Source organism: Salvelinus fontinalis, chromosome 36 (genome assembly GCF_029448725.1).
Source record: "Salvelinus fontinalis isolate EN_2023a chromosome 36, ASM2944872v1, whole genome shotgun sequence".
Taxonomy (NCBI): Eukaryota; Metazoa; Chordata; class Actinopteri; order Salmoniformes; family Salmonidae; genus Salvelinus; species Salvelinus fontinalis.
The window spans coordinates 6,094,579-6,238,757 of NC_074700.1; the positions used below are offsets into that span (position 1 = coordinate 6,094,579).

Here is a 144,179-nt window from a genome sequence, read left to right on the forward strand (position 1 = left end):
TCATCACCGTTAACTAGGACATCAACCAGCCTCAGCCCGGTCAATTCCTGTCAGTCTGCACAAAGCAATGTCAAACCTGAGCATATCGGACAGATTTTTCTCTATCACATCTCCGGATTCCTACCGCAGGCTCTGAAACTTTACACCGGATCATCGCAGCTAGCTAGCTAGCTGCTATCCGAGTGGCTACTCCTGGCTAGCGTCTATGTCCCGAAGCAAGCACCAGTTAGCCTAGAGCTAGCCTCGAGCTAGGCCCGTCTCCCGGCTAGCCGAAGAGATCCATCAGACATTTCCTGGGCTTCAATACCTCTTTTTCCAATTGGCCTGAACCCTTTGCTGCTGACACGGAGCCCCGCCGATCCATCACAACTGTTCTGCCGACGTAGCTGTTCGAGGGGGATTCAACAGGCTCGCCCGTTGCGACGTCCCCCTGACGCCCATCTGCTAGCCCCGGCCTGCTAGGTGTCTCCAGCTTGCCTAACTACTCACTGGACCCTATGATCACTCGGCTACACATGCCTCTACCTAATGTCAATATGCCTTGTCTATTGCTGTTTTGGTTGGTGTTTATTGTCTTATTTCACCCTAGAGCCTCCAGCCCTGCTCAATATGCCTTAGCTAGCCCTTATGACCCCCACACATGCGGTGACCGCACCTGGCTTAAATGATGCCTCTAGAGACAAAGTCTCTCTCATCGTCACTCAATGCCTAGCTTTACCTCCACTGTACTCACATCCTACCATACCCTTGTCTGTATATTATGCCTTGAATCTATTCTTCCGCGCCCAGAAATCTGCTCCTTTTACTCTCTGTTCCGAACACACTAGACGACCAGTTCTTATAGCCTTTAGCAGTACCCTTATCCTACTCCTCCTCTGTTCCTCTGGTGATGTAGAGGTTAACCCAGGCCCTACAGCCACCAGCATCACCCCATTCCCAAGGCGCTCTCGTTTGTTGACTTCTGTAATCATAAAAGCCTTGGTTTAATGCATGTTAACATTAGAAGCCTCCTCCCAAAATGTGTTTTATTCACTACTTTAGCACACTCCACCAACCCGGATGTCATAGCCGTGTCACTCCTGGCTTAGGAAGGCCACCAAAATTCCTGAAATTTCCATCCCTAACGATAACATTTTCCAACAAGATAGAACTGCCAAAGGGGGCGGAGTTGCAATCTACTGCAGAGATAGCCTGCAGAGTTCTGTATTACTATCCAAGTCTGTACCCAAACAATTCGAGCTTCTACTTTTAAAAATCCACCTTTCCAGAAACAAGTCTCTCACCGTTGCCGCTTGCTATAGACCCCCCCTCAGCCGCCAGCTGTGCCCTGGACACCATATGTGAATTGATCGCCCCCCCATCTATCTTCAGAGTTCGTACTGTTAGGTGACCTAAACTGGGACATGCTTAACACCCCAGCCGTCCTACAATCTAAGCAAGATGCCTTCAATCTCACACAAATTGTAACGGCTTTCCTCCTCCTCCGAAGAGGAGGAGCAGGGATTGAACCAAAATGCAGCGGGTTGTGACATAATGATTTATTTAGACAAGACGGGAAAAACACGAAAACACTATAACAAGCTATACTTGATAACCTACAAAATAATAAACGATGAAGACAGACCTAGACGACGAACTTACATAATACATGAAGAACGCACGAAATAGGGAAAATAGGCTACACAAAATGAACGATGAACAAACAAACCGAACAGTCCCGTATGGTGCGACAAACACTGACACAGGAGACAATCACCCACAAACAGTGTGAACACACCTACCTTAATATGACTCTCAATCAGAGGAAATGAAATACACCTGCCTCTAATTGAGAGCCCTATCAGGTCACCGTAAACCAACATAGAAACAGAAAACATAGACTGCCCACCCACACTCACGTCCTGACCAACTAACACATACAAAACTAACAGAAACCAGGTCAGGAACGTGACATAACCCCCCCCTTAAGGTGCGAACTCCGGGCGCACCAGCACAAAGTCTAGGGGAGGGTCTGGGTGGGCATCTGACCACGGTGGTGGCTCAGGGTCTGGGCGAGGTCCCCACCCCACCATAGTCAATCCCAGCTTCCCTATTCCCCTCCGAACCACCCTCCTCAAACCACCTAATTTAAGGGGCAACACCAAAATAAAGGACAGCTCCGGGATTAGGAAGCTAAGGACAGAGAGGTAGCTCAGGACAGAGGGGCAACTCCGGACTGAGGGGCAGTTCTGGATCAACGACCGCTCTGGGCTGAGGGGCAGCTCATGACTGGCTGACGGCTCTGGACGCTCATGGCTGGCTGACGGCTCTGGACGCTCATGGCTGGCTGACGGCTCTGGTCGCTCATGGCTGGCTGACGGCTCTGGACGCTCATGGCTGGCTGACGGCTCTGGACGCTCATGGCTGTAGGGCAGCTCATTACTGGAAGGCAGCTCATGACTGGAGGGCAGCTCATGACTGGAGGGCAGCTCATGACTGGAGGGCAGCTCATGACTGGAGGGCAGCTCATGACTGGAGGGCAGCTCATGACTAAGGGGCAGCTCCGGACTAAGGGGTAGCACCAGGATAAGGGGTAGCACCAGGATAAGGGGCAGCTCCGGACTGAGGAACGGATCCTGGCTGGATGACGGCTCTGGCGGAACCTGGCTGGACGGCTCTGACGGCTCGGGACAGACGGGCGGCTCTAATGGCTCGGGACAGACGGATGGCTCAGACGGCGCTGGGGAGACTGATGGCTCAGATGGCACTGGGCAGACGGATGGCTCAGATGGCACTGGGCAGACGGATGGCTCTGGCCGGATGAGGTGCACTGTAGGCCTGGTGCCGGAACTGGAGGCACCGGGCTAAGGACACGCACCTTCAGGCTAGTGCGGGGAGCAGGAACAGGGCACACTGACCTCTCGAAGCGCACTATAGGCCTGGTGCGTGGTACCGGCACTGTTGGCACCGGGCTGAGTGCACGCACATCAGGACGAGTACGGGGAGAAGCAACAATGCGTACAGGGCTCTGGAGACGCACAGGAGGCTTAGTGCGTGGTGCCGGAACTGGAGGCACTGGGCTGGAGACACGCACCATAGGGAGAGTGCGTGGAGGAAGAACAGGGCTCTGAAAACGCACTGGAAGCCTGGTGCGTGGTGTAGGCACTGGTGGTACTGGGCTGGGGCGGGGAGGTGGCGCCGGAAATACCGGACCGTGCAGGCGTACTGGCTCCCTTGAGCACTGAGCCTGCCCAACCTTACCTGGTTGTATGCTCCCCGTCGCCCGACCAGTGCGGGGAGGTGGAATAACCCGCACCGGTCTATGTAGGCGAACCGGGGACACCATGCGTAAGGCTGGTGCCATGTAAGCCGGCCCGAGGAGACGCACTGGTGACCAGATGCCTTGGGCCGACTTCATGACATCCGGCTCAACGCTCAATCTAGCCCGGCCGATACGTGGAGCTGGAATGTACCTAACCGGGCTATGCACGTGTACAGGAGACACCATGCGGTGTCTGCCCGTACTCTCGCTCTCCACGGTAAGTACAGGGAGTAGGCGCAGGTCTCCTACCTGACTTCGCCACACTCCCTTTAAGGCCCCCCCCAAGAAATGTTTGGGTTGTACGCACGGGCTTCCAGCCTTGCTTCCGTGCTGCCTCCTCATATCGCCTCCTCTCGGCTTTAGCTGCCTCCAGCTCTTCACGAGGGAGGCGATATTCTCCCGGTTGTGCCCAAGGCCCCTTACCATCCAGTATTTCCTCCCATGTCCATGAATCCTGTGTAGGTGGATCCTGTTGCCGCTTGACACGCCGCTTGATCCCGCATTGGTGGGTAATTCTGTCTCGATAGTCTATAGGAGAGAGTGAGGACCAAGGCGCAGCGCGTGAAAAGAACATCTTTTTATTTTGAAGGGAAAAAACGAAACAAAACACTTACAAACTAACAAAACAACAAACGACCGTGAAGCTACAAAACGAAAGTGCACACACAAGCTACTAACGTTTAGACATAGACAATTACCCACCAACAGCTAAAGCCTATGGCTACCTTAAATATGGCTCCCAATCAGAGACAACAGAAACCAGCTGTCTCTAATTGGGAACCCATTCAGGCAACCATAGACTTTCCTAGACAACTACACACAACATTAAACCATCTATATACCTTAACCCTCTAAACCATACAACACCCTAGACAATACAAAAAACACAAACTTCCCCATGTCACACCCTGACCTAACTAAAATAATAATGAAAACAAAGATATTAAGGCCAGGGTGTGACACAAATGATCAAGGAACCTACCAGGTACAACCCTAAAGCCATAACTATGGGCACCCTCTTAGATATCATCCTGACCATCTTTCCCTCTAAATACACCTCTGCTGTCTTCAACCAGGATCTCAGCGATCACTGCCTCATTGCCTGCTTGCGTAATGAGTCCGAGATCAAATGACCACCCCTCATCACTGTCAAACGCTCCCGAAAACACTTCAGCGAACAGGCCTTTCCAATCGTCCTGGCCCGGGTATCCTGGAAGGATATTGACCTCATCCCGTCAGTAGAGGATGCCTGGTTGCTCTTCAAAAGTGCTGTCCTCACCACCATAATAACAATTATAGATCTAACTTCATATATCTACAACTTTTTCCAAATGTAAAAACATTTGATCAACTTACCACATCGTTTTGTTGAAATTTCTCCAAAAGTTGTGATGACACAGAGGACATTTTCTGTCGAGCAAGAGCAGTGGCAGCCAGGGAAAGTGTTGGGAATGTTTTGTTTTTTGGGGGGTGGGGCAGTTACATCCCCCAGTTTTCCACAACTATGCTAGAGTGGCTAATGCTAGTCCCGGATGTTGCATATGGCGTTCAGCCATCAAGTTGCAGAAGTCTGTTTTTTCATCCCTTGTCTGATAGATTCAAAATAATCTGTGTTTAATTAGATGTATTCCGTGGCGTAGTGGAGGGTATACGCAGGTATACGTTATATATCTACTTATATATACTGAATTCCCCACTGATACTTATTCATATCAAAGTAGTGTAGTGGAGGTATACCCCATATCAATTAATAGGGTTGATGGAACAGATTGGAATGTTTAAGCTTAAAATGTTGATCAACTATTATTTCTTCAAATTTTCAGCGCAGCAATGTGCACACGGCCTACACGTGAATGTTCCAAAATTCAAGTTGCAGGAAAACACTGTTCTAAGACAGAAATATTACAAACTATGTGTTGTAATAATTGCGTTATTTAATTTATAACCTGTTAGTTCATATGCCATGCGACCGTGATATATAGGCAGAGACAATAAATTCAACCACACCTACCAGAGAGCAACCTCTGTCCAGGGAATTCCACAAAAGCATATTGCATGTAACAGACAATTACATGACCTACAGCATGGTCAAGCAAGTTAATGTTTCCAACATTTTCGGACCACTTAACTATATTTAGAATCAGGGAGAGTTTTTTAAACGTTTTTTTATTTCACCTTTATTTAACCAGGTAGGCCAGTTGAGAACAAGTTCTCATTTACAACTGCGACCTGGCCAAGATAAAGCAACATTTCAATATCATCAAATCACCTACGCTTAGTCTAATACAGTGACAACAAAAAGACACCTAACAAAAATGTAGTCCAATCAACGTAAGCTAAATATGATGTGGTTGTCCATGGTTCTAATTTCTGTGTGTGTGCAAGGAGAAAAAAACATGCTGACACACCCTACTCGTAGAGAAACGCCAATGCCATCTTCCTCTCTTTCATGTTGAGGAAACGGTCTATCACTGTCATACAGTACACACTTTTTTGTTGTCCTAGGCTACCTTATTAAAATGCTTGCTTGCTAGCCTAACTTCATAGGCAACGTTAGCTAGTTGACATTAGCCTTCTACATCTAGCTACATATTGAACTTCCATTCATTTAGCAGACCAGGTGCACAACAGTGTATGAATTAATGGTTGGATCAGAATCGCCGTTATAATCATTGGCCAGTACGGAGAATTAAGTAAAACCACAAGTCCAAATCCCTATCTCCATCCATTGCTAATTTAGGAAAGGGCCCATTTTAATTAGCTAACTAGCCTAACTTCATAGGCAACGTTAGCTAGTTGACATTAGCCTTCTACATCTAGCTACATATTGAACTTCCATTCATTTAGCAGACCAGGTGCACAACAGTGTATGAATTAATGGTTGGATCAGAATCGCCGTTATAATCATTGGCCAGTACGGAGAATTAAGTAAAACCACAAGTCCAAATCCCTATCTCCATCCATTGCTAATTTAGGAAAGGGCCCATTTTAATTAGCTAACTAGCCACCAGAGGACAACAACACAACAATTCAAGTTGCTTCTGTGAATGACTTATGCTCTCAATTCAATTTGATAGGAGAGACGCCAAATCCAAGCCGGCTGCCTTTGACACTTTCATTCACAGTTGAGCTCGCTCAGTTGAAAGTTGAGCTCATTGCTGATTGGCAAATGTTGTTTATTTTTTGGTCAAAGGAGGCCAAATGCTCACTGGCTTCTCTTGCATTCAATGCTACAGGCAGTAACAATGTCATATTTGTTTGGACCAGACAGCATCAGATAGATGGCCTACACGTAGAGAGACAGAGGGGCGCTGTTTCGCTCGCTCCAGTGAGATACATTCAGACTCTTGCAAATACATGTTTTAATTGGTACATTTTCTGCGGAAGCCTGGCTTCCCTTGGCATCCATGAATACACGCCACTGTGGTTTGCTAATATGATTAGGCTAATACCGTTGGCTGCTAGACAATGAAAGAATGTTGAAACAAAACCAATAGAACAGGAGAAGGCATATGAGTAAGTCTTTATAAAAAGAACTGCCTCCACGTTTCTATGGTGAAATGTTGGCTATAGGCTACTTTGAAGCAAGGCAAGGTAAGACATGCCTCATAATATTAAGTAAAACATCCAGGTTTCAAACAATTAAGGAACAGGACAAATATAGTGATATTAATGACAGGCCTAACTGACTTCTGGTAGATGGAAAGGCTTTCCCAAAAGCCTTCTCTATTAATTAAATGTTAACTAGCGACAAAATAACCAAAGTAAACATTGCGTCAATAAAGTGGCCGAGTTCTTTTGCAAACTCCATCTCATGTGCTACAGAATCGCCACTAATCAAACAATAGCGTTAGGTGCCTTCACACTTGAATTAAAGGGTAACTACTCTCAAAAACCACAATTTCTTAGATTTTTCACAGACCTCATAAGTGGTCTCCGGATGGGGTTTACACATTATTATGGACTTTAAAAAAAGTATGTTCTCACAGAAAAACAACCAAATTTGAGAAAATCTGAAACCTGTGAATTTCTGACTCACTTTATCTGTTTCAAAGGTAGGCCTACTATTATCCTACTGCACATTACAGCTCGGGTTGGCCTGACTGTGAAAGACCAATATGGGATTCATCAATGTAGGTCATTTAGAGTGTTTGGCACTGTTTCTCATAGAATTCTTCACACAGGGCACCTTTCCTTCACCGGTTGGGCTGTTTGGAAGAATTGTGACAAAATTAGAGTATACACACTTCTCCAGGCACCACCACATGTACACTCTTACTGACAGTTGTGGCTGCTTTGCGTGATCTATTGTTGTCTCTACCTTCTTGCCCTTTGTGCTGTTGTCTGTGCCCAATAATGTTTGTACCATGTTTTGTACTGCGACCATGTTGTTTTGCTACCATGTTGCTGTCCTGTTGTGTTGCTACCATGCTGTGTTGCCATGTGTTTCTGCCTTGCTATGTTGTTGTCTTAGTCTCTCTATATGTAGTGTTGTGTTGTCTCTCTTGTCGTGATGTGTGTTTTGTCCTATATTTATATGTTATATATTTTTCTTTTTAATTCCAGCCCCCGTCCCCGCAGGAGGTCTTTTGCCTTTCGGTAGGCCGTCATTGTAAATAAGAATTTGTTCTTAACCCCCCTCCATAGTTAAATAAAGGTTAAATAAAATCTAATTTAAATTTTAAATGCTAACTTACAATTCCTTAACCGACAATGAAGTTTTAATGCTGCGCCACTCGGGAGCATAATCAATCAATCACATTTATTTTGTAAAGCCCTTCACAGTTTTAATAAGAAAGATGAAACATTTATTAAGTCAAATGATAAAGTTAGTGAGATTTAAAGTAGACTACATGTATGTTTCCCCCCAGATGCAATATGCAATTAATGTAATGATTGTTTTGTTAATAGGTGTATTAAATGATATGTTCATAAAAAGTGCAATTGATAGACAAAAAATGATGAATATCGATAAAACAAATTGGATCTGAATGCTCCCGTTAATCACCCTATTCTCTCTCTCTCTCTCTCTGTGCCTAAGGGCACCCTGGCCTGATGATTCTTGGCTGTGCCTGTCCCAATCCACCTGGTCGTACTGCCTATCCTGTGCTGCTGATTACCTGGCGTGCCCTGGACTGTTCCCTGACTACCATCCCCCTTACCACCACGCCCACAAACCTTGACTTCCTAAAGCATGAAAAGCCATCTGATCTTACAGTCTTGGTGTTTGCACCCTCTATGAATTGTGGGTTTTAGGCTGGATATCTGTAAAAACACTGACAATTTGCTGATGTAGAAAATGGTTTTGCAAAATAAATATGATTGAAGTGTGCTTTCTTCTATTTCGTGATACAGTACATAATCAGATAAGATAGACTTACAAGATTTGTTAAAAGAAATCCTTCCATATAATATATCATATCATCCAGAGTTATCACCATCATCAGCATCATCAAAATGTCACAATTTCCTCACCAAGACCAGAATACGTTGGCCCCTTCAAAATGATGCACAATCCAGTTTATTGTCTATGTTCCCATATACCAATTTTATGTATCACAAAAAATAGCAACGCACACTTCAATTTTTATTTATTTAACAAGTCAGTTAAGAACAATTTCTTATTTTACAATAACAACCTACCTCGGCCAAACCCTCCCCTAACGACGCTGGGCCAATTGTGCCACGCCCATGGGACTCCCGATCACGGCCGGTTGTGATACAGCCTGGGATCGAACCAGGGTCTGTTGTGATGCCTCTAGCACTGAGATGCAGTGCCTTTGATTGTGCTCCCGAGTGGCGCAGCGGTCTATCAAATGTATGTTGTAAATCCCTTTTTACATCAGAAACCTTTGAGCTAGAGCTGTCAAAAAATGGGGTGGTCTGGCATGAAATCAAAATCTATTTACAGTAGCGGCAAAACTTCTTTCCCTACGTTCTCTTCTATTTGTATTTTGAATAAAATTATGATTGTATTAATCTTAGCAGTGTAATGTAGGCCTAGTTGGCTATGATGCATTATACAACGGGTGGGTCTAATCCTGAATGTTGATGATTTAAAAACCCAATCCAGTGTCTATTCCACAAGTTACCACCGACTAATAATATGATGTTAAAATGCCTATTTACTCTGTTCCATCTCACTGCGCAATCCACTGTCTCATCATCCCAGGCAGGGAAGTTATAAACTTGATCTCCACTATAAAAAGCATCTAGACATTATCAATGCACTGTACAAATAAATGTCCATGGAAAAATTGAAAACTAAATGAAGTGCGGCTAATTTGCAGTCTTTCCAGCTTCAGTTTGAAGTTATTGTGTTAACTGTGTTGTTGGCTAGCTCCTCTGAACAACAGTGTCCTAATGAGAGAGAAAATGTTCTATGCCAGGCAAAATCGTGCCTCATTCTTCTGGATGTATCCAAATAATTGTCACTAGAAAACAGCTTAAACAAATGCAGCTACTGTTGTTATTCTGACTGCACTGTTTGACCTGACTGTAAATTTGCCGTAGTTGGCTAGCTAGCTAGCAAGGGATAAGAATGTTGCCAGCCAGTATGGCAATGGAACATTTAGAACGAACGACTGGGTCGCATCCATAGATACAGATCAAAAAGACTGAACAACTGGGTCGCGTCTCTGGCAACCGGACCAATGGAAACCCTATATTTGTTTTGGGACTATATCTTGTGGAAGGATGAAATAGTATGAATAAATTAATCAAAATAAAGAAAATATGTCAATCATTATTTGAATATGTTGGTAACCTCTCAGGCCTAACAACACCATGCCAATATATCCCCCAAACACCGGCTTCTCTGGCATTATCATTTAATTAGCATTAGGATACTACTAGAACAATTTAAAAGGAAACGATTATTAATCTAATAAATGTGACACTATACCCTACAGTACAGTGAATTGCAATGAGAGGAGCTTGAACACCTGAGTGACTTACCTTCCTCAGGGGTTGTTTGCGCAAAAGGTACCGACACCATGTATCCATCACCAAAGTACAACTTTCCACCTGATGGCCGACATTGTCTGCATACTTCAAAGTCTTCTCAACGTCTGACAACAGAAATCAGAACACACTGTCCTCCAGCAACGAAGAGGAGGCCAAGCTAGCACATTTGATTCCTTGAAAATTGTGGGAACGTAACGTTTTTGGTTTCATATTGTTTGTGGGAATTATGCCATATGTTTACGGACCAGTAAAACTTGTTTAAACATTCTGAAAACAGAAGTGAAAATGTTGCCTGTTCTGGGAACTTTATTTTTAGGTTGCAGGGAGGTTCGGGGAACGTTTTATTCTGGTTCCTTGAAAGTCATCTGGGAGGTTTTTACTAACACTGAGAACACAAAAAAATGGTTAGACAAACTTCCTTAAAACCTTCACTGAATGTTTCAATAAGACTTTTACCACTGCTAGCTTATTTGGGGTTAACTTTAAGCGCAGATAGAACACATGGAAATTAATTTCCTTGGGCATTAATCATGCAAACACATATTTTTGTAATTGTGACATTTCATCAGTGAGATTTGAACCTATAATATTCAGTTCTCTGTCCATGGAATTAGTCCACTGCACAACCATGATTTTTTATTTTATTTACTTATTTAACCTTTAACTAGGCAAGTCAGTTAAGAACAAATTCTTATTTACAATGACGGCCTACCAAAAGGCAAAAGGCCTCCTCAAGCTCTAAACCCAGAGAAAGCTTGAGAAATCAGAGAAAGCTTGTTGGACACTAAGAAAGCTTTGTTGTAGAGCGTTTAAACACAAAATCCGGGGAGGGGCCAGCTGAGTATAAGACTGTATCATCTGCATATAAATGGATGAGAGAGCTTCCTACTGCCTGAGCTATGTTGTTGATGTAAATTTAGAAGAGCGTGGGGCCTAGGTTCGAGCCTTGGGGTACTCCCTTGGTTACAGGCAGTGGCTGAGACGGCAGATGTTCTGACTATATACACTGCACTCATTGAGAGAAGTAGTTAGCAAACCAGGCCAAAGACCCTTCAGAGACAACAATATTCCTTAGCCGGCCAAAAAGAATGTAATGGTCTACCGTATCAAAAGCTTTGGCCAAGTCAATAAAAATAGCAGCACAACATTGCTTAGAATCAAGGGCAACGGTGACATCATTGAGGACCTTTAAGTTTGCAGTGACACATCCATAACCTGAGCGGAAACCAGATTGCATACCAGAGAGAATACCATAGACATCAAGAAGGCCAGTCAGTTGATTATTGACAAGTTTTTCCAACACTTTTGATAAACAGGGCAAAATAGAAATTGTCCTATAACAGTTAAGCTCAGCATGATCTCCCTCTTTAAATAAATAAAGGACGAACCGTGGCTGCCTTCCAAGCAATGGGAACCTCCCCAGAGAGGAGAGACAGGTTAAAAAGGTCAGAGATAGGCTTGGCGGTTATAGGGGCAGCAACCTTTAAGAAGAAAGACTCTAAACCATCTGACCCAGATGTTTTTTTGGGGTCAAGTTTAATGAGCTCCTATAGCACCTCGGATTCAGTGACCGCCTGCAGGGAGAAATTTTGTAGTGGGGCAGGGGGAAAAGAAGGAGCATCGGAGCTAGTTACATTAGAAGGGGTGGGAGATGAGGAAATGTTGGACGGGCAAGGAGGCCTGGCTGAATCAAATAGGAATTCTGACTCAATGATTAAAAAGCTCAGCCATGTGCTTCTTTTTTTTGTATCTCTTTTTCTCCCCAATTTCGTGGTATCCAGTTGGTAGTTACCATCTTGTCTCATCGCTGCGACTCCCGTACGGCCTCGGGAGAGGCGAAGGTGAAACACAAGGTCGAGAGCTCTGAAACACAACCCAAGCAAGTACTGCTTCTTGACACAATGCTCACTTAACCCGGGAGCCAGCCGCACCAATGTGTCGGAGAAAGCACCGTACACCTGGCGCCCGGCCCGCCACAGGAATCACTAGTGCACAATGGGACAAGGACATCCCTGGTGGCCAAACCCTCCCCTAACCCAGATGCTGGGCCAATTGTGCACCGCCCCATGGGTCTCCCGGTCACGGCCGGCTGAGACAGAGCCTGGACTTGAACCCAGAATCTCTAGTGGCCCAACCTTAGACCACTGCGCCACTCGGGAAGTCACCATGTGCTTCTTGTCAGCAACAACCACATCATCAACATTAAGGGACATGGGCAGCTGTGAGGAGGAGGGTTTATTCTCCAGGTCTTTAAGCTGTTTCCAGAACTTCTTGGGGTTAGACCCACAGAGAGAGAACTGCTCCTTAAAGAGACTAACTTTGGCCTTCCGGATAGCCTGAGTGCACTTATTTCTCATTTGCCTGAACGAGAGCCAGTCAGCATGAGTATGCGTGTGCCGAGCCTTTCGCCAAATGCAATTCTTGAGTTAGAGTAACTCTGCAAGATCACGGTCGAACCAGGGGCTGAACCTGTTTATAATTCTAATTTTCTTTATAGAGGCGTACTTGTTAACAATATCACTGAAAATATTAAAAAGGTCCAAGCGTCTCCGACAGAGAATCAAGCTGATTCTATACTAATCTACAGAGGCCAGGTCATGAAGGAAGGCTTGCTCCTTAAAGCTTTTTAGCAAGCGTCAATGACAAATCAGGACAGGTCGTGTCACTGAGCAGCCATTACGAACACAGGCTGTAAAACAGTGATCACTAAGGTCATTACAGAAAACAGACCGATACCTATCAGGATTATTTGTGAGGATAACATCAAGGAGAGTAGCCTTTCTGTGTGTTTGGAGTCATACCTTGTGGGATTGGTAATAATCTGAGAAAGATTTAGGGAGTCCCATTGCTTTAGGACTTGGTCATGTAGTTTAAGCATGTCCCAGTTTAGGTCACCTAGCAGGACAAATTCAGACTTAGTGTAAGGGGCCAGGAGAGAGCTTAGGGCAGGTAGGGTACAGGCCAGTGCTGATGGAGGACGATAGCACACAGCAACAGTCAACGAAGAGCTATTTGAAAGTTTAATGCTTAAAACCAGCAAATCAAAATTGTTGGCGACAGACAACTGGGCACTGAAGGTGATCCTTGGTAAAGATTGCCAGTCCACCACCTTTGGAAGATCTGTCTTGCCGAAAAAGGTTATAACCAGAAAGGTTAACATCAGTATTAAAAAAAAACCTCTTAACCACGTCTCAGTAATGACAAACATCTGGATTGGAGCTGTGAACCCACACTTTCAATTGATCCATTTTAGTTAATAAGCTTCAAGTGTAAATGTGCAGAAAACCCAGGATTTTACGAGAGCAGAAATCAGTGAAGCAGATATCAGAGCACAAGTCAGAATTGGGGCCAGCAACAGTAGATGGGCCAGGGTGTACATGCACATTTTCAGATGTCATCAACAGTATTACAATCAATGCATGGCAGAGGACAGGGAGAGCTCTGCAGTATTGATTGATGACAATAGAATTAGCATTAGATGGCAACAAGATCATATTATACAGCAATTTCATCAGGTAACATGAATACAAAGCCGGTGAGAGGTGGTTAGACTAGAGTGGGAGGCCAAAAATCAGTGTAACCAATAGAGAGTCAGAATCCCGAGTGTGGGAACAAACAGTCTGTCCCACAGTTGGGTAAACAAGATAATTCATAGTCAACAAATCATGCAGGAGTCATGAGGCAAATAGCATATACATAAAAAATATAACGACTTAGGGCTAGCCATTGTAAGTTAAGAGTCACTCGCCCCAACAGCGCCTGTGTGCTGGAGAAGAGCGAAAGCTCAGGAGAGAGGGGGAAGTGTCGTATGAGTACCTGTACCAGACAGGGTGAGACATCCAGGGCAGACGGTGAACAGATTGCCAGATGGAATCCAAGCAGCAGTGCAGCAGCCAATGGGAGTAGGTGTCACACCCACTTGGGAGAAGCTTTTATTTCTGTGGGCAGATTTATTGTAGAAAATGCCAGTGGATGGTCTTTGAACAGCCTGAGGGGGCTTCAAGGCCTCTGGATTTGGTTGGGGTAGCCTGCCATTTGTTGGGCTCAAAGGTTGACACCACTCACTTCACACATCAGTGCTAATTGAAGTTGTATCTGGTCTGTCTCAGTTCCAGGTTGGATGGTATAATAATCCTTCCAGGTAATTTTGTCCTTAGTGTTGTAGGTTTGGAGTTTTGATCTGGAGTGAATGGTATGCTGTGGAGGGTAGCACCCTGTATATGTCCCTGCCGAAAAATCCAACTTTATCTAACTCCAGGATGAAGCTAGCATTACATCTTTGTTTATGCCTACAAAGCTGTTCATTTTAGTCTATTCAAAAATACCCAATCATAGGAAACATGCACCCATTGAGATCAGGTGTGGCCAATTAGTGGGCACACACTTAACAAGATAGAGGATCGAGACAGTTTTGTTCATGCTGAAAAGGAAATGTATATGATTTTAAATAACATTCTTCGAACGTTCTCTGAACTTTACTAAAGTTTTCTTAATGTTCTGAGAACGGAATGTCCCTATGGGACTCCCGATAACAGCCGGTTGTGATACAGCCCGGGATCGAATCCGGGTCTGTAGGGACGCCTCTAGCACTGCGACGTTGTTTCTTAATGTTCTTGCAACAATTTGAGAACATTACTTTAAATAAAACCATGAGGAAACCTGTAGGAAACATTATGCTTGAGTACTGAAATTGACACAGAATAATGTTGTTTCTTAACATTCTTGCAACAATTTGAGAACATTCCCAATGTCAAACCGGTTGGAGAACATTCCTAGAACATTACCAAAATTGAAATGAAATGTAACCATGTTTGAACTTTTAGGAAACATTTTGTTAAAGCAGCAACATGCAGAAATCGCTTCGCCATTTCCTGGTTGCTAAAATTCTAATAGTTAGGCTCATTTCAGTTTGTGACAAAACAAGCAGCCATTGTGTAGAGAATCACTGTACCATCCAAACCCCTGTGAAATATATTTTCCATTACCAAAAATGTAGTGTTTTCATCTATTTGAAGCTGGTGTACAAAACCGAAAGTAAAATACACAAAAATGAAACTTAACAGGAAGCATAGAAATAGCACACATAGAACAGATCTACCGCTTCTTGGGACTTGCTTTCAATGAAAATGACAGATCTATAACTCACATTTCTGTGTGAATGTGGTCAGGTTGCCCAAAAAGTTACATATTGTAGCTTTAAAGAATGAAATACTAAGAAAATATTTGTTTGTCAAGTTCCTTAAATGTGCTGAGAATGTTCCAAAGCCAAGCAATTAACCTGCACCATTCCCAGAAAGTTGTGGGCTGGTTGTATGCAAAATAACCATAAAACAATTATATGGTTCTCAGAACGTCATGGGCTAGTTGGGTTGTTCCTCAAATCCCATATACACTGAAGCAGCGAGGATAGGGTCCAGGTTTCTGGTACATGGGGTAATATAACTAATGTTTCTAATGTTGACAAAGCTTTGTGGCTATGGGGGATGTATGTGAGGAACACTGTGTAGCCAAAGTGTCACGCCCTGATCTGTTTCACCTGTCTTTGTGATTGTCTCCACCCCCTCCAGGTATTGCCCATCTTCCCCATTATCCCCTGTGTATTTATACCTGTGTTCTCTGTTTGTCTGTTGCCAGTTCATCTTGTTTGTCAAGCTTACCAGCATTTGTCCTGTCAGCTCCTGTCTTTTCCCAGCCTCTCTTTTTCTCACCCTCCTGGTTTTTGACCCTTGCCTGTCCTGACGCTGAACCTGCCCGCCTGACCACACTCTGCCTGACCCTGAGCCTGCCTGCCATCCTGTGCTTTTGCCTCTGTTGCTGTAATAAACATTGTTACTTCGCCACGGTCTGAATCTGGGTCTTACCTTATCCTGAGACAAAGACACTCCATTTGTGCGGTTGGAGCCTGCTTCCTGAATGAGTAAACAAAATGAACTATTAATTGTTTATAGGAACAAGATAACTTTTCTCACTTCTAATCCCTCCCTCTTTAATAGTTTCAAATGCTCTCTTTTGACTTTGAAAAAATAAATAAAAATCTTAAACAACTGAAATACAAAAGGTTCTCTAGAGCTTGTTGAGTCTTTGTTTGCTTGTGAGGTCAGAGCAGTACACAGAAAGGTACACCTTGGCCAGTAACTTACATAATTCTTCAACCAAAGACAAGGGGTTACCCGGGGTTACAAGATCTTGTGTCAGGAGTGGGCAGTCCTGCTTTGTTCCTGAGATTCAATCTCTTTTCCATTATCTAACAGGAAAACACATGACAACATGATCCATCACCCAATCTAATCAACATTCCTTTAATGGGGTACCTCTCCGATTCAGAAGGGTTGGGTTAAATACGGAAGACACATTTCAGTTGAAGCATTCAGTTGTACAATTGACTAGGTATCTCCCATTCCCTTACTTCAGATTAACACAGTTTGTATTGTTGTTCCCTTAGAGTTCTAGGCCTACAGCTCTGTGCACTAGACTAACTGAATCCTCATGGTGCCCATAGGTACTGCAAGGCCTGTTAGTGAGACACCCAATGAGGAACAACTCAGTGGAATGGAAATGAATGAGTAAAAGCAACCTGAATGGAAATAGTAACCACACATTGGTTCACTGACACTGGCATTAGCTTTCATGATAGTAAGTAGATGGTGCATGCTGTATGCTCACTAATGGCTAAAGCTACACTACATGGACAAAATTATGTGGACACCCCTTCAAATTAGTGGATTCTGCTATTTCAGCCACACCCGTTGCTGACAATTATATCAAATTGAGCACACAGCCATGCAATCTCCATAGACAAACATTGGCAGTAGAATGGCCTTACTGAAGAGCTCAGTGACTTTCAACGTGGCACCGTCATGGGATGCCACCTTTCCAACAAGTCAGTTCGTCACATTTCTGCCCTGCTAGAGCTGCCCCGGTCAACTGTAAGTGCTGTTATTGTGAAGGGGAAATGTATAGGAGCAACAACGGCTCAGCCGCAAAGTGGTAGGCCACACAAGCTCACAGAACAGGACTGTTGAGTGCTGAAGCACACAGCGCGTAAAATCGTCTGTCCTCGGTTGCAACACTCACTACAGAGTTCCAAACGGACTCTGGAAGCAACATCAGCACAATAACTGTTCGCCAGGAGCTTCTTTAAATGGGTTTCCATGGCCGAGCAGCTGCACACAAGCCTAAGATCACCATGTGCAATGCCAAGCGTTGGCTGGAGTGGTGTAAAGCTTGCCGCCATTGGACTCTGGAGCAGTGGAAACGCATTCTCTGGAGTGATGAATCCTGCTTCACCATCTGGCAGCGTGACTGACGAATCTGGGTTTGGCCAGGAGAACGCTACCTGCCCGAATGTATAGTGCCAACTGTAAAGTTTGGAGGAGGAATAATGGTCTTGGAGGAGGAATAATGGTCTGTGGCTGTTTTTCATGGTTCCGGCTAGGCCCCTTAGTTCCACTGAAGGGAAATCTTAATGCTACAGCATACAATGGCATTCTAGACAATTCTGTGCTTCCAACTTTGTGGAAGGCCTTTTCCCATTTCAGCATGCCCCCGTGCACAAAGCGAGGTCCATACAGAAATGGTTTGTCGAGATTGGTTTGGAAGAACTTGACTGGACTGCACAGAGCCCTGACCTCAACCCCATCGAACACCTTTGGAATGAATTGTAACTCCGACTGCGAGCCAGGCCTAATTGCCCAACATCAGTGCCGACCTCACTAATGCTCTTGTGGCTGAATGGAAGCAAGTCCCCGCACCAATGTTCCAACAACATCTAGTGGAAATCCTTCCCAGAAGAGTGGAGGCTGTTAAAGCAGCAAAGTGAGATCAACTCCATATTAATGCCCATCATTTTGGAATGAGATCTTCGACGTGCAGGTGTCCACATACTCTTGGCTCTGTAGTGTATGTATCCACCTTGACGTGTAAGGATTCATGAATGATTTCCATTTAAAAATTAGCATTAAATACACGCATTGTGGTTTCTCCGAGTCATCCAAAATAGCTTTTATTTTCCAAACATTACAAATAGTGCAAATGTACGTAACATTAAAACAAACAAAAAACTTCCCCAAAAAGCTATTTCAGAAAACTAAAAGCACATTTCTCAAACTCACACAGGGGACAGTAAACATTACCACAGTAACTAACAACAGAGTGGCAGAGGAGGCACAGACAGGAACACAAGTTCAAACACCTCACCGTCTAAAAAAAATCACTCAGTCAAATGGCACCCCAAAAGAACTCCAATGATAGTGATACTGCAGTAAGGAAGTGCTGGAGTTTTAATCTTAGAATATTTTTTTTTGCAAAAGTAAAGTGTATTTTTTAGACCATGTTAACTTGTGAGGCTTATTTGTTTACTGCGTACACTTTTGCACATTTCCTCTTCTGTAACAACCACGTGCATAAGAAAAAAATTATAGTAATTGATAGCGGTGAGGTAAAGATGGAAATACTACAAAACATGCATTTGCCTGATGTTTTCTGTTTGCATATTGCTGTCCTCTAGTATTTCAGATCATTTCATTTTCAGACTCCACAGCTTCTACGTCAATTAATTAAATTAATAAAACAACAACAAAAAACAATCAATGGAAAACAAGACATTGCAAGACTAATGTCACAAACAAGTAACGGAACTCAAACTCACTGAACTCAAACTCACTGCATAAACATATCTAAACTAGGAACAAAGTTCATACTTCCAGTCATTTTTAAAACTATGGGTCTGGTCAAAAGGCACATTTGACAGGCAGGATCTGTAAGATTATCTGTTGAATACCTATTCAATAAATAAAACCATAAATTACTTTGATAAGTTCAAACGGTTTTGTTCTTTCAGACACCGAGCTGTAGGGTACGAAACTAGCTACCGTATAGACTCCCGTTCTTTTCCCTTCCCTCCTAAATCTCCCACTCTGGTTGAGCGTTGGAGCGCTGCAAGTAAACATTTAACACCTTCAATACCAAGACTGTGTCAACAATGTCAGTTTTCTTCTCTCCTCGACATCCACGTCAATAAACGATCAGACAACGGATGTCTGCTGTGTGCTGTCTGCACAGCCAACATACTGCAAGAAATAAGAAAGATATTTTTGGCAATAGTTGTTTGGCACAAGTTGAGTACTTTCCTTCCATCTCTCCATTGTAATTGGCAATAATTCACAGAGCACTCCTGTCAGTCTCATGTAACTGTAGGTGAAGACGGGTGAATCAATCCACCTGCTGCATGGCCCTAAAGTAGGTCTTTGTTGTACATAGTAACTGGAGCCCTGTCCCGTCCATAATATGCCATTCGGTAGAAAATACCTTTTGTAAGTAACCCATTATACAATACACTACTGTAACAGATTCTACAGTAAGGCAACTATCTGGTGATAATTTAGTTTGGGATATGTCTTTGTGACCTGAAGTTAATAGACAAAATAGCGCCATACTGTCATGGATTGCACTCACAATGGCACGCATCAGCGCACACATTCACACGCACAAACACAGGTACACACAAACTCTGCATCCATATAGAAAAATACGCGACAAGAAAAACACTTCAATCCAATCAAAACACAATCTGAAGAGCAAAGTGACTGATGATAACCAGTCATAGGTTGGATTGAGGCTCAGTCATATCATGGAGGGGTGGGGGGGGGGGGGGGGGCAACATCGTTTTCCGTCCTCTTAGTGCAGTCACATAACACTGTTCTCCGTCTCTTCCATGCAGTGTTGATGTCATGAGCCACACACATACAACATCAGTCCCAAAGTGCACCCAGGTGACCTTCTACAGGGCTGCCTGGTTCAGGTGTGTCCGACGCCAGGCCTCACTGCAGCACACACTTCTCCTCCTTGCTCTTCTTGCTGTACTTCCTGCGTCTCTGCTCCAGGCCTCTCTCCAGCCTCTCGTCCTCCTCCAGAGCCCTAGGCGCAGAGAACAGGGAGATAGACCTGCTAGAACAGTAGTCCCATAGAAAATAGTCCCCCTTCTCAGACTTAGAGGGGACTGCGTCCCAATTGGCACCCTATTCCCTATATAGTACACTACTTTTGACCTGGGGCCATTTGGGCTCTAGTCAAAAGTAGTGCACTGTATAGGGCAGGGATCATCAATTAGATTCAGTGGCTGGACGATTTTATCTTGAGCGGATGGTCGGGACCGGAACTTAATTACAAATCATTTGTAGACTGCAAATGGACCGCAAGAAGCACAAACAGATATAATATTTGACTAAAACATAATGATTTCAAACCTTGCGTAGACACTTGTATATGATCACGTGTCTCTATATTATGTGTGGGAATACTTGGGAACAGATTGCAAAAATTAAAATAACTTGCAACTGATTTCCTGGTCTTTTTACAGTCTTTTATGTCCAACCATGAAAATAAATAAATGTTGTCTTTTTTGCTCATAAACTTGAGGGGCCAAATAAAACCACCCGCAGGCCAAATTCGGTCTGCGGATCACCAGTTGGGCAACCCTGATATGCAGACATGGCTGTCTCACCCTCTCTCCTTGGCATCCATGTCGTGGACCAGCTCGTCCCTCAGGTTGACCAGAGACACCAGCTCCTGCAGTAGCAGCTGCTCCCTGTGCTTATGGGCCGCTGTCTTCTGCCACTCTGGAGGACAGAAAGAAGGGAGTGGAAGAGAGAGAGAGGGAGCGGAGGAGAGGAAGACAGGGAAAGAGTAATACAGGATTGAGGGTGGTACAGAGTAGAAAAGACAGTTGTTGCTTTGCCAATATGCAATTTAGTTCCATGACCAGCTTTTTCTTACAATGGTCTTTTTCCTTTTTTTATTCTATTGGCTTTCACCTTGCTCTAATAACATTCTAATTTCGTGTGAAACATAACAAAAATACCCTGTAGTTTAATTTGAAACTTCTCTTTAAAGATCAATGAAATATATATATATATTTTGTTGCCCTTTTTCTCAACAATTTCGTGATATCCAATTGGTAGTTACAGTCTTGTCCCATCGCTGCAACTCCCGTGCGGACTTGGGAGAGGCAAAGTTCGAGAGCCATGCGTCCTCCGAAACAGGACCCTGCCAAGCCGCACTGCTTCTTGACACACTGCTCACTTAGCCCGGAAGCCAGCCGCACCAACGTGTCGGAGGAAACACCACACACCTGGCGATCGTGAAGGCATGCACTGCGCCCGGCCCGCCACAGGAGTCGCAAGAGCGATGGGACAAGGACATCCCGGCTGGCCAAACCCTCCCCTAACCCGGACGACTCTGGGACAATTGTGCGTTGCGTCATTGGGTCTCTATTGGTCGCGGCCGGCTGCGACATAGCCCGGGATCGAACGCGGATCTGTATTGACACCTCAAGAACTGCAGCGCCTTAGACCGCTGCGCCTAAGGCCCTCTTTAAAGATGTAGATCCTGATGATGAAACTGGAAGTAAATAAAGGATTCAGATAAATGATGACATTAAAGAAAGGATCACTTCCTCAAACCAACTCGAGGGCAGATACCACTTGGCACAGTTGGCAGGTTTTTCCAAACAGATGAACTAGCCTGAGTCAATCACGCCCAGAGCTTACTGCCATACTTCAGATTTCCTTTGCAGACTCAAAGCTAGAATCCTTAGCTGCTACATCCATTTTTGGACTTGATTGGAAATTGATGATAGATATACCCATTGATTCTTGAAGAATAGAACGCCTCGTGAGCTTAGATCAACTGTCGACCCCATAAGCGTGTTTCACTCCAATGTTTGTAAACAACGTAAATGTAAACACTGTAAAGCCTCAAAACATGGTTAAAACTATACATTTGATATCATGGATGGTCAGTCGTTGCATAATTAGCTCTGTCTATGAATTTGAGAGAGGTTACATTTATCCAGCCGCCTCGCTTAGCTTTTTAGCAAAACAGGGGCGGGGGAAAAACATTGTTATTGTTTCAATTAAGGATTCGAGCTTTAAGACATTGCCATTGGCATTGCCATTGTATGTCACTATAACCAAAACCGACCACAGTGGTGAGCTGTACTGCAGAAAAGAGTTGTATCACGAATCCTGTAGTTCAGTATATCGGTACTGCAGTTTTACCTTCAATAGCCATCATGTCTCTCAGTTCTCGGTTCAGCATCTCAAACCTCGTTTCCAGGTTCTGCTCTTCTTGTCTGTGGAGCAGAATAACTTTTGGTTAGATCAGTGTAATGGCTCTATGATATGTCAGCATTGTTTTTAAAGCACTGGGTAACGGTGGAGAACACAGCGGGGATGGTGGGTCATACAGCAGCTGTAGTTGGTCTTGTCTCCTGATGAGGGCGTTCTTCTTGTTGACCAGAGTGAACCACTCCTGAATCAGCTTCTCCTCCTGCATCTTGTCACTACCTACATGTATGGAGACAGAGAGGGCGTCATTATAAAGAGAAGCTTTGAAAATACTGAAAGCATTTATTCAAGGGTATTTATCTTTCTCTTTCTTCATCCCCCTCCTCCCTCCATCCCCCCCTCTCTTCCCCCCATCCTCCCTCACCTGACTCCATCAGTCGGCGTAGTCTCCTTTCCACTATGTCTGCCCTGCTGTCAATGTGCTTCTGCTCCGCCTCCAGGGCCTTCATCTCACTCAGTGCATACTGGCTGGCGTCCTGGATGCACGCGCACACGCACACACACACACACACACAGACACACACTTCTTTCATATACAGAACATTGGCATTTCCTTGATGCACATAAGTGTTTATGATAGCGGCAGGCAGGGATTTGTGAAAGTGACAGACCTGGCACTCCTCCTCAGCCGATCGTCCTTCTTCACCAGCTTCCCCTTCTATATGGAAAATACACACAAACACAGCGTAAGGAAATACATAGGAACATAATGCAGTAGCTCCACTGAGCAATTACTAGACGAGCATTAAAGTGGCCAACGAGACTGCGATGACAAGAGGCAATTAGCATAGTTTGATAGGCCAAGGACTGATCCTAACGACAGGAAACCATCAAAGTAATTCGAGTGAGTGATGCCAATGCTCAGGGGATGGATGAGTCAAGTACAGCAAAGAAAACTGTGATGACTTGTGTCTGTACTCGCTCTCTCTCTCGCTCTCCTATCCACTGCACCTCTGATGGGTGTTGCGCAATCAAAGCTCCTGGGAAACTGGAGACTCAGTAAGTCTGTGTGGGTGTAAACACCAATAACATCATACAAAATCAATACACTGTATGTACCTGTTTCTGATTTCCTTCTGGTAGCTCCAACCTCTTCCTGACCTGTAGCAACCTGTAAAGACAACAAAGGAATCACTCACAGAGATGGAGAAAAAGAGTTGGCAGATTAAGTGGCAGAAAGTGGAGAGAGAGAGAGAAAGAGAGAAAGAAAAAGAGAGACAAAGAGGGGCTGGGTGTGAGAGTAAGAGAAGGTGAAGAGAGACAGAGAGATCGTAGGCCACTTACCTCGGTTGAGTCTGCCTCGTCTATTGACCTGCGTTGCGACCGCCGCTTCTTAACCAGATCTGCATCCTTTAGCTGGGAGAACCCAGACTTGGCAGATAAGAAGTGTGTCCTGGGGGGTGCGACGGGGGCCTGGGCCCCTCCTCCTGCCCCTGCAGCCTGCAGCCGTTTGGTTCTAGGGGGCGGGACCACGTCCCCATTGGTGTCCCCCTTAGTGTCACTATACGCCTCCTTCTCTGCAGCGCCCCCATTGGTGTCCGTTGTGAGGGCCTCATCATGGATCCGTTGACAGTAGCGTGCAGCGGCCTCCGGGTCGAGGCCCTCCCGGCTCTCCCCGGCCACGCCGTAGCTGGACTCGCTGCTGTCCGCCTCTATGTGCAGCACGCTCAGCTCCTGGCCCAAGAAGTAGGTGCGGATCTGGTTGAGGTAGGTCATGACGATGAGGCGGTCAGGCACGGCCAGGAGGGCCATGTCTGAGGGCTCCATCAGCCGAGAAATGCCCAGCTCAGCAAAGCCGTCGAAAGCCTGGGGGTTAAAGAGGAGATTGGGTGGATGGGTAAAATGCAGTAGTACTTAAGTAAAAATACTTAAGTTAATACTTAAGTCGTTTTTTGGGGGTATCTGTACTTTACTGTTTCTATTTTTGACAACTTTTACTTTTTCTCTACTACATTCCGAAATACAATAATGTACTCTTACTCCATACATTTTCCCTGACACCCAAAAGTACTCATTACATTTCGAATGCTTAGCAGGACAGAAACATTTACCAATTCACACACTTACAAGAGAACATCCCTGGTCATCGCTACTGCCTCTGATCTGGCGGACTCACTAACCCCAAATGCTTTGTTTGTAAATTATGTCTGAGTGTTGGAGTGTGCCCCTGGCTATATAAAATAATAAAACAAGAAAATCGTGCCGTCTGGTTTGCTTAATATAAGAAATGATTTATACTTTTACTTTTGAAACTTAGACTGTCATGTTTACATGAATTCTGCTTATTTCCAGGGATATATCCTGAACATCCTGAAATATATGTCAATATCTTTGTTAGAAATAATACTATATTTCCCTTGACGGAGTGATGCAGAATGTAAAAAATGTCTCAACGTACCCCACTCTCCCCTCCAGTAAACGCACTCAAAAATGTAACTATATTTAAAACCAAATACTTTTACTCAAGTACTATATTACTGGGTGACTTTCCCTTTTACTTGACTCATTTTCTATGAAGGTATCTTTACTTTTGGGTACTTTCTCCACCACTGGTAAAATGTTAAGGTGCTAAACATTCTAGGCCTAGGAAATGATGGGTTAGCAAATTATACTCTGACTGATGATCACACGCCGAAATAACATGTGGGAAATCACCTTCTTGTTGTTGAGCTTGATGTCATAAGGGTCCAGCATCTCAAAGTTTCTAAGTAGCGAAGAGAGAAAAAAAAATCGATACACAAGAACAAGAAACAAGTTAACAAAAAAAAAATCATGATGTCATTTTCAAAGGTTAAAGAAACCGTGACATAATGCCTGCTTATGTTCATGTCTAAGCTCTCCACAGTCGGTACCTACATCCTGTCTGGGTGGAAGTGGTGTAGAAGGGCACAGAAGGCCAGGCCGTTCCTCCAGGATGTGCTGAAGTTAGTGATCTTGATCCCCTTATGTTCTTTGGTGGCTTCCTGACACCACTCCAGTAGTGACTGGCTGGAAGTGACCAGGCCAGGACTGGCCATGAGACCCTAAAACAACACGACATCAAATATAAAAGGTCAATTCAGAGTTAAATCTAGGTGGCACTTCATTTTATGGTATAGAAATGACCAGGTTTCACACAGCAATAACTACAAAAAAAGTGTTGTTTTGTCATTGACAAAATTGACAGTTATGACGGTGGTAAGGAGTCCACATTTATGATGGTGGTAAGAAGTCAACATTTATGATGGTGGTAAGAAGTCAACATTTATGATGGTGGTAAGGGTAAACATTTATGATGGTGGTAAGAAGTCCACATATATGATTGTGGTAAGGGTAAACATTTATGATGGTGGTAAGAAGTCCACATATATGATGGTGGTAAGAAGTCCACATATATGATGGTGGTAAGGGTAAACATTTATGATGGTGGTAAGGGTAAACATATATGATGGTGGTAAGGGTAAACATATATGATGGTGGTAAGGGTAAACATATATGATGGTGGTAAGGATAAACATTTATGATGGTGGTAAGGGTAAACATTTATGATGGTGGTAAGGGTAAACATATATGATGGTGGTAAGGGTAAACATATATGATGGTGGTAAGGGTAAACATATATGATGGTGGTAAGGGTTAACATATATGATGGTGGTAAGGGTAAACATTTATGATGGTGGTAAGGGTAAACATTTATGATGGTGGTAAGGGTAAACATTTATGATGGTGGTAAGGGTAAACATTTATGATGGTGGTAAGGGTAAACATTTATGATGGTGGTAAGGTTAAACATTTATGATGGTGGTAAGGAGTCCACATTTATGATGGTGGTAAGGGTAAACATTTATGATGGTGGTAAGGGTAAACATTTATGATGGTGGTAAGGGTAAACATTTATGATGGTGGTAAGGGTAAACATTTATGATGGTGGTAAGGGTAAACATATATGATGGTGGTAAGGGTAAACATATATGATGGTGGTAAGGGTAAACATTTATGATGGTGGTAAGGGTAAACATTTATGATGGTGGTAAGGGTAAACATTTATGATGGTGGTAAGGGTAAACATTTATGATGGTGGTAAGGGTAAACATTTATGATGGTGGTAAGGGTAAACATTTATGATGGTGGTAAGGGTAAACATTTATGATGGTGGTAAGGGTAAACATTTATGATGGTGGTAAGGGTAAACATTTATGATGGTGGTAAGGGTAAACATTTATGATGGTGGTAAGGGTAAACATTTATGATGGTGGTAAGGAGTCCACATTTATGATGGTGGTAAGGGTAAACATTTATGATGGTGGTAAGGGTAAACATTTATGATGGTGGTAAGGAGTCCACATTTATGATGGTGGTAAGGAGTCCACATTTATGATGGTGGTAAGGAGTCCACATTTATGATGGTGGTAAGGAGTCTACATTTATGATGGTGGTAAGGGTAAACATTTATGATGGTGGTAAGGGTAAACATTTATGATGGTGGTAAGGGTAAACATTTATGATGGTGGTAAGGGTAAACATTTATGATGGTGGTAAGGGTAAACATTTATGATGGTGGTAAGGGTAAACATATATGATGGTGGTAAGGGTAAACATAAGTCAATGACGAAACAAAATGAATGGTGGAGGATTGGTCAACTGATACGACTATAAATAGCGTACTTCTGGAGAAGCAGCACTGTCTTGACCCATTTCCTGAGAGTTTGCAGGTCTGCGCTCAGGTGTTGTTGGCTCCTCTGCTGCTTCCTGCTGCCTAAAAAGAGAAAGACAGGGATTTAATATGACTTGACTACGCAGCAACAATGTTATACTCTGCATTTTTTTTGTTTAAACTGTTTTGTAGCAACACATTTAAAACAACGGCAATGGATGAAATATATGGCGTTTTCTCAATCAGTTAATTTTCACGCAAGCATAGTAGCAGTAGAACTATCAACAACTAGGGGAGAGTGTGGTAAGTTGAGCTAAAGGGGTAAGTTGAGTCACCCTTGTTTCTAATCACTTGACCAAAGATTTAGGAAGAGGTCATCATTTCATGGAGTACGTGAAGGAAGAAACCACATGGGAAAAAGTGCAAAGCAAGTTAGGATTCTCACTAAGACTCATTTATTGCATTAGAGGTTTTATGGTGCTTGTATCTAAACCAAAGGAGATCTTTAAAGATCAGTTGGGGGTCTCTATAAGCTTCAATATGCGGTCCTTAACCTAGTATGAAAGTGCATCCTTGAAGCTGTATGGGCAAATATATATTTAATTCAGTACATACATTTGTAGGCGGCTTGATTTAGCCCATCTCACGGCTCAACTTACCCCGTCCCACGGCTCAACTTACCCCATACCCGGAGTAAGTTGTGCCAAATGACCACTTTTTTGGACAAGCTATGTTTTTAAAACGGTCATGTTTACATGAATTCTGATTATTTCCAGGGATACACAACATCCTGAAATATATGTAAATATCTTTGTTAGAAATAATACATTATTTCCCTTGACGGAGTGATGCTGTACCCCACTCTCCCACTCTTGCCCCACTCTCCCCTACATGTAAATGCACTCAAAAATGTAAACATGTCACGCAACCACTCTTTTGCCCATGCGTGTCCAACATAACATACAGTACCTCTCTTTATCTAAGCCACCGTCAGCTACGTCTACTGACTCAAAGCCAAAGTCCACCTCTTCAACCCCCGTGTATTTTCTCTCTACCTCCATCTTCTCTGTCTCTTTGGCTCCCTTAACATGTAACCAGTCGTCCTCAGCTGGTGTAGCAGTGGTTGGAGAGGTCTGGTCAAGAACTTCTGCCTCTGAACCCCTCTCAATGTCGTCACTAACAGTGTCTGCGAAGAACTTAGGGGTTTCTGTGAAGGACTCAGTGACAATGGCAGTATCTGTGAAGGTCAAGCTCTCCATGCTCTCCTCCAGTCCTTTCTCAAAGACAGTCTCTGCCTCTGAACCCCTCTCAATGTCCTCGCTTACAGTGTCTGTGAAGGCCTCAGTGACCATAGCGGTATCTGTGAAGGTCCAGCTCTCCCCACTCTCCTCCAGTCCCTTTTCGCAGACAATAACTTCTGGTGATATCTCCTCTGAGTGAAGAATTGTGACAAAGCTCCCTTCGGAGACCATGCTTGAGGTTAATGATATTGAACCCTCTGTGGCTTCCTGACTGGCGACTTGTTTGTCTTCCTGAGAGAGAGACAACAAGCCCTCAAGGGAATCTGTCTGCCTAGTGAATGAGGAGTCCATTGAAGGAGTTCCATCGGAGAAAGAGGAACTGAGGCGTTTTTTCGAGCGGGGAACTGGAACAGGCATGCTTGATTGTTCTATGTTTAGTCTACTCCTCCTACGCAGAGGAGCAACCACCACGTCACCAGATGCTGCAGGCTGGCACCCAGGGGGTACGGGAGGAAGACTACTGCTCCTCTTGCTGCGTCGAGGTGGTTCCAGCACAGAGGCTGAGGCTGCATGTGAACGTCCTCTCTCTCTGGTAGAATCGTTGTCATCCCCACTAGAGGCATGCCGGGTCTTTGGTCTGGTAGCATCTAAATGGACAGGTGGAGTCGGGTCTCGTTTCCCACGAGGCTTTGGGACTGGTAAGTACTCCTGCTTGTCCTCAGTTTTTACTTCTGGCGCAGTGTCCTCTGTCGATACCTTCTGTGCTGCACTGTAACGGAAAACTGTAATTTATGCGCTAATTTGGGGTATTATCAACAGTAAAATGCTGTGAAGCATTATACTGCAGCATACTGTAAATGATGGTGCATTGTGGGAAATTGTTGTGGGTGGGGAAATAATTGGTGTATTTTGAATGGTACTGTAATTTCATTCCACAGAATACAGTACCGTACTGTATTTTGGGAGCGCCAAAAACCTTTTGACCACTAGTGGGTGCATGGTATTGTTGTTTCTGGCTCATTAACATATTTTCAGGCATGTCTTGTAAGAGGCTATAGTTGTTGCACCTGTTAGAGAGAGCTGTACCAATTGAACTGGAATGTGGTACTAGTGCTCCATCAAATTAAAATATATATAGGGGACAGGACTGGAGTGGCAGCAAGTCTTAAACCTTTAATGGTTGAGCATTTTGCCATGTCCTTTTGGTCCGTTTTGCCCTGTAGTCATATCCTGTTAAGAAGCATTTGTTAAGGCCTCTAGAAGTGGAAGTGATATAAAACACAAAATATTTATTTGATATGTTGCGATATGTAAACACATTACCTAGCAGCCAACCTGCTTGCACCAATCCCATGTAATTACAGTAAAATAATGTGAAATACAAGCCCTAATTCCCTCAATGAATTTCATTCATCCCTCCATCCATCGATCCATTCATTCATTCATTCGATCACGGTAGCATTGACTTTTTTCACGGTATAATACAGTCAATTCTACGGTATTGTACGGTATGTCATTGTACAGTAATTGCTTTGATACTGTTTTAAGATTACAGTAGGTGTACTGCAATATGAAATACGGGAACTTACTTGTCAATGAGCGGCCTATAAATTACGGTCAAATTCACGGCAACCCCTTCACAGTGTGGCTTATCTTCAATTGGCTCAGTGGCCATTTCTGTGGCGTTCTGAGACTGCATCTCGGTCTCAACATTTTCAAACGAGTCTATCGTCAGATCCTCTATCTGGGATGGTGCTGAAGACCCCTGGTTGGCAGCATTCAGGGCCTCTACAGCCACAGCCTCATCTTCTGCTTTGCCTGATTCCACTGGGGGAGAATTTGTTTTCTTGCTGCGCCTTGGCGGGGCTATTTTTCTGATGATCAGGAGGGGGGCAGTCTCTCTCACACCAAAGTCCGGGTACGACTCTGTCGGTACATGATCTGGTGTTAGGGGAACAGTTGTGACCTGACCGGTAGCGCTCTCTAAATCGTCAGCTTTCTGTTGATGTTCGGTAGAGAGAGATGCTTTCCTTGTGCGCTGAGGTGGAATCAGCTCGGTGACCGCCTGGGCAATCAGATTCTCTGGCTCATCGGCTTTCTGAGCTGGCTGTGGTAGAATCAGTTCAGTGGCTCCCTGGCCAAGTTTCTCTGAAGGTTCTGCACTGGATGCTCTAGAGGTTCTCCTTGGGCGCAGAGGTGGGACCAGGCTAGTTGCCTGTGTTGATGTGTCTTTAGTAAAGCTTTCCTTTCTCCTCAAAGGTCGGTGTGGAGACTCTGCTGGAAGACTACGGTCTCTTTTCTTAGTACGGCAAGGAGGGACCACGTCTGTGTGCGCCTGGACAGGGGCATCAGCTTTCTGTTGGGGCTCTGTTGAAAGACTACGGTCTCTTTTACTACCAGGCCGTGATGGGACCACCTGAGGAGCTTCCTGGGCAGTGAAACCCTTCTGACCATCAGCTTTCTTTAGAGGTTCTGTTAAAAGACTACTGTCTTTTCTCTTCGGACAGCAGGAAGTGACTACTTCAATGGGCTTCTGTGCAGATACATTCTCAGATTTTTGTTTGCGCCCCGGACTGAGGCTGTCTTTTCTCCTTAGAGGCTGTGAAGGGACCACATTAAATACAATCCCTTGATCATCAGCTTCCGGTTGAGATTCTGGAGGAAGACTTCCCTCTTTTTTCTTCCCACGATGAGGAGCGACCAGTTTAGTTGTTACCTGTGCAGCGACATCCTGGGTAGCCACACTTCCTTGGCCATCGGCTTTTTGTTGAGACTCTTGTGGAAGGGATCTCTTTTTCTTTCTGCTTCTCTGAGGGGGGGCAACTTCTGATTGTGTTTCAACTGAGGTGACTGGGGTGACAGTCTGATCATCAGAGGGTTTATCTGGTATGGGTACTATATGTTCTTCAGACTTGCCCTCTACCAGCAACTTGTCTGCAGTAGGTTGTGAGGTAGGGCCAGTGGCTTCTTCTGTGCTTGCGTGTTGGGGGCTTAAAGAAAAAAACAATACAGTCATGTCTCAGGTCTTGCTATAGAATTAGATTCCATTGAAGGCCTAACTTCTCACTTTAAACAACGTTTTTTTGTTTAATTATATTATCCCAAAAAAACAACCTTTCAACAATGATTTTTCACACAAGCCACATTCCATAAGCTAGCAAATGACTAAATAGAGACAGTTGCTTACCCAAATCCACTGAGGAGACACTGAAGTGTTACAAGAGAACAACTCAACACAGTGACCACTTATAACTCATACAAATCGTCCATGTTCCTTTGCTTAAATTACAAACATGCGCTCACACACATATATTTGTGACACGTCTGACATTGCAGCATAAACAGTGCAAAGACACTGATGACCTGGACCCACAAACAAGTGCCTTAAGCATCAAGAAGCAGCTTAAACCCATCCATTCTGTACTGTAGACTTGTCCATCACAGTTCACTGAGTAGCAAGCATTGCTGAGCAAAACATTATGCAAACGAGAGACAATGTTATAACTGCAAATAAACGGATTTGGATTCTCAAGCCGTGCAGGCAAATAGTTCCGAGACGGGTTTGCTGCCATGACACTCACCCCTTGTCCAGGTGTAATGAAGGTGATAATTCTGTCTCGATAGGTGACCCTGCTGAAAAAACTTCAACATAACCTGTTATCTGTCCAGAATCCTGCACTTTGAATGTTGACTTCTCCCCTATTTGCGCCCATGAGTCAAGGGTAACCTCTTCTTCCCCAGTTACCACAAACTCTCCTCTGGAGATCTCAGTAAGGTCAGCCTCCGTCAACGGCGGCCATTTTCTCATACTGCTTGGGCCTTCGACTCCAACGAACCCATCCTCACTGTCTTGTCTCACTGCCGATGGAGAGTTGGGTTGCTTGTCTTCCACAGTCAACAAGGATGGCTCAGCGGTGGTTGGGAGCTCCACAGTTGGTTTGGTTTCACCCTCAACATGCGGTGCCTCTCCAGACACTGCTTCCTGAACAAGGATAGATATATCTGGGACAGGATCAGAGGAGCTCTCTGATGGGACTGCACTGTCCTCTGGGTCCACAACGCTACTGTCGACATCTTCTGTTGGAGGTGAACCAGACGGACCCAAAATGGCTGCTACTGTTTCATAACTGTGAGAGAGGGATACTAACAGTAAGTGAGGGATTGAACCCTAAAACAAGAGTGATAGACATTTGGAGCATGCCAACCATACACAAAGTCTCAAGTCTTCTCAGAAATCAAGGCGAATGAACACAGATCGTTCAAACTTCAAATCATCAAGACAGTTATTTTATTAATCGCATACGAAAGTTGCTCGAAGGTCTAAATTTGACCAAACGGTGATTTTTCAATCCACGATGAAGATCAAAAATAGAAAATGCCATCACATGCAAACAGAAATTTAAACAACTCTAGTGAACATGACGGTGATACTGGTGAATATAATGACCTTAAGTGGACTCATGAGTCAGAATGCTTCTACTTTCTAAAAAGAAAACACGCGACACATTTTGCCTCACACCAATCTCCCACTTACCCTCTGGAGAAGACACCAACAATATTCTGTAGAAGGCCAGAGGCCTCCTTTGGCTTCTCTGCCACAGAACCCTCGGCCTCCAGCACCTCCCACCCCAAGACTAGCTCTGGTTCTGACACTGCTGAGGGCTTCTGGATCTGCTCAGGTGTGGACTTCTCTATTTGTGAGCTGCTGAGGACACTAACATGAGAGGTGAGCATTGAAAAGAACATCCCCACAGAATCCATACCACACACAGAAACACTCAGTTGTTGGCATGCACCACAATGACTCACCCGTCACAAATTCAGTAAGAATTTCAATCCATAATTATTGATCGCCATGTAAGAGGCTCCCAGACCTAAAACACATCTCAGATGCAGAGCATCTTGAAAATGACCAAAAGCCATGCAGTCTTTCAAACTAACTTTTCAGTGTTTCCATATTTCTATGAAATATGACCTAGAATGATTTACAATAAGAGTGAAATAGTCTTCCTTCCAAAAATGATAATTAAGTATGTTAAAAAGCAGCTTTTCTCTGTTGGAATGGTGTGGGCGTACCCCAACAACAGAATGGTGTGGGAGTATACCGGTCATAGAAAATATTCATGCGAGTAGACCGCTGATTGGCCAGCTCATAGCAAGCACTTTTGAAACAGTCTGTTTGAGATAGAAGTTACCGGTGGGTTTTTTTCCCTCTCATTTACGCTTTGGCCACAAATATGATTATAAGATGAGTCGACAACATTATTTGGGTATGAGTCAACAGAATATTAACTTCTCAAAGGGAGATTTTCACTGGACAGTTAGTTCAGAGATTTGCCAGAGCTCAAATATCTGGCTTTCCAGTGGCCATGGCAGACCAAATAAAGACAAACAATAACATATCACTACCACTACCACTGCAATCCATGCAGAGAGTCATATGCTCAAACACTTACCCCTTATCTAAAACATACTCTGCTGGTTCTCCAGCCACCTCTTTCTCCTTTTTCTGCATACTTGTCTCTTAAAAACCAAAAGCAAAAGAATGTTGCTTTCCACTTGCAATGTGAGTCACTGGAATTAGAATATTACATGCTTAACCACACACGTCTTACCATGTGCCTCTACAGACTCTGGACTGTGAGGGGGCACAGATGGAAAACCAGGAATGTTTGCTGCCTCGGGGCAAGATGGTGCCAGTGCAACCATAGTTTTGAGGCCTTCATCTCCAACTACACTGCCTAGGTCAGGCTTGGAAAGTGCGGTATCCCTGGACCCATCCTTCAATGGTTTTTCATACAATGGCTGCATAGAACTCACAGATTCTTCTCCCTGGGCCAGAGCTAATTCAATTGGCTGTCTAGAAGGTAATCCAGCTACTGTAGATTCATTTGTACAAGATGGGTGTAGAGCAGACATGGTTTGTTCTTCCATTGCTTTAGGTTGTGGTAAGGACAGGAACCGAGGAGTGAGACTCTCACGTGCCACTATATTTTTCATATTTCCTTTGTCTTCTGCTGACCTATCTTGGATTATTATGGTCTCATCTTTCAGTGTCTTCTCAAACAGAGGCTTCTGTTCAACGTGCCAATTTCCTGTCTGGACTTTGGCCGTAGATGGCAAACCTGGTAGACTGGAGATTTTGGGGCACGGTTGTGTGAAATCCACACTATTTACTTCTTTCTTAGGTTGTGGTGCAGAGGGGAAGCTAGGAATCCCGGCTGCTTCTGTGCAACATGGCACCAAAGCAACCATTGCTCTTGTTTTGTCAATGTCTTCTTTTGATCCGTCTTTTGGGAGAATGTTTTCTTCTTTCTTCTTCTTCTTCTGCAAGACCTCAAACATAGGCTTGGGGTCAACTAGCCACTCTAATGTTGCAGCCCCCTCAGTGGATGCAAAACCAGGGAGGCTGGAAACATTAGAGAAAGCAGGCACAAGACTCAACATTCTTAGATCTACCTCAGCTTTGGGATGTGGTGCAGAGGGGAAGCCAGGAATACTTGCTGCGGTAGGGCATGATGGTACCAGATCCACCATTCCTTTCATTTCTTGTTTGTCTTTTTCTGATATTTCCATAAATAAAATCAGCTTCTTCATTTGCTTCTCCCATAATGGTTGATGCTCCTTGGGTGGATTTGTGTGCCAATCTTTTCCTTCAGTTTGCTGATTGGATGGGAAACCTGCAATACTGGAGACTTTTGGACATGAAAGACAGATCATACTTGGTCCATAATATACCTCTTTGGGTTGTGGTACAGATGGGAAACCAGGGGTATGAGCCACTTTCGGACAAGATGGTACCAGAGATACTATTCCTTTCATCTTGGCTTTGTCTATTTCTGATCTTTCCGTTATCACAACTGGCTTCACCTTCATTTGCTTCTCCCATAATGGCTGATGATCCTCAGGCAGATCTGTGTGCCAATCTTTTCCTTCAGTTTGCTGATTGGACGGGAAACCTGCAATACTGGAGACTTTTGGACATGAAAGACAGATCATACTTGGTCCATAATATACATCTTTGGGTTGTGGTACAGATGGGAAACCAGGGGTACGAGCCACTTTCGGACAAGATGGTACCAGAGATACTATTCCTTTCATCTTGGCTTTGTCTATTTCTGATCTTTCCGTTATCACAACTGGCTTCACCTTCATTTGCTTCTCCCATAATGGCTGATGATCCTCGGGCAGATCTGTGTGCCAATAATGTTTGTCAGTTTGCTGACGGGATGGGAAACCTGCAATACTGGAGACTTTTGGACACAATGAAAGAAGGTTGACAATACTTGGCCCATAATATACTACTTTGGGTTTTGGTACAGATGGGAAACCTGGGGTACGAGCCACTTTCGGACAGGATGGTACCAGAGCCAACATTTCTTTCATTTCTTGTTTGTGTTTTTCTGATTTTTCCATCAATAACATCTTCTTCTTCATTTGCTTCTCCCATAATGGCTGATGATCCTTGGGCAGATCTGTGTGCCAATCTTTTCTGTCAGTTTGCTGATGGGACGGGAAACCTGCAATACTGGAGACTTTTGGACATGATAGACTGATCATACTTGGCCCATAATAGACCTCTTTGGGTTGTGGTACAGATGGGAAACCAGGCACCAGAGACATTTTCGGACAGGATGGAACCAGAGCCACTATTCCTTTCATCTTGGCTTTCTCTATTTCTGATCTTTCTGTTATCACAACTGGCTTCACCTTCATTTGTTTCTCCCATAATGGCTGATGATCCTCGGGCAGATCTGTGTGCCAATCTTTTCTGTCAGTTTGCTGATGGGATGGGAAACCTGCAATACTGGAGACTTTTGGACATGATAGACTGATCATACTTGGTCCATAATATACCTCTTTGGGTTGTGGTACAGATGGTAAACCAGGGGTACGAGCCACTTTCGGACAAGATGGTACCAGAGATACTATTCCTTTCATCTTGGCTTTGTCTATTTCTGGCCTTTCCATTCTCAAAACTGGGTTCACCTTCATTTGCTTCTCCCATAATGGCTGATGATCCTCGGGCAGATCTGTGTGCCAATCTTTTCTGTCAGTTTGCTGATGGGATGGGAAACCTGCAATACTGGAGACTTTTGGACATGATAGACTGATCATACTTGGTCCATAATATACCTCTTTGGGTTGTGGTACAGATGGGAAACCAGGAGTGCGAGCCACTTTGGGACAAGATGGTACCAGAGCCAACATTCCTTTCGTCTTGGCTTGGTCTTTTTCTGACCTTTCCATTCTCGAAACTGGGTTCACCTTCATTTGCTTCTCCCATAATGGCTGATGATCCTCGGGCAGATCTGTGTGCCAATCTTTTCTGTCAGTTTGCTGATGGGATGGGAAACCTGCAATACTGGAGACTTTTGGGCATGATAGACTGATCATACTTGGTCCATAATATACCTCTTTGGGTTGTGGTACAGATGGTAAACCAGGGGTACGAGCCACTTTCGGACAAGATGGTACCAGAGATACTATTCCTTTCATCTTGGCTTTGTCTATTTCTGATCTTTCCGTTATCACAACTGGGTTCACCTTCATTTGCTTCTCCCATAATGGCTGATGATCCTCGGGCAGATCGGTGTGCCAATCTTTTCTGTCAGTTTGCTGACGAGATGGGAAACCTGCAATACTGGAGACTTTTGGACACAATGAAAAAAGGCTGAGTATGGTTGGCTCAAAATAGACCTCTTGGGGTTGCGGTACAGAGGGGAAGCCAGGAATCATGGATGCTTCTGGGCAACATGGCACCAAAGCAACCTTTGAACCATCTTCCTTCCTAAATTTGTCTTTTGGAAAAACTTCTTCTTTCTTCCTCCTCTGCAAGTGCTCAAACATAGGCTTGGGGTCAACAAGCCACTCTAATGTTGTAATCCCCTCAGTAGATGTGAAACCAGGGAGACAGAAAACTTCAGGGAAAGTGGGAAGACTCAACATATTGGGTTGTGGTGCAGATGGGAAGCCAGGGATCCTTGCAGCGTCAGGACACGAATGCCTCAATGAAACATTGGTTTTAATTTCCTCTTTGTCTACCTTTAAGCTGTCAATAATGACTTTCCTATCCTTTAATGGTATCTCAAACAATGAGCTCTGATCAACAACCCACAATGCTTCCCTATCCTTCTCAATGGATGGAAAACCAGGGAGACTAGAAGCTTTAGGGCAGGAGGGAACAAGATTCACACTACTTGTCCCCACTTCAGGTTCTGGATGTGGTGCAGAGGGGAAACCAGGAATCAGGGATGCTACTGGGCAACATGGAATCAAAGCAACCATTGCTTTCATTTTTTCACTGTCTTCTTTTGATCGGTCTTTTGGAAAAACATTTTCTTCTTCTTCTTTCTTCTTCTTTTTCTCCAAGTGCTCAAACATAGGCTTGGGGTCAACAAGCCACTCTAATGTTGCAGCCCCCTCAGTGGATGCAAAACCCGGGAGACTGGAAACTTTAGGACAAGCGGGCACAAGACTCAACATTCTTAGATCTACCTCAGCTTTGGGATGTGGTGCAGAGGGGAAGCCGGGAATAATTGCTGCGGTAGGGCACGATAGCTCCATAGTCACCATGTGTTTCATTAGCTCTTCTTGTAATCTGTCCAAATGTGGACTGGACCTAATGGTCACCTCTTCTTTCCCCTTCACTGTCTTCTCGCAAATTGCCTCAGTGTTGATTGTACACTCCTCTACCTGACTCTCAAGAGAAGGGAATCTGAGTGTGCCAGCCACTCTTGGACAGGATGGCATTATATCTGCCATGTTAGGTTCCCTCTCTACCTTGACTTCCTTGGACAGATGTATAGACGGAAAGCCTGGAATGCTGGCAGTTCTTGGGCAAGATGGGATCATATCTGCCATAAATCTCACCATGTCTCTCTCCTCTTTTGATCTATCCATGGCCAGCTGTGGACCGTCCTTTGTTGGTTTCTCCCATAATATGCTCGTGTCCACTGGGCAGTCTTCCAATTGAGCCTCTGAACAGGACGTTTGAGTGGATGGAAACCCTGGTGCACTGGCAACTCTTGGGGATGATGAAGCCATATTTTGAGGTCTGAGGAGAGGGTAAACCATGGTCAGAGGTGACTATAACAACCATGAAAGCAGAGTTTTCAACTAAGAGCAAAGCAATCAATAGGAAATTACCATCTAAAACGATCACACACAAACCAAAACTCATGCTCAAACATGATCTGACTATTCACAAAAATTACAATTAATAATGCAAACATTTCAATCAAGTTAAAGCCAATCTAGGTGCATAAATACCACACAATCAAATGTAAAGGTTTTTTCAAAACCATGGTTGCAAAAATGTATACTGAACAAAAATCTAAACACAACATGCAACAATTTCCAAGAGTTACAGTTCATATAAGGAAATCAGTCAATTTAAATAAATTCATTAGGCCCTGATCTATGGATTTTACATGACTGGGAATACAGATATGCATCTGTTGGTCATAGATACCTTTAAAAAATGTAGGGGCGTGGATCAGAAAACCAGTCAGTTTCTGGTGTGACCACCATTTGCCCAATGCAGCTCGACACATCTCCTTCACATAGAGTTGATCAGGCTGTTGATTGTGGCCTGTGGAATGTTGTCCCACTCCTCTTCAATGGCTATGCGAACTAGAAAACATTGTCGTACTCGTCAATCCACAGCATCCCAAACATGCTCAATGGGCGACATGTCTGGTGAGTATACAGGCCATGGAAGAACTAGGACATTTCCAGCTTCCAGGAATTGTGTACAGATCCTTGCGACATGGCCTTGTGTAATAATGCTGAAACATGAGGTGATGGCGGCGGATGAATGGCGCAACAATGGGCCTCAGGATCTCGTCACGGTATCTCTGTGCATTTAAATTGCCATAGATAAAATGCAATTGTGTTCGTTTCCCGTAGCTTATGCCTGCCCATACCATAACCCCACCTCCACCATGGGGCACTCTATTCTCAACTCTGACATCAGCAAACCGGTCGCCCACACGGCGCCATCTGCCCAGTACAGTTGAAACTGGGATTAATCCGTGAAGGGAACACTTCCAGTGGCCATCGAAGGTGAGCATTCGCCCACTGAAGTCGGTTACGATGCCGAACTGCAGTCAGGTCAAGACCCTGGTGAGGATGATGAGCACGCAGATGAGCTTTCCTGAGACCGTTTATGACAATTTGTGCAGAAATTATTTTGATGTGCAAACCCACAGTTTCATCAGCTGTCCGGGTGGCTTTACTCAGATGATCCCGCAGGTGAAGAAGCCGGATGTGGAGGTCCTGGGCTGGCATGGTTACACATGGTCTGCGGTTCTGAAGCCAGTTGGACGTACTGACAAATTCTCCAAAATTACGTTGGAGACAGCATATGGTAGAGAAATTAACATTACATTCTCTGGCAACAGCTCTGGTGGACATGCCTCCAGTCAGCTTACCAATTTCACACTTCCTCAAACCTTCAGACATCTGTGGCATTGTGTTGTGTGACAAAACGGCACATTTTAGAGTGGCCTTTTGTTTTCCCCAGCACAAGTTGCACCTGTGTAATGTGTCAGGCTGTTTAATCAGCTTCTTGATATGCCACACCTGTCAGGTGGATGGACTACCTTGGCAAAGGATAAATGCACACTAATTGATGTAAACAAATTTAGATTTTTTTTTTTTTTGTGTGTATGGAACATTTCTGGGATCTGTTATTTAAGCTCATGAAACATGGGACCAACACTTTACATGTTGCATTTATATTATTGTTCAGTATATATATATATATATTCATTAAAATTGTAACTGATAATGCAAAATATTGGCAAATTCAATTAAGTCTAGAAGCACAAATTTTACAATACGATTTCATACCATTCCTGCATTTGGCTAATGCTCTGTTTAAGTTATGTCAAATCCAAACTCCAAAAACAGCAAAAGGAATGCAACACCATGCAAATCAACACAACTAACCAGCACCATGCTCGCAAGTAGTGAGGTTGAGCGCTGTGGCCCTTTCACACTTACCTCATCTCATAAACTTTCACCTGCCTAGCCACAGTAACCTCTTCCTTCCCAGAATGCTCTATTCCAGAGACTGACTCTAAGACTTCCTCTACCGCTTCTTCCTCACATATCATGTCCAAGTCCTCGACAACTTGATACTCTACTAGTGCCACAACCTCACACGCCATCTGGCTGTGTGAAATGTCTTTTGGCTCATTGTCAACAGTTGCTCCCATCCCATACGGCAATGGCTGTCCCCCTTGAATGGGAGACTGACACGAAGGGCTGAAAGAGAGTGACAGGAAGTGAGAGACCAAATAAATGGGAAGAATTACACAGTGAAAAGCACAGGGCATGCACCTTGCAAGAATAGTGCAAAAACCACAGTAGTGTCAGTCAGATGTGGAGGAGATGGTGCACAAGCATTATTGTAAGCAGGCAAACAAGAACAGCTGCACTCCTGCGGCAAACCAACACAACCCACCTCTCTCTGACAGTCAAGAATAATGGCATGTCTGTAGGAATGGAGTGCCACATTCGGCAGTGCAAGTGTCTGAAAACAGAGTTGAAATGCAAGTGTTTCATACTCTATCTGACAGGCAACTGGACAAGCAGAGAAATGTGCTTTAAAGTCTCATAAAAGTGTGCCATAATGCAGATTTAGAATAGTCTGCTCTCCTACTCCCACTCACTCACCCTCTTTCTAGAACGCCCACTTCTTGCGCCTCATATCTGGTCTGAATGACCCCCTCTTCCTTGAGCCTCTCCAAAACTGAGCCATGTTTAAATTCATGTTTGTTCTCATTCACCACTGCTTTGAATAATGTGGGTTTGTGGCCCTCCTTGCAGTCATATATCTCCTCTGCCCATTCAGGCCTTTGACCTCGACTTGACTGTTGATTGAGAGACGAATCACTGTAGAGAGGCGTTTGACAATGTGTCGATGGGAAGCCAGGGTCAACGGCCTCACTTGGGCAAGATGGCAAAATAGACACCATTCCCTTCTCTAATTCATCATGAGTGGGAGCCTGTGACTGCACTGTTTTCTCTTTCAGTGACTTTTCCCAAAATGGCCTCTCCTCCACAGGACACTGATGAATTGGAGGATCCTCTTGATTTTGCATCTTTGTGGATGGAATCCCTTGGACATGTGTAACCATTGGGCAAGTTAACAAAAGACTGGGCATGTTTGGCTCTTGTTCTTCTTTAGGCAATGGTGCTGATGGAAAGCCAGGTATACTAGCTTCTTTTGGGCAAGATAGTAACATAGCTGCCATTCCTTTGGCATCATCTGATCTACTGACTCCAATAGCTGGAATCTCTTTCTGTGTTTGCTGCCATAATGGTCCAGCTTCCACAGCCCAGTTCTCTACTAAAACCATATCTACTTTCTCTGGTTGTAAAGAGGGAAAGCCAGAGACTTTGGCAACATTGGAGCATGATGATTTAACTGTAGCAGTGATGTATTGCTCTGTCTTGGGTCTTGGGGCAGAGGGAAAACCAGGTATTTTGGCTTCTTCCGGACATGTTGGCTCCAGGGCCATCATACGTCTGTCAAACTCTTTGTCATCTTTTAATCTACTCATAACTGGGGATGAAAGTACAGTCACCGAGTGTCTCGCCTTCACTGGCTTCTCTAACAATGGCTTTCGGTCAGCTGGCCAACCCATAACTGGATCCTGTTTTGTTAGTTCTATCTTTATGGATGGGAGCCCAATAACATTAGAAATGTTGGGGCAAGATAGCACAATATTCACCATACTTGGAAGCTTCTCTAATATGAGCTGTGGCACAGATGGAAAGCCCGGACTTAGAGCAACACTTGCACAGGATGGTACAAGAGATAACATTGCCTTTATCATGCGTGGGTCTCTGTAACAACAGTCTCCCTCGAATGGAGAGCATTCCAGAGTCTCCAGAGTATTAGCAACCCTCAATGGTGGTGTCTCCCAGAGTACACTCTTGACTGTCGGCCAGCCCTCTACATAAGCATGATCAGACATGACTGACTGTCTTGAAGGAAAACCAATTATACTAGAAACTTCCGAGCAAGATGGGGAAAGATTAGTCATGCATGGCTTTTTCTCTACTTCGACATGAGCATCTTTTGTTTGCGGACCCGATGGGAAGTTAGTACGGGTGGCTTTTGCTGGGCATGACAGCACAATACTTGTCAATATTTCTCCGTCTCTAAATGACATTTCCTCAGATGGACAAAGCTGAAGAGATGGGAAACCTGGATTCAAAGCAAAAATTGGACATGATGGTATAAGAGATAACATTGCCTTTATCATGACTTTGTCTCTGTAACAACAGTCTCCCTCAAATGGAGAACAATCCAGAGTCTCCAGAGTATTAGCAACCCTCGTTGGTGATTTCTCCCAGACTACACTTTTGACCATCGGCCAGCCCTCTACATAACCATCATCCAACATGATCAATTGTCTTGAAGGAAAACCAATGATACTAGACATTTCCGGACAAGATGGGAAAAGGGAAGTCATGCATGGATCTTTTTCTACTTCAACATGAGAGGTTTTGGCTTGTGGAGCCGATGGGAAGCCAGGAAGGGTGGCTTTTGCTGGGCATGATGGTACCATACTTGTCATTATTTCTCTGTCTCTGAATGACATATCCTCAACTGGAGAAAGCTGGAGATTAAGCCCCTCTCCTTTCCTCAATGATTTAACCCAAAATGTCTCCCTGTCAACATGCCAGCCATCATGTCCTGCCTTGGATGGACATCTTGAGGGGAAACCTGAAGCCCTTGAATATTTCGGGCAGGTAGGCCATAGACATACCATGCTTGGGATCACCCTAACATGAGCCCTATCCGACTTGTGCCGTGACGATGAGGGAAAGCCTGGAATGGTGGCTTTTATTGGGCAAGGTGGTAACATAGACACCATAATTTTAATCATCGCTCTCTCTTTGAATGATAATATTTGCACTGGACAAAGGGCTAGTGTGTCTCTATTATTTAATGGCCTCTCCCACAGTGGCCTCTTGTTAACACACCAGCCATCTTTATCTGAATTGATAGTAAGTCTAGAAGGTAAGCCAGAAACTTTAGAAACTTTAGGGCAAGTCTGCAGAAGACTGATCATGCTTGGTGTGTCTGCAAACTTCTTCCCAGGTACAGAGGGGAAGCCTGGAATCACAGATGCTTTGGGACAAGATGGCATCAAAGCAACCACTGCTTTCATTTTGTCAATGTCTTCCTTTGATCCGTCTTTTGGAAAAACTTCTTCCTTCTTCTGCAAGTGGTCAAACATAGGCTCGGGGTCTACAAACCACTCTAATGTTGTACCCCCCTCAGTGGATGCGAGACCCGGTAGGTTGGAAACTTTAGGGAACGTGGGAACAAGACTCAACATATTGGGTTGTGGTGCAGATGGGAAGCCAGGGATCCGAGCAGCATGAGGGCATGATTGCCTCAAAGGAATGTTGATTTTAATTTCCTCTTTGTCTGCTTTTGAGCTGTCAAAAATTACTTTCCTCTCCTTTGGCGGTCTCTTGTAAAATGGCCTCTCATCAACTACCCACCCTGTTTCCCTATTCCCCTCAATGGATGGAAAACCAGGGAGACTAGAAGTTTTAGGGCAGGAGGGAACAAGATGCATCATACTTGGTGTCTCCTCAGCCTTTTTGCGTGGTGCAGAAGGGAAACCAGGAATCAAGGATGCTACTGGGCAACATGGCACCAAAGCAACCATTGCTTTCATTTTTTCAGTGTCTTCTTTTGATCGGTCTTTTGGAAAAATGTCTTCTTCCTCCTCCTTCTTTTGCAAGTGTTCAAACATAGGCTTGGGGTCAACAAGCCACTCTAATGTTGTAGGCCCTTCAATGGATGCGAAACCCAGGACACTGGAAACTTTAGGGCAAGCAGGAACAAGACTCAACATACTAAGATCTACCTCAGCTTTGGGATGTGGTGCAGAGGGAAAACCAGGAATCCTGGCCTTCTTCGGGCAAGATGTTAACATATCTATCATGTTATTTGTAACATCTTTATTGTCATGTGGTATTGCCTGTACCAAAGAAACTGTTATTTTCTTTAATGGCCTCTCCAAGAGTGTCATCCAGTTAGCATGCCAGACAACATTTTCAGACGTATGCAGATGTCTAGAAGGTAAACCAAAAACTCTGGAAAGTCTAGGACAAGTAGGCAGAAGGTTCATCATAATTGGCTCTTGCCTTGGTGCAGAGGGGAAGCCAGGAATACTAGCTGCTCTTGGGCAGGATGGTGTAAGAGCAAGCATGGTGCTAGCCATTTCACTATCATTATAGACTGTGCCAACATTATCCAATAATTCTGACCTTTTTCTTGGTGACATCTTCAAATATTCTTTATCTACTGGCCAATCTGGTGCCTGATTCAGATCCAAAGCTGGCAATCCAGAAACAGTCGATACCTTTGGGCAAGTAGGCACAAGATTCACCATACTTGGGGTTTCTACTGATCTCTGCTTTGGTGCAGAAGGGAAGCCAGGTACACTGGTTTTCCTGGGGCAAGATGGTACCATAGCTACCATATGTTTCAGATCTTTGTCTTTATCATGAGCTGGAGAAATGTCTAGAATTGGCACACCCCTTTCCCTCAACGGCTTCTCCCAGAGTGGCAGTCTCTCCACAAGCCAATATTCATCTCTAGACCTGATTCGCTCTATAGAGGGTAAACCAGAAACCTTAGAAAGTTTAGGGCAAGTAGTCAGAAGACTGATCATACTTGGTGTGTCTTCTAGCTTCGACTGCGGTGCAGAGGGGAAGCCTGGAATCCTGGCCTTATTCGGGCAAGATGGTAACATATCTACCATCTTTTGTGTAAGTTCTTTATCCTTGTGTGGCATTTCCTGCACGTAAACTGTACTTTTCTTCAATGACCTCTCCAAAAGTGGCCTGTTAGCATGCCAATCATCATTTTCTGATGTATGCAGATGTCTAGAAGGTAAACCAAAAACTCTGGAAAGTCTAGGATAAGTAGGCAGATGATTAACCATACTTGGCTCTTGCTTTGGAGCAGAGGGGAAGCCAGGTGTACTGGCCTTCCAGGGGCAGGATGGTGACAAAGCTACCATATTTTTCGCAATTTCCGTATCATGATAGACTGTGTCAATATCGTCCAAATGGAACATTGATTCTTCTGGCCTTTCTCTAGATGGCAACAGTGACTCTTTATCAACTGGCCACTCTACTGTTTGTGTCTGTTTGATAGCTGCCAATCCAGGAACTCTAGATACCCTTGGACAATATGGCATTATGTTAACCATACTTGGCTCTTGCCTTGGTGCAGATGGAAAGCCAGGGACACTAGCCTTCCTTGGGCAAGATGGTAACATGGCCACCATATTTTTCATAAGCTCATTGTCCTTGTGTGGCATTTCCTGCATTAGACATGCTGTTCTTTCCCTCAATGGTCTCTCCAAGAGTGGCCTGCTGTTAGCATGCCACTCAACATTTTCAGACTTATTTGGCTGTTTGGAGGGTAAACCAGGAACTCTAGCCAGTCTAGGGCAAGTAGGCAGAAGGTTAACCATATTCGGCTCCTGCGTTGGTGCAGAAGGGAAGCCATGAATACTGGCCTTCCTGGGGCAAGATGGTACCATAGCTACCATATGTTTTACCATATATGTATCATGAGCTGGAGAAATGTGTTGAATCGTTACATCCAATTCCCTCAATGTCTTCTCCCAGAGTGGCATTCTGTCCACAATCCAATTTTCATGTCTAGACATTGTTGGTTGTTTGGAGGGTAAACCAGAAATTCTGGCCAATCTAGGGCAAGTAGGCAGAAGGTTAACCATGCTTGGCTCTTGCCTTGATGCTGAGGCGATGCCAGGAATACTGGCTGCGTTTGGGCAGGATGGTTTCAGAGCTGCCATGTTTGTGACCACTTCACTATCATGATAGACTCTGCCAACATTCTCCAAATGGAACATTGATTCATCAGGCCATTCTCTGGGTGACAGTGACTTTTTGTAAACTGGTAATTCTACTATTTGTGTCTGTTCTATAGTTGCCAATCCAGGAACTTTAGATACCCTTGAACAAGTTAGCATTATGTTAACCATACTTGGCTCTTGCCTTGGTGCAGACGGGAAGCCAGGAATCCTAGCCTTCCTTGGGCAAGTTGGCAACATGGCTACCATGTCTTTCATAATTTCAGTGTCTTTGAATGCCATTTCCTGATCTTGTAAAATAGGTCCTTCTCTTTTCCTCAATGGCTTCTCCCACAGTGGACTGCAGTCCACTTTCCAGTCAATATCATCTGAATTGTTTGGAAGTCTAGAGGGTAAACCAGGTACTCTGGGAAGTTTATGGAAAGTAGGATGAAGACTGAGGATATTTGACTCTTGACTTGGTATAGATTCTACACCAGCTACACCAGCCTTTTCCGGGCAAAATGGTAAGAGAGCAACCACAAGTTCATTGTGCTCATATGACGTTGCATGTACTTCAGAAAGTGAAGGGATCAGCTCAACTGTTTTCCTCAATGGCTTTTCTATTATTGGCCGTCTGATAGCATGCCAGTAGTCAGGTTCTGACTCAGTTGGATGTCTAGAGGGTAAACCAGAAACTCTGGAAAGTTTAGGGCAAGTAGGAAGAAGATCATACTTCATGATTGTTCTTGGGGATCCTAACCTCTGCTTCAGTTTTGAAGGAAAGCCAGGAATACTGGCCTTCCTTGGGCACGATGGTAACATGGCTACCATATATTTCAACATCGTTTTCTCTTTATATGCAATGCTAAGAGCTGAAGAAATTGGTTGAATAATCACATCCATTTTCCTCAATGGCTTTTCCCACAGTGGCTTTCTGTCCACAAGCCAATCTTCATCTCTAGAACTGATTGAGGGTAAACCGGAAACCCTAGACAGTCTAGGGTACGTAGACAGAACATTAACCATATTTGGCTCTTGCCTTGGTTCAGAAGGGAGTGCAGCAATACTGGCTGCTTTGAGGCAGGATGGGGGTTCTTTCCTTCGGGCAGAGGTCATGCCATGAATGCTCGTGATTCGAGGGCAGGCTGGTGTCATAGAAAACATATTCCTGGTAATTTCACTATCATGATAGACTGTGTTAACATCCAATAATAATCCTGGCCGCTCTCTTGGTAAATTTGCAAACAATGTCTCTTTATCTACCGGCCAAACTACTGCCTGTTTTGGTTTCTGATTTAAAGCTGGCCATCCAGGAACTATAGATACCCTTGGACAAGTTGGAAGAAGACTCACCATATTCGACACTTGCCTTGGTGCAGAAGGGAAGCCAGGCACACTAGCCTTATTTGGGCAAGATGGTAACATGGCTGTCATGTTTTCCATCAATTTAGTATCTTTGAATGTTTTTTCGTGATCTTGGGAAATATGTAGAATAAGCCCCTCTCGTTCCTTTAATGGCTTTGCCCACAGGGGAACTCTGTCCACAAGCCAATCATCATCTCTAGAACTGATTGGCTGTTTGGAGGGTAAACCAGAAACCGTAGAAAGTCTAGGGCATGTAGACAGAAGACTGGTCATACTTGGTGTGTCTACTAGCTTCTGCCTAGGTGCAGAGGGTAAACCTGGAATCCTGGCCTTATTCGGGCAAGATGGTAACATATCTACCATATTTTTGGTAAGTTCTTTGTCCTTTTGTCGCATTTCCTGCACTACAGAAAGTGCTCTGTTCTTCAATGGTCTCTCCAGAATAGGCCTACTGTTAGCATGCCAGTCAACATTATCTAACTTAATTGGCAGTTTAGAGGGTGAACCAGAAACTCTGGCCATTAAAGGGCATGTAGGCAGAAGGTTAACCATATTCAGTTCAAATTCAGAAAGCTTTATTGTCCCAACATTGGGCAATTTGGTAGGCTCTTGCATTGTTTCAGAAGGGAAGCCAGGAATACTGGCTGTTTTGGGGCAGGATGGTTTAAGATCCACCATTTTCTTGACCTTTTCACTATCATTATAAACTGTGCCAACATCCTCTAAACGGACCATCAATAATTCTACTTCTTTAGGTAACTTATTAAACAGAGCCTTTGTATCTACTTGCCAGTCTACGGTCTTTGTCGGGTCTATGGTTGGCAGTCCAGGAACTCTAGATACCCTTGGGCAAGTTGGCATTATGTTAACCATGCTTGGCACAACCTGAGCTTTGGGCCTTGGAACAGATTGAAAACCAGGAATAGTACTCTCACTTGGACAAAATGGGACAAGCACTACCATACGTTTAAACATTTCTTTGTCTCCATACACTTGGTCTAAAGCAATTGACGACGAAAGCTCAATAACCGTCTTCTCATCATGTGGTCTCTCCCATTTCAGCTTTTTATCCACACTCCAACCTACATCCTCAGCCCCTTCAGTCTCCTTTGGTTTCCAGGAGGCCAAACCAGGTGCACTGGATACGCAAGTTGGCACTAGATTCACCATACTTGGTTCCATTTGTGTTTTGGGTGGTGATGCTGGTCTTTCTATTTTGGGTGGTGATGCTGGTCTTTCTGTTTTGGATGGTGATACTGGTCTTTCTATTTTGGGTGGTGATGCTGGTCTTTCTGTTTTGGGTGGTGATGCTGGTCTTTCTGTTTTGGGTGGTGATGCTGGTCTTTCTGTTTTGGGTGGTGATGCTGGTCTTTCTGTTTTGGATGGTGGTGCTGGTCTTTCTGTTTTGGGTGGTGGTGCTGAGGGGAACCCAGGAACACTGGCTACCCTTGGACAACTTGGCAACATGGCAGCCATACTTTCCATTACTTTCTGGTCCTCATCCGATGTTTCAGGGGCAGGGGTGATAATTGGTGTTCCTTTCATTGGCTTCTCCCATAATGGACTTTTATCAATGGGCCATTCTTCGGGTCGGGCCTTATATCTGTTCCTAATCAATGTGGATGGGAAACCAGGGTAACTGGACACTTTTGGACAAGATGGCAGCGAGGCAGCCATACTTTTAGTTCTAAAGGGACAAGGGACACCAAGGATATATGTCAGAGGAAAGGTGCCAACTGGGAACTACAAAACATGTTCTTGTGTTTAAATAACTAGTGGGACCAGCCCTTAATATTTATTGAAATGCAAACCTATGAGGTACATTAGTACTACATGTCTTCAGGACATGCTAACATGTTTTAGAACTAGTTGAATGACTGACACATTGAGGAACAGGGGTATGTAGTGATTGTGCACCATGCCACACTTACCCCCAATCCATGGTTACCCCTTGTTCTTTTGAACGTCTTGAAACTCTTGTTGTTTTGGGAGAATATTTAGGAGCATCTTTCTTAGGGACCAGTGTCTGCCCCTGCTCTTTCTTTGGGTCTTTCTCCTTTGGCAGACCCCTCTGCGACACTCTGTACAACCGTGTGGTCTGCAACTCAGTGAGGTGGGAGGGCGGGGCCATCCTCCTCTGCTGCCCACTGGTTACTGTCACAATCTGTTCAGGCTCTGGTTTGGCTAACGGTGTCCCTATCTGCATGGACATCTTGTTCAAGTGACTTCTCGTTCTGTCAAGTGACTTCATGGATGTGACTGTGGGCTCAGGTAAGCCTGGCCTTTGCATGGGTGCAAAAGGGAGAGGTTGCTGCGGTGTTGGAACTGGGAGTGCCCTGATTGACCTCTCCTCTGCCTGACATTTTGCAATCGGTTTTGGCATCTCAAAATATTGGAGCCCCGGAACAGAGGTGGCTCGGGGGCTAAAGGGCAGGAGAGGGCTCATGCTCTCAGCTCTGAGGGACAAACAAATCAAGGTCAGAGTTCAGAGGTCAAGGGAGGGGGGGAGATTGCATCTCCATAGCAACAACGCAGTGAAAAACAGGCAAGGTTCCCCATCTCAAGCACGGTCAGAGGTGCTACTGTAAGGGCACAAGCACAAGCTTTGCTAAGGATTTTACATGAATTCTTTGGCATACTTCTAGAGTTAGCATACTACTAAATTGCACACAAAGTAGACAACCAGCAAGCGCTCAGTCAAAAAAAGTGAATCATGTAAGACAATCACTGGGACAAGACGAGCAGAGATCTCTCTATGTATTTAAAATGTTTACATGTTACCCTTATTTAACTGGGCAAGTACGTTTTTAAGGACAAATTCTTATTTACAATGACGGCCTATTGCAACAGCATTGCAGCTTGAGGAAACTTGACACACTATAAATCTGCCTACCTACCAGAAACTGATACAATCGTTTTGGTTCCACTATTGACAACCAGGTAGTTTCCAATGAATCACAATATTTCAGATGGATACATTGCCACAGTGACAAAATATGTAGTTCTAGCTTTGCAGTACCAAAGCAAACAAATGGTTATAATTACAACTTTTAACCAGGTAAGCTAGTTGAGAACAAGTTCTCAATTTACAACTGCGACCTGGCCAAGATAAAGCAAAGCAGTGCGACACAAACAACAACACAGAGTTACACATGGAATAAACAAGCGTACAGTCAATAACACAATAGAAAAAAAAGAAAGTCTATACACAGTGTGTGCAAATGGCGTGAGGAGGTAAGGCAATAAATAGGCCATAGTAGCGAAGTAATTACAATTTAGCAGATTAACACTGGAGTGATAGAGGAGCAGATGATGATGTGCAAGTATGATGATGTGTGATACTGGTGTGCATAAAAGAGCATAAAGTAATTACAAACAATATGGGGATGAGGTAGGTAGATTGGATGGGCTATTTACAGATGGGCTATGTACAGCTGCAGCGATCGGTTAGGTGCTCAGATAGCTGATGTTTAAAGTTATTGAGGGAAATGTAAGTCTCCAGCTTCAGCAATTTTTGCAATTCGTTCCAGTCACTGGCAGCAGAGAACTGGAAGGAAAGGCGGCCAAAGGAAGTGTTGGCTTTGGGGATGACCAGTGAGATATACCTGCTGGAGCATGTGCTACGGGTGGGTGTTGTTATCGTGACCAGTGAGCTGAAATAAGGCGGAGCTTTACCTAGCATAGACTTATGACCTGGAGCCAGTGGGTCTGGCAATGAATATGGAGTGAGGGCCAGCCAACTAGAGCATACAGGTCGCAGTGGTGGGTGGTATAAGGGGCTTTGGTAACAAAACGGATGGCACTGTGATAGACTGCATCCAGTTTGCTGAGTAGAGTATTTGAAGCTATTTTGTAGATGACATCGCCGAAGTCGAGGATTTGGTAGGATAGTCAGTTTTACTAGGTTAAGTTTGCCAGCGTGAGTGAAGGAGGCTTTGTTGCGAAATAGAAAGCCAATTCTAGATTTGATTTTGGATTGGAGATGTTTGATATGAGTCTGGAAGGAGAGTTTACAGTCTAGCCAGACACCTAGGTATTTGTAGTTGTCCACACATTCTAGGTCAGAACCGTCCAGAGTAGTGATGCTAGTCGGGCAGGCGGGGGCGGGCAGCGAACGGTTGAAAAGCACGCATTTGGGTTTTACTGGCGTTTAAGAGCAGTTGGAGGCCACGGAAGGAGTGTTGCTTGGCATTGAAGCTCGTTTGGAGGTTAGTTAACACAGTGTCCAAAGAAGGGCCAGATGTATAGTCCCGTGTGGCTCAGTTGGTAGAGCACGGCGCTTGCAACGCCAGGGTTGTGGGCTCAATTCACACGGGGGGGGATGTGGGTTCAATTCCCACGGGGGGACCAGGGTTCAATTCCCACGGGGGGACCAGGATGAATATGTATGAACTTTCCAATTTGTAAGTCGCTCTGGATAAGAGCGTCTGCTAAATGACTTAAATGTAAATGTATACAGAATGGTGTTGTCTGTGTAGAGGTGGATCAGGGAATCACCCGCAGCAAGAGCGACATCGTTGATATATAGAGAGAAAAGAGTCGACCCGAGAATTGAACCCTGTGGTACCCCCATAGAGACTGCCAGAGGTCCGGACAACATGCGCTCCGATTTGACACACTGAACTCTGTCTGCGAAGTAGTTGGTGAACCAGGCGAGGCAGTCATTTGAGAAACCAAGGCTATTGAGTCTGCCGATAAGAATGCGGTGATTGACAGAGTCGAAGGCCTTGGCCAGGTCGATGAAGACGGCTGCACAGTACTGTCTTTTATCGATGGCGGTTATGATATCGTTTAGTACCTTGAGCGTGGCTGAGGTGCACCCATGACCAGCTCGGAAACCGGATTGCACACCGGAGAAGGTACGGTGGGATTTGAAATGGTCAGTGATCTGTTTATTAACTTGGCTTTCGAAAGACTTTAGAAAGGCAGGGCAGGATGGATATAGGTCTATAACAATTTGGGTCTAGAATGTCACCCCCTTTGAAGAGGGGGATGACCGCGGCAGCTTTCCAATCTTTAGGGATCTCGGACGATACAAAAGAGAGTTTGAACAGACTGATAATAGGGGTTGCAACAATGGTGGCGGATAATTTTAGAAAGAGAGGGTCCAGATTGTCTAGCCCAGCTGATTTGTACGGGTCCAGGTTTTGCAGCTCTTTCAGAACATCTGCGATCTGGATTTGGGTGAAGGAGAAGCTGGGAGGCTCGGGCAAGTAGCTGCGGGGGGTGCGGAGCTGTTGGCCGGGTTGGGTTAGCCAGGAGGAAAGCATGGCCTGCCATAGAGAAATGCTTATTGAAATGTTCGATTATCATGGATTTATCGACGGTGACCGTGTTACCTAGCCTCAGTGCAGTGGTGTTGATGCCATGTTGATCGCAGACAGCACAAGATTTTTGTGCAATAACACGACAGCTGCCTTAGACTCAAACACAACTCCTTCAGACAGTTATCCAAGACACTATATCTATGTCACCATTATGACTAATGAGAAGAGTACACCGACTACAGCAACACTGGGAAAACCCCAGCATTGACGAGAAGAATTGTTACACAAGACATTTCCTTGAAGTTGGACGTTTACTGTGTTCCTGACATACCACTAAATAGATTTAGGCCTTTTCAAGTTACTACGAATGTGAAATTCACTCGTCACAGTTATCAACAAGTTCAAATGACCACACTTTTGTCTTTCAAAGTGGCCTTCACTGTGTCACCTTACATCGCTGTCTTACAAAACGGCATCGTGCAAAAAAATAACCACAAAAAAAAGAGACCATGCTCACCATCGACATTGAATGGAGATGTAGAGTTTCAAACCAAACCAGCCGTTCCAAGCATAAACAATGAGCACCACCACCAGTAGCTGTATAACCTTTGAATTCACTCACCCTGCCGTTCCCTGGACAACCTCCATTCCAAACATTGAGTCTGCCCCCCATCTTCCCGCGCAAGCTCTTGTCTCAAAGGGCTTAGCCAATGGGTCAAGTGCGGATGTTGATGGGTCTGCCCTCTGATTGGCAATACTGATCATTCCAGCAGTGCGGGCTAGAAGGGATGACAGGGGAGAACATCATGAAGATTCATCTGACGCCATCAGTACACACCGTCTTGACTGTGGGCCAAATCCCGACTTAAAATTATAGGGCACAGTTCTTCATGTTTTGAGCCAAGTTAAGTACACAGATCTCAAGTTAGGATTTGGCACTGTGTATAGATTTAGGGATGTTCCTAAAAGGCATTGTGGTTGCTTAAGGTCCTACTCACCGGGAGTTGTGGCAGTGGTGTATTCCTCCTCTGTCAGAGTGCTCAACTGCCTCTGAAACTCTAGAAGGGAAAAGACAGGACATGGTTAGACCTGATTATCTTAACGGGAGAGTTAGCTTGGCACCCAGCTTGGCACCCGTGACGTGCCAAGCTGGCAATGAATGAAGGAAACACATTTAATGCTAACATAACATTCGTACAATCAATAACAATTAGCAAGAGACTGTTACAACCAAAACAACTCGATAGGTGCCAAGTGTTCGCATGTGACGATTGACTAGGGAATACATGTTATCATCATAGCATTCTATCATGAATGTCCCCATTATTAAACATGAGGACTTTGTCAGTGAACACCTTTCTGTTTGTCGCCTCAGGTTGTTTACCTGTCTCTTGGGGAGCAGTGACTGGTGCTGGGAGGGGGGCAGTGGGGACTTGAGTCTGAGAGCCAGCAGCGAGCACAGGAGAAGGAACAGGATAGGGGGTGAGAGGAGAGGGTGAGTGGGGGAGCTCCAGAGGAGGGGAGACCAGCCTCTTCAAATTGGGGTGGACCATGGTGGGAACCACCTGGCGCATCCATTCTGCAGTATGGAGCGCAGCAGGGGGGACTGAGGTTGACAGTGAGAAAGAGAGAGAAAAGATAGGACACAGGGAAGACAAGGGGGGGAAAAGGAGAAGGGAGGAAAGAGGAAAGAATTTGATTCATAAGCGTTTCAACCAGTTGGGATCTAAGTACAATTTTGTAGACTGGTTAGACAAGCATTTGTCTAATGTCCATGCTTTGGGCTGAATCTCACTGAGATCTGTACCTGACTGGGAGACAGTGGCAGAAGCAGGATCGGCAGCACACGGCGAAGCGCCGATAGCATGACGGGAGGGACCAGGGGCAGGGTCATAACATTGGGCAGCGGTAGGGTCAGAAGCAGTAGGAAGCCCAGGGGTGGGAACAGTGGGATCAGAGGAAAGATCAGGGGTAGAGGATAGGGAAGGGTCAGGGGTGGCGGTTGGGGCAGGGGCTGGGTAGATGGGAGTAGATGAGGAAGAATCAGAGACGATGGCAGGCGCAGAAGCAGGGGTGAGGACAGGAGCATCAGAGCCAGAGGAGGTTACGAGAGGGGGGGATGAGGACACAAGAGTGCGGTAAGGTGCTCCAATTGGGTCAGATGCGTAATCAGGGGTGGGGAGAGAGGAGGATGCAGGAGACGAGGCTAGCACAGGGGGGGGTAAGGGGAGAGGAGACTGCAACATGGAAGAATGGGACACATCAAGGGAGAATGACATGTAGGAATCAAGCTGAGAGAAAGCAGGATTACATGGTGTCTCCATGGACCACTTTGTCTGCTCTAGAGGCACAGGCTCCACTGGGTCAGGGGGAGAGGGGTGCAGAAATTTGGGGGAGAGGGCCGGCTGGGCCAGAGGGGCCTGGGATTTTGGCGGTCTCCATTCACTCTGCCAGGGCACTGTGAGGGAGGGATGAGAAGGGGTAGAATGGAGGGAGGGAGAGGAAAGAAGGGATTAAAATAAGGCACAAGTTTGAGAGAAAGAGGGACAGGAGAGAGGAGATGAGGGAGAAATAGAGGGATGGTATGTGGGTGGTTAGAAAAGATATTGGAATAGAAAGGGTATTCAGATTGGAATAAAGAGAGGGAGAGAGAAAGGGAGGGAAAACAGTCAAAAGAATAGTCCCTACGTTGTCTGATATACAGTGGTAACATACGTAGTGATGTGGGAAACCCTACTGCACATGATATAGGCTACATAAAATGTTCCCTCTAAGTTGCGCACTGGACTGCAGCCCAGAAGAAATATGAGCCTGCCCAGAGAAGGACGAGATTGAACTTCACTCAACCTTCTAGTTTTCCCCTTTAGTTAACAATATCAACGTTTCGCTCAACTGTGGGAATTATGATCGAATCAAATAATTGTTTTTTGTTTGTCTGTTAAATTGAAAGTGTCAATGTAACAAACAAACAAAAAAACTATGCAAAACTAACTGCAAGAGATTTTATCGTAGGCAGAACGCATTGGAGTAGCATTCTATTGTATTGACAGGCACGACTCAGGTACGTATTCTACACAGACCGGTGCACCATAACCAATCATAGCTGCAGTAGGCCATTCACTTTGAACTGGACTGTGTACAGCATGAGCGGTCGCGAGTAGATGTGCTTGTTTTGAGATCAAAGCGAGAGCTGCATGTTCACATTTTGTTTATATTCCTTGCTAGTTAGTGAGTTGTTAGCCCAGTTACAGTGCCTTGCAAAAGTATTCATCCCCCTTGACGTTTTTCCTATTTTGTCGCATTACAACCTGTCATTTAAATTGATTTTATTTGGATTTCATGTAATGGGCATACACTAAATAGTCCAAATTGGTGAATTGAAATGAAAAAAAGTACTTGTTTGAAAAAACTCTCAATTAAAAAAAATGTAAAAGTGGTGCGTGCATATGTATTCACCCCCTTTGCTATGAAGCCCCTAAATAAGATCTGGTGCAACCAATTACCTTCAGAAGTCACATAATTAGTTAAATAAAGTCCACCTGTGTGCAATCTAAGTGTCACATGATCTGTCACATGATCTCAGTGTATATATACACCTGTTCTGAAAGGCCCCAGAGTCTGCAACACCACTAAGCAAGGGGCACCACCAAGCAAGCAGCACCATGAAGACCAAGGAGCTCTCCAAACAGGTCAGGGACAAAGTTGTGGAGAAGTACAGATCAGGGTTGGGTTGTAAAAATATATCTGAAACTTTGAACATCCCACCGAGTACCATTAAATGCATTATTAAAAAATGGAAAGAATATGGCACCAAAACAAACCTGCCAAGAGAGGGCCGCCCACAAAAACTCACAGACCAGGCAAGGAGGGCATTAATCAGAGAGGCAACAAAGAGACCAAAGATAACACTGAAGGAGCTACAAAGCTCCACAGCGGAGATTGGAGTATCTGTCCATACGACCACTTTAAGCCGTACACTCCACAGAGCTGGCCTTTACGGAAGAGTGGCCAGAAAAAAGCCATTGCTTAAAGAAAAAAAATAAGCAAACACGTTTGGTGTTCGCCAAAAGAAATGTGGGAGACTCCCCAAACATATGGAAGAAGGTACTCTGGTCAGAAGAAACTCAAATGTAGCTTTTTGGCCATCAAGGAAAATGCTATGTCTGGCGCAAACCCAACACCTCTTATCACCCCGAGAACACCATCCCCACAGTGAAGCATGGTGGTGGCAGCATCATGCTGTGGGGATGTGTTTCATCGGCAGGGACTGGGAAACTGGTCAGAACTGGTCAGAAGGAATGATAGCTGGTGCTAAATACAGGGAAATTGTTGAGGGAAACCTGTTTCAGTCTTCCAGAGATTTGAGACTGGGACGGAGGTTCACTTTCCAGCAGGACAATGACCCTAAGCATACTGCTAAAGCAACACTCGAGTGGTTTAAGTGGAAACATTTAAATGTCTTGGAATAGCCTAGTCAAAGGCCAGACCTCAATCCAGTTGAGAATCTGTGGCATGACTTAAAGATTTGTCACGACTTCCGCCAAAGTTTGTCCCTCTCCTTGTTCGGGCGGCGTTCGGCGGTCGACGTCACCGACCTTCTAGCCATCACGATCCACTTTTCATTTTCCATTGATTTTGTCTTGTCTTCCATCACACCTGGTTCCAATTCCATCAATTACATGTTGTGTATTTAACACTCTGTCCCCCCCCCATGTCCTTGTCCTTAGTTGTTTTTTGTATTGCCTGTGCACGGTATGCTGGTATTAACAAGTTTTTGTTTGACCCTTTTATTTGGTATTATTCTGATGACGTTGGTTTATGGTTATTAAACACCACCGCTGTAAATCGGTTTCCGCTCTCCTGCGCCTGACTTCTCTGCCGCCAGTAGCATCGCATTACAAGATTGATGTACACCAGCGGAGCCCATCCAACTTGAAGGAGCTGGAGCAGTTTTGCCTTGAAGAATGGGCAAAAGATGTGCCAAGCTTATAGAGACATACCTCAAGAGACTTGCAGCTGTAATTGCTGCAAAAGGTGGCTCTACAAAGTATTGATTTTGGGGGGGGGGGGGGGGGGGGGGAATAGTTATGCACACTCAAGTTCTCATTTTTTTGTCTTATTTCTTGTTTGTTTCACAATAAAAAAATTATTTTGCATCTTCAAAGTGGTAGACATGTTGTGTGAATCAAATGATACAAACCCCCCAAACATCTATTTTAATTCCAGGTTGTAAGGCAACATATAGGAAAAATGCCAAGGGGGGTGAATACTTTCGCAAGCCACTGTATAGCAAATTTCTAGTCAACAACGGGGGAGTGGTTGCTTCCTAAAAAAGCACAAAATATGTGCATTTCTAGCCATCTTTGAAAAGCGAGTCAGGTAAAAGAGCTTTTTTATACTTTAAAGATGCAATTTGGCCCCCTTAAGAATATAGTTGAATAGCCCTTCTAAGGATAGCCTTTCCATTCCCTATTTAATCTTGCTCTTGTGACTGACTGGTTTAGAACCAGGTCTCCTGCATGTCATAAGACTGTGTTAGCCCCTGGTTCTAAACCAGTCAGTCACAAAAGCAATATTAAATAGGGAGTGGAAAGGCTATCCTTAGAAGGGCTATTCAACTATTCAGCCAAATTGCTGTTTTTGTGACACTCCTGTCTGACATGTCCTGCATGGCCTGTGATCATCATAGATGGGAACAGAAGGTAGGTCCAAGTTAAATAAAGGTTCAATAAAATAATGAAATAATTCAAATAAATGTTCCATAGAGTCTAAGCTTTCAGGAATGGGGTCCTAATAGCTTATAGCTAGAGCCAAATTCATAGGAAGAAAACCAATTCAGAAACTGCCAAAAACTTCTGGTTACCAGAGAGAGCGTTTGATTCTATCTGTGCTCCTCCCCATTTCCTGGCTGGCAAAGTACCAGGATGTTGTCTCTGGTTTTGAATCTGAACTGAATTTGAAAACTGGAGAAGTTAAATACATGAAACTTTGATAAACTTGAAATTATAGTTTTTAAACTTGATACACAGACAATGAATGAAATATCTTCCATATTGAAACTGAATATATAAATATTGAATTTAAATATTCAATTAAATTGTAATTGAATTTTTTTACTGAATTAAATATTCATTCAATTCAGTTTCAAATCAGGAAATACGAGTCCAATTTATGAATTAAATGATTCAATTTGTGCATTACAAATTCAAAAATATTACATTTAAATTCAATATCCTAATACAAATTCAAAATGTTGGAATTTAAATATAATTTCTGTTGGCACTGAAATCACTCCATATGCTTTGCCTTGTGCCTGTGTCGTACCTGTCTCGGGGGCTGAGGGCAGGCTGGTAGGCCTAGTGAGGGCAGAGCCCGGCTCTGCCAGGGAGGTGATGTATGCTTTGGGCCGACAGGGGACAGGGAGGGGCTGGGAAGTAGGAGGGGAGGTGCCGAAAGTGGTGGAAGAGAAGGAGGAGGATGAGAAGGAGGGGACGCTCTGGGGTCTCCAAGCACTGGTGCGAGCAGCAGCATAGGTGGCTGAGAGAAGAGAGGAGGGTGGAAAGAAGAATGTGGAGGTAGAGAAGATGAAAGGAAAGAGGATGGTGATGAACAGCTACTACAGACAAAAGAGAACTTACAGAATCAAAGACAAATTGCATCCATGCAGTAAATTGAAATGAATGACAAATGCCTTGAAACTATCCCATAAAGTTTTGTGCATGCAGTACCTGTCTGTGGAATATCAGAGAAAGAGGGAGGTGGAAAGACAGATGGGGCAGAGGGTGAAGAGGAGAGAGGAGAGGTGGAAGAGGAGGAAGGCCCAGTGAAGGAGGCTGAGAGGGGTCTTGATGGAGAGAAGGTGGGGAGACCAGGGGCCACATGGCCCTCAGCAAGACTGGCAGGTTCAAGGGCCGGGTCAGTCTGGAAGCCACAGGGCCTCCGGCCTACAGATATGGGCACTGAGAGAAAACGGTAGAGGAGAGAATAGAGGAGGAAGAAAGAGAGGAGTGAAGGAAAAGGGAGAGGGCAGACAGTGAGAAACAGAAAGCATAGTAAAGAGGGGTTGAGAAATTAGAATCAAGCTTGACCAGTGCAGAGAGTAGAACAATTGTGTCATTCAGCATGGCTTAATGTAAAAAAAAAAAAATTTTTTTTTTTTTAAAGTACATGCTTTCTCTTGAAACTGGCTTGAGTAAACTAAACTACTCCACAACTAAACAGCCCTATTAACTGTGATCTCACTTCCCTAGCAACAGTCATGGACCAACGCCAGAAAACATAAATACAGTATGATACCGCTTTGATGAAGAAATTCACTGCGAGCTAAGGCAGTTGCTATGGAAATGAAGCAATTGCCTCTGGCAATCTCTGCAATAAACATTTAACGCCTGGCATTTCGGTCAGTGGAGAAAATAATTATTCAAGACCCCTGTGTGTCTCTAGAGACTCAAGGTAATTCAGGACATTCAGTTCATTCCTCAAGGAATGTTTCGACATGTTTTTCCCAATCTTGCCATAGCTTTACTGATGTAAACAGCAGGGGGTGCTTCAGACCATAGAAAGATAGTCAGGTCCAAAATGTTTGGCACCCTTGATAAAGATGAGCAAAGAAGATTGTAAATAATGAATAATACTGAGATATATATATGCTCAAAACTTGGAAATTAATATTATTTTATACTAAAACAATTGCTCAGAGAAAGAGAGTTTGTTTGACAAGTAATTCACTTTTTTTCCTAAAAAAGATAAGGGTCAAAATGATTGGCAGCCCTGTTTTCAATACATTTCTATAGACGGGTTGGTCAAAAGCGACGCGTACGCATCTCTGGGGCAAAACAGATGGGGTTGTCTTAGACTCTTGACAACATATAAACTATATTTCTGTCACACCCTGATCTGTTTCACCTGTCTTTGTGCTTGTCTCCACCCCCCTCCAGGTGTCGCCCGACTTCCCCATTATCCCCAGTGTACTTATACCTGTGTTCTCTGTTTGTCTGTTGCCAGTTCGTTTAGTTTTTCGTCAAGCCTACCAGTGTTTCTTTCCCGTGCCCCCGCCTGTCTCTAGTTCCTGTTTTCTAGCTTTCCCAGTCTTTTACCATTCTGCCTGCCTTGACCCTGAGCCTGCCTGTCATTCTGTACCTTGTTATACCACCCTGAATTACTGACCTCTGCCTGCCCTGAGCCTGCCTGCCGTTCTGTACCTTTCAGACTCTGCTCTGGACTACTGACCTCTGCCTGCCTTTGACCTGTCGTTTGCCTGCCCCCCTGTTTTTGTAATAAACTTTTGTTACTTTGAAACTGTCTGCATCTGGGTCTTCTCCTGAGCCTTGACAATTTCATCTATATTCAATTATATTTTCACATTTTTTATGAAAACAAATCCATTTGCACATTGAGCACTTGTTGTCTCTCAAATACATCGTTACAGTTGTTGGTTAGCTAGCGAATTTTTGCCATATTAGCATAGACATGAAAGCAGTCTAAACAAGACATGGTATCAAGAACAAGATACAATGACCTGAAGCGAGTCACCTACGATTCCCCATATGGCAGCTTCTTGTCATTGTTGCTATCTATTCACGCCTTCTGGCTACATCGATGCGCGCAACATTTTCGAGACGTTATCAGCCCCTCAAAAATTATGAAATTGAAGAATACATTGGAATACATTCAGAATCTTTCCAGATCCTTGATACTCTTTGTCTGTGCTTATGGACTGCCATCTTCAATTCAAAGAGCTCTAATTTCACGTCATCCAGCAAATGTAAACGCCTGGAGTTTGCTGAGTTCTGCATATGCAGAAAAGAACCCATTACATACTGTAAAATATGGTGGTGGCTCTTTGATGTTATGGGGCTATTTTGCTTCCCCTGGTCCTGAGGCCCTTGTAAAGGTCAACGGCATCATGAACTTTACCCAGTACCAGGACATTTTAGCCAAAAATGTAGTTGCCTCTACAAGGAAGCTGAAACTTGGCTGAAAATGGATGTTCCAGCAAGACAATAACCTCAAGCACACATCAAAATCAACAAAGAAATGGTTAATTGAAACAGAAAACATTTTGCAATGGCCATCTAGGTCTCTGGACTTGAAAACCATTGAAAACCAGTGGTTTGAATTGAAGAAGGCAGTCCATAAACACCGGTGAAGGATATCAAGGCTCTGGAAAGGTTTTGTGTGGACGAATGGTCTAAGATCCCTCCCAATGTGGTCTCCCATCTCAAAACATTTGAGAAAAAGTCTCAGTGCAGTTATCCTCGCAAGGTGAGGTATTGAAAGGTATTGAAAACAGGGGTGCAAATCATTTTGACCCCTATCTTTTTTAGAAAAAAAAAAGCTTACTTGCTTTAAACAAAATCTCTTTCTCTGAGCAATTGTATTAGTATAAAATAATAAAATATTATATAAAGTATTTGTATTATTTATTTTATAGAGTCTTTTTTCCCCCATCTTTATCAAGGGTGCCAATAATTTTGGACCTGACTGTACATGGCATGACATGGTAATGGCCCCTTTACTGTGTTCACGCGAGACAGAATACCCAAACAACAAAACTCAGAATCAAACATTTGGGTATCCCTCGCCGGTATCCTTACCTTGAATAAAAGCTGCTATTTGACCTTTTACAATAGGTGTAATCTATGATTAAAGCTGTAATCCGTCCGTTTGTGATGTCACAACAACAAAGTAACTTCAAAACAACAGACAGTTTTTGCCCCTCAGACATCATTGCACGTGCGATAGAACAGCAGAGTATGTACTGCGATTTTCCCCCCCCCACGATGCTGGATGCTCATCTCCTACGGTTCACCAACAGAACAAAACAAAACAATAACAAATGTGCTGCGGGCGAACAGTTGCGCTGTTTCACCTTATGCGGATTTCAGCCGGAAATCGATTTATTTCAGCTTTATCACTGTGATGTCTGTAAGTCAGTCAGTCTGCCAGTACCTGAGCCAGCAGCGGGCTGGAAGATTTTGGGCAGTGCAGGTGGGTGGGCGCGGACAAAGGCTGGCACTTGGTAGGCATAGGGGGAGGGTCGTGCCTGCTGAGCGGTGCCCGCGGGGCCAGTGGTGAGTCGGGAGCGGGCGGCAGGGGCGGGAGGCAGGGCGGAGGGGTCGAGGGGTACGGGCAGAGGGGGGCGTGACAGATGTGAGATGGTAGACACAGTGCCAGATGAGCTACTCCAATCCATCTTACTGGCAGCTGGGTGAGAGATGAGGACGGGGTGGGAGGGGAGGCGATGGGCAGAAAAAGGAGGAAGATGGAAAAGAGAGTAGGAGCAAAGGATAAAAGGGAGGACAGATGCAGGAGAGAACAGAATAGAATGGCAGGGAAAGTAGAGAGAGAAAGTGGTGAAGAAAAATGGACCAAAAAGATGAGAAGATAAGTGAGATTCAGTTGAGGAAGAGAAGAGAAAAGAGGAGGGGAAACAGAAGTGAAAACAGAAGGGAAGAGGAAGTGAGAAAAGGGAAGAGGGGAAGATTGAAAGAATATAAGCAATGGAGAGTGATAGTACTCGGATACTCATACCATACAGTCAAACTGTACAGCTGCTCGAATTAACGTTTCCTTCTTACTGTAACTCTTCATTATCAATGATTAAACACTAATCCCATTTCTATGTGCCAGGGACAAGAATTCCTGGTTAGGCCCCAGCATTCAGTCCCACAGTTTAATTACAGTACATTTGATACTGTACATGAGAAGAATTTAAAAGAAAAAGCTCAGCTCCTATGGACACCTTAGGACTCCGTATTGTGTAACCATACATTTTAACATCTATCAGATTCCATCACTTCAAACAGTGATTTAAACGACTGGTCATTTGTTTGCTTAATTTACCCCTGCGGAGAGTATCTGATTAAATATGAGAATGTAATGAGGTATACAACTTCATTTGAAACCTAATTGGCTAATATCCATTCGGTTTAATAAATATGATTCATCAAACGATACAAATTATGTATATAGGTTGATGATCAATATTTAGACAAATGCTTATAAGCCATGAATATCATAATTTCAAATGAGGGATGGGATGTTATATAGAAGGAGAAGGGATAGGGGAAAAAGGCCAATCAGGATTCAGAGGAGGTGGGAGCAGGGGAGGAAACAGGAAGTTACCTGTGGCCTCTGGGTCAATCACAGGTCTCCATGCCTGATCACGTATTCTCCTTGTGGAAGCTTTCAAAGTAGAAGGAAGGAAGGAAGGAAGGAAGGAAATAAGGAAGGAAAGAAGGAAAGAAGGAAGGAATGAACATATTAAATTAAAGGAAAAGGAAAGAAAAGGAAGGAAATTAAATTGATATACTATGGAAAGGGAAGCTTGGCGTGGAAAGAGAGTTTCTTGGCATTCATACATTTGAAAGGGAAAATGTAGAACAGGGAAATTGGGCCACCGTAGTTGAGACATTGGTGTGAAGCTGGAGAGTGGAGCAACATGTTATGCCGGTGTATTGAGCAATGTTTTTAAACATAAATGCTTAAAATAGAATTGTCACACCTCATATGGCTGGCAATCATATGTGCAAAGTAAACATCTCCTATGACAGTTTTGTTTACCTGTTACTACAGTTGAAGTCGGAAGTTTACATACACTTATGTTGGAGTCATTAAAACTCGTTTTTCAACCACTCCACAAATTTCTTGTTAACAAACTATAGTTTTGGCAAGTCGGTTAGAACATCTACTTTGTGCATGACACAAGTAATTTTTCCAACAACTGTTTACAGACAGATTATTTCACTTATAATTCACTGTATCACAATTCCAGTGGGTCAGAAGTTTACATACACTAAGTTGACTGTGCCTTTAAACAGCTTGAAAAATCCAGAAAATGATGTCATGGCTTTAGAAGCTTCTGATAGGCTAATTGACATCTTTTGAGTCAATTGGAGGTGTACCTGTGGATGTATTTCAATGCCTACCTTCAAACTCAGTGCCTCTTCGCTTGACATCATGAGAAAATCAAAGAAAAACAATTGGAGACCTCCACAAGTCTTGTTCATCCTTGGGAGAAATTTCCAAACACATGAAGGTACCACGTTCATCTGTACAAATAATAGTACACAAGTATAAACACCATGGGACCATGCAGCCGTCATACCGCTCAGGAAGGAGACGCGTTCTGTCTCCTAGAGATGAACGTACTTTGGTGTGAAAATTGCAAATCAATCCCAGAACAACAGCAAATTACCTTGTGAAGATGCTGGAGGAAACAGGTTCAAAAGTATCTATATCCACAGTAAAACAAGTCCTATATCGACATAACCTGAAAGGGCGCTCAGCAAGGAAGTAGCCACTTCTCCAAAACCGCCATAAAAAAGCCAGACTACGGTTTGCAACTGCACATGGGGACAAAGATCGTACTTTTTGGAGAAATGTCCTCTGGTCTGATGAAACAAAAATAGAGCTGTTTGGCCATAATGACCATCGTTATGTTTGGAGGAAAAAGGGGATGCTTGCAAGCCGAAGAACACCATCCCAACCGTGAAGCACTGGGGTGGCAGCATCATGTTGTGGGAGTGCTTTGCTGCAGGAGGGACTGGTGCACTTCACAAAATAGATGGCATCATGAGAATGGAAAATTAGGTGGATATATTGAAGCAACATCTCAAGACATCAGTCAGGAACTTAAAGCTTGGTCGCAAATGGGTCTTCCAAATGGACAGTGATCCCAAGCATACTTCCAAAGTTGTGGCAAAATGGCTTAAGGACAACAAAGTCAAGGTATTGGAGTGGCCATCACAAAGCCCTGACCTCAATCCCATAGAAAATGTGTGGGCAGAACTGAAAAAGCGTGTGCGAGCAAGGAGGCCTACAAACCTGACTCAGTTACACCAGCTCTGTCAGGAGGAATGGGCCAAAATTCACCCAACTTATTGTGGGAAGCTTGTGGAAGACTACCTGAAAAGTTTGACCCAAGTTAAACAATTTAAAGGCAATGCTACCAAATACTAATTGAGTGTATGTAAACTTCTGACCCACTGGGAATGTGATGAAAGAAATAAAAGCTGAAATAAATAATTCTCTGTACTATTATTCTGACATTTCACATTATTAAAATAAAGTGGCGATCCTAACTGACCTAAGACAGGGAATTTTTACTCAGATTAAATGTCAGGAATTGTGAAAAACTGAGTTTAAATGTATTTGGTTAATGGTGTATTTAAACGTCTGACTTCAACTGTATATGCATCACTGTCAGATGAAGTGGATAAGTAGACTTGTGTTTTTTCATTGTGTATGCAAGATTAGTATATAGCTACGGTATTTATCAGCGTGGCAGTATTCCAGACCAGAGCATTTTGAGTGTCTCTGTCTCTGACACATTTTCTCTCAGCCTAGACTAGATCTCGGGAACATGAAAACACTGATGTGTCATGTCTGCTGAGACCACTACCTGTGACGGGAGTTGCGGCTCCGATGCTGGCTCTTCTTCCGCCCTCTTCCTCGTCACTATCGTTGAAGTCATCCAGGTTGCCGATGTCACTCTGCTTCAGGCTCATCAGACTGGCCAGACTCTGCATGTCCTCATCTCTGTAGAGGAGAAAGGAAGCAACAAGCCTTATGACTCATCCCAAAAACAGTAATATTGTCTAAACGACAGTTTATGACTAATCATTGAACATCATCAACTCAAAATAAATACTTATTTTACACCATAATTTGCAAATAAATAAATTAAAAATCCTACAATGTGATTTTCTGGATTTTTTTCCCTCATTTTGTCTGTCATAGTTGAAGTGTACCTATGATGAAAATTACAGGCCTCCCTCATCTTTTTAAGTGGGAGAACTTGCACAATTGGTGGCTGACTAAATACTTTTTTGCCCCACTGTATATATATATATACACTGTATATATATACACAGTTGAAGTCGGAAGTTTACATACACTTGGTTGGAGTCATTAAAACTCGTTTTTCAACCACTCCACAAATGTCTTGTTAACAAACTATAGTTTTGGCAAGTCGGTTAGGACATCTACTTTGTGCATGACACAAGTGTTATGGGATTTTTGTGTTTAATGACTAAAATATGTATACATTTGACTTAGATGTTACTGTATGAATGAAACTTATTATAATCATAATGCTGAGTGTAATATGTTCCTTGTTAGAAAGAATGGGTTTATCTTCAGACATGCTAGAATGATGTCTCTACCCAGGGAGGGGAAAGACCTTGGGTTGGTTGCAGATAGTTGAACAGGTGGCAGACAGTAATGAGGCTGTGAACTGTATTGCCTTTGTATTCTAGAGGAGGATGGACATTAAAACCTATGACATCATCTTTATTATATAACCTGATGTAAATTGTACTATGATTCAGTACTCTCGAGAATAAACGCTATTGATTGATTGATTTTAAGACTGGTATCTGTCCATTTTATGCTGATAATTATCTTACAAATTCTTATTTATGGGCAGTGTGCTTTAATTGAATGGTTGATAAACAGGAATTAAAATTGTAATTGTCCAACAATTGTTTACAGACAGATTATTTAACTTATAATTCAGTGTTTCACAATTTCAGTGGGTCAGAGGTTTACATAATCTAAGTTGACTGTGCTTTAAACAGCTTGGAAAATTCCAGAAAATGATGTCATGGCTTTAGAAGCTTCTGATAGGCTAATTGACATCATTTGAGTCAATTGGAGGTGTACCTGTGGATGTATTTCAAGTAAAGGTCGACCGATTAATCGGAACGGCCGATTAATTAGGGCCGATTTCAAGTTTTCATAACAATCGGAAATCGGTAATTTTGGACACCGATTTGGCCGATTTTTTTCATCTTTATTATTATTATTTTTTTACACCTTTATTTATCCTTTATTTAACTAGGCAAGTCAGTTAAGAACACATTCTTATTTTCAATGACGGCCTAGAACGGTGGGTTAACTGCCTTGTTCAGGGGCAGAGCGACAGATGTTTACCTTGTCAGTTCGGATTTCAATCTTGCAACCTTACAGTTAACTAGTCCAACGCTCTAACTACCTGATTACATTGCACTCCAAGAGGAGACTGCCTGTTACGCGAATGCAGTAAGAAGCCAAGGTAAGTTGCTAGCTAGCATTAAACTTATCTTATAAAAAACAATCAATCAATCATAATCACTAGTTAACTACACATTGTTGATGATATTACTAGTTTATCTAGCGTGTCCTGCGTTGCATATAATCGATGTGGTGCGTATTCGCGAAAAAGGACTGTCTTGCTCCAATGTGTACCTAACCATAAACATCAATGCCTTTCTTAAAATCAATACACAAGTATATATTTTTAAACTTGCATATTTAGTTAATATTGCCTGCTAACCTGGCTCGTTGCGAACTCTGTGAAGACTATTTCTTCCTAACAAAGACAGTCAACTTCGCCAAACGGGGGATGATTCAACAAAAGCGCATTTGCGAAAAAAGCACAATCGTTGCACGACTATACCTAACCATAAACATCAATGCCTTTCTTAAAATCAATACACAGAAGTACATATTTTTAAACCTGCATATTTTGCTAAATGAAATCCAGGTTAGCAGGCAATATTAACCAGGTGAAATTGTGTCCCTTCTCTTGCGTTCATTGAACGCAGAGTCAGGGTATATGCAACCGTTTGGGCCGCCTAATTTGCCAGAATTTTACGTAATTATGACATAAAATTGAAGGTTGTGCAATGTAACAGGAATATTTAGACTTATGAATGCCACCCGTTAGATAAAATACGTAACGGTTCCGTATTTCACTGAAAGAATAAACGTCTTGTTTTCGAGATGATGGTTTCCAGATTCGACCATTTTAATGACCTAAGGCTCGTATTTTTGTGTGTTATTATGTTATAACTAAGTCTATGATTTGATAGAGCAGTCTGACTGAGCGATGGTAGGCACCAGCAGGCTCGTAAGCATTCATTCAAACAGCACTTTCGTGCGTTTTGCCAGCAGCTCGTCGCTGTGCTTCAAGCAATGAGCTGTTTATGACTTCAAACCTATCAACTCCCGAGATCAGGCTGGTGTAACCGATGTGAAATGGCTAGCTAGTTAGCGGGGTGCGCGCAAATAGCGTTTCAAACGTCACTCGCTCTGAGACTTGGAGTGGTTGTTCCCCTTGCTCTGCAAGGACCGCGGCTTTTGTGGAGCGATGGGTAACGCTGCTTCGAGGGTGGCTGTTGTCGATGTGTTCCTGGTTCGAGCCCAGGTAGGGGCAAGGAGAGGGACGGAAGCTATACTGTTACACTGGCAATACTAAAGAGCCTATAAGAACATCCAATAGTCAAAGGTATATGAAATACAAATCGTATAGAGAGAAATTGTCCTTTATTTCCTATAATAACTACAACCTAAAACTTCTTACCTGGGAATATTGAAGACTCCTGTTAAAAGGAACCACCAACTTTCATATGTTCTCATGTTCTGAGCAAGGAACTTAAACTTTAGCTTTTTTACATGGCACATATTGCACTTTTACTTTCTTCTCCAACACTTTGTTTTTGCATTATTTAAACCAAATTTAACATGTTTCATTTTATTTGAGGCTAAATTGCTTTTAATGATGTATTATATTAAGTTAAAATAAGTGTTCATTCAGTATTGTTGTAATTATCATTATTAAAAACAAACAAAAAATATGTAATCGGCCGATTAATCGGGATCTGCCTTTTTTTGCACCTCCAATAATCGGTATCGGTATCGGCATTGAAAAATTATAATCGGTCGACCTCTAATTTCAAGGCCTTCCTTCAAACTCAGTGCATCTTCGCTTGACATCATGGGAAAATCAAAAGAAATCAGCCAAGACCTCAGAAAAAAAATTGGAAACATCCACAAGTCTCGTTCATCCTTGGGAGCAATTTCCAAACGCCTGAAGGTACCACGTTCATCTGTACAAACAATAGTACGCAATTATAAACACGATGGGACCACGCAGCCGTCATACCGCTCAGGAAGGAGACGCGTTCTGTCTCCTAGAGATGAACGTACTTTGGTGTGAAAATTGCAAATCAATCCCAGAACAACAGCAAAAGACCTTGTAAAGATGCTGGAGGAAACAGGTACAAAAGTATCTATATCCACAGTAAAACGAGTCCTATATCGACATAACCTGAAAGACCGCTCAGAAAGGAAGAAGCTACTGCTCCAAAAGCGCCATAAAAAAGCCAGACTACGGTTTGCAACTGCACATGGGGACAATGATTGTACTTTTTGTAGAAATGTCCTCTGGTCTGATGAAACAAAAATAGAACTGTTTGGCCATAATGAATATCGTTATGTTTGGAGGAAAAAGGGGGAGGCTTGCAAGCCTAAGAACACCATCCCAACCGTGAAGCACGGGGGTAGCAGCATCATGTTGTGGGGTGCTTTGCTGCAGGAGGGACTGGTGCACTTCACAAAATAGATGGCATCATGAGGTTGGAAAATTATGTGGATATATTGAAGCAACATCTCAAGACATCAGTCAGGAAGTTAAAGCTTGATCGCAAATGGGTCTTCCAAATGGACAGTGACCCCAAGCATACTTCCAAAGTTGTGGCAAAATGGCTTAAGGACAACAAAGTCAAGGTACTGGAGTGTCCATCACAAAGCCCTGACCTCAATCCTATAGAACATTTGTGGGCAGAACTGAAAAAGCATGTGCGAGCAAGAAGGCCTACAAACCTGACTCGGTTACACCAGCTCTGTCAGGAGGTATGGGCCAAAATTCACCCAACTTATTGTGGGAAGCTTGTGGAAGGCTACCTGAAAGGTTTGACCCAAGTTAAACAATTTAAAGGCAATGCTACCAAATACTAATTGAGTGAACGTAAACTTCTGACCCACTGGGAATGTGATGAAAGAAATAAAACCAAAGTGGCGATCCTATCTGACCTAAGACAGGGAATTTTTACTCTGATTAAATGTCAGGAATTGTGAAAAACTGAGTTTAAATGTATTTGGCTAAGGTGTATGTAAACTTCCGACTTCAACTGTGTATATATATATATTTATATATTTATACAGTACCAGTCAAAAGTTTGTACACACCTACTCATTCAAGGGTTTGTCTTTATTTTTACTATTTTCTACTTTGTAGAATAATTATTTTATTGGCCTGTCTGAGATGTGGCTATTTCTTTGCATCTATTTAATGAAGCTGCCAGTTGAGGACTTGTGAGGTGTCTGTTTCTCAAACTAGACACTCTAAAGTACTTGTCCTCTTGCTCATTTGTGCATCGGGACCTCCCACTCCTCTTTCTATTCTGGTTAGAGCCAGTTTGAGCTGTTCTGTGAAGGGAGTGATACACAGCGATGTACGATATCTTTAGTTTCTTGGCAATTTCTCGCATGGAATAGCCTTCATTTCTCAGAACAAGAATAGACTGACGCGTTTCAGAAGAAAGTGCTTTGTTTCTGGCCATTTTGAGCCTGTAATCGAACCCACAAATGCTGATGCTCCAGATACTCAACTAGTCGAAATAAGGACAGTTTTATTGCTTCTTTAATCAGCACAACCGTTTTAAGCTGTGCTAACATAATTGCAAAAGGGTTTTCTAATGATCAATTAGCCTTTTAAAATAATCAACTTGGATTAGGTAACACAATGTGCCATTGGAACACAGGGTGATGGTTGCTGATAATGGCCCTCTGTACGTCTGTGTAGATATTCCATTAAACATCAGCCGTTTCACCAGCTACAATAGTAATTTACAACATTAACAATGTCTACACTGTATTTCTGATCAATTTGATGTTATTTTAATGGACAAAAATGTTGATTTTCTTTCAAAACAAGGACATTTCTAAGTGACCCCAAACTTATGAACGGTAGTGTATACAGTGGCAAGAAAAAGTATGTGAACCCTTTGGAACTATCTGGATAAAAAAATAAAAAAAAAAGCAATGGGGTAAAAGGGGGTTGTGATATGGGGTAAAATAACACATTGCGGTTACAATGAGTGTCTACAACAACAAAAAAAGAAATTCAGCTAGAGGAATGCATAATGAGATCCTATAGGCTACAGGTAAAACGTTTATAAAATCCCAAGATGGAAAGAAAAAGATGGGCTATGTATCCATACACACTTTACTGGTCATTGGTCATCCAATTTGTTCTGATCTTAATCTAGGTCACAACAATAGACAAACAGTCTGCTTAAACTAATTACACACAAACAATTATATGTTTTCATGTCTTTATTGAACACACAGTTTAAACAATCATAGTGCAGGGTGGAAAAAGTATAATAACTGGTTGACCCTCCTTTGGCAGCAATAACCTCAACCAAACGTTTTCTGTAGTTACGTATCAGACCTGCACAACGGTCAGGAGGAATTTTGGACCATTCCTCTTTACAAAGGTCAGCAATACTCTTGGGATGTCTGGTGTGGACTGCTCTCTTGAGGTCATGCCACAGCATCTCAATCGAGAGGTCAGGACTCTCTGACTGGGCCACTCCAGAAGGCATATTTTCTTCTGTTGAAGCCATTCTGTTGTTGATTTACTTCTGTGTTTTGGGTCGTTGTCCTGTTGCGTCACCCAACTCCTGTTGAGCTTCAATTGGTGGACAGATAACCTAACATTCTCCTGCAAAAATGTCTTGATAAACTTGGGAATTCATTTTCCCGTTGATGACAGCAAGCTGTCCAGGCCCTGAGGAAGCAAAGCAGCCCCAAACCATGATGCTCCCTCCACCATACTTTACAGTTGGGATGAGGTTTTGATGTTGGTGTGCTGTGCCTTTTTTTCTCTCCACTCATGGTGTTGTGTGTTCCTTCCAAACAACGCAACTTTAGTTTCATCTGTCCACAGAATATTTTGCCAGTAGCGCTGTGGAACATCCAGGTGCACATTTTCAAACTTCAGACGTGCAGCAATGTTTTTTTAGGACAGCAGTGACTTCTTCCGTGGTGTCCTCCCATGAACACCCTTCTTGTTTAGTGTTTAACGTATCGTAGACTCGTCAACAGAGATGTTAGCAGGTTCCAGAGATTTATTTAAGTCTTTAGCTGACACTCTAGGATGCTTCTTAACCTCATTGAGCATTCTGCGCTGTGCTCTTGCAGTCATCTTTGCAGGACGGCCACTCCTAGGGAGAGTAGCAACAGTGCTGAACTTTCTCCATTTATATACAATTTCTCTTACCATGGACTGATGAATATCAAGGCTTGTAGAGATACTTTTGTAACCCTTTCCAGCTTTATGCAAGTCAACAATTCTTAATCTTAAGTCTTCGGAGATCTCTTTTGTTCAAGGCATGGTTCACATCAGGCAAAGCTTCTTGTGAATAGCAAACTCAAATTTTGTGAGTGTTTTTATTAGGGCAAGGCAGCTCTAACCAACATCTCCAATCTTGTCTCATTGACTGGACTCCAGGTTAGCTGACTCCTGACTCCAATTAGCTTATGGAGAAGTCATTAGCCTAGGGGATCACATACTTTTTCCAACCTACACTGTGAATGTTTAAATGATGTATTCAATATAGACAAGAAAATACAATAGTTTGTGTGTTATTAGTTTGTCTATTGTTGTGACTTAGTTGAAGATTTGATTAATCAAATTTGATGTCCAATTTATGCAGAAATCCAGTCCAGCTCGTTAATAATCACTAGACAGTCAAGGAGCATTGAAAATTCCCAAAACGATGGATAGAGGACAATTTATTTTGCAAATTTTAACGGCAAAATCTGTGAGGCCCTCCTGACCTCGTGGTTGAAGACGAAATGCGCCCCCCTCCCCCGGGGCAAAATAAGTTAGACACCCCTGTTTTAGTACCTCAACCTCTCTCTTCTTGACATAAGGCGATTTAAAGGTTTACCATATTATCTACTTATGGTAATCCTATGATAAACTTCACTGATTAAATAAATGGTGACTCACGTGGCCTTGCCCTCTTTGAGGAAGACGCAGGTCAAGGTCAGTTTGAGCGTGGCCTCCACCACCTTCACCGACAGAGGCTTGAGCTTCAGCGTCAGGTCATACTGGGCAGGCGTGGCGCTGGCAAACTTCTTCATGTTGACGTCCACCGATGCCAGCACCTTCCTGTGGCCCTTGTTAGTCTCCTAGAAGGACAAAAGACAGGGGTCATTAGCCAATCGTATGTTTTCAAAGTAATGCTGTTTTGAATCCAATATATATCACTTCACAGTATATAAGAGGCTTTAACTCAGGACATTTTTGGGTAGCATGTACTATGTCATCCTTGACAGCTCTGTCAAACTTATTCCACGAATCCGCCTTGACTAAAAATGGAATTCAGAATTGATGGAAACATTCATTCAACTCACATTCTCAATGATGAACGTCCAGTCCTTGTCTTCAAATTCGTCTGCAGTCGGGTCCTAAATGAGAGAGATTTTGAGAATAAGGAAACATGTTTTGACAATTCAAATGCTGATTCATCTAAATCATTCCCCAATCATTCACACATATCTTCCTAGGGTTGAGATGCCATACCTTGAAAAGTGTGACATTGATGTCCAGGTTTTCAGGCACCTGCCATACCACTGTGCCCCTGTAGGGGTTCTTGATGCCTGGCTGCCATCCATGCAGCTGAGGATGGAAAGCCCAGGTCAGGGAAAGGACCAGAGCATGTGCTGACCATATGCATTTTATATTGAATAAGCCATGTGTATCTCACAGAGTGCTCAATGTTACTAGACGTTCATGTGATGTGATTAATAAAGCAATTACTGTGATGAATAAAGGCAGATGTATTTATGGCTTAGCTCAAATCTCATACCTATACACTTCTGTATCTAGATGGTTCCATTTCCTCAGACACAAGCAAATCTGACCCTTCACCTTACAGGCTACACACCCTCAGGTAGGCTACATACCTTTTGTGCCTTCTCAGATTTTATCATGATGACAAGTGTTAGACAAATAGGCCTACACATGCCACTCCTACTTGTTAAATTAAGTAGCTTTCCCCATATTACCTTGGTGCAGTTTCGTCTGTTTCTCCTGGTCCATACTACTCTCAGTTTGTCTGGTTGCCTGTAAGTAGAGAAAGGACAAAACACAGTATACTGTAAGCATTTCTTAATACTGCATACACGTATATAAACACTACATAAGTACATAAGTAGGGACTTCAGTGTAGATCAGTGTTTTCATTGATAATGCACTATTTGGTTAACTAACCCATATAATAGGACCTAAATAGGCCGCTACTGGAGTCTGAGGTATTCTTTACATAAGAAAATGCCGGTATTTAGCATAGGATCATTTACAGGACTGAGCTCTCTGTGTATCCTGTTCCTTCAGGCTATAACATGGCACAGTCATGTTGAATGTAAGCACTTACTATGAACAGTATCAATGCACATACTAATACTGATAAATGCGTTTAGTCCATAGGCTAGACTGTCTGGAACGTAGCTATATTTTAGAGACATCAGAAATACACCCCCCCCCCCTCCCCCAATAGAGTGTTGGAATTTAAGAGGCACAAAGATAAAAGCTCAAGACATGACCAGTTGGCCTTCTCTTAAATACAAACAAGCACGCATGCACGCACAAGCACAAGCACACACACACACACACACACACACACACACACACACACACACACACACACACACACACACACTGCTGTGAAAAAAAACAGCCTGGACAAAAACCTACATCTTGTGACTCTGTTCAGTGCGCTGACTAACAGACATCTCAGGGGAAGAGAATGAGCTCCATAATCGGATCAACGTCGACAAACTAACTTCCCTGCTACGGCCTGAGTTCCTCTGGTATGGGAGACATCAGCTGGGGCATGTTCAGTAGGGCATATCGTAGCAAAACGTTTCACAACATTTCTTATTGGACAAGTTCAGATTGTACATCCCCATTTCAAAACGTTTACTCTTACTGAACATGACCCAGCTGGGGCATTTTTTTTTTTCTTCTTCTGTGTTTACAGTCCTCAGGGCCCTATCAATGGAGGGTGTGGCCCTAGCAACCACCAGGGCATAATACTTCAATTTGTCTCCAGCCTCAGCCAGCTACCTCCTACATGTACGCCACACAAGGAGGGTTGTCACTCAATCTGTTCTAGACTAGAACAGCAATTATGTAATCCTAGAAGATATTCTATGCAGGGACGTGAAATAGCATTGTATTGTTTACCTTTGCCAACTCCCAACAACAAGAACCAATAGTGAGTCAGTCCGGCAACTCCGAAAGGTTAACATGCAACAGGCTAATTGCATGTTGAAATGAAACAGAATGCACTGTTACGTCTTGAAGTATGCTAGAATGAACATAGGTACTTAAAAGTCTAGCTGCCCATGAGTAAAACTATACAGTGCCATGAAAAATGATTTGCCCCCTTTCTGACCATCACACTACCACCACCATGCTTGACCGTTGTGTGAGGTCCTTACTGTGGAATGCAGTGTTTGGTTTTTGCAAGACATCACGGGACCCGTGTTGTCCAAAAACGTCCACTTTTGACTCATCTGTCCATAGAACATTCTTCCAGGAATCGTGATGATCATCCAGGTGCTTTTTGACAAACTTGAGTCAACTTTTTGGATGACATAGGTCCCGTTATGTCTGGCGAAAACCAAACACATACCAACAAAGGTCCAGCATGGTGGTGGTAGTGGGATGGTTTGGGGACGCTTTGCTGCCTCAGGACCTGGATGACTTGCCATTATTGAAGGAACCATAAATTCTGCTCTGTATCAGAGAATCCTAAAGGAAAATGTCAGGCCATCCGTCTGTGAGCTGGGTCATGCAGCAAGACAATGATCCAAAAACACATAAGCAAGTCTACATCAGAATGTCTGAAAAGCAACACAGTTAAAAGTTTTGGAATGGCCTAGTCAAAGTCCAGACCTAAACCCGATTGAGAAGTTGTGGCAGGACCTGAAACGAGCAGTTCATGCTCGAAAACCCACAAATGTCACTGAGTGGGCCAAAATTCCCCCACAGCGACATTTATTTTACCTTCACTAGGCAATTCAGTTAATAACAAATTCTTATTTACAATGACAGCCTACACCGGCCAAACCTGTGCCAATTGTGCACCACCCTATGGGACTCCCAATCACAGCCGGTTGTGATACAGCCTGGATTCGAACCAGGGTGTCTATAGTGAGACCTCTTGCACTGAGATGCAGTGCCTTAGACCGCTGCACCACTCAGGAGTTTGTACAATACAATACTGAGTGAGACGTGAGAGACTGATCAACAACTACAGGAAGCATTTGGTTGCAACCAGTCGCGTAGGGGGGCAATTACTTTTTCACACAGGTGCATTGGGTGTTGCATAATTTAGTTGATTGAATAAATGAATTGAGTATCGGCATTTAGTGTAATATGTTCACTCAGGTTGCCTTTATCTAATATTAGGGTTTGGTTGAAGATCTGACAAGATTCAGTGTCAAGAAATATGCAAATATTTAGAAAATCTGAAAGGGAGCATATCATTTTTAACAACACTGTATTTCTGTTGGCAGAGGGAAAGAGACTAGAAGACATATAGAAAGGAGAGAGAGTAAGGGCAGAGTGTGAACAGTCTGACAGGGCCTCTTTCTCATGTTGCAGGCCAGTTATAGAAGACGGGAGGATTGAAGAGAAAGGGCACAGTGGAAGGGAAGGGGCTGGGGGAAAGGTGGGGTTGGTGGGATGGCACAGAAATAGACCTGTAGAATGGTTGCTCTTAACCATTAGGTAACTGCTGCTTCAGTTCACCCACCGCCAGCCAAATATCAGCCTACCCCATATACCTGCCAGCCACGCGCTCGAGCATAGTTACACACTGCAGTCTACTCTTGACGAACTGCATGGTGCCTGTAGTTCTCTCGAGCCAATATTCTTTAAGAGGTGCCGGGTGCTCACGCAGTGGACAATTTGAGGTGGCGGTGAGCACCCGGCCCAACTCAAGCACAGATGTGTTGCACAACGGTACCGATTTGTGAAATTACATGAGAGACGTAATTGTCGAAAAGCAACCAGAGCTTGCCACTGACCTGTCATCTAATTGGGTCACTCAACATGCTGATGAAACTGAAACTGTGTTTACATGGGTAGCTATACCAAGAAGTAGCCAAATAACCTTAGTTGTGTGAATGGTTCCACATCATCTTACAGGCTACAGTGTTATAGAAGGGATGTACTGTACTCTACTGTACTCCCATATTCCATCATGTCACATGAGGGTATGTTTTTGATCCCACTCCCGGCATGCATTCTCGAGGAAATACATTTGAGAGACTGATGTGCTGTATTTGGAGAATGAACCTTGAACAGATAACGGGCACACATTATTTCTGCAAACTGACCATTAGTGATCAGCCGTTTTGACAATCAGTTAAGAGGGACGGCCTGTCTAGCTGATCCACATTTGACACATTCTTCTTGTCAACTGGAAAAATGGTAACCCCAAACACTGTGGTCTGGTTACATACTCCGTATGTGGACAGACACCAAAGCCACAATGTAACAGGTTTAACATGTCTGATTACAACAAAAACACTCTGACCTATCAGAGAAATTTGCTGAAGAGAGTAGGCCTAAACATAGAATGTGCACAAGACCGACCCTTGTTACAGACCTGGGCTGCTGAGGCTCATTGTGAGAGAATAATGAGATGTGTGGTCTGTGGTTTCATAGCATCACATGATAGTATTGCTGAACAAGCAGGGCCACAGTATGCAGCCAAGAGTCAGATCCCCAAAACATACAGACTACACCACCAGCAGACATCTTTTTATTTAACCAGTGAAGTCAGTTAAGAACAAATTCTTAGTTACTAATACAGCCTAGGAACAGTGGGTTAACTGACTTGATCAGAACAGATGTTCACCTTGTCAGCTCAGGGATTTGATCTAGCAACCTTTCAGTTATTGGCCTAACACTCTAACCACTAGGCTACCTGCCGCCCCTAACAAATAACACTGCTTGTGTTAATTCCATATATCAAACAGTCATAAATGTCACGTCATCTTCTATGAATAAGAGGTTATTAAACTCGCCAGGCTTGATTGTTATCACATTAGAATTAGACAGTAATTAATGATGTTATCATCAAACTGAATAAGTGTAGGATGGTTCGATAGACTGCCATCCCAAGAACATAGGCCTAACATGCTGATACTAGTGAAGTCGGTGTATACTACTACAATGAGGAGACCGACAGAGAGCTAGGCTAGTCTGCAAGCGAAAGCTTGACGGTTGGAGGAAGTAGGCTACATGCTAGGTGTGAGTAATGCTAATGGAACTCTTAAAGTGACAGAGCCCAGACAGGAACCACAGCACCACTGGCTTTGTGCACATACCATGCATGCATAGGAGCTGACTTAGGTTAAAACCCTGCTGTGTGTGTGTGTGTGTGTGTGTGTGTGTGTGTGTGTGTGTGTGTGTGTGTGTGTGTGTGTGTGTGTGTGTGTGTGTGTGTGTGTGTCCTCATGAACGCACCGACCGTGCAGAGCAGTCATATGCAGCATTTCATCCGATTCACTGATTGAATCAGCAGAGTGCATCATGCCACCGGTGGGGCTGTAAAACACGCAGCCTCACCAGCCTGACAGTCTGCTTCCACGTGAGCAAACGATTACATGAGTAGATTAGGGTTAGGTTATACTAAGAGATAAAGTATCTGCTTAGAATTCTGAATTTTCGGGGGCATCTAAAGCTCATTTGCTACATTTCTACACAATGTAATATGACCCTTTGGTGTCACTTTTATTCTAAATAAGAATATAATATGTTTCTAAACACTTCTACATTAATGTGGATGCTGCCATAATTACATATAATACTGAATGAATCGTGAATAAAGATGAGTGTGAAAGTTACATATGCACAATTATCATACATCAAAGACATGCTAACTTCGCACCATTACAATAACAGAGGAGATTAGCATTTTAAATCATACCCCCAAGACATGCTGACCTCTCACCATTACAATAACAGGGGAGGTTAGTATTTTAAATCATACCCCCAAGACATGCTAACTTCTCACCATTACAATAACAGGGGAGGTTAGCATTTTATATCATACACCCAAGACATGCTAACCTCTCACCATTACAATAACAGGGGAGGTTAGCATTTTAAATCATACCCCCAAGACACGCTAACTTCTCACCATTACAATAACAGGGGAGGTTAGCATTATATATCATACCCCAAAGACATGCTAAACTCTCACCATTACAATAACAGGGGAGGTTAGCATTATATATCATACCCCAAAGACATGCTAACCTCTCACCATTACAACAACAGGGGAGGTTAGCATTTCTTTGGGGTATGATATTTGTGCATCTGTAACTTTCTCACTCATCATTATTCACAAATTCATTCAGGATTATCCGTAATCACGGTAGCATCAACACTAATGTAGAAATTAGAGACATTCTATTCTTATTTACAATAAAAGAGACTCCAAAATGACACAATACATTTACCATTCAATTCTATTGGGCACAAAATAATAAGAAACACAACCAAAACAAACAGCAAATGCGTCCAAACAAATTTGTAGAGTCATTGCGTGCTATGAATGTTGGACCAAATACTTTTTACTACTTTAATAAACATACAAGTGAAGTTGTCCCAACAATTTCGCTCCCCTAAAATGGGGGGACTATGTACAAAAAGGGCAGTAATTTCTAAATGGTTTACCTGACATGGATGAGAATACCGTAAGATTAAAGCGGACAGCCTGTACTTTAACTTCAAAGTCATTGTTTGATTTCCAAACCAAACTTTAGGAGTATAGAGACAAAAGAAAATATGCTTCACTGTCCCAATAATTACGGAGGGCGCTGTAATTCATGTCATAGGACTAGTGGGCCTGTAGAGCTCTTTTTACTTGACACAATACAGCTGGATCGCCCCGTTCTGCCCCTAGGGGTCCACCGCCCTGCAGCGCCCCGACCCAACACACCACACTCAGCTTTAGGATCTTAGTAAAACATTTATTATTGGTTTCAGGTGTCAGGCCAAGGCCAGAGTGACAACCGATAGTACGGCAGAACCCCAGGGCCAGGACTGAGCATCCCAGCAGCTAGGGATTGCCTAAATAGGTATCTCCCCTGAAGTTGGAATGTTTTCACGACAGACTCCTTTTGTTGTACAGTATTCCACAAAGGCATCCAGACCTTATGAAAGTTGCACAGTATACCCTTAAATCTTGTAATAAATCAAATCTAGCGATACATCACTTGACATTTCTGCTATCCATTGTGACATTGTGGGAAGATAACCAACCTTCCAATTTAACGGCAACGCATTTCTTAGCCGCTATAAATGCTAGGTGACAGCTTCTCCTGATGACAGCCTCCAGTAAGACCACAGTCTTTGCCAGAATTCAGCCAGCCTTCACAAGACCATAACATATACAAATATGTCGCCTTTTGTGTTTTAAACCTCCAGCAGAAGAATAACATTTCTGAGTGCATGATATTCAGTTCCACTGGCATAATAGTATGCTCTATGGATGGTCTTGCACTGCAGTAATTTACGTCTGAGATGATATGAACATGGCTGGGTCTTCAAACACATCTGTATCCATTCATCATCAACAAAACCGTCTCCCAGGTCCTTCTCACATTATTGTTTGGCACGTCTTGTGTCATCGGGAAAAGATGCTATCAACCCTTGACACAGTTCGGAAATCAACTTTAGGGGTCAGACTGCCTTTAAATAGTTCCAACCTTTGAAGATTCTGGTTTGTCCAGTTTTTGCCGCACAGAGAGAATAAAGAGGTGCATTTCAGTGCCGTCACAGACTAGTCATCCCTGGTTGCCTGACCCTGCTGTCACCATCTGATGCTGCTCAGATGAAGCATGACAAAAGATTACCTTGGTGTACATTTATACATTGTATTATCCAAGAAGAGAATCAATGGTTCAATAATGGAAATGACCATTATTCCCAGATCCCAGACTGTAGTCTACCCATCAACTCAAGATGGAACTTTGTATCCATTCACTGATTCTTATAATATACTGCAAAATTCACCTGAGCGCCGTGGACTGGTCTGACCCTGTCACCATCCGATCCTGCTAAGACATGATGAGCCTAGTGATGTACACCATAACAGCCTGTAGAGCTGTTTATACCATGTCAGTGTGAAAAGTAGGGAATCACCTAGGGAAACTGACAGATAAATAACGTTACATTGCTATATTGACTCTAATTTAAAAAAAACTCACATTGCGCTGTCAAAAAACGAATAATATTGGTCTTCAATCGCTTGGCTGCTGGTTTCATCATTTGATGCAGGTCTATTGAGCCAAAAATAATAGCTAAAGTTAGTGAGCTAGCTAGCTAACATTAACCAACTTTTGGCTCTCTCTAATGGTAGCTACATCATCTGACGAAAACTAGCCAAGTTCATTTACTTCTGTTGAAACAGGACAAAACATTTCCATACACACAACAGCTGTTAGATACTGCTACCTGACAGATAGCTAGAGACTAGAGCTGAACTGGCTGGGGTAGATACTAACTAGCTAACGTTAGCTAGCTAGTTCATTCACTTCAGACAGAAATCCAATTGAGAAGGGATGAAACATTAGCTAACGTTACATGTCAGTTACACTACTAGCTCAGCACTGGGAATCTTTTTTTTCTTCCAAACCGCAGTTACCTTGCCAGCTACATCAGTCAAATAAAGAGTAGCCAGTTTCTGCTCTGCTTGCTTTTACAACTCGGAGAAAAAGCATAACACACACAGACAACAGCTGCCTCTGTTTGCATGCTCTGTGGTGTCCGAGCGGTCCTAAATCCAGCCGGCTGAAACCGCCAAACAGCCTACCCGACCACACCGAGGCATCCGCATGGTCCTAAAGCACACCGTTGCCACTTTTTGTATCAAAGAGCAATGATGAAACTGGGGGGGGGACAAAAATACAATTTCAGAATGTGGGGGGGTCAAGTCCCCCCTGACCCCAGTGAAAGTTGCGCCCTTGAAATACCGTAGCGTACAGTTGTACACACAGACTATATTGTCTATAATTACGAGAACTCCTGGACCTAAGACAACATGCCGGTCTAAAATAGGCCTATATAAAAGGTAAAACTACTTAAATAATAAATGGAGATTAAGTTCAATAAACACACTCCTCTGAATTTGGACAACTGGCCCAGTTAGAACAGAGAGGACACACAGAAAGCCAAAGTGGAATAGTGTAAAAGAAACACAGCCCAGCTGCTGTTGTATAATGTGACCTTTGGGGAAAAGGACACCCATATTAACTCTATACTGCATGGAACAAGAATGTGCACACTCACACACCTGACCATTGAGAGAGGTCTTTCAGCACTGCAGCATACCACCCAGCGTCCCACTGCTGGCTTGCTTCTGAAGCTAAGCAGGGTTGGTCCCTGGATGGGAGACCAGATACTACTGGTAGTGCTGTTTGAGGGCCAGTAGGAGGCACCCTTTCCTCTGGTCTAAAAAAAATACCCCAGGGTAGAGATTGGGGACATTGCCCGGTGTAGGTTGTTGTCTTTCTGACAGGTGTCCTGACTCTCTGTGGTCACTAAAGTTCCCATGGCACTTATTGTAGGGGTGTTAACCCTGGTGTCCTGGCTAAATTCCTAATCTGTCACCTAATCATCCCCAGTTTACAATTGGCTCATTCATGCCTTGTAACTGTTCCCCAGGTTGTTGCTGTAAATGAGAATGTGTTCTCAGTCAACTTACCTGGCTAAATAAAACAATTACATACATTGGTGTAAGAATAATATCACCTGATTGGAACAGGGAAAACAATTCACTACAGGTGCTGTATGATGATGTCATACATACAGGTGTAAATATGATAATTTATGACATCATCTATTTACGCCTGTTATATGCATGACATCATCATAAACTATTTACACCAGTAACACTTCAAAGCTTAGGCCGACACATTTGGACAAAATATGTTTTGCTTATGCTCAAAACAACAATGTCAATTTAGATGCTTGTCGCATGACGATGATTAGAATGAGAAAACAGCATGAGGACAAATGCGGAAGTGCATTGACTGTTGAAGAAAGCTGTAGGCTACAGTATATTCATGCATAGTGCCCTGTGCAATAAACGTGTACGATCAACAAAAATGGGGGAGTCAATGTGATTGCAGTAAGAAACGGACAACAAACATATCATTGCGCATTGCACACAAACCAAATATGAATCTGAAAGTATGACCTGATTAAATGACATCTCAAGCAGGGGACAAGGAAATGAAGGACAAGGTGTCAAAAGTTTCAAACCCCACGAGGTTGTGTTTTATCGGTTCGGACATGACAACTTTATCAAGGCTAACTCCAGTAAAGGGTGGCAGGTAGCCTAGCTCTTAAGAGCGTTGGGGCAGTAACCAAAAGGTCGCTGGTTCGAATCCTCGATCTAACTACGTGAAAAACCTATCGATGTGCCCTTGAGCAAGGCACTTACCCCTAATTGCTCCTGTAATTTGCTGTGGATAAGACTAAGAGCGTATGCTAAATTACTAAAATGTAAATTATGTTCACTTACCATTTCTTCGTGCATTCTACCGTCAGTTCTTGAAAAGTGGCCACAAACTGAAATTTCGAGGCTTTCTTGCCGACACGCTGAAGTCTCTTCCAAACTGAAGTCATGTTTGGAGGCTATAATGTTATTTTCTCAAGAGACATTGGTATAAATCCTCTCCACAGTTCCCCTCTGTCCTCACTGCTTGGGGAAACACCAGTATGTTGCCGCAGCACTTGCGTTTGCTGCGAAAGAAAGACCGTCAACGTTCACTCACTGTTCAACAGTCTGACTGGTGTTCACATGTCCCGAATGTCACACACAGAATTCAGGCATAACAAACGCACGCCACGACAGATCCGAACAGTGAGACGACACCCCAAGCAAAAAAATTGATATGAACATAACAATTTCTCATTCAATAACACTTTTTTATTAAACATCAATTGAGGTATTGCATTTTCACTTGTAGCCTATAATTATTATTATTATTTTTTTAAATTGACCAGTATGATATTTAAATAATATTCTACTGGTATAAAAAAATAATACATGTCTGAAAAATAAGAAAGCATCTCCTTATTCTAACTGCAACTAGTCCATTGTTTGAGATGAGTGTGGGAAGCAATTTATATATTTTTGAGTCAAAGGGTCCACTGTGGGGGTTGGGGAGGGGGACATGCCAATGTAATCCCATGGTAATAAACCCACTATGGTCCTGGCTTTGCTGAGGTGTGGTAAGAGGTATTCAATAGGTACCAATAGCCTAAAAACAATAACTGGGGGATGTAAGTACCGGATATATGGGGGGCCAGGAAACATGTCAGGGCAAAATGTTCTTGCTTAGTCCCTTCATACAGCAAACCAAAGGCTACAGTACACTGTACCTAATAGCAGGGGACTTTTCAGTTTACTCTGGTGTTTATTTATAAGTTGTGGCGCAACGCTGACAGACACAGGCAGCTGGGGAGTTTATTACTGGTCATGAGAACAAAAGTGTAAGGGCTATATTTTCATGTCATCCAACAAATGTAAACGCCAGGAGTTTGCTAAACGGCATTGACACTTGGATTGGAACCTGCGCTACGGTCAGATGACATGAAAATAGTGCTCTTTGGCCTTATACATCAGTGGCTGGTTTGGCGTCAAAATAAGGATGCATAAGCAGGAAATAACCCCATACCCTACTGTAAAATATGGTGGATCTTTGATGTTATGGGGCTATTTTGTTTCCACTGGTACTGGGGCCCTTGTTCAGTTCAATGGTATCATGATGAACTTTACCCGGTACCAAAATATTTTAGCCAAAAAACCTGGTTGCCCAGTATTCCCCTACCAGGAGGCTGAAACTTGGCCGGAAGTGGATCTTCCAGCAAGACAATAACCCCAAGCACACATTAAAATCCAGAAAGAAATGGTTAATTGACAACAAAATCAACATTTTGCAATGGCCATTTCAGTCTCTGAAACCCATTGAAATGGATCTGGAAAGATTCTGTATGGAGGAATGGTCTAAGTTCCCTCCCAATGTGTTCTCTAATCTCATAAAACATTTTAGATAAAGGCTCAGTGCTGTTACCACCCACCCCACTCCCTTATTAACTCATCTAGACAGGTTATTTAGAGGTAATATGTTTCCACAACAATCTTTTTCCTGTTGGTGGGCCACCTATTGGTCGCTGCACTTCCTATTTTCCAGCTGCAGGGTCCCACTTGTGTCATTCAGTGCCACCTGGGTCCACAGGATGTGCTGGGAGAAATGGCACTTCAAGGCAACTGTATGCAGACAGCTGACTTCAAATGGAGGATTTAGAGCCAAAATGGGGTACAACATGTCATGTCTCTGACGAAATTGACTGAGCTCCCTTTAAAATAAGGATGCTGTCCAGGTTAGTTGACATAATTGGTAGAGGATGAATAGGCTGGAAGTCTCAGCCACAAGAGGTCGTCAAAGCAATCGTTAAGGCTCTTAATTAGACTCTGGGCCAAGTTGATTACACCTGTCACAAATGTTTCTGTGACAAAGTTGAAACTGCAGTTCATTGGAAATTAGAGGAATTCCAAAAGATGCCAACTGAATAGTTGACTGAGAAAAGGGATGAGGCCATAATGTCCCTCTCTTTCTAGGAGTGGAAAATAACATGGTGGTTATATGAGTCATGGAGAGATCAGAGCCACTGCAGCATGCAGAGTTATGTCCCATAGTCCCCTCCTTGATAAATATAGACACGCAGGGCCAAACACCTGCCGACTGTCCATCAAAATGAAGGGGAGGGTGACAGCGAGAACCCAGAGACACACTGGAAAAATGTTAACAAGGTCACTGAACATCATAACGCTAATTGAGGCCTACAGGATATAAGAGTTCATATAGGGCTTTTGCAATGCATACAATCACGTGTTCTTGGATTAAAAGAGCAGCTATATATTCCTGGCACCAGATCAGATTTTACACAGTATTCCCCTCCAAATTTAGCACTAAACTACCTATGGTCTTTGAGAGTGCACTATGACATAAGCGGTGTCAATAGCTACATTATATGCAACAGCAATCGCAAGACACCAGTCTGTGTCCCATGAGGCTAAGAGTTAGATAATGTCACCACCTGGTTGAGAATCCCCCTTCTCTGTGTACATTGAATGTACAGTTGAAGTTGGAAGTTTACACAAACTAGTTTTAATGACTTCAACCACTGTGTTTCAACCACTCCACAAATTTCTTGTTAACAAACTATAGTTTTGGCAAGTCGGTTAGGATATCTACTTTGTGCATGACACAAGTCATTTTTCCAACAATTGTTTACAGACAGATTATTTCAATGCATCACAATTCCAGTGGGTCAGAAGTTTACATACACTAAATTGACTGTGCCTTTAAACAGCTTGGAAAATTCCAGAAAATTATGTCATGGCTCCCCAAAAGGGGGAGGCTTGCAAGCCGAAGAACACCATCCCAACTGTGAAGCAAGGGGGTAGCAGCATCATGTTGTGGGGGTGCTTTGCTGCAGGAGGGACCGGTGCACTTCACAAAATAGATGGCATCATGAGGGAGGACAATTATTTGGATATATTGAAGCAACATCTCAATACATCAGTCAGGAAGTTAAAGCTTGGTCGCAAATGGGTGTTCTAAATGGACAATGATCCCAAGCATACTTCCAAAGTTGTGGCAAAATGGCTTAAGGACAACAAAGTCAAGGTATTGGAGTGGCCATCACAAGGCCTTGACCTCAATCCCATAGAAGATTTGTGGGCAGAACTGAAAAACCGTGTGCGAGCAAGGAGGCCTACAAACCTGACTCAGTTACACCAGCTCTGTCAGTAGAAATGGGCCAAAATTCACCCAGCTTGTGGGAAGCTTGTGGAAGGCTACCCGAAACGTTTTACACAAGTTAAACAATTTAATGGCAATGCTACCAAATACTAATTGAGTGTATGTAAACATCTGACCCACTGGGAACGTATTGAAAGAAATAAAAGCTGAAATAAATCATTCTCTCTACTATTATTCTGACATTTCACATTCTTAAAATAAAGTGGTGATCCTATCTGACCTAAAACAGGGAATATTTGCTAGGATTAAATGTCAGGAATTGAGAAAAGCTGAGTGTAAATGTATTTGACTAACGTGTATGCAAACTTCCCGACTTCAACTGTGTGTCAGAGGAAGTGACAGATTGTCCACCGGGTCCTGGGGGTCCTCATACATAAGAGCGACCCAATCAGGGGCATGCGTTGGGGGGGGGGGGGGGGGGGTCATGTTACCTCTGATCCCTCCGCCGTTGTTCTTCTGACCAGTGCATACCAGCATCAGCCTGTCCGTCTCTCAACCTAAATGGGGACAACTGGGATTGCAAACCTGTGACTCAGGCAGCAAAGGGCGGCACATGACGGGACAGTTAATCCATGAAAGAGGGCAGCTGTGTTCGAGAGCATCAACTCTGATCAGTCTGACTGGCTGATCTACCAATCACCTCCCATCCCTAAATAACTACTAATTATGATTTGTAGATCAGTCAGTCTGCTCAGTCGGTGATCAGCTACTAAGTAGAATTGATGCTCTCAAACATGGCCAGTTGCTACAAAACTTAGCAACAGTGAAATTGGATATAGGATTATTTGGGGTACAACAACAACCAGGAAGACAGCACCCTCCACCTCAAGTCATACCCACATCCAGTTCAAGGTCCTCTAAATGACCCAATAAGCACTACCGTGGATATGTTTATAGAGGATGCCTGAGAGGCTGCCTGGTAGGGTGCCAGGGCTGCCAGTACTAGGCACAGGCTCTGAATCATGTCCCATGGGCCCCCTCTCTTTCATAGAGAGTCAAAGCAGGGCAAGACTGACACTAACTGGGCTGCTGTCAATGGCAAAGGATCATCAGAGAGCTCCACTCACAAGATATGGTACATTTACGATTTTATTCAGTGAAAGGTGCAACCCAAAAAAACATGCCCAGTATAAAAGTGGGTGAAAACGACAGACAGGAAAAAAAATGACCTCACCTGTTTAGTTCATTCATGATCATGACAGTCTTAAGCCATTACATTCATCAGGGACTGACTGTGTTGCAAGTCATTTAGTTGACTACCACTTCTAATAGGAAAGTGTAGGACTTCGATACGAACAATTGTTTTTGGAATACGTCATAAAATTATTTTCATTTTAAGTCATGGTATGGAGTGGGAGAAATGGGAACGCTTTGTTTCTCATAATACCTCAACTAAATGGGTCTATATGACATAGACAGAACAACTGGCCATGCAGATGTCTGTTATTAGTACTTAAGACTGTCTGGCTTCTCAGATACTACAATCACTTTTCATCTTCGCAAAACACACAGGGAATCTATTGTCACTGAACTGTATTGTACAATTCAAATAACCAGAATACACAAACTCAACCCTTCCATCAGGGGTTTACAATCATCCCAAAAATATTACCTCATCACCTGTTTCACATTATTATTGGAAGTCTAAATCAATACCATTCACGCAATATGAATATATGATTTTATTTACAAATCAACAATGACCTCAAAGGGATACTTCCAGATTTTGGCAATTAGCCCTATATCTACTTCCCCAGAGTCAGATGAACTCGTGGAGACCATGTTTATCTCCAGTATGGAGGAAGTTAGAAGTCGTTTCGCAAGCCAATGCTAACTCGCATTAGTGCAATGACTGGAAGTATATGGGTATCTGCTAGCAGGAAGTCTATGGGTATATATATAGACTTCTAGTCATTGCGCTAGCACTAGTAACTAGCAATTGTGCTAGCTAGCAACTTTCTTCAAACTGCACGCAGACATAAAAAAAAGTGGTATCCACGAGTTCATCGGACTCGAAGGAAGTAGATAAATTGCCAAAATCCCAAGGTATCCCTTTAAGCAGCTAACATGTAGACTAGAGATGTCAAATTCAAATAACTTTAACAGTTCTTATTCAAACAAATAAATACATTAATATATTAGTCTCCAAGACAAAGAATTTTAGCAACATAGTCAAATCACTCATCCATCTATTTCAATGTCTTTGAATGCTAATGGTGGGAGTTAGGAATAGTGTTCTGGCTACCTTAGAATAGGTTTGGGGTCAGGCTCTTAGGGAGTCGGCTGGTCAGGAGACAGGGGTGCAGGCGGTTCCAGAGGACAGGGGGAGATTGAGCCGGGGAGGGTGTACTGGAGCTCCTCTGGGTCCAGAGTCCTCTGCACTGAGTACCATCTTATCCCGGTCTGTTCCCTTCACTTCTCTGTCCTGGGGTCCACAGAACAGCCGGAGCACTGCTTGGACCTGTGGCACCTCCGTGGCAGTCTCCTGGAACGTCATAATCGCCACGATGCCAGCCATTAAATAACCTGTGGAGAAAAAATAAAACGGCAGACGTATGAGACGGATACATCCGATTATCACAAAGCTGTGAGGACAAGAGGGGAAGCAGAAGCCTGTGTGGAGGACAAGGCAGGATTAGCGTAAATTCCATTTTCATCTTGATTACTGCCAATTCTGAAATCGACTGCAAAAAAAAAAAAAAGGCTAAATTGAATTGACCACAACTCTGCTATGGCTACTCTCACAGGAGGTGAGGAATTCCATGCACTCCTTGGTCGCCTTGTTGCGCATTTTCCCCAGTAGGTAGTCCCCCTGGCCGATGGTGCTGAGGGTGACCACGCAGAAGAACAGGGCGTCCAGGAAGCTCCACTCCGGCTCCAGGTAGCAGAGGCTGGTAGCGGGCAGCAAGAACAGGAGTATGACCAGGACCAGAGAGAAGAGGCTGGCATGGAGCAGCACTGCTCGGCCATAGGGCAGGCCCCAGTAGGTCTGGAGGTGGCGCACAGGGCCGTGGGTAAGGATGGGCAGCATGAGGTCAGACAGGCAGGAGAGGACAAAAAGGGTGAGGGGGATTCCAAGCAGGCAGTAGAAGATGCAGAAAAGTTTGCCGTCATCAGATAGGAGACTGGAGTTACCATAACCTGGGAAAAAAAAAGTTGGCATAAAAAGTGGATTTGAGCAAAACAGGGATTCTGAACAAGTAACCTAAACAATAACCTAAAGCATGTTTTACTAGGGTAGTTGTGAGACTTGTGCACACATCTACATAGGCCCTAAAGCCATCTTTTAGTTTTTGCACCTGACTTTGGCCTGCGGCAACAGGATGTAGCCTAGCCTACCCTCACTAACAAACTACATTGCACATGAGAGAACTATTCAAGAGGTTCAATCTGTGATTATTCGGACCTACAATAAATCATAAAATTTACATCATTTCAATCTAACTGTGGAATCAACAAGCTCTATTTATTTGTTCTTCTTACCACGGACAGTCAAAACATTGATCACAAAGAACATGGACGAGCTAAAATCCCAGCTCCAATCATCTCTGTGTGCATCTAAGACAGCAATGTTCCGATTAGCAGAAAATGACGCTTTCCCAATAATTGTATCCAGCCTGCTCTCCGGTACGCAGTAGTTGTCCCTCAGAAAGTGCTCTCGGAGTTCAAGGACCTGTGCTCTGAGCCTGTTTTCCTGGGGCTGCTCAATAGCCATGAGCACCAGACCCCCAAAGAGTGTGAAGAGGATGTAGCTGAGGAGCAGGAGCCAGAAGGCATGCTTCCGACAGAACCTCTGGAACGAGTCGACCCAACAGACCATGGTTGTTTGTCGGACTGACCTGGCTGTGTATCGCTAGTGTAGGTAACCAAACACTCAGACGCAGGTGAGCCACTAGTTTTAAATATTTAAAAACACAATTCAAACACCATTCCACTCATTGAGATAACTCAATAGAACGTCAATTCCGGAAATGAATTAACTCAAATTAAACAGGAAAAAGCTGTCGAAAACATATCAAGTTTGAATTTCACTGTAAATAATGAATGAAAGTGGAAAATATGTAATATTGTAAGAATATTTATTTTAGGATATTGGCTATCGTCCATATACATGTACAGGATGGTAAAATGACTCAGGTACATGGTAGAAAATACATTGTCCGTGTTTTAAGAGGTGTCAAGCTCTCAGCTCGGTGTGAATACTCCTTCCATATCCATGGATTCCACTATTCAACACACCCCAGGCCAGCTCCTGCAGGCAAGTTAGTCTGAAGTTATCAAACTAGTAGTGTCCTTATGGTGCATTCAAGACAACTGGGAACTCAAGAACAAATGAGGTCAAATCATGACGTCAGTGATGTTCAGGATGGAAAATCGGAGCTCTAGAACGATGTGTACATGAGTCAGTGTCTCTTATGCGACTCCAGTAGGGTCCCTCCCACCTAATGTGCCTATCCTCTAGTCCTAGTCTACCTCTTATGTCATAGGCTGAATAGGGAGGGAGGATATAGGGAACTCCACCTGCACTACTGAGCAGTGAGGTAGCCTCAGCCTGTTCCAAGGCCTTGACCCCTGACCCCCAACCATAGTCTCACTGTTCTCTCAGAGGGGCAGGTGCAGGGAGTAGTGGGAGCAGGTCCAGCGATGCACCGGTTTGCCAACCCTCCCGATGACAGGCAGCTTGTGGGCGTAGGCACGGGGCGGTACGGTGGACAGGGGTGTGGGAGAGCTGAAGCTGGTCTGGAAGCGGCGCCCCTGGCAGCGCCGGCCCATCTGACGTCCCCCGATGAGGAAGGAGAATGTGGGGGGTCCGGTCTGAGGAGGGGGGAAACGGGCCTTGGTGAACACATCGCGGGATGGACCCGCTGAGCGCTGTCCTGGCCGGGAGGAGGAGTTTCTGCGCTGGATGGAAGATGAGGAGGAAGAGCGAGCCAGGGACCTGAGAGAAGGAAATAGAGGTAAAAGGAACATGTTAGCGTTTCCTTTATTTTGGTAGTTACCTGTATATATTCTTCAGAAAAACATAAGCACTTCTTTATTTGTTCTAAATGTGTGTGGAGTGTTAGACACCAGCTTTCTGTCTGGACCAGCTGTCTGATTGTCTTTTTTCTCCCGTTTCTCTATGGTGTGATTTAAACAGGCTGTCTTATGGTCTGCGAGACACCCGCTCTGATCACATCACTCATTATCACTTCTTAACATTGCCATTTTTTGAATACTAAGCAATGTGGACAATGTGTAAGATGAGATAGAAATCAGAATTTATTTGCACATAAGTGCATTGTAAATTGTACTGTTGTATGCAATCTAAATAAATAAAGGATATTTTGTAATTTATGAGGGAGCTGTGCCTTTGACCCCCACATATAATATAACTAGTTATACAGATGCTACATTACCTTCCTGGAGCAGTGGCAGCTAGACTGGGTGGGGCGGGCTCAGTACGAGGACTCCCGTCTTGCCGAGGGCTGATGTTGAGGTTAGCAGTGAGCTGGGGCATCTTGCGCGTGGTGTCTGGGTTGGCAGCGGGACCAGGGGGCTCCTTCCTCGTATCAGGGGGCTGGGAGGGGGCTGACGGGGGGCAACCTCCCAAGCTGGGGCCCGTGCTGAAGCGTACCGCCAGGCTGTCGCCGAAGAAGGAGTAGAGCTCACAGTACATGGCGGGTAGGGGGACGGGGGTCCAGTCATCCCAGGGGGTGCCAGCCCCCCCAGGTCCCTGCAGGTGGCTGGCGATGCCCAGGGCGGCCTCGGAGAGGGGCTCTGGAGGGGGGCTGAGCCCGGGGGAACTCATCCTGAAACCCATCACGCCCCCAGAGCCCGGCTGGGCGCTGCTGCTCCCCTCCGCTGGCTGGGATAGAGACAGGGCTTTCATCTTCAGCAGGCGCTCCACCGCCACCTGCAGGACAGAGGGGGGGATTGGTACTTAGTGGGCGCACTGGAGGTTGATTGGGTGTGTTACCAACATAAAAAATGTAAAGCCCTTTGAGATCGGGTGAAAAGTGCAACATAAATGCAATTCGTAACAATACATTATTGGGAATCTCTTGATTTACTTTGGAAAGCTTTGATTGCATTAGAGAACTGCAGATACGGATTCTTTTAGGGCCGGTGCCGATTTTGGGGGTCAACGTGGACAGTATTTTAGGCCGATATTCAAGATCATTACATTATAACATTTTAATGACAAAATTTCCCAGAGACAGCCGTGTATGTATTTTAAATCAAACAATACATTTGACTTTATTTTTACCAATCTAATTACATAACAATTTCAATAATTTTATTTGAATGGTAAATCTCTTGATAAACTGGGTTAATGGAGACGGCATAGGCCTACTCACAATACAGGTGAACGCATATTCAATAGGAGCGTGTGCATGCATTGAGTTATTGAGCTTGTTTTGGCTGATCGGTGGAGTGTACGGTGCTACAGATGACAAACAATCTGTTAACCTTCCATTTGGGACTCATATTAGCCTACTGATCAACAACATTTGACTAAAAGCATCACTCAAGAGTGTCATGTCTGTTATTAAGGACATAGGCACAGCTGTTAGTTTGAGAATATAAAATAACATATTTTCAATGCAAACGGGCCCAACGTAATGTCATGATTTGTGATCACGGGGTGGCTTACGAAACCAGAAACCATAGTTTGAGAAGAACGCACACACGGGCGAGGATCTAAAGCTTTCTTGTTCCATAAACATGTAGGAAGATTCTTAGGTAGCTAAACCTATTGACAACCTTCATTTAGGCATTTTAAAGACACTTCCTTCTTTCCCCATTGTGATAACAATCTAACCCGACTATCAACTGTCAATTTACAGATACGATAGCTGCTGGTCAGATCAGCACACCGGTAAATAGCTAACGTTACAACGTAAGTCAGAGGGCTCGCTACCGAAAAGAGGTGCACGTTCAAAATGGCTATTATCTCCTATCTGATATCTTAGTACCATGTACATCTAGCCAGCATAGCAGTCCCATGTAGCTCAGTAGGTAGAGCCCGGCGCTTGCAATGCCAGGGTTGTGGGTTCAATTCCCACATGGGACTAGTATGGAAAATGTATGCAGTCACTACTGTAAGTAGCAGCTGCTAAATGACAACGTCAAGTGTCATAGTGGCTAATATAGCTACCTAGCTAACACCACAAATTAAAGGGTTGGTTATAGTCATTTTTGCTATCTGCTTAGCTTGCTTGCATGTCCAGACACGTCGACATGAGCTTTATAAGTAAATAAACTAATAATTTGCAACAGAAGTCAGTGTCAATTCACCAATACTGCACCTTTCTGTTGGAGAATGAGCTATCGTGCTGCTGCTGATTTTCCCAGATAGACATTCCTCGGCATTGGGCAGTGCTCCTGGCTCAGGCAGTTAGGGGCGGCTGGCATAGCAGCAGCTTTACTATGTTGAGGGATTGTCGACAAAGCCAATAGAGAAGGGCCGAAAGACTAGAAAAGGCAAATATCGGCCCGATATGTCGGCCTGGCCGATTGACGGTCGTTCTCTAGTACGCGTCACAGAAAACGTACCACATTTCAGACTCAGTGACTGGTCTGCTGCACTTACCAGGATGGCTCCGTAGACCTTGTGTCCGTCTGCTTTCACCTGGGCGTTGGAGACTGAGTAATCATCCAGGACAGCTTGCAGGTTAGCCCAGTAGGCTGGCAGGTGTGGATATAACACCCGCTCAACAGCCTACAAAAGACACAGACAGTGATCAGCGAAGATCCTAAAATGAACCAACAGAATTGAAAGAAAACATACTCGCACTCAAAGACGATCAGGATAGAGGAAACGTGGTTACCTTCCATCCGAGTGCGTGTAGCCCCACGACAGCTCCATAGTGAGAACACAGCGGGCGGACCGGGTCTGACAGAACCTTCTGCAGAGACAGCAGAATCTGATGGTACAGACCACTGACCAGGTCTCCATGGGTCCTGACAAAGACACACGTTTTGGAGAGAATTACGTCAAGATGGTCGTGATTCTGTTGTTGACAGTGTCACAGAGACTAAGATGGTCCACTTTTGACCAAAACATTATTTAAAAGGTGGTATTAGGAGCATTACAGTGTGCAGGCCTTTCTTTTTCTTCTCATGAACCTATAAGTGTATCAGTCAAACTGCCATGGTCTGAGGGGCTTTGTCCACAGTCTAGTCATTCTACTGTACACATCTGTACTGTATATATAGTGCATCTTTATGGGTGGTCGGTCATACCAGAAGATGTGGCTGAGCAGCAGTGCTGCGTAGTCCCTTAAGGTCCAGTGGTCGTTGAGGGGGTTGATGGAGGCGGCCAGCGGCTCCAGGATGCAGTACATGACGCTGGACACCAGGCTGCGCACGTAGGAGCCAAGGTACAGGTAGGGGTTCTGCACCAGACTCTTCACCATGTGCAGCAGACGGTTCAGCTGCTCCAGGTCGTGGCTCACAGACTTCACCTGGTGGGCAGAGTGGAGAGAGGGGTACATTTGAAGTACAGTACTAGCTACATTTAGTAAGGATAAGGTCAGGACTTTTTCCTGACGAGGATCAAATCCAGGGCCGAGTTACAGGCTACTGTATGATTAGGGTCTTCCAGAGTTTCTCCTGGTCAGGAAAAACTGAGTGCCCTGTAGGCACTAAACGACTAGAGATTTGAATGCATCTATGACATTAGATTTTGTGTTTCAAATAAGTATAACATACCCCACTGATGACATATACAAAATATGGCAGGAGGGCAGCAATCTTGGAGTTGGACTGGAGATCCAGCAAAGCCACCTGATGAAGAAATAGTTCATCCACCATGGATTAAAATGTTTGAGCGATTTCAACAGTTTCTCCAATCAAATGAGTTCTGTCACATGTCGATGCCAGGACAAAACTCTACCTTCATAAGGTGTGGGTCCTCTCCCAGTATGGCCCGGGTGATCTGCTGGTAGTACTTGAGCAGATCCTCCGAGAGAGTTTGTACAGCACTGGGAACTGTGAAGGAGAGTAAAAGGAGGGATCAACCACTCTGAAAAAGCCATGGGAGCAAATATCACCCAATGTTCAAAATGTACTCTGAGCCCTTACCTGTACCTTGAGGCTCCAGGTTGCCTTTCCCATCCAGATAAGACACGTTCACTAGTAGGAGAACAAATCATAGTCACCATAAATTCTACTAAATCTCTTACAAGTAGAATGAGTATCGATTTGACTATTGATTTGCAGGTGGCGCGTTAGTATGTAGTAAGTCAGTGAGACGCATTTCTATAACAAGCATATCGGCGGTCATACCTCGCACCATGGTCTCTGCACAGCCCTTGGGTATGTTGGTGGCCAGGGCAAGTTCAACCAGGTTGATATCACGGTCGTCCACAAAGAAGAGCTCGCCCTCCTTGATCGGTCGGAAAGGTAGGGCATCTTGCGCACCGTAGCCAGCTATGGCCTGGCAAAAAGAGTAGACAGTACAGATAGGAGTTCAGTTAAGAGTAACAATAATAAAGACTGACGTCACCCGGCAAGCGGGATCCAGTTGAAAACAGGCTCACACAATGTATACACTGAGTGTAAAAACATTAGGAAAACCTGTTCTTTCAATGACAGGCTGACTAGCTGAACACTATGACCCCTTATTGACGTCACTTGTTAAATCGACTTCAATCAGTGTCGATTAAGGGGAGGAGACAGGTTAAATAATGTTTTTTAAGCCTTGAGACAACTGAGACATGGACTGTGTTTGTGTGCCATTCAGAGGGTGGGCAAAACAAGATTGAAGTGCCTTTGGTAGTAGGTACCAGGCGCACCCGGTTTGAATGTGTCAAGAACTGCAACAATGCTGGGCTTTTCCACTATCAACAGTTTCCTGTGTGTCTCAAGAATGGTCCACGGACATCCAGCCAACTTGACACAACTGTGGGAAGCATTGGAGTCAACATGGGCCAGCATCCCTGTGGAACGCCTTCGACACCTTGTCGAGTCAATGCCCTGACGAATTGAGACTGTTCTGAGAGCAAAAGGGGGTGCGACTCAATAGTATGAAGGTGTTCCTAATGTTTAGTACACTCATTGCATGTATACATTCAATAAAACAGTAGGCATTCTCTCACCTCCACATTGCTCCAGCGCAGTGCTCTGTTGAAGTCCTCTACTGTCAGCTTCCTCCTCTTGGCATGTCTCATGAACTGAGAGCTGCTCTGTGTTGGTCAAAGTCACATCAGACAAACAAATATCTACAAATAGCCACCTTTACATACTTTACCTATGAATGGGGCCCAGAGTTCGTCCTGGTCAGAACAAATGGTGAGGGAAAACTCCTGGCCCTCACGACATAGAACAATCAACATCGATTTGGCACCGGTTTTATTGTTTACCTGTGTGGCTTCCCTAAGCCGGTAGCAGACATCTTCAGCCAACAATGCAGCCACATCGTCGCTGAGTTCCACTCCCGCACTCTCAGCCATGAGCTTGACAGACTCTCTGGGGACTTCAGCGAAGCGCCTCTCCTCCATGCTCACGGCAGCGTTCCGGTAGACCCGCAGCTCTGCGGAGAGAGACCTGCAAAATAACCACACATGTGTAACTTGCTGGTATAGTTAGCTTACTAGCTAACGAATATGATTTGTTAGCATTAGCTAGCCAGTTTATTTTGATGCGTGCACCCTTCAATATTAACTGATTCGTGCAGGCAACGATTAAAACTTTACACGAAAACAATGCCAACAGACTGTAGCTCAATGCGACTCAATCACTTACCAACTGGTGCAACTGGACAGTATGAATTTGCAAGGTTATCACTCTAAACCGCGCACAGGAACCTCACTCGGGTGCGCTGACATTTTCCGGAAAGCCAGCCTTCCAAAGATTGGTCCAATTCCCTATCACTCAAATGTGCGTCACTCCCACAACCGCTACTTATTCTTCTTCTGTGGATTATTTGTTTATGGCGGTTGGCAGCCAATTTTAAGGTATTACCGCCACCAACTGGACTGTAGTAACCCGGCCAAACCCTAACGACGCCGGGCCAGGCCTGCTTTGGCTGTGCAGTATTAAGGGCGATATGGACTCTGCAGAAGTCAGGGCATTGACACTTCTTACGCGCCGCTGAGCAGCGCTGTTGTGAAGGAATTTATCAAGAAGTGAGTGCGTTTGGTTGACAGGAGGTCCTGTATTATCCTATCAATACAGAGCCATCCACATCTTTACAAAAATAGAGGCGCACAGCAATAATGAACTCAATTTGGCATCTGCGAACCCCGGGGCGCCGCAATTGCGTCTCATCAGATCAACCATAAAGAGTGTTTGAATTGCCAAAATAGTCATTGTAAGTCCTATACTAGTCTTGATAGATGCGTGAGCCTGTGCAATTATACATGTACACTACATTTTCATTTAGATGTGCTTATCCAGAGAGACTTGGTTGAACGCCACGTTTCAGAGGAAAATAAACGTTACTGCAAGTAGATCCTTAAAGATGTCTTTAGTAAAAGGAGTGCATTCGAATCCACACAGACTGAGGGTTGCATCCCAAAAGGGTCAAGTACATTGATAGAAAAGTTGCCATTGGAAAACATGGTTTATGCAACAAATCTAAAGTAAAGCCTGATGGCCAAATAAACCCAAATAGGTAGAGAACCTACGCAAAAAAAAAGAAGCAAGAGTTCATTTAGCAGTGAGAAGTTCCGGCTAGTTCAGTGACAGAACATGCATTTAAAAAAAAAGCTTACTTTGAGACAGAAGCATCACAATACATTTAAGTGAAAAACTTAAATTAGACATGACATTCATGAATCCAACATTGATAACTGATTCACCTCCCTCAAATAAAATACATAGTACACATATGGCTTCCAAGCTCATAGGAAATCACTATACTGTGCAGCAAACTCTAAACGTCAGTGGGGCGTTGGAATCCAACCAACCAGATAAAATGTAGCTAGTTTTCATTAGCAACCAGCCAATTGCGTTGCAGCTCTGCGACAACGTTGTAGTTTTAGCGCCGGATGAAACCGCCCCTTATCAAATTAGACAGAGTGGCAGCACACAATCGCAATAAACGTTTGCCAATTACTTCCCTGACTACTAACGGCAAGCCCATTGAGAACAAACATATTTTCTGGCAATTTACACCACAGTTGGTCAACCTAGCTATTTGTTAAATGCTGTCTGTTGGAGGAAACTATAACCCTTTGTGTGACCATGATTGATAATGCCCTTGTTTGAAATTAATAAAATACTAATTTCATGTTCGGTGGACTCATCTAGCTTGGGTTACAGTATTTATAGGAACACATTTACTGTGAGATGTAAACACAAATTATTAAAATGCAATTCCTTTTGTCACTGACAACTAGGGGACAATGCATTTCATACACACCCAGAAAAAGTACTCGCATGAAAGAGAAATGTGTATATGACCACAAAGAAAAAAAAAACTTTATTTATTTTCTTATCAAGATACATTAAAAGGATACAGACACATTGGAATAAAAAACACTTGAGAAAAAATGTAATTGTAGCATAATTATCTCTCCAACATACAAAATTCTAACTCCCTCTCCATCCCCCCCAACTGCTTTGATGGCCAACCATCCCAGTCTCCCATCCCAAACCCACTCAATGACAGAGAGCAATGTTCACATGTACAGTATTTTAACCTTCTTCAAAATATGAAGTAATTACAAGCTTTTTTAAAAGGTTTTATATAAAAAAAACTGACGTTATCAATAGGCCAAGTTTTTTTCTTCAGATTAGTATTTTCACTAAGCATTTTAACACTTAAAATTTGTTTTAGAAACATTACAAAAGCCCACATTGGGACCAAACTTGCATATAAATCCTTCATTTCTACCCCAGTACTGGCTGTCAGTTCCCAATGCCTGAGGGAGCATGAGGAATTATAATATCCAATTAAGCATCGATTTAATCTAACGCACCCTTTCATCATAAAACACAAAAAGGTAAAATAAAGATTCAAACCAAATCAATCCACAAGTAAAGACATCACTGGAGATTCCTCTCTCATCAGATCATTAAAAACATGACTTCTGTACCCAAGTCAATACATATTGCTGCTTTAGTAATGACATTCTGACAACCAGCTCGTAACATAATTTGCCATTTCTGTTCAAAAGCAAGAGCCAAACAGTCCATTGTCATAAATGCTGTGACTTTGTCTATGGGTGGGGGATCTGAATGCATCTTTTATACGTACAGGTGGCAACATGCACAGGGGCCATCTTAGAATGGAGTTTTACACACCTTGAATGTTTATGGCTTAAATTCTGTCTCCTTCACTAAAAATAACCCATATTTCTCACAATAAGGGCCTTAAAGACAACAGCATCTATTCCGTATGTCTCAAACCACAGTAACCCATCAGATCCACATCCAGAACACACTTTTGAATATCTTCCAAACCTACATGAAATGAATGTCTTCTACCCTGTTAACCTACATTACACCTTTTCCTAAACCATTACTCTCTCCTACCATTGTATTGATGATGCAAGACCATTGTACGCGAGAGGTCGTTCTCGCAGGTCAAAACCAACAAGCACCCCAAAGGCTTTACAGAGACGGATCCAGAAAGTCTCGCTCTCCGGATGGGTAAAACTTGGCTGTAACAAGTATGACAATCAAGTGACAGGAGACAAGACAGGACTCAAATTGATTGTGATGACAAACAAGAAAAACAGAGCTCAAACTACTAGGGGTCAACAGCATTTTTTCCCTCACTATCAAACCATCAAACGTAACTTCGGATAGGCTTGTAGAGGGGGGGGATCAGTTCTTATTTGGGTGTGTGGAAAGGGGGCAGGGTGATAGTGCAAATTAAAGTCTAACAGAATGAGTGTCAAAAAGTAGAATATGATTATTTGACAAGTATGCTTGAATGATGAGTCATACAAAGTACTTTACCTCAACCTCCCAGACCTATGAAGGAACATGTTAATGAAACCATCTAAATAGACTTTCCCGGAAAAATAATCAAAGAAACATGCTAAAAACTCCTGTCCCATTTAGCCTTCCCAATAGAAATAAAATAACTAGAATGGACATTCAGTCAAATTTCCATGGTGAGGGACTATGTCCCTTCTAGTATTTCAATTTCTTTCTATGGCCCTCCCACAACCATGTCCCCAACCAAATTGGTGTCGCCCCCTCAAAAAGCTGCAAATATTTACACAAATAAGACCTGGCGGAAAAAATAAGTGTTTTAACACCATTATTTCAGGATGAGAAATATTTCAGAGTTTAAATTACACAGGTAAAAATATTTGCCATTAAAAAAAAGGGGAGCAAAATAATTAAGCAAGAGACGGAATAAAATACTACAAAGCCCAAAGCCTAGCGCGTGTACGTGGGTGTAAGTGTGTGTAGAGAAGTAATGTTGGCATGTGTATGTGTGAAGTCAATGCAAAGTATGCATGTGGGTGTCACTAAAGTGTGTGTGTGTGGTGAGCAGCACGTCAGCTTTTGGGAGGAAACAGAACAAAAAAAAATATGACAACAGAAAACGACTACTGGACTGGTATGGCGTGCGCTGCTGCACTAGCAGTGGTGGTGCGCCCCCGTGTCGCAGTGGGTCTCAATCCCCCGCCCCCCCTTAGTCCTCCAGGACGATGGGCTCGCTGGTGCTGGATGGCAGGGTGGGGAGAACCAGGGTCCGGGGACCTAGGGGCAGCTTGACCCTGACAGGGAGGTGAGGTTTTCTAGCTGCACGCCGCATCTCAGACTGAGTCAGGTGTTTTCTCAGAGCCCTTGAGAGGAGAGAAACACACAACACAGTGAATTAGCTATAGGACTGAAAAGATCCACATTTGCACACCTAGGAGTCTAATGTCAAAGTGCACAGGTGCAAAGAAGTGAATCCTTCTCGTCTTCAAACTAACCTTTTGGTTAAAATAAAATTATCCCATTGAGTGTACTGCCATAGAGACCTGATTGATCCCTTTATGTCAAGTATTCCATATACAACAAATGCATAGAACATTAGGAACACCTTCCTAATATTGAGTTGCAGCCCTTTTGCCTTCATAACAGCCTCAATTCATCGGGGCATGGACTTTACAAGGTGTCGAAAGTGTTCCACAGGGATGCTGGCTCCAATGCTTCCCACAGTTGTGTCATGTTGGCTGGATGTCTTTTGAGTGGTGGACCATTCTTGATACAAATGGGAAACGTTTGAGTGTTAACTCAGCAGTGTGGCATTTCGACACACTCAAACCGGTGCGCCTGGCACCTACTACCCCGCTCAAAGGTATTTTGTCTTAACCATTTCACCCTCTGAATGGCGCACACATACAATCCATGTCTCAAAATCCTCCCCCTCATCTACACTGATTGAAGTCGATTTAACAAGTGACGTCCATAAGGGATCATAGCTTTCACCTGGATTCACCTGGTCAGTCTGTCATGGAAAGAGCAGTGTTACTAATATTTTGTACACACAGGGTACAACGCTGTATATTTCTCAACACAAAAAAAAGGACAGAATCTAAATTAGTCTCCTCCATTGTTGTTTGCTACTCAATACAGAAAGTACTCTTTACAAAAGGACAGTACCTGGTGTCTTTCGTGGCAACAAACACCACGGGGTTGGGTGCGTCTCCCTGGTTCACTTTCTGACGCTTGATCACCGACTGTGAGGTGGTCCTCATGCCCGATGTGAACGGCCTGCCATTGGTGGGGAACGGCAGCCCTACTGCCTGTGACTAATGAGAGAAGAGCGGTGAGGGAAGAGAAATGTGCGCGCCAGTGAGAGTTTGTGTGTGCCGCATGCAAGTGTGTGTGTAGCCACTTGGCCCAAGCTGTGGTGATGCTGCTTTGCTCAGAGGTGGAGGAGGGAGATGGACAGATGGTCAGTGGTAGAACTAGACCGATATGCAATTTTTGGGTCCGATACCAATTTTATGGAAGCTAAAGTCACCGATTAACGATACATCTGCCGATATAAAGTATTTCTTTTTAGAGATGGAATAAAAACATTTTTTACCCCAAATGTGTTGTGCACAAATTGTGCTCCAAAGGATAAACAGACACTCTACATTATGATTTCTTAACAAAATATTTAAAATGTATATTATTTAAGAACATTGTGGTTTACAGAATATCCATCAAAACCAACTTTATCCTCTATACATACGACAGTAAATACAAAAGTATTTTAGTTTACCTTTTTAGCTACCACTTGAAGATATGCCTATCTACGGCAGTGGAAAATAAGTATGTAGAAGTGTTTGTGTTAAACCACCACATAGGGTGGCTGGCTGAATTAAACTGTCTCAAAGTAAATCTGAAACTGCACTGTTCACAAATAAGCTTTGAAATGCAGTAACATGCCGTTTGTAATGTCACCACTAGGTGTCAGCATTTGTATTGAGTAGATATACTACAGGGTTTACAAGAATCAAAAGGTCATGCAAACACTTAATGGCAACCTAGCAATGCGAGTATGTTATGACAAGCAAAAGCTAGCTATTCATTACGACAATGTTTGCTTCATTACACTGTTATTCAATACCATTTTTCTTTTAACCGTTTATTTAACCACTTACCAGCTATGTTGACTGAGAACACATTCTCATTTACAGCAATGACATGGGGAATAGTTACAGAGGAGAGGGAATGAATGAGCCAATTGGAAGCTGGGAAAGATTAAGGGACCGTGATGGTACAAGGGGCAGATTGGGAATTTAGCCATGACACCGGGATTAACACCCTTACGATAAGTGCCATGGGATCTTTAGTGACCACAGAGTCAGGACACACGTTTAACATCCCATTCGAAAGACGGCACCTTACACAGGGCAATGTCCCTAATCCCTGCCCTGGGGCATTGGGCTATTCTTTTTTTAAGACCAGAGGAAAGAGTGCCTCCTGCTGGCCCTCCTAGCAGCATCTAGTCTCCCATCCAGTGACCGATCATGATCAACCCTGCTTAGCTTCCGAGACAAGCCAGCAGGGATGCAGGGTGGTATACAAAATGTATTGGCTGTAAATTTCAACTGCAAATGGCATGCACTGACAACTGAAAACATTTGTTTCATTTTTTAGTAATTTAGCAGATGCTCTTATCCAGAGCGACTAACAGTAGTGAGCGCATACATTTTTCGTACTGGTTCCGTGGGACTAGAACCCACAACCCTGGCGTTGCAAGCGCCATGCTCTACCAACTGAGTCACAAGGGACATGCAGGCAAATGGTTTCCGCACTGGTTTTAGTCAAACGTTCTAATTTAGCTAGCTAGCTAACATTAGCTACTCATCTCATAAAGAATGCAAACACATGGCCTGAATGATAGATCTGCAGAAAATGTCTTGCTTTTTTCAGATTGCATATTTCAGAAAACTAAATAAATAAATCCCCTAGCTAACATAATAGGCCCAGACAGTAAGTGTTGTTTTTGTATCTAGGACGAGTGTTGACTTTTTGCACCAGTTCAGTGTCAGCACATAACTACCTATAGCCAGCCAAGCTAACTACCTATAGCCAGCCAAGCTAACTACCTATAGCCAGCCAAGCTAACTACCTATAGCCAGCCAAGCTAACTACCTATAGCCAGCCAAGCTAACTACCTATAGCCAGCCAAGCTAACTACCTATAGCTAGCCAAGCTAACTACCTATAGCTAGCCAAGCTAACTACCTAGCTAGCTAAGCTAACTATGTTAACTAAGTGAGAATGTGATGAGGACAGGGCTGCTTGCTTGAAGTGTACTTTTGATGCATTTACCTATTCAAATAAACTGGCTGCAACAAGCTACTCACCGTCAAACCACCATGCCTACTCTCGCACATTGTGACCTAGGGCTGAACGATGTTCAATGAGCAGCTGGTAGAGAGCCCTCGTCAGGCAACGATTGAAAATAAAATGAAAATGACCGCAAATGTGCAGATGTATTTGTTTATTCTATGTATATAATATTGGCGCTTTATCTGTGGAATAAAAATAAAAAAACACGAATATTTCTGTGAAAGGCTAAAATATCGACCGACAATATTGGTCAACAGATTTATCGGCCGGGCTCTAGTCAGTGAATCTCCCATTGTTACAGAGGAACCAGAACCAGTGTGCCAGTCTCTCCAAGGTTACAGTAACAGAGGAAAGATAGCAGGCTGTCTATACCAAACAAGAACCAGTCAGTGTCACATATATGGTTTGACTGACAGAGATCGGGGAAGTCAAAATGATGGTTGTGGTGTGTTTGTGTGTGAGGACTGAGGAGTACTCACGCTACTGTCAAAGGGCCTCTTCCCGAGCAGGCCTGATCCCCCACGGGGCTGGTTGGCCTGGTTGCGGTTGATGGGTGTGGGAGCGCCTCTGGGGGCCTTCAGCTTGAGTGGAGCCTGGATGGCTAGGGAGAGGACAGGAGAGGCATAAATCACAAACCAAAATCAAGACGCTTACAATAGAAAGGAGCCTAACTATTGCATTGAAGCTATAAAGAGTATTGAAAGAGAATTGACATATACGTACAAGAGAGGATTGTAGGGGAAAGCTACAGGAAAGTGTTTTGAGTCCCAATAGTTAACGATGCTATTTTGAGAAGTAATAAATAAAAAGATCTCTTAGGAGCTCTCTGGTGGTTGGTAGATTCTCACCCAGTTCCTTCACTATAGTGGCCAGCGGTGGTCGCGGGATCGAGCGGTTCTTTATAGGGGCCTTGGTTGCTTTAGGCAACCTTATCATACCTGAGGAAGAAAAGATGACGATAAGCAGTGCATGTGTGAAAATCACATGTCTGAGTGTGTGTGTGGGTGTCTATATATACACCGCGTGTGTGTGTGTGTGTGTATATAAAGTATCTTGTCTACTCACACTCGGCCTTGACGGCGTTTGCATTGATGGAGGCGTAGGGGCGGCGTGCCGCCCGGCGGGGTTGCAGGATGTCAGTGCAGACGCGGCGGGCAATACGCGTCAGCTTGGTGGTCTGCAGGATGAACGTCTGCCGGTTCTTGGCCAGCAGCTTGGCGCGCCCCCCGCTCGTCGTGAACGGGGACAGGCCTTGCACCTCCTGGCGGGTCATGTGACCGCGCGGAGTGGACTCCTGAGGAGGGGTCAAAAGAGTCAAGTTAACATATTGCAAAATCATGACTGGTCAGACTGACGGTTTAGTGGGTGCATTGCAATAGGGTCCGTGCTATCCGGGATCCTTGGGACATCCCTACCCCATTGACATTTTAAATGGTTATGGTTAACTAAGGGTTATGGTAAGATTAAGGGTTAGCGTAGGGATGTCCCAAGGATTCCGGATAGCACAGACCATCTCACTAGTCTAGTCTACAGTGGCTTCCTCTCCTCGTCTCCTGCCGCTGTAATGATCTGCTAACACAGGATAGGTGAAAGCAACAACGTGGATGCCCAGTAGGAATTCTGAAATGAAAATATGAACGCACTCTTCCCTGTCCAATGTAGATAAAGGAAAGGATATCTCTTAAGGCTACTGAGATGAACCCAGGTTTAGGGAAGCTGGTTAGTGAAAGCAGACGTACTGAGACAGATCTTGCGGCGCCCTCTAGCTGTGTGGGGGTCTTCAGGCCTCCGTACTTCTTCCAGTAGATCCAGCAGGAGGCACACAGTCTGCACTGCATGTTGGGAGGACCCCATGCGTACCACTGTGCTGATTGGGCAGCTGGAAGAGGCAAAGTGTTTGTATTAGCTTACTAGAAAAGTAACACTATTTGTATTGTCTATGGAGCTCTGGCAATTAGACAATCGAAAGAATTTACACCAATATCTCAATTCGACGGATCACGCCAACGATATATCTCACTTTGTCGAGACAATGTATATCTCAATCTCTGCCAAAACGCTTTGAAGATCATAGACAAATCCCGGTGGAGGACGCCATTTCTTCTGGAATATCTAAACGATTCACCCGACATGGATGAAAATGATGACTCACAGTCTGCACTTTAACCTCAGTCATTGCATAATTTCCAAGTGCTGGAGTGTTGAGACAAAACAACAGAAATGTGTCACTGTCCCAAGACTTTGAGCTCACTCTATCCCTTAATGTAAACGACGCTTTGGTCCGATTGTTGTTCACACAACTCTATTCGCCGCAAAAATGTTAAAACGACGTAACTGGGAATCCGTACCCATGCCAATATCATGGACTGTAATGGTTTGAAAACATTCCTAGATTTGAAAAACATGACCAGGCAACTCCTTTTTTACTACATTTACAACTTAGGTCTAGTATGCTGGCCTATGGAGTCCCACGGAAGACCCAACTACCGAACCATCCAAGTATTATCTGGGCTCCCGAAAGGACTGATCTCTATAATATATAAACTACTTTTGGAAAGCTCATATTCCAAGCAAGCTGTTAAATTATGGTCCACAGATTTAAGTGAATATGAACAACCCTTTAACTGGAACAGAAAATGGAAAATTATGACTTTGGCATCCCGTAATCCGAACCATCAATTTACACATTTTAAGTTTGTTCACAGACTATTTAACAGCAAGGAAACATTTCGCAATGAAATTGGCCCCCAACTCCCAACTGTTCACCGTGTCCCCTAACTCATATGATGTGAGAGTGCCCTGCAGTTAAATGCTTCTGGGACAAAGTTACACAATTCAGTTTGAAGTGCATGAATGTAAATATTCAATACTTTCATCTACTATGTTACTTAACGATGATAGCTCCTTGAAAATCAATACATCAGAGACTATTACTGCTGGCAGACAACACTGCTGCAAAAAGCAAAAAAGATGTGACTGCCATCTAAGAGCCAAAAACACCCTCTCCCAATTCCCAAGTGGATAAAGTTACTATTTGTAGTTATAACATAAGAATTATCAAACAGTGCGAATGAATGGTGAGAGGCAACAAACAATTGAGGCCTGGACAAATATACTTGAGTAAAGAATAATCTGAGCTAAAACCCAACAAATACAAATAAACAATCTATTAAGGCCAAACATGAACATATATATGACGCACACAAAAAGTAAACAAATGTAAATGTATTTATTTTTATTTTTTTTAACTGAGTTACAATTCATGTAAGGAAATCAGTCAATTTAAATTAATTAATTAGGCCCTAATCTATGGATTTCACATGACTGGGAATACAGGTATGCATCTGTTGGTCATAGATACCTTTAAAAAAGTTTTACTTTAGCGTCTTATTGCAAACAGCATGCATGTTTTGGAAATATTTGTTATTCTGTACAGGCTTCCTTCTTTTTACTCTGTCAATTAGGTTAGTATTATTGAATAACTACAATGTTGTTGATCCATCCTCAGTTTTATTCTTTCACAGCCATTAAACTCTGTCGGTTTTAAAGTCACCATTGGCCCCATGGTGAAATCCCTGAACAGTTTCCTTCCTCTCCAGTCTTCTGGGTTAGGAAGGACAGCTGTATCTTTGTAGTGACTGGGTGTATTGATACACCATCCAAAGTGTAATTAATAATATCCGTTTGAAATGATGGGGTATTGTGTGTAGGGCAGTGACAAAATCTAAATTCAATCCATTTTAAATTCAGAGTGTAAAAACTAAATATGGAAAAAGGGGTGGGAATTCTTTCTGAAGACAATGTAAATGTACCCATTTTCATCCGTTTTACTTTCTTTGCTTTCAGACCCACGGGGAAGGGGTGGTATGGGGATGGTTGCTGGGGAGGGGTGGGAAACATGGTTTCCAAGTGGTGGAGTGGGAGGTTGGGGGGGTGGAGGCTCACCTATGTTTTCTCTCTCTCTCTTTACACACAACTATTACATTGTCTGAACATGTGTATTGTGCGTGTAGCCCCGCCCAACAAGAAAATGAATAAAGATTTGTTCACAAAAGAAAAATAAGAAAGTTAATATCATGCAAAGGTATATACGTGCATTTATCAATACAGTGAGACAAAGACATATTTATATAGACAGAGAGACAAAGAGAGAGAGACAGACAGACAGACAGACACAGACAGACACAGACAGACAGACACAGACAGACAGACAGAGACAGACAGACAGAGACAGACAGACAGACAGACAGACAGACAGACAGACAGACAGACAGACAGACAGACAGACAGACAGACAGACAGACAGAGACAGACAGACAGACAGAGACAGACAGACAGACAGAGACAGACAGACAGAGACAGACAGACAGACAGACAGACAGAGACAGACAGACAGACAGACAGAAACAGACAGACAGACAGACAGAAACAGACAGACAGACAGACAGACAGAGACAGACAGACAGACAGACATACAGACAGAGACAGACAGAGACAGACAGAGACAGACAGAGACAGACAGAGACAGACAGAGACAGACAGAGACAGACAGAGACAGACAGACAGAGACAGACAGAGACAGACAGACAGAGACAGACAGACAGAGACAGACAGACAGAGACAGACAGACAGAGACAGACAGACAGAGACAGACAGACAGAGACAGACAGACAGAGACAGACAGACAGAGACAGACAGACAGACAAAGAGAGACAGACGGACAGACAAAGAGAGACAGACGGACAGACAAAGAGAGACAGACAGACAGACAAAGAGAGACAGACAGACAGACAAAGAGCGACAGACAGACAGACAAAGAGAGACAGACAGACAGACAAAGAGCGACAGACAGACAGACAAAGAGAGACAGACAGACAGACAGACAGACAAAGAGAGACAGACAGACAGACAGAGAGACAGACAGACCAGACAGACAGACAGACAGACAGACAGACAGACAGACAGACAGACAGACAGACAGAGAGACAGAGAGAGAGACTTTCAAGACACACCAAAACACACATGTACTCACTATGGCAGCTCTCACAGCTCAGTCCTTTCTGGAAGCCAGCGGCCCCGTTCATGCCAGGCTTGTTTCCAGGAGCCATGATCTGGTTGGGGTTGGGTTTGGTGCTGGAGGGAGGGGAAAATGTGTCATTATGGTATTTGATGCAAGGATAGTAATATTGAGGAGAGTGCAGTTCAGACCGATACTCACTAGGTGGGGATGTACACCTGCTTCAGCTTGCTGTCTGCTTCTGCTGCCTTTAGTCGTTTCTGAAAGGGTATAAACATTTGATACAATTAGCACAGGAAAAGCAAGTAGGTTATTGGAGCAGGTTGAGAGCTTCAAGTTCCTTGGTGTCCACATCACCAACAACGTCCAAACACACCAAGACAGTCGTGAAGAGGGCACGACAAAACCTATTCCCGCTCAGGAGACTGAAAAGATTTTGTATGGAACCTCAAAAGCGTCTACAGCTGCACCATCGAGAGCATCCTGACTGGTTGCATCACTGCCTGGTATGGCAACTGCTCGGCCTCCGACCGCAAGGAACTACAGAGGGTAGTGCGTATGGCCCAGTTCATCACTGGGGCCAAGCTTCTTGCCATCCAGGACCTCTATACCAGGCAATGTCGGAGGAAGGCCCTAAAAATTGTCAAAGACTCCAGCCACCCTAGTCATAGACTATTCTCTCTGCTACCGCACGGCAAGCGGTACCGGAGCACCAAATCTAGATCTAAGAGCCTTCTAAACAACTTCTACCCCCCAAGACATAAGACTCCTGAACACCTAATCAAATGGCTATCCAGACTATTTGCATTGCCTGCGCACTCTTTAACTACTTGATACTTTTATTTCTTATTCTTATCCATATTTTTTTTTTAAACTGCATTGTTGGTTAGGGGCTCGTAAATAAGCATTTCACTGTAAGGTCTACACCTGTTGTATTCGGCGCATGTGACTAATAAAATTTGATAGGCGTGAATGAAACTACTATTTATACATCAGTGAAACAACTGACGAATACAAGCCATGTCATATTGTCATTGAGAGGAGGTGAATTACCTGTTGGATGTAGCGGTCAGTAGTCTTCCACATGTAGTAGAACTGGACCACACTGGCTAGTGACTTCCATGGCAGCTAAATTTTTTAAATGTATAAACACCACACAAATCAGAAATCACCAACGCCATCTGTGACCAGTAGAACATACACCATAGGTGCATATCATGACAACAAGGAAGGTGTTAAGATACCCCCCCCCAAAAAAGTAGGGGCACACTGAATCATTTTTGCTTTTCTTGGCAAAATGTTTCATAGCATTTTCCACTGTGTGCCCTAATGAACATGACCTTGGGGGCATGAATGAAGGACCGTAGGGGTGTCATTGAGATGCGTGTTCACTACTTACAAAGTCCTGGCGGATGTCGTTGAAGTCCTTGCCGTACTTCTCCAGGGCCTCCTCAAACAGCATGGCCTCTGAGGCGCTCCACTCCTCCATCTCGTCACGGCAGAGGACCGGCCCGCCCTGCGGGACCAGCGTGGACATGGCCTTGGCTAGGTCGTAACCGTTCTTCTGCAGGGTGTCCATGGCATGAAACTAGAAAGGGGGGGGAGAGATTAGGTCGTGGTGATTACGGCACAGGTCGCATTACTCAGGTTTTTGTAAATATGTGATATTGCATATAGTATTAGATAAATATTCCGATATAATGTACATTACTGCTATTAATTACGGCAAGGTAGATATCCGTTAGTTTAGGGGGTAGCGAAGCACTTGCTGATTGTCTAGTCACCATGGGACATGGACAAAGTGTGTGTGTCTCACCAGTGTGATGTCTCTGGAGGCTGCTGCAGCACTCATATGCAGGCTGGGTTGACGGATGGAGCTACTGCAGTCCAGGGCTCTGGCAAACGTCCCCACAGCACTGGAACACACACACAACCATCAAATATCATAATTAGAATCAATGACAAACCCAGTGCTGAAACACACACATTACTAACTTATTTTTGTCTAGACTTTTTGATACCCAATCAGATGGGGTTCAGTAAATGTGACTTTACATCATATGGCCACAAGATGGCACTCCAGCTTGATGTAATCAAGGAGTCTTTCACTACAATGTCGATTCCCTCCAAAAACAGGGACAAACATGCTGTGTGTTCGACTGGGGTCCTCCTGCTACTACACCGCTTAGGCAACATCATTCAAAGATGTCTACAGGAAATGACTATGCTACAATTAAACCAAAAAGGTGGACTTTGAAACTCAAAGCCACCCAGTTCACATTACTCAAATCAGAATGTACACCAAGCTCACGAGGCACCCTGACAACAACGTCAAGAACCTCTACAGCAACAGGGCCGGGTTGTAACGTAACCAGGGCAACCTGTGACAGATGAAGGGGGACAGGGGACACTCACCGAGCCACCACCAGGAACTGGTCAATCTGGGGGTCTTTGAGCTGGTTGTCAGGGTCCCAGACCTTGGTCTCCAGCTTCTCCTGGATACGGGTGTCGGTTTCACCTGTGAGGTACAATACCAATAGAACAACGATCAGACATGTTAACCAATGACGCCGCAGATAGTCAAAAGATACTGGTTGTGGCGCCCACTATTTGGGAGACACTGGTCTATGGCTATAACAAGAGAGACTTGAGAGGAGAGGAAATGGTGGAAGAGGAATAGGAGAGAGGAATAAGCAGAAGATAAAAACATATGAATGAGCAGAGGATGCGAGAGGAAGGGGACAGAAATGACAGCGTGTGCAGGCAGTCCAGACTCCTCCTACGTCGTCTCCAGAGGATGAGCAGCTATGTCCGTCTGACCAGACTGAACCAGTGTCAGACACACAGGGGCTCGAACGCCTTGCACAAAACGTCAACCTTCAACTTAACACCGGCTACACTAGGGAACATAAAACAAGAGGGCAGCAGCTTACCACACCACCTGCCTGAAGGGCCCTATCCATGGGCGTGCTCAGCGGGGAGCAAAATCGCCAATAAGAACATGTACAGTTATGAATCTAACTACTGTTCCCTGAAGGAGGGAACGAGGTATAACATACTATGGGGCGTCAACGCCCAATCCTATTCACCTGAAGCAAACTGAAATCACGCCCAATGGGCAAAGAGACGCAGAGACCGCCCTTGGAAGCCCTGGCTATAAAACCAGGGAAAGCATCTTTTTCCTCAATTCAGTACCGCTCTTCAGCGAGCCCAACCCCACCTGACTGCGCTGGCCAAAATGTTATACATCGTTCTCTCCTTTTGGGAAGAGTAGTTATATTCATAACTATATGTTCCCTTTGTCAGTCAGTCACTCGGTATAACGTACTACGGGGACATACAATCATGCCCAAAGCTGGCTCAAAGGGTACCAAACTAGGAAGCCCACGGCAGCCCAAGCTGACCGGTTTCACCGGCTACAAAAAGGCGTTACAGAAACCACATTTTCCCCCTAACACTTAGCCGAGAAACTCGAACTGTCATTGCCCAACATATGGAACCAGAACATGCTGCAACTTGGCTATGCGTACTGACACGCTGCCACCACACCCCGAGTCCACAGACCCCACGGTTCCTGGAACAATACCTAACTTGAGTGCCTGAAAATACAAAAAGGAACCACAAGTCCAATTCAAAAAACACAACACTAGTCATGACTTGGTAAAGCGCACACGCTCGATACATAGCATCGACCAGGGTCGATGAGCCACGGCAGCAGAGGATCAAACGCGCGGAAAACCTGCAGTAACCTGGAAACTCCGTACCCGCGCACTGCCACAGCAGCCCAAGGTACAAACCCACAGGGAACTGTGGTAACCCCGATAAATGCACACTGTGTGCCGCACATCAAGGCTCAACACCACAGGGAAACTGTGGTAACCCAGACAAAATGCTGTCTAACATCGACCAAGTCCATAGACCTTACCGGTTCCAAAAGGCTCATACAGACACCTAAGGATTTCACTGAATCTGAAAAACTTGAATCTGCACACTGCCGGACACCAAGGCAGCCCAAGGCTAAATCCCACAGGGGAACTGTGGTAATCCGGGTAAATATGCAACCTGTACGCTGAACAGCCAATTCCGGACCCAGCCATAAGAACATTATGAGCCACACTGTAAGCAGTTACAGCCAAGCAATAAAAAGCACATGGGTAGAGTATGTGGGGAACCCCAACTCGCGGCAGCACAGATATCAACAATCGTCAAGTCCCTGAACAATGCCCAAGAAGCCACCACACCCCTAGTAGAGAGTGAGCAGGCAAACCGCTAGGCAACCCTTGCCTTTTGCTATACGCCAGGGAGATAGCCTCCATCATCCAATTAGAAAGACGCAGCTTATAAAGCACACTACCCCAAGCTGGATTAGCGAAACAGACAAAAAGCTTGTCACAAACAGACATCCTTGTGCATATCCATAGACAGTGCATTTGGAAAGTATTACGACCCCTTGAAGTTTCTACATTTTTTTTTTACGTTACAGCCTTATTCCAAAATGTATTAAAACATCCCCCCAATCAATCTACACACAATATCCCATAATGACTAAGCAAAATCGGGATGTTATAACTTTAAGAATGTATTAAAAACAGTTTACTGAAATATCACATTTACTTAAGTATTCAGACCCTTTACTCAGTACTTTGTTACAGCACCTTTGGCAGTGATTACAGCCTTGGGTCATCTTGGGTACGACGCTACAAGCTTGCCACACCTGTATTTGAGGAGTTTTTCCCCATTCTTCTCTGCAGATCCTCTCACGCTCGGTCAGGTTGAATAGGGAGCATCACTGCACAGTTATTTTCAGGTCTTTCCAGAGATGTTCAATCAGGTTCAAGTCCGGGCTCTGGCTGGGCCACTCAAGGCCACTGTGTTGTCTTGGCTGTGTGCTTAGGGTCGTTGTCCTGTCGGAAGGTGAACCTTCACCCGAGTCTGAGATCCTGAGTGCTCTAGAGCAGGTTTTCATCAAGGATCACTGTACCTTACTCCATTCATCTTTCCCTCATTCCTGACTAGTATCCCAGTCCATGCCACTGAAAAACATCCCCGCGGCATCAGACCAGAGAATCTTGTTACATACAGTCAGAGTCCTTTAGGTGTCTTTTGGCAAACTCCAAGCGGGCTGTCATGTGCCTTTTACTGAGGAGTGGTTTCAGTCTGGCCTGATTGGTGGAGTGCTGCAGAGATGGTTTTCAATCTTGAAGGTTCTCCGTCGACAGAGCAACTCTGGAGCTCTGTCAGAGTGACCATCGGGCTCTTGGTCACCTCCCTGACCAAGGCCCTTCTCTGATTGCTCAGTTTGGCTGGGCGGCCAGCTCTAGGAAGAGTCTTGGTGGTTCCAAACTTCTTCCATTTAAGAATGATGGAGGCCACTGTGTTCTTGGGGACCTTCAATGCGGCAGATATTTTTTGGTACCCTTCCCCAAATCTGTTCGTCGACACAATCCTGTCTCGAAGCTCTACGGACAATTCCTTCAACCTCATGCTCTGACATGCACTGTCAACTGTGGGACCTAATACAGATGTGTGCCTTTCCAAATCCTGTCCAATCAATTGAATATACCACAGGTGGACTCAGATTAAGTTGCAGAAACATCTCAAGGAGGATCAATGGAAACTGGATGCACCTGAGCTCAGTTTCAAGTCTCATAGCAAAGGGTCTGAATACTTTCTGAATGCAATGCATGTGCGTAAAGCGTGCACTGGACACAGGCCATGCAACCTCTGTTGTTCACTGGAAGCAAACGGTGGTGGTGAGAAAGGAAAAGACCTGTAAGACATAGGCATAATGTTGGGCGCAAACTGCAATAGGACTTAACGCCACTTTGGAGTGCTTCCAACATTGTGGCAACAGTTTGCGGAAGGCCCTTTCCTGTTTCAGCATGACAACGCCCCAAAGCGAGGTCCATACAAAAATGATTTGTCGAGATCGGTGTGGAAGAACTTGACTGGCCTGCAAAGAGACCTCAACCCCATCAAACACCTTTGGGATGAATTGGAACGCAGACTGCGAGCCAGGCCTAATCGCCCAACATCAGCGCCCGACCTCACTAATGCTCGTGGCTGAATGGAAGCAAGTCCCTGCAGCAATGTTCCAACATCTAATAGAAACCCTTGCCAGAAGAGTGGAGTCTGTTATAGCAGAAAAAGGGGGACCAACTCCATATTAATGACCATAATTTTGGAATGAGGATGTTCGATTTACCCTCTCTCGGTAAACCCCATAGCCGTCAAATTCAACCTTCAGGGGCCAAACCCACAGATCCGATATCTGTGGTCGTGGGTGCCAAATCCTCCCGTGTGCATGGGACAATAGATCCCGACTATATGCTGTCAGAGAGACCGCGTCCCTCTCTGCCAGTTGATGTACGCCACCATCGTCCTGTTGTCAGACCTTACCAACACATGCTGGCCTTCCAACATCGGAAGGAAACGTCTCAGTGCTAGCAAAACAGTCATTAGCTCTAGATTGTTGATATGCAGAGCCCTTTGCTCTCTTGACCAAATCTTTCAGAGTAGCCCACACACAGCGCTCCCCATCCCAGTAATGATGAGTCTTTCATGATCACCCTGCGAGGACACTACCCGGCCCATGAGAACCCCCTGCATCAGCATTCGCCAGTCTCGCCAAGGAGTCAACGCCCTTAGGCACGACAGGGATACCTTGAGCAATCCATGACAATGGCGAGTAGAGGACAGACACGTAGCAACCACCCACCCCTGAAACAGATGCCTCAGACATACCAGCGGCGATACAGCTATCATAGAGGCCAATCCGACCCAATAACCAGAGGCACAAGCGAAAAGCACGAGTGCCCCAGCTGAAAGCGTGCCAGACAGAGCCGGAACGCGAACAAAGAGCATGATTCAGAAGTGAGTCCAGAACGAGACCCAGAAACTAAATGTGTTAAGCCGTAGACAAACTACTTTTCTTGTGATTCACTATCAAGCCCAGAGACTGAATATGGGAAACCAGCCGAGCTCCACTTGTTCTATCGACTCCGCTATGACCAGCCAATCGTTCAGATAAGCCAATACTCTGATCCCCTGGCACCGCACCGGTGCCAAAGCCTCCTCCACCACCATAGAAAAGGTGAGAGGCGATAGGGAGAATGTATAGCACATGAAAATATGCGTCCTTCAGATCTATGGAAGTGAACCAATCGCTGGGGCACACCGACTGCAATATTCGGCGAAGAGTGAGCATTTTGAACACCAGAACCGCTGGGCCTAGATGGACCCCCCCTTCAAGATAATGAGCAGTAATTCTGACTGCAACATTCTAACAGTGTAATTCATATATTTCATAAATGCTATCGCAAAAATAAGTACTTGGTTGGGTTAATGAAGGCCTTGGGTAACAGAATACATTTATTTCAAATAATAACAGCATTTTCATTAGATTATGTTACTGTAGGCCAGGGGTAGTCAACTATTTATTTTTTGAAGAAAAACAATTCAAGGGGTGGATCAGCTTTAATACTGCATTACCCTACAAGTCCGGAGCTTGCTGGTTTTCTATTCTACCTGATAATTGCACACACCTGGTGTCCCAGGTCTAAATCAGTCCCTGATTAGAGGGGACAATGAAAAAAATGAAGTGGTACTGACTTCGAGTTCAATCAATTATATTCATGGAGTGCCTTTGTTACAACTATGAAACAGAAAGGATATGTGCTGGAACGCGGTAAAATATGATTTTTTATAACGACAAAATATAAAAATACCCCCAACCATCAAAATGTGAGGTCAAATGATGAAAATATCATTAGCGCCAAGTGGCTTTGATAGATTGTGAAACTCAGCACAAAAGCATTAATGGCATTTTAATGAATATAAGTGTCGATATGACAGCATTCAAAAACACTCAATTGTCTTCAGCTCGTGCTTACATAGTGTGCGTCTTCACGCAATGGCATCAGTTGGATTTCATTTTGCTGTTATCCCATGCCCTAACAGTTGCGGAACTTTTACTTGCATGACACACCTTTGTTTGTAGTGCATAATAGTCTTTCTTTATTGTGTTCCCGTTGTCATTATTTAGCACCATTGTGGAGCACAATGGCGGTGCAGGTGTCTTATTTTATTCAGCGGGAGGGAGCTCCCATCTCACTTTGTTCATGGTGCCAACCAGACTTGTTTTCTTGGCAAGTAAAATTGTTTGCTAATGAGAGTGAAGTTAAGAAATTGTCCATGGTGACATTTCTCCCTTTGCCAATTTAAGGCTCCACAACCCTCATCACCACATTCTCCAAGACTCGCTCACCTGCTGCCCGGTGGATATTTCCCCAGGTATTAAAAGCCATTAGGCATGTACAACTAACTACGCACGCTCTCACTGTGTAGCCTACCCCAAGTTGGTCAGAGTAGTCTGATAATACTTCTTTGATTCGGTGGACTGATATAAGGTACATACCATTTTAAGATTAGAATGGAGCAATACAATAGAGTGGCCCGCCCTGTTCTCCATTCACATTTGGTGATGATGAATAACAATGCATCATTTGCTTCCCCTCGCTCATCAACTCACCCCCCCCCATCATACTTTACTTTGTTTATTTAATCTGTTGTTGTGCGTGTGTGAAATTAGTTTTGCATAGTTAAGGATCAGTTTCGAAGCAATTATGTGATTATCAGCTGGGCACTGCACTTAACTGTCGGAAGAATGAGCGGAGCAGGCCTTACTGCTGGGAGACGGAGGCGCAACGTGGGAAAATCATTTAAAAAAAAATCATTATTACGTGCCCTCCTAAAACTGTTTATGAATCCAATTCTGTTTTGTCAAGGATGGGGGGGGGGGGGGGGGGGGGGGCATGAAAGAAAAAAAAAAAGACAGAGTAATAAATAACTGCTTTAACACGCAAGTCCAGAATGGGACTTTCAGGGCTCTTGGGAACTATGAAGTACCGGCTGTAACAACCACTCTGTACTTCTGACAATGGGACCACCCGAATAGTCCTCTTTTGAAGTAGAGAGACGAAATATCCTCTTAAAACAGTTGCTATGACCTCTGGGAACACTGACATAATGACGCCACGAAAAGGAGGACGCACAGCGCACAAACCATAACCCCTCGTCACCGTCCTCATCACCCCTGGTGAAACTGTGCATGCCCGCCACTGGATGGAGCACGCTCAAAGTATCCCATATATTATCTCCTGAAGGCGCAGAGTCCCGATGGTTCATTTTTTTTGTCACGCTTGTTTTCATATCCACCACTCTTGACAACCGTGCGTAACTCGCCACCCATCGGGGAAATCTTTGAAACAGGGGTAAGCAACGCTGCTGGAAGAACTCTGTCACGGGGGAGAAAACATCAAAGTCACATTCACCTCCAATGGTTCAGTCTCCCCACCGAATTCAAAGTCGGGGCTTCAGGCTGCCCCTGTATTGATGTCATCCGATTCACACTCCAGAGCCAATCAGGGATTGTATATCATCCCCGGAATCCGGACTTTGAACATTCTCTCCAGAGAAACCGGAATGAGTCTCACTCGGGATGACACCCCTATCAACTCCCACCACCCAACCTTCCCGCACCAAGTCAGCCCGACTTCCAATAGGAAGTTGAATCCAGCCGGAGACAATGGTCAAACAAACTGGTCCAAGCCGAAGCCTCCTGAGCGTGTTTCCACCCCAAGCAACAGGACAGCATTCGTGAGTATATATTTTTTTCATTGTGAAACAACATGCCCTAGGGCACGGTCGGAGGTTCTAACTCAGCTGGCTAGCCTTTTTGAACTTTTACCACTGGCAATCAAACAAGGAAGCACTGGCTCCACAAGCAGAGCAGAAAGTTGTGGGTTTTTAATCAAACATAAAAAACAATACCAAGACACAAAACGTGCAACATCTAAGGGGACAAATACTCTCCCAACTAACAGACACTTATGACGGGGCAGAATCTCATAGCCTTCGTACACTTGAAAAGTTTGTAAATTGCGTGACGCGTCCTTCCTTCAGGCGAGCTGAAAAGCAAAGAATTTGGGAAATTGATGAAATTGATCGGCATCCATTGGCCCTTTGGGCGTGATTTCAGTTTGCTTCGGGTGAATAGGATTGGTCGTTGACTCCCCAATAGTATGTTATACCAAGTGATCGACTTAAAGGGAACACAAATGTCCTTTTTCCCCCCATTCCAAAACATTTTCCTGTGTGCCCTACTGAACATAACCCACGTCTCACTACTCACTCATACAACACCATCAATTAGACGTGATAAAATATCTTCTTTCAACCCAGCACTTTAAGAAGTGGGGTGCAACTTAACCCCAAGAGTGTGTAGTCAGAGCACTATGACCACCACAATAGGATGCAACGTGATAGGCCAGTCTAAAAGGTCAGAGTTAAGCCAGCCCCCCCCCACACACACCTTCGGCTAGCTTGTCAGGGATATCGGCCTGGTACTTGGAGCCTACGCGGATCTCTCCCTGGTCCGCCAGGAGGGTCTTCTGAACCGGGTCAAACACCAGCGAGTAAAAGAAACACTCCTGGACAGAAAGATGAACAACAGATGTTAGGAATGGATTGAGTGGATACATTCTCAGCCAATAGACGTTATATTTCAGTGCCTTATTGTATAAAACATTTTTTTGTTGTTGATACAATGGTCCTCACTCAAAAAAGGTAGTCCTAAAAACATAGACCACTTTAAGCAGAACCTGCACAACTCTTTAGCCATAAATTCCTTGACAGTGCAGTAGTCACTGTAACACGCGAGACAGACTTGCTGGTGATGAACAGTGACGCTTTGGAGAGAGACTGAAGCTCACCTCTTTCTCCAGGTACCCGGCGAGGACGTCCGTTTCGTTGAGGAGGGTGACGTTACATTTCCCTCTGGGGAGGGGAGAGAGGTGCCAGGAGAAGAGACAGAGTGAGGGGTATTCAGGAGGTCAAAACGGCACCCGGCAAGTGTCTTCCATTAATCTGAACTGATCTGCACCTAACCCCTGCTGCTATACCAAGCCTACATCCCCAATAAGGCATTGGAAAACAAAAGAAAGTCTGTGGAGATCCCGGGAAAGAACTTCAGAACAGGCAAGATCATTTCAACACAGTTAAATGATTTCGACAGTTATAATACCGTCACGTACTGTATTTTAAAATCAGGAGCCTGAACAGTGGTGATAGTTCATGTTATAAAAAGGGACAGTTTGAACACAGTGGCTTAATGATTGTGAATCGGCCAGAGAGGATAACGGTCCAGGTTGAGGGTTAACTATGCATAGCAGTCCTGTCACATGACACCATATCCCGTCAGAGTTCAAAGGGTTAAACGGCAGCAACCTTGTCTGCAGCTACCGCTACGCGGTGATACTACGCCTCGGGGGACACACACACGCGCTCTATCTTACCGTATGTGAGTTGCAGGTAGAGACTCAAACTGCCGAGAGAGGAAAAGCTCTCTGTGCTTCAGCTGGTGTTTCTGCTGTTCAGACACGGTGGGCTGCTTGGACTCCTCCTCAAAGTCTCCTATGAGACGCAGAACACAAAAAGACACATTAGCGACAAAGCACATTTCCCAGTTAGATGGATTCTAATATTCTTGATCGGGGTATGTTCAATCACACAATTCATAGCAATATAACCAACTGATACTTGTGGCTACGGGGAGAACGATCCCGCAGTACTTTCATTGTATTGGTTTTGACATTTTCGAGTCTTAAATGACAGATGTGGGTTAGAAATGAAGATGGGGAAACAGAACGAGGGGGATAAAGCTCAGAAAGTGAGTGACGGAACAGGGGATCCAGCCACTGCCTCCACGGGAAAATGTGGTCCAGGGGTGGAAGCACGACCAATAGACCAGCCCCCGGCAGTATCTTTATTCAAATCACACTAAACAGCAAAGTGAAACTGACTATAAACATTGCCCTTTTATCTACTGTGACAAGTGCAAGTCTACTGTGCAAGTCTATCATAACCTATGACCTGGAACCTTAACTTGTAACCGTACTTATGTGTAACCAATACCAGACAATGAAAATAATTCCCTACTCGGAAGGACAAACTCTTCTAGTCTATTCTAGTGACCTACTATAGCCCTACTGAAGCTTTACAGTCAATGTAAACAAAGGGCTGCATATAGCCTATATGACCTGGCAGGCAAAGATTTGTCCATGTAGATAAAGAAACATTACTTTTCCCCGTATGGAAATTGTTTTTGTATTATATCTAGTTTTACACGACTAAAATTGCACATTCCTAATTTGAGGCGGGTAAGTCAGTAATGTGTGAGGTGGTGGTGGATGGAGCACTGAGGGGGGAGAGAACGAACTGGGCAGGACTATCGCTCCATCTCCACGGACTCCGCCCCTGCACTCAGCCACAGGAAACCCTGTCAGTAGGGGGGGGGGGGGGCGCAGGACCTCAGGCCACACCTCTTTCTGTTAACCCCTCCTGTCACCCCTCAACCCCCGCCCCCCTTCACCCCTCCTTCCCTCCCCTTGTCCGGCGAGTCCCTGCCAGACTAAGTGGGAAACCCTGTGCGTCAAACCTGAGGCGCCCATCCCCCCCATCATGTATACACCCCCCCCACAACAAAAAAAAAATACATAAAAAAAAGAAAAAAAGACAGGCACTCAAGGCACACCCACGTGCAGTGGAGCTCCAGCAGAGCAGTGAACGCGCTCTCTCCCTCCACACACACACACACACACACACACACACACACACACACTTTCTTCCTTGACAAAGACACAAGGCAAGTCAGAGTTAACCCGTTGCGTGCCGTAGCCCTGTGGGACACATCAAGGGCCTTTTGTTCTGAGCAGCGTGCCTGGGCCGGAGGACAAGCTAAGAGGAGGGTAGGCAATTGGGGGGGTCTGGTGGTAGAGGAAGAGAATAAAGGATTTTAATAAAGAAGGGGGGGGGGGTACTGTTGGAGGGAGGGAGAGAGAGAGACTGGGAGAGAAGCCCTGTTCTTGTGTAACAGGACAGTGCCAAAGCGGTGGCTCGTGCTGCCGAGTGGGAGGCGGGAGCGCAGGCGTTTCTCGGGCGCCCGAGCCAAAACACAGGAGAGGGACGTAGAGTAGCACAGCATAACGCAACAGCCGGACAGTGTGTGTGTGTGTGTAGCGGGGAGTCAGAACAGAGTGAACCAGGCAACCGGGCCAGGTCGCGAGGAGGGCTGGAGCTAGACTGGGCACTAGGGTCGCTACACCGGCCCAGTTGTGGCCGTTAGTTTGCAACCCATCCTCAGCTTTCCTCTCTCTCTCTCTCGACTGGTTGCAGCCAGTTTCAGGGCCATCTTTGTGTTTCTCCACTGACCCCCCCCCAGGGGAGGTTAGATAGAATACCTCCGCAGCACACAGTGGCAGTTAACGCTAACACACCATGGTGACATAACCAATCAGCTAGCAGGGGCTCCAGGGCCGAGGGGGCAGGACAGGAGATCACCTACCTACCCAGCTACCCCCAGCCACCCCTGCCTCCTACTGGAGTTCCTGTCTCCTATTGCCGCTAAACGACCACAGAGAGGACCCATGCTTTTTTGATGACATTTTAGTCATTCAGCAAATAGAAGCTCGTATCCAGAGTAACATGCGATAAGTAGGCTCTTTCATTAAACCAAACTGGAGGCACTGTACAGGTAAAACTTTGAATAAAATGTACACCCAGAGTCAAACAAATTAACTTTGTCAGCTAGACAGGTGTAGTAGTTAACATTATAAAATGCATTACAGATTGCTGGTAAATGCATCCATTTTGGGGTGTGGATCTGAATGTCTTGTCTGGAGCCCTGCCACTGCATGCAGCCCACTATGCTAGAGACCTGTGTGTGTGTGTAAATGAAGCCGATCAGGGCTCTAGGTAATCTGAGTATCATTAGCATCACAACACTACCTCGGCGGCCGCTTCTCTCTCCCCCTCCATTTCCCCCGCTCTGCATCTCTTCCTCTGATCACTGGGCATCTGCACAAATGCACCACTCAGGGCACTCTAGTGGGCGACCCCCTTTTACTGGAAACGTGTGTGATAAACACCGACCCTCAAACCAATAGCCAGCCACTATTACTCCTACAACAACCCACAAGTAGAGCACGATTCATGACAGAAAACCAACACACAAAAAACGATTCCCCTTCTCCATTGTGAATGAATCCTACATTAGTATCATACTCCTACTGGCAGCTGCAGTGGAACAGCACTACGCAGTAAGCACACTCTTACACACGCCGTTCTGCTTCAGCTGGAGACAGACGGTCCGTCCCCAAATGGCAGCCTAGTCCCTATGTGGTGCACTACTTTTGACCAGGTCCCTATGGGTCCTGGTCAAAAGCAGAAAACTACATTGGGTTCCATTTGGGACGCGGGCAGTGCATCCCTCTGCTTAGAGCGAGAGCCAATTGCCTGCTGGTAGTGCAGAGGGAGATCCCAATCTGATTGGAACGCAACACAGTACTCATTCTGGATGGAGATAATAAACTGGTTTATACGAAAGAGACGTCTACTCTAATAATGCTCTCCAATAACTTCACACAGTCCATAGACTGCACAACATTAGAGTTTGGCATAGAGCTAAGAGTTGCCTCTCTCAAGTGGTGTGTGTGTGTGTGTGGTGTAATAGGCCTCTTGATCTCTTTCTGAGCGCAGTGAAGGAGCAGAGCACTGATGGACTGCGATGAGACGACACGGACATAAAGGCTGTTGTACTCACTCGCGTTGCTGTCGGCCAGAGTGTTGAGGTTGCCCGAGATGTCCCGCCTCCGGAACAGACACACCACCTTGGCTTCCACGTTCCCATTGGCCGTCTGAGAGACATATGTGACAAGAGTGGTCAGTCACTACCGGCCAATACTTCGAATGATTGCCATAATCACAATATTATTCTCTGAACGGCATGCCACATTCATAGATACGATTTCCCCATCTATGAATGGAAATCGGCCATTTTGAATTGAATCAAATGTATTGAATATATGCTAGAACTTAAACTGGGGCTGTAAGTGACGAGGGGGTGACGCGAGACTCTCCATCATTACCATTGGATTAACCATGATCTGAAGAGAGGGAGAGAGAAACGACAAACTGAGGCCTCAATGTTGGGCTCCTCATCTAATTCACACTCAAGGTAATGTCCGAAACGGCACCCTATTCCCCATGTAGGGCACCGCTTTTGGCCAGGGCTCTTTCCAAAAGCAGCGCACTACGTAGGGAAGGGAATTTTCAGACGCAGCCTCAGTCATAATAATATCTATTATTGCACCCCCCCCCCTCCTCCTCCTCTTCCGTTAGTGCTCAGAAGGACAGAGTTCTGCTAGTGGTGCTCGCCACAACCCCTTCAATTTAAGAGTGTTATATAAATGAGCTTAATCCTTTGACTGGGAAACAAGCCTGTGTCATACGCCACTACGCTACTGCTATAGCCAGCAGCATTACGTAATGTCTCTTGCACCAGCACCTTGTCACTACTGTAGTAGTCCTGGCTGGCTAACGAAAACACAACACACCGGGAAGAGGGGGGCAGGGGGGTGGTGGCAAGAAGATTGTGGTTAGAACCTAGGAGGTGTGTGTGTGAATCTCTCTCTCTCTGGGTGTGTGTGTGTTTTACCACCATCATCGCCCCCAGAGTTACAAACACACAGGCTCTCAGGTCAGATATGATAAGCTTTACATTTACAAGATGGTGCTGTCAATGTCAGCGAGTTGTTATGTAAACGCTCCGAATCAGAGGGTAGATGTGAAGGACAGATTATTGTACCAACCTTGTTGAGCTCTTCTATTCTGCGGATTAGGTAGGGGTTGCTGGAGGAATTCTCAAAGTACACGTAATCTGAAAGGGAAAGACAAAAGTCTGAGTCATATGAATCATAAAAATCTGTAGCATTTCAATTCAGAGCACGACTTTGAACTTGACCTCTCCGGTTACTCTTAACACGCTCAGATGAAAATCACTAATGCGTCTGTGTGGAGACCGGACTCCGTTGGAGTCTTGGTACGGTCACTTATTGATATGACTAAGGGGAACCCACCACCACTAATGGCAGATGACGTCAACCACCACTCAGACAGGCTTTCACCAGGCAAAATCAATCCATCAAAAAGCCTACAGGTGCTTGGTGGGGAGAGCTAATAGCCTTGCACAACACACCCCGTCTGTGTCTGCCATTTCAAGCACAAGTGAGCCAATATTCACTCAGCCATCCTAGGCTACGCCAGACTACAGTACCACTATAAGATGACTTCTGTTTGCATGCGACATCTCGGGAATTTCCCTCATATCTCATGATAGGGCTACATTATTAGAGATGCTGGTGTTACTGAAAAGTGTCCCCCCCCCCCCCCCCAAAAAAATGGGACTTCAGTTAAAAGAGCAAAGCCCAGCACCTTTGCCTACTCTGTCTTTGTCTACAGAGATGGTGGGCCTCAAACTCTTCCACACAGCCCATTGATAGTAGCCTATGACTGAAGTAGAGAAGTCTAAATAATAGGCGAATCAATTAATTACCCAGAAGAGAAGTCAGTCTTTGAAGACACACCAAAATTGTTTTGGTATGCCCACTATTATAGGCCTAGGCTACTCACACGGTTTAGGTTACAATATCAAAAACGCACCTCTAAATTACTTCTCGCCAGTGATTAAGGCACGACAGGTGATATTTTGGCTCGTGTGGCCAATATTTTAATTCTAGCAGTGAAGTGAAAGGGGAAACCAGACAGTGTGTTTTAGGGGTCATTTGCAGGTCATAGCAAAAGCCAAAGGCCCTGTAACATAGCTCTCAGCGAAATAACTGTCCTGATGAATCAACAGCTCTGTTCAACATCAATCTAGGAAACGCAAGCAAATGATGTGATAATATCTATAACTACCGTGGAGACTGGACATTGTCTACACCAAGACATAGCCAGTCAAACCAGGCTAATCAAGAAAACATTTTGAAAATGGGTGTCGACGAGCAATGTTGTCGCCTTGCATCTGTTCAGGGACACTAACCTTTAAGATGGACACCAACATTGGCTAACATTGCAATGCATCAGCGATCATATCTATTCTATAGAAGGAGAGTTACAGGATGTAGCCCGGGGCGATTCCACGCAAGCGGGAGCAAAAAATATTTTCGGTATGTCAGAATGTTCTGGCAACTCTCACATAAAAACTTCACTGGGTGGAAGGACGCTTTTTACATTTGTCTTATAAACCACGTTTGATGAAATTTGACATTTTAGACCCTGTGATCTGTGAACCGTACACAATACAGACGACATCTTCGTGTCATTAAACTCCATATAGTGTTCTCTCAAATATGGAGTTTTTCTAGATTATGAAATACAAATGTTCACGTTAAAATGTATACGACACTAAAAATATGATTATCAAAACGACCCTTTGATTTTGCTTATTTTTTAGACACAACAAACATCACCCCTACCAATTAAGTTTCTATGTGAGAATTGCCAGAACAATCAGATACCAAAAATATTTTCCGCTCCTAGGTTAAAAGAACACGTCGTGGATGACGGGAGAAATGCCTCCACTGCCATTATGTAACCACAGACACTGAGGTGGACAGACTCGGGCTCAAGAGAAAAGACCGCACACAGCACTGTCATCCTCTTCTTTCCCTTTATCCATTCACCCCTCTTTCTCCATATTCAACCATGTTCTCGTTTCTCGTCTCTAGCCCCAGCGGGACAAATGAAAACACGAAGCCCTCTCTCCACGCTACGGGGGCTCCGTGCCCGCCTAGATGAAAACGGTGAGAGACGGGGAGAGAGCAGGCTAAAGCGGTGCCTCGCGGATCAAAGGACCAGGTTTTTTTTTGAACGGGGATCACAATCTGCCCTTCTGAAAAGACAACCTCAGCTCAGACACTCAGAGTCAGTCAGCATTAACCAGATGCCTATGGATGTACAATTTGTAGGTTATACATTTCAATATGACCAATTGTTGTTTGAAGGACAAATCATCTCAGGAAGAGTAATATGCTTCTCGTCTATTGCAATTACTGAACAGTGGCAGTTGTGGCGCAGTGTGTTAGGTGCTTGTGGGTGGATTCAGAGTAGTGAGTGGAGGGAGCCCTTAAAGAAATCTGAAGAACTGCCTAATTAGGTCTATACATTTATAATGACTTGTTGTGCCGTTAGGATCTGTCCTTTCATGACGCAATTGATGCTCTATCGTTTTAGGATCACAGTCTTACCAGTTAATCTATTGCTCCTTACAAAACACCCGTGGCAAGCACTAACAACCTACGATCCAGTAATAGTATGTTGCTGTTGAGACAAAAGACTGAAACACAGGTGAGTGGATTTTCCCCAATCCCATACACTTCTATAGGATGAACTCACATGTAACAAAAGCCAATGTCACAAAACAACAGTCAATACTACACAAGGGTCAGCCTGGGGTCCCGGGTCTCAATCTCACTGACCCCGCATTTGCCCCTTACACAGTTGATGCATTCCCAGTAGCACTGATTCCTTCCACGAGCTCTATATTTTTTTATTTAACTAGGCAAGTCAGTTAAGAACAAATTCTTATTTACAATGACGGCCTACCCAGGCCAAATTGTGCGCCGCCCTATAGGACTCCCAATCACGGCCGGATGTGATACAGCCTGGATTCGAACCAGGGACTGTAGTGACACTTTATGCACTGAGATGCAGTGCCTTAGACCGCTGCGCCACTATATCAACAGGACCCGTATCCAGCCTGCCACTGTTAATTATCTATGCATAGTCACTTCACCCCTACCTACACGTACAAATTAACTTGACTAATCTGTACCCCCACATACAGCCCCGTCATTGTTATTTTATTGTGTTACTTTTCCCCCCCTTTTTTTCTAGTTATTTAGTAAATATTTTCTTAACTCCATTTCTTGAACTGCATTGTTGGTTAAGGGCTCATAAGTAAACAGTTCAAGGTAAGGTCTACAACTGTTTTTGGGCCGCATGTGACAAATAAAATGTCGATTTCAATAGGCTCCTCTGGCTATAAAGCAGGACCTAGACCAAGGCATTCAATTCAACTAATGGAGACAAGTAACAGCTTAAAACACAATTCACCAGAAGGGACATGTGGTTTTAGATGAGGTAAAGACATGTTTTAATACAGTAGCAAGCCTAAATCCAGCAGACTGTCAAAGATCAGATGAGGTCCAGAGACAAATGACAACGCTATGACATGTGGGACCCTCAGAAATAACCGCAACTGAGCAAATATAACACAGCGCCCTCATATTCAAACGAATAATTAGAGCACAATTTCATAGCCAGCACACAATTTGTCAAGAGTGACACGTCATTTCATTACGGAGCAGAAACTCTACCACAGACATGGAGCAACACAGTCAGTAGCTGTGACAGTCATTCAACTATTGAGGGAAGTCGCATCAAAACATATTTTCAAGGACTCTTACTAGCCAAAAGAAGAGAGCAGCCGTGTATGGTCTGTCTCTACCGTTTGGGAAGATAACAGAATAAGCTAAACACAACATTTTGAGTGTACAATGAAATTCCACAAGAACAAGTTTCCTTGACACACCACTGCATACTAGACTAGTGGCCATATGTATAGCGAGTCTCAGAGTAAGAGTGCCGATAGAGGATAAGTTCAACCTTTTAGTTCACAATGAATAAGATTGAATGAACGGGGGAGGGACTGATTCTATATCAGCACTCCTACTCGGAAACGCTGGCCCCAGCCCTACCCAACTGGGTAGATATTCCGCTAGGCAGTGGTTCATGTGACCACCTTGACTAGAGCGAGGAAAATTGGCAAGAACATCACTTTCCTCAACAGTGGAACAACAATAGATGTAATGGCTGCCTTATGTGCACGCTCTCTGGGAAGGTTCCCCTCAAGAGGGCCGACGGTGCACGGGTTAATAAGCATTTTGTCGCGCTCTGAGGTGCTAGGATGCAGTGCTGTGAGGGATTAGGCAAGCAGGCCTTGCCGGCAGACAGGCCGGAAGACACTACCATCTGTGGGGCAGTGCCATCTCGGGCACAGTCTCAAGGCCAAGATGACCGAGGGGGGAGGGGCTCTACAGTTAGACCATTTTACTCTCATATGCACCTAAATATTTTGCGGTGCGACTTCGGCTTTTTATTAAGGAGCACCAGTGCGCCTTGAAAAATTAAGGATTCTATTACCTCGAATATTTTTCAACCTGTAAAAAAAGTCAGCAGAGCTCTGTGGGGTGGGTACAGTATAGAGATTAAAAGGCTGAAATACCTTGCTGAAATTGCCATGTTAGTAGAGGTGAAATCAATGACTGCATAATCCTGCAACTAAAACAATGCATTGCAAGAAATAATAGTCTCAGCAGTGTCATGTCTTTCAGACAGTCAGTAGTTAAATCCATCTGTGCTGTTGCCTGTAAAACAGCCCAACTCAACATCATCATATATTGCAAGACGTCTGTATGTATTTATCAATGGTGTAGAATTCAATGCCTGCTGTAGGCTGTATTGTTCAAGTTATATTATGCACAGAAAGCAGACAGCATCTTCGATGAGACTGCACGGTTTAATCAACGTGACCTAAATACAGACGCTCTTGTGGAGCCTTACACAACGATAAAATAGCCAGAATGTATGCCTATATTTCACTGACACCGTAGCTGTGCATCCACCAAAACACTTACTCGAGCCAAGACAGAAAGGAAACGTGAATTACAACAACGTTGCACCAACCAAGTCAAGATCATTGATTTTGATAATCTTTCTCACCAGCAATAATAGTATCGCATATCATTGCAATGTTGATGATCATATAAAGCTGTCGACCCTAGGGATTGAGGAGCCGGCTTAACTCTGGCCATTTTGCGACCTAACGCAACGCACGTTTACCGGCTTTTTAACACGCAGACCTGTGTTGTTATTTTGCTAAATGCACTATATTAACCTTGGCAGCTAAACAATGCAGCTAAATGGCAAATAATAGTATCTACAAAATGTTACAATTTGCAGAGTAGTTTGAAGTTTAACAATACGTCTTCCCAATGATAATACATTTCCTTGCTGTGTATGCTAACGTTAATTTACGCTAACTACAGTAGCTAACTACGTAGCTCGCAAGCTAACTTGCGAGTTAAAAATATACAACTAACTAGCGAGATAACATAGGTAGCCTGATTGTAAAAAGGTAGCTAGTCAAACCAGTAAGTGGTAGTTAAGTAAATAAACCATGTTTTAGTTAGTAACTTTAGTTAGCTAGCTAACATACTCAAGTTAACTTGCAGGTTTCAACCAATTATATAAATCATTGGTTTCAACAAAACAATTAGAGGCAGGCTAGATATAAACTTGGTTGACTTTACTACACTACAAGTGGACTAACTAGTCGTAAAATACAACTGACATTAGATTGTTAGCCAACGAACGCGTTCTAATTGAACATGTCTTGCTATTTAAGTTAGCTAGCACTAGCCTGCTAACTTGGTAGCCAGCATTCGCGGAAATAACAATCGTTCCATAGATATATAGCGAATGCAAATCAGCTAGCTAATTACCCTAGCATAGCTAGCTAACGTTCACCGTGAGGGCTCCTCAAAATAAAAAATAAAAAAAATACTTACCTCCCACTCGGTACATGTTGGCCGCCATTCTCTCGTTACCCCCAACAAACACTGTCCAAGGGATTCCCCTCTTGCGTTAAAAATGTCGATCTGGAGCTATTTTATCCCTGCATTTATTAGAGACCTCACCCGCCGCAAAACAAAGCCGGGACCCGGCACAGTAGCCAAGCTCTGGCGGGTAAAAGTTTAAAGTTTCCGTTGCAATGTTTCGGGGTTCCAAAATGCGTCTTTGTTTCAGTCCGATAACGACCTCCCTCTTCCACACTCACTCACGCATTCACACTTGCAGGCAGGCATGCATACACAGCCCTTGATAGCTAGCCTGTCTCTTACTCCACTCTTCCTCCCATCCTCAGCTCCCAGCTTCATCCTCCTCTTCTTCACCTCCGCTCAGTTTGCACACACATACACACACACTGCCCCCCCCTCGTTTGTAAACGTCATCTCCGGAAAATGTAACTTAGAATCGGAAAACTCCGGCTGCTTATTACACACACACAATTCTCAGCAAGACAGGGTTGCTCCAGCCCTCGCCAACATTATTGTGTCTGCACCTAGATATAATTAAAGTAATACTGGAGGCAGATAATCTGATTCGCATATTTCGCAATTAAGAGTATGCAGATGAGCACATTGATGAGAAACAGCCTTCCATCAGACTTCCTCTACAATCTACATTCAGATACAGTAGGTACAGTAAGCAAAATGACAACTCAACGCCCATTATTTGAACAACACTCCCCTCTAGCGTTCATTTCTATAGCATACAGTTTTTAGCTCTACAGTGTAACTGGAAATGCACGCATGCTTTTATAATGAATGATGCCATTAATTCATAAGCACTAGTTTGTCACTGTTTATTGATAGAAATATCTGGAGACAAAGAAAACCACGACCCATTTAAAAGTACTTTTAAATAAACATAGAAGAAATCCAATACAAAAGCAAAGTGTACAATAAAGGTAAACATTTCTGAATTTGTCTAATACTCAGGAGAGATTAGTTTCAACTACAATATGAGTAAAGAAAATATTTTTGTTCTTCAATTCTAAGGCACTTGAGTGATTGTCACCATTTTGCAAAATGCTAAATTGGTCTGAAGCGCATAAAAAGTTCAATATTCATAGAGATCGACACAGCACAAGATATGTTTGATTTTATATGACATTTATGAGAAGACAATAACCATAAAACCCCACTAGGGTAAGCTTGCATGGTAAACAAATTAGTAAACAAAATAGGATATTTTGGAATGTTGTCAACAATTGATCCCTTTGTCGTCAATCAATGTTGACAGTCCCAACAGTTTGACCTTTTTCCAATTGCCTCAGTCGAGGATATTCACAAAGATTCAACAGCATTTCACTCATTCTGAGAAGTAAATTGTGCCCAGATGTATTAACGTTTTCATTACATCATGTGTGGCTCATATCTGCATTACAAAACTCCATTGTGTTTGAACAGAGAATCCTATGGACATAAGGGATGTGATTCCTAAACCTGCTTTGATTTAAGAGCCAGACACAAACACTACGCCACAGGTCCAGAAGCTACTCTCTTTCTACGTTGCTCCCTCTCTCTCTCCCCCTCACCCTCTGTAAACATTCTCTCCCCTTTGTCTCTCTATCAGCCTCTCTCTGTTTCTCTCAGTCTCTGTCTTTCTCTCCATGTCTCCTTCTCTCCCTTAAGGTTCTGGGGAGCTGGTTGAGGTGGAAGAGGAGGAGTGTAGGCGGTCTCCCCTGCTGTCCCCCGTCCCTCCTCTCTTGACCCTCCACTGGAGGATACAGGTGTCCTTGCCGCCCATTGAGAGCACGTGACTGTCACAGTGGGTGAAGCGCACGTTGGTCACGTGACTGCCGTGGCCCTCATAACTGTGGTTTGGAGCCTGATGGGTAAAATAAGACATTTAATATGTGGTGAGCTTTCTGGTGGAAGGAGTAAAAATGATTGAAATCAATTGAAAAATGTGGCACTGAATTATTCCTGACTTTGGGTTTTGGGCAGGGGTACTGGAAGAGGTGGACTTTACAGAAGTCATCGGCCACCGCCACCATTCTCTCATTGTGGGAGCGACAGAGGGCGTTGATGTCTGTACCGTCTGAACCCTCCAACCACACACCTGTGGGGCGACACAAAATAACACACAACACATGTCAGCCACTCAGCCACAGGTAAAGGGTTGAGTGATATTGAGAGGCTTGGGATAGTTTGAATGCTGGTTCTTCTCACCCATGACGTGGAAGCCCAGTACACAGGTGTAGGACGCCCATTCTCTGTCTTTGCTCTCATAGCGGTTCCTCAGCAGTTTGCAGCCTCCAGCGATGTCCCCTGTTTGAGTAAAATAGTCCTTAGGATAATTGACTAAGGGAAATTAGACATGACAAAAATATACACGTGTTCAAATGAGACATGCACAAATAAAAATGTAGTTGTTTGCACAGTCACTCACAGTAAAGGATTTCGTAATCGCCTGAGTTGGACATAATGTACTTCCCGTCTTTGGACCAATCAAGGTGAGTGATGAAGCTGGAGTGACCCTAAAGGTAACAGACATAACAAAGTGACACAACGCCCAAACACCATGACAAATATGTCCCGTGTCTGACTGAACAACAGGGCCACTGTGCTCTAACTGTAACCCACAATGGATCCCTCATTCATGACATAAATCTTCCACAACCATTCCCAACATCCCAGGACTGCACTGCAACTTACATTGCACTTTCCGTAGCGGGAGTAGCGCCGTCCACTCTCTGTGACGTTATAGATGTAGATGAAGTTGTCATGGGAACCCACGGCCAGGAAGCTTCCATCTGAAAGGGAAAAAAAAAAAAAAATGTTCCAATTAGAGATAAATACAAACAATAGAGGTCAAACCTAGTGGTGAGTCAGCACGTATTACTGAAGCATGGTTGACATTCGCTCCATTGTGACACTGAAGGAGCTTGACCTCTGACCTGGTGAGTATCTCATTACGGACAGCTGTTCATTCCCATCTGTGTAGTCTGAGACTACATCTTTGGTCTGCAGGTCAAGGACCAGCCACCTGTTACGGGGAGATTGGGAGGTGGGTGGTGGTGAGGGGTGGTGGGGGTGGGGTTGGGAAGAGAGGAACACAACCAGTGTGAAGGTTCAATCCTCCAGACAAACGATTCTGCTTTATCGTCCCGGAGTTTGGGGTAAATATCTAGCGGCGACATCGTGACAAACAGGAACGCATTGATATTGATTAACGCAGTAGATTAGCTGATAGCGAATGAGATACTTCTATTGCCTGCTCTAGTCTTCGCGTTTGATGCGGTTGTATTTCAGAGTGGAGTGTCTCACCTGCCCGTGCTCAGCCCAACAGACACCACAGCCCCATTGGGACAGAAATCAGCACACAGCCCATACTCCTGAAAAATATGAGGATAAGTATTTAAGAATATGTTTCACCTTGTGTGTGTGTGTGTGTGTGTGTGTGTGTGTGTGTGTGTGTGTGTGTGTGTGTGTGTGTGTGTGTGTGTGTGTGTGTGTGTGTGTGTGTGTGTGTGTGTGTGTGTGTGTGTGTGTGTGTGTGTGTGTGTGTGTGTGTGTAGGTGCGTGCGTCTGTGCATTTATGCCCGCTCACCTCTAGCGTGGTGCACCAGTCCAGTTTGTGCTCCTCTGTGTTCCACACGCACACCTGTCTGTCATGTCCACAGGTGAGGAAGACATCCTGGGAGGGGTGTGTGGCCAAGCCCCACATCTCATCCACATGGCCCTGCACGGGGGAGAGCAACACACACACACCATCACACACGCTGGCTTTCGGTTTCTATTCTCGAAGCTTCAATGTTCACTCCTCGACACTGATTGGCCTGGAGTAAGACATGGTTGACTCCTCCAGTAGTTTGACCCATGGATACAACAATCTAATGCTTTTAAATCCACGACGGGGAGCGAGAAAGTGAGCTGTGCACGTCGGGGAAGAAGTGTAGGGAATCAGAACGCAGAACATGTGCAGACCAGGTGTGTAACCCGCAAACCGCTCCACATATCACTCCACGTATACTCCATCATGCTAATGTTTACATACCTGTACTATGGCCACGAAGCCGTCAGAGAAAGTGCCCCTTAGGATGGCATTTCGGGTGGTACCAACCAACACCTCTTCCCCGTCTACATCCGCAATGCAACGGACCGCCCCGAACTCTTCTGGAATCTATAACAAATACATAAAACGTAGATATTATTCAGGAAATAATACATAAATAGCCACAAAAAAAAGGTTTTTAACACGCTCAGTTTGGTTATTAAGAGTGACAATGCACACACACAAACACGCGTCTTTCACCTCACACTCTCTCTCGGGTGCCAGGTCAGCGCTCCAGCGGATGATCTTACGGTCTTTACCCCCGCCGCTGAGGAGAGCGCCCCCCTGCAGCATACACAGAGTAAACACACTGCCGTCGTGGGCCCGCGTCTGCCGCATGATCTGGAACGTCTCTGCAAAAGGAGGAAGAGAGAAGATGACTTTGTCTATTGTCACAGGCCCTGCGATAGACGAGCGTCCTGTCCAGGAGGTGTAACTTGTACATCATGCTGCCTCACGCCACAGAAACAGGAGATCGGCTCCTGCTCCTATGAGCCGTTCCCGGCTCACGCAAGCCAAGTCTACTTACTTACTATTGTCACAGGTCTCACACATTTGGAGAGCAAGGGGAAAAAGAGTCACAGCTATGGAGTCTGGTAGCATAGTTGGTTGAGGAGGTACTAAATCAAATGAAACGATATTTTGTCCATATGTTTGTATTACATTTATTTCATATGGAGAACCTAGTCCTAATTTGGAACAGACAGTTACCTTTGGCCCCTTTCCCCAGTGTCTTGACGTCGCCGGGTGATTTGCCCCAGGTCAGGATGTTCCCCTCGGAGTCCCCGGTCAGCACGTCTCCCGTCAGGCTGAACACAAAGCACTGGATGAACTTGGGCTTCTTGTATTTCTAACAGAGAGAGGAAACATCACAAACAAGTTTGAATGGCTATATTTGAGTGGGATCTTTTGTATTTCTGACAGTAAGATAAAGATGATAAACATGTACGCAACAAAGGAGTTGGAATGACTTTATGTAGTGGAGGTGGTTCACTGATACACAGCAATGCCTGAGACCTGCAGACGAGTCTAGGCTTTAGCTCAGTGGGCTATAATAGTCTTTCTTGAGGCATCCAAATAAGCCGGGTTTGATATACCCAGTCAGTCATGTTTACAGGGTGCTGTTGACCATTTTGACAACGTGAAAAAGGCTGTCAAAGTACTTGTAGGGGCTTATAATGGATTTCACTCACCCCGAAGATGCCCTGCTTCTTGGTGAGTGAGCCGGCACTTAGCGTCCAGAAGTAGACGTGAGACTTGCCACAGGTGATGATGTTGGTGCTGTCGTTGGGGTTAAACTCGACTGTAAACACTGCCTCGTTGGTGCTCTGGATGGACACACGCCAGGGGAAGAGTTCAAGTCGTGAAATAATTGATTCAAATGCTAAATATCAATTGAAACTGTGAATCCCAGTATCTCATGTCCTCATAGAAATGCAGTTAGTTCAAATGTTGTATAAGAGGGTATAATGCATAACACTTCTGCACCAAAGTCTCAAATGGGCAGCAGCTGCACTATATGAAAAAAAGCATTGAACTACTCCATTACAGTCCAGTGGGGGATGGGCATATATGGGCATGTGTTACATACTGTACATTGAACCAACTGCTATATTTATGTGGGCTGCTAACCCCCCCCCCCCCCCATGTGACCACTCCCAATTTTTGCTGGAGATCCAAAAACTGGACTATTGAATCTATGGCACTCTCATGACAAATTATGCTTATGCAAAATCTATTTGGCGAATCATACATGTGTGCTACAAGAAACTGAGGACCAAAGACAGGAAATGAGCTCATATAAACACCCACCTAATATCCAAACCACCCACCAACACACACACACAGTCACACACGCACGCACGCACGCACACACACACACACAAATTCACTGTCTAAAATATTTACACAGTTGCCGTGGCAACGTTGCTGAACTTACTCTAAGGGAAGTTGAGAAATTTGGGACAGAAGTCTGCGACAGAACGAGGTGACGTGGACGCCATATTTTTTTCTTAATCTATGCAAACAGTCCTCTTTTTTTCAGGCATCTACAGATTCTCACTCCAAGGAATGCTGGCTTTAACAAAGCCTACGCATGCAAATGACAGGCTTGGCTCCCAGCAAAGATACACTAGAGGCTTATTTCATGTACATGGGTAGGTTTGTTATAGCACAAGGAAGCAGATGTATACTGTAAATGGTATTGATTATTACCATTTTACTGTAATAAACCTACTGTGCAATATGAATAGGACTCTCTATGTGTATGCGTGTGTTCGTGTGTGCATGCATGTAGGTGTGTCCGTGCCTGTGTGCTTGCATGAATGCCAAGTGTGCATGCGTGTGTGTCTTGGTGCATTGCTTTACCTTAACCTCTGCGTGCTTGGTTCCTTTGGCGCAGTCCCACACAGACAGCATGTGTTCATTGGAGTCATCAATCACACAGAGGAAGGCTCCAGAGTCCTGCAAGCGGAGGAGACGTGAGTACGAGCGAGAGAAGGAACCAGTGAGAGGCCATATGGCAGATGGAGAGGTAATGCAGAGTCACAAGGACAGGGAAACGGAGATCAATAGCTAATGTGAAACCGTCTGAAGGGGTCGTGGGTTCATTCCGCTGAGGCTACCCATAACAAAATATATATACACATGACGGTAAGTCGCTTTGGATAAAAGCATCTGCTAAAACGGCATATATATATATATATATATATACACACTGCTCAAAAAAATAAAGGGAACACTAAAATAACACATCCTAGATCTGAATGAATGAAATATTCTTATTAAATACTTTTTTCTTTACATAGTTGAATGTGCTGACAACAAAATCACACAAAAATGATCAATGGAAATCAAATTTATCAACCCATGGAGGTCTGGATTTGGAGTCACACTCAAAATTAAAGTGGAAACCACACTACAGGCTGATCCAACTTTGATGTAATGTCCTTAAAACAAGTCAAAATGAGGCTCAGTAGTGTGTGTGGCCTCCATGTGCCTGTATGACCTCCCTACAACGCCTGGGCATGCTCCTGATGAGGTGGCGGATGGTCTCCTGAGGGATCTCCTCCCAGACCTGGACTAAAGCATCCACCAACTCCTGGACAGTCTGTGGTGCAACGTGGCGTTGGTGGATGGAGCGAGACATGATGTCCCAGATGTGCTCAATTGGATTCAGGTCTGGGGAACGGGCGGGCCAGTCCATAGCATCAATGCCTTCCTCTTGCAGAAACTGCTGACACACTCCAGCCACATAAGGTCTAGCATTGTCTTGCATTAGGAGAAACCCAGGGCCAACCGCACTAGCATATGGTCTCACAAGGGGTCTGAGGATCTCATCTCGGTATCTAATGGCAGTTAGGCTACCTCTGGCGAGCACATGGAGGGCTGTGCGGCCCCCCAAAGAAATGCCACCCCACACGATGACTGACCCACCGCCAAACCGGTCATGCTGGAGGATGTTGCAGGCAGCAGAACGTTCTCCACGGCGTCTCCAGACTCTGTCACGTCTGTCACGTGCTCAGTGTGAACCTGCTTTCATCTGAAGAGCACAGGGCGCCAGTGGCAAATTTGCCAATCTTGGTGTTCTCTGGCAAATGCCAAACGTCCTGCACGGTGTTGGGCTGTAAGCACAACCCCCACCTGTGGACGTCGGGCCCTCATACCACCCTCATGGAGTCTGTTTCTGACCGTTTGAGCAGACACATGCACATTTGTGGCCTGCTGGAGGTCATTTTGCAGGGCTCTGGCAGTGCTCCTCCTGCTCCTCCTTGCACAAAGGCGGAGGTAGCGGTCCTGCTGCTGGGTTGTTGCCCTCCTACGGCCTCCTCCACGTCTCCTGATGTACTTGCCTGTCTCCTGGTAGCGCCTCCATGCTCTGGACACTACGCTGACAGACACAGCAAACCGTCTTGCCACAGTTCGCATTGATGTGCCACCCTGGATGAGCTGCACTACCTGAGCCACTTGTGTGGGTTGTAGACTCCGTCTCATGCTACCACTAGAGTGAAAGCACCGCCAGCATTCAAAAGTGACCAAAACATCAGCCAGGAAGCATAGGAACTGAGAAGTGATCTGCAGAACCACTCCTTTATTGGGGGTGTCTTGCTAATTGCCTATAATTTCCACCTGTTGTCTATTCCATTTGCACAACAGCATGTGAAATTTATTGTCAATCAGTGTTGCTTCCTAAGTGGACAGTTTGATTTCACAGAAGTGTGATTGACTTGGAGTTACATTGGTGTTGTTTAAGTGTTCCCTTTATTTTTTTGAGCAGTGTATATATATATATATAAACTCAGCAAAAAAACCCGTTGTTGCCATGTCCCGTTGTTGTTGTACCTGTCCCGCAGGTGTGATGTTCGGATGTACCGATCCTGTGCAGGTGTTGTTACACGTGGTCTGCCACTGCGAGGACGATCAGCTGTCCGTCCTGTCTCCCTGTAGCACTGTCTTAGGCGTATCACAGTACGGACATTGCAATTTATTTCCCTGGCCACATCTGCAGTCCTCATGCCTCTTTGCAGTATGCCTAAGGCACGTTCATGCAGATGAGCAGGGACCCTGGGCATCTTTCTTTTGGTGTTTTTCAGAGTCAGTAGAAAGGCCTCTTTAGTGTCCTAAGTTTTCATAACTGTGACCTTAATTGCCTACCGTCTGTAAGCGGTTAGTGTTTAAACGATCGTTCCACAGGTGCATGTTCATTAATTGTTTATGGTTCATTGAACAAGCACGAGTTTATCCATCTCTCTCAATGTAAGCCTGTATTGGTTGTTTGTGAGAGTTGTATGGAGATTTGGTGTCGGGTGTTTTTCAAAAGCCTTATCGAGTTGACAAAGGACAAGGTACTTAAAAATATAGACCGTTCATTTTGTAGTAAGGATGAACACTTACTGCAAAGGAGAAGGCTACAGATCCTACACCTCGCTCAAACGTGCCCAGTCCTATCTGTTGTAGGGTGATCAATGTGGAGGAATCCCATATGTGGACATAAGGCTGCAGAGGCTGAGAGACACAATTAGACGTATAGGACTTGATAAGTGTGACCATTTACAGTACATAGATTTGGTAAACATTTTCATTCATAAATTGCCTCACCTTGCCATCCTTATCCACCCCAGCCGTCTGCCCCGACGCCACCCGCACCCTGTCTGGATGGATGGTTAGACTGAAGGACAGACAAATTGTGATTTTATAAAGCATCACATTCTTTCAACTTGACAATCAATTCCTCACATTTTGCTTGCTCAACAACAATTTGTGTTGATTTTGTACAGTTTGTTGTATTTTATACACATGACAAATAAACTTGAATTATGACATGAGGTGTCATGGTTCAACGTGAGCCACTCACCAGCGGACACAGTCTGTGTGTTTGCTGTAGTGGCGTTGAGTGCGGTTGTTGATGTGGTACAGCACCACCACACAGGCGATGAAGTATACTGCCTCCCCCGACGCCAGCAGGTACAGGTTGGCTCGGCAGTCACGCCCCCGGTAACCGTAACTACGCGGCTCCAGTCAAGGTGACATCACTGAAACGTCTCATTGGTTCATCAGTCTAAATCATTAATTCAGCCTAAAGCAATTTCACCCACAGCTACACCCATAATAACAGGTGATTTATGGATGACACAACTTCCACTGAAACGGAGGGCTTGGCTCAAGGACATTAGGGAATTTACATACATTTCTCTAACTGACTCATGGGCAAAATGGACTTAATGGCGTTCATCTAATAAACTTTGCACTATAGGATATCAAATATTCTAATCAACCATGACTGGGATTTAAAAACACACAGTATGTTTGCTAGATCAAAGCCCCATTGGTCGTGACTTGTGGGAGGGACTTAGGAAGGATACACCCAATCGAGTTCCAGTTTCTCTACAGGTGGCTCCATCCTCAGATCATCGTAGTTCTGGATGTTGGAGGGGACGTACATGGTGATTGGTCGACCGCGGATGAACATCTTGATTGATTGACCTGTCAGCCAATGACAGATGAAGAAAAATGTATGACAAGACTGGACCATGGATACATATTTGTACATCTCCAATTGCTACCATGATTCAATATGAACTTTCGCTAACCTATCCTCAACCAAAGCCCTGGTGATGCTACAATATCCTCCACCACAAATCACATTTAGATCCTAATTTATTCAATAATGTTAAGTCAACAGTGCAGTGCCAGTAACCTGTATGAATCCCAAGCCCAAGTCTCAGACCTACATGTAGTTGAACGACATAACAGTTAACACATAACATCCCCCATGATGTCTCGTACCTTGGGTTCCTCGTCTCGATCCGGCTGATGCTACGAGAGGAGAGGAAGAGACAGAGACTAATAAACACAGGGATCCGAGCAGAACTAAATCACAGCAGATTGCAGCAGAGCAGGCCCTGCTCTGACATTACAGATCCACTGGGACCAGTTTCAGAGGCGCTCGAATGTGATCTATGAGCAAACCAGTGGGGTGGATTTCCAACATCAGGCCTCCTAAACCAGTGGTTCCCAAACTATGGGGCGCGCAATTGTTGGTCAAAAATAAATAAATAAACATCACAGCCTGACAAATGTTCGAAGGAGAACATAACATATTATTTTAGGGTGGTGAAAGAAGAGGGATTGTCTGAGTCGTGTCCGAGCTTAAAGCATCCTGTGTATACATTATATCGCAATAACCAGGTGAATCTCCTCTTGAAACGGACTGCAATCTAGGACCAATAACGCCTCACACTCTTCAATTTAAAAAGGCTGGGGAGTGGAGAGTTAAAAAAATATATGTTTTACACGTGTTGTGGAAGGTTCTGGTTCTGGATGTTTCTGGTGGGAAAAGGGGCTTGACCCATCTGCATGTCTCACTATGAAAAGGTTGTTAGCTGTTAAAACTAAAAAGGCAGGGCCCACGCCACAGGTTGAAGGAGCATGGGAAGGGAAGTCGGTACAGTTGAACTACTGCAAGTTATTATCTAGCTCTTATATTAGTCATTAGTGACACTACATGGAATTTTCCCATAGGCCTAATTCATACTGCTCCTGGACCCCGTCGAATCAAATCAATGACAGATTTGGATTGGATTAAAATGTAGGGGTATTTCCACACTATTGCCATTCACATTTCCAAGTATGGACATTCAGTTAGGATACAGTGAGTTCAATTTAAAAAGACCTGGTTACACTTTTTACAACCCTCTCGTGATGCAGAAGAGACAGTTGCAGAAATGACCTAACTCGTGTTGAATTCAGGCAGACCTGTCCCGGGCCAGCTCAGAGAGACAGTGAAAAAAAAAACGTGAAAACGTCTAGTCCTGGCAAGCTCACAGAAAGATAAATATTTTTTGTTGTTGTTGAAAACCGTTCTTCTCGGGTAAAACAGTCATCCATCATCCCGTCGGGAGTCTCGGAGTGGTGCGGCAGCACGGTTAACCACAATGGATGGCTTTCCAGGGAGAGTCCAACGGGAGCGTCCCAACCCAGAACAGAGTGGTGGAGCACTAAAACAGACTCTCTTGTGTTTAACATCAGGAATGGCTGCCGCGCTGCCTCATAAATACGCCAGTGTAAAAAAAAGTGTCTCTGTCATCACAGTACGATGAGGGATATTTCTGACCAGGCTTATTTTAGTTTGTGGCAGAGGGATGGACTGTGATGGACTCCGAGCGACCTTTGAGCCTAGAAACGACTAGAGGATGGATGCAACGTCTAGTGGCCAGTCACTTTCACGACTGTCATTATTATAATGTGTAGAGTATTATTAGCAGTAATATTGTTGTTGTTTTAGTTGCAGTATGCTCCTAGTACACACAGACGTAAGCTCTTTTGAGGCTCACTCCATGCACCCTTTGTCTAATAGAAACCCCTTGTCTTGTGGCTCACTGATCAAATTTACAGACTATTATGCTAATCGGATGGGCGCATCAAACTGATTTTCCGCCAATTGAATCCCCATTAGGTCCAACTGGTAAAAACACAGAAACAATCAGAGGGAATATGTCCTCTTAACTCGCTCTGGTTAAGGAATGAGTCACCATTATAAAGATAAACCATACTTCAAGCCAACGCTCATAAAAGCTACTATCTTTGACATTGTACCATCTTTGACATTTAGTATGCAGTTTAGTGTCCCCAACTAAAGAATGGGAATGAGAAGTTAACACACCAAAAATGAGATCGCCTTTCAGCCTATAACTATGTTTATGCATTTACAGTCCCCCTAAATGGAGGCTATGGACACATTTAATAATAGGTAGAGTAA

General features: G+C 44.2%; 4 protein-coding genes and 1 pseudogene across 12 annotated transcripts in view; all 5 read right to left on the reverse strand.

Moving 5' to 3' along the window:
* Nucleotides 1–19,906: 19,906 nt before the first annotated feature.
* On the reverse strand, nt 19,907–84,495 carry LOC129835082 (uncharacterized). 5 transcript variants are annotated; one of them, XM_055900453.1, is made up of 32 exons: nt 84,223–84,495; nt 74,678–74,735; nt 74,193–74,288; nt 74,024–74,077; nt 73,617–73,798; nt 66,174–66,310; nt 63,896–63,955; nt 62,720–62,974; nt 59,497–59,727; nt 59,093–59,305; nt 55,080–55,226; nt 54,153–54,374; nt 53,767–53,826; nt 53,391–53,547; nt 40,276–40,539; nt 33,882–38,323; nt 33,723–33,789; nt 32,801–32,980; nt 31,848–32,393; nt 29,856–31,256; nt 27,995–29,035; nt 27,037–27,127; nt 25,249–25,415; nt 25,048–25,096; nt 23,677–24,198; nt 23,452–23,503; nt 23,004–23,050; nt 22,757–22,868; nt 22,512–22,611; nt 22,324–22,397; nt 20,769–20,883; nt 19,907–20,182 (listed from the first exon to the last, which is right to left on the reverse strand). In XM_055900453.1, the coding sequence occupies exons 1-32, from the start codon at nt 84,324–84,326 to the stop codon at nt 20,086–20,088; spliced, it is 11,343 nt and encodes a 3,780-aa protein (XP_055756428.1). In that variant the 5' UTR covers nt 84,327–84,495; the 3' UTR covers nt 19,907–20,085. The 5 variants fall into 5 exon arrangements, with proteins under 5 accessions (XP_055756428.1, XP_055756427.1, XP_055756429.1 ...); XM_055900452.1 differs by having other exon boundaries at nt 54,576–55,226; XM_055900454.1 differs by lacking the exons at nt 54,153–54,374; nt 55,080–55,226; nt 59,093–59,305; ... (1 more) ...; nt 62,720–62,974; nt 63,896–63,955.
* Nucleotides 84,496–89,773: 5,278 nt separating this feature from the next.
* On the reverse strand, nt 89,774–91,539 carry LOC129835405 (potassium channel subfamily K member 1-like; annotated as a pseudogene).
* Nucleotides 91,540–91,594: 55 nt separating this feature from the next.
* LOC129835083 (TAF6-like RNA polymerase II p300/CBP-associated factor-associated factor 65 kDa subunit 6L) lies at nt 91,595–98,377 on the reverse strand. Of its 2 annotated transcripts, none has more exons than XM_055900456.1 (12): nt 98,264–98,377; nt 97,882–98,051; nt 97,618–97,704; nt 96,806–96,956; nt 96,602–96,652; nt 96,414–96,508; nt 96,230–96,304; nt 95,762–95,982; nt 95,347–95,479; nt 95,109–95,237; nt 92,932–93,428; nt 91,595–92,471 (listed from the first exon to the last, which is right to left on the reverse strand). In XM_055900456.1, the coding sequence occupies exons 2-12, from the start codon at nt 98,017–98,019 to the stop codon at nt 92,135–92,137; spliced, it is 1,914 nt and encodes a 637-aa protein (XP_055756431.1). In that variant the 5' UTR covers nt 98,020–98,051; nt 98,264–98,377; the 3' UTR covers nt 91,595–92,134. The 2 variants fall into 2 exon arrangements, with proteins under 2 accessions (XP_055756431.1, XP_055756430.1); XM_055900455.1 differs by having other exon boundaries at nt 97,882–98,065.
* Nucleotides 98,378–99,917: 1,540 nt separating this feature from the next.
* Nucleotides 99,918–132,248, reverse strand: LOC129835085 (metastasis-associated protein MTA2-like). Of its 2 annotated transcripts, XM_055900457.1 has the most exons (19): nt 131,809–132,248; nt 125,989–126,056; nt 125,266–125,283; nt 124,941–125,034; nt 121,636–121,753; nt 121,054–121,117; nt 120,654–120,771; nt 112,697–112,799; nt 112,098–112,197; nt 111,681–111,869; nt 111,335–111,409; nt 110,483–110,541; nt 110,297–110,397; nt 107,004–107,143; nt 106,330–106,558; nt 106,113–106,202; nt 105,744–105,865; nt 103,076–103,224; nt 99,918–102,270 (listed from the first exon to the last, which is right to left on the reverse strand). In XM_055900457.1, exons 1-19 carry the CDS (start codon nt 131,834–131,836, stop codon nt 102,117–102,119), a joined length of 2,019 nt encoding a protein of 672 aa, XP_055756432.1. In that variant the 5' UTR covers nt 131,837–132,248; the 3' UTR covers nt 99,918–102,116. The 2 variants fall into 2 exon arrangements, with proteins under 2 accessions (XP_055756432.1, XP_055756433.1); XM_055900458.1 differs by lacking the exon at nt 125,266–125,283 and having other exon boundaries at nt 131,809–132,247.
* Nucleotides 132,249–132,651: 403 nt separating this feature from the next.
* The window catches only part of LOC129835087 (echinoderm microtubule-associated protein-like 3), a 30,741-nt gene continuing 19,213 nt past the window's right edge, over nt 132,652–144,179 (reverse strand). For 2 of the 3 annotated variants that reach the window (XM_055900462.1, XM_055900463.1), the window contains 18 exons: nt 142,208–142,237; nt 141,784–141,904; nt 141,276–141,425; nt 141,020–141,089; nt 140,816–140,926; nt 138,290–138,385; nt 137,116–137,250; nt 136,634–136,772; nt 136,124–136,275; nt 135,866–135,991; nt 135,419–135,550; nt 135,136–135,203; nt 134,766–134,854; nt 134,524–134,621; nt 134,258–134,345; nt 134,038–134,136; nt 133,797–133,927; nt 132,652–133,693 (listed from right to left, as the gene is read on the reverse strand). In XM_055900462.1, the coding sequence (XP_055756437.1) occupies nt 133,493–133,693; nt 133,797–133,927; nt 134,038–134,136; nt 134,258–134,345; nt 134,524–134,621; nt 134,766–134,854; nt 135,136–135,203; nt 135,419–135,550; nt 135,866–135,991; nt 136,124–136,275; nt 136,634–136,772; nt 137,116–137,250; nt 138,290–138,385; nt 140,816–140,926; nt 141,020–141,089; nt 141,276–141,425; nt 141,784–141,904; nt 142,208–142,237 (2,036 nt within the window). In that variant the 3' untranslated portion in view covers nt 132,652–133,492. Of the gene's footprint in view, nt 133,694–133,796; nt 133,928–134,037; nt 134,137–134,257; nt 134,346–134,523; nt 134,622–134,765; nt 134,855–135,135; nt 135,204–135,418; nt 135,551–135,865; nt 135,992–136,123; nt 136,276–136,455; nt 136,543–136,633; nt 136,773–137,115; nt 137,251–138,289; nt 138,386–140,815; nt 140,927–141,019; nt 141,090–141,275; nt 141,426–141,783; nt 141,905–142,207; nt 142,238–144,179 lie in introns of all 3 variants that reach the window. The other variant, XM_055900464.1, reaches the window with a different exon arrangement.

What these genes read in the sequence shown, in the direction of transcription:
- LOC129835085 (XM_055900457.1), bottom strand. Translation starts at nt 131,836, where the DNA reads ATGGCGGCCAACATGTACCGAGTGGGAG. An exon ending in CCGGGTACCTGGAGAAAGAG is followed by an intron (nt 120,772 to 121,053) that starts GTGAGCTTCAGT and finishes CTTTCTGTCCAG; the next exon opens with GAGTGTTTCTTTTACTCGCT. An exon ending in CAGGTGTACATCCCCACCTA is followed by an intron (nt 110,398 to 110,482) that starts GTGAGTATCGGT and finishes CCCTCCCTCCAG; the next exon opens with CACCAAACCCAACCCCAACC.
- LOC129835082 (XM_055900450.1), bottom strand. Translation starts at nt 49,178, where the DNA reads ATGGCTGCCTCGCTGCCATCTTGTCCAAAAGTGTCCAGTTACCCTGGT. An exon ending in TCAAGCTCAACAACAAGAAG is followed by an intron (nt 24,199 to 25,047) that starts GTGATTTCCCAC and finishes TTTAACCCCCAG; the next exon opens with GCTTTCGACGGCTTTGCTGA. An exon ending in ACGAGGCAGACTCAACCGAG is followed by an intron (nt 23,504 to 23,676) that starts GTAAGTGGCCTA and finishes TTGTCTTTACAG; the next exon opens with GTTGCTACAGGTCAGGAAGA.
- LOC129835083 (XM_055900456.1), bottom strand. Translation starts at nt 98,019, where the DNA reads ATGGAGGAGAGGCGCTTCGCTGAAGTCCCCAGAGAGTCTGTCAAGCTC. An exon ending in AGGTCTACGGAGCCATCCTG is followed by an intron (nt 93,429 to 95,108) that starts GTAAGTGCAGCA and finishes TCTGTCCTGCAG; the next exon opens with GTGGCGGTGGAGCGCCTGCT. An exon ending in GCTGCCACTGCTCCAGGAAG is followed by an intron (nt 92,472 to 92,931) that starts GTAATGTAGCAT and finishes TCCTTCTCTCAG; the next exon opens with GTCCCTGGCTCGCTCTTCCT.